A 112,802-nucleotide genomic window follows, 5' to 3' on the forward strand; every position below is an offset into this window, starting at 1 on the left:
ATATTACGGTTGCATGTATATATAATTTTCATCTATTTGTATATCATTCTATTCTACTATTATTATAGTGCAGTGCAAGTGCATGGTGGACACTCTTCTGTAAAAAAAATCAAAGCCTTAAAGGCTGTAAAAGCAATTGCTGCCATGTTAATGCTTTGTGGACTTTTATTTTTCATCCATATATATAAGAATTAAACCTGACAGGACAGGAGTGTTGACTAGTGAGAAGCAAGACGGTTTTAACTTTATATCAATAAAAGACTTTAGCAGGAAATCATTTTAAATATGTTTTATATTTCACAAGGAGACAACAAGTTTACCAGGCTAAAGTTGGGGTTAATTATACATGTGCTGAAACATATAACTAAAAAAAAAATCAATATGGATTGTCCCCTGGTAGTGTTTGTAACTGGGCAATAATTTCCTTTATTGATTTAATTTTAACAAGTTTCATAATTAATTTAAATTAACCATTCAGTTAAAACATTTCAACTTTCCAGACGCAAATGTTGAAAAACGGGCAAGAAATAAAATATCTTACAAGACATAAACATGTATAAATAAATATATATTTCAGCTTACTAAAAATATTTTCATAATGTTACTTTGACATCATTTCTTAAAACTAAGTCCCAAACATAATTGCTCAGTTGATATGTGTCATCCTCATGCGATACGAGATAACTATAATTCTGATGCAATCCCGAAAAGGGGGGTCATCACAAACAAACATGACATTAAATTGTCATTATACGAACTAGAACAAACAGCTCTATGTTGCTTTGATATTTATCAATTTTCAGGAAACATGTGAAATAAATTTCAGGTCCATTTCATTATAGTGCCTAACAAGATTGTGTGAGGTAGACGAAATTGACCTTAAAACGATCGTATTGTCTTTTGATGTCCAAAAATAGGCAGATCGGACATATAAGGATTTTATCTAATGACTACATAAATTTGGGATTTATTATTATTATAATATTCTAATGAAACTGAAAATTGTATTTTTTTGTTAGGATAAACAACAATTTTACCTGGCGTAGCCGTGCATAAAATGTTTTTCTGCGAAAAATGGTGTATTTAATGGAATAGAACGTTAATACAGTAAACTTTCTCTTTTTTCTCCGCAATAGGCTATCAAAAATAATTTATCTAATGTGTATGTGGAAAATTATGTGAAAAGATAAAAAGTGGCAATTGTTACCTTTCATACCTTAAGTTTCATTCATATGCCGCTATTATTGTTGTTGTTACCAATTATGTAAATCAATTGTATCTGATTTTATGCCCTTTATGGGCCCTGTAATTTGGAAAATACAAAAAAAAAATCTATTCATTGATAAAACGTAATATGGACTGGTCCAGTGTCCAGTTTGCAGGTCATTTAATTTACTGTACACATTCATGCACGCTCTGATTTAGTATTAGATACAATACAAAGGTAACAAAGAAACAGGCCGGTAACAAGCGTTGCCGGATAGTTTTTCTGCACGAGTAGTCAGGTGAAGGTCCGAGGCGATAGCCGAGGACCTTGACCTGACTACGAGTGCAGAAAAACTTTTCGGCAGTTTGTTTCCGGTCTGTTTTTTGTTACCTTTGTTTTGTATCTGACTTGTACGACGTTTCAAGAAAGAAGTAGTACATTTTGCATGTAGAAGAGGTAGCAAAATTTCACAGATTCGAAACTTAAATGGCCATATACCAGTTAATGTAAGTTACAGTAAGACAGTTTAAACAATCTTTTTTTTCACTTCCCTTCATCCTATAGTTTTTTTCTAAAGAAATTCAAGAATCTAATAATTTCATAAAAAAAGAACCATGTGAAGTAAAAGATGAATGTCGTACACATTTGAGACTTTTAAAAATGCATCTTCGCAAGTAAGTAATGTATGAAAAAGATTTCAGAGGTAAGCAAGCTAACATTTGATTTTTATTTGGGGGAAAACGGAAAGGGGGCTGGGGGTTAAAATAAATTTAAAGCAAACAGGCTTGATTCTTTTTTGTTGAAAACATGCAGGATGTGTCATTCCATTACCCCATTCCGCCTTAAAAAAATAATAAAAATCGTAAGTTTGCTCCCAAATATATAAATTCAATAACAATATAGAAAGAATGAATTTCCTATTTCATTAGTGAATGAAATGGTACGAAAAAATCGATTTTGTCTTGTTAAAATCACCAATATAGGCATATATTTTGGTTGGTTTTTTTTTAAATTATGCTTATAGGTTCTTATATATGTCTCTAATAGTGTTGGTCAGGATCAAACACGTGTCACAATATGATCCAATCGCAGCTTACTGTCCAAAATTGGTGACATAAGTTGAATGATTTTCTTCAAGATTTGCTGCCTATTTGAACATGTATTACACGGACACTTTTTATTTATAGGATCAATCGTGCATTGGTGAGTTGAAAGGGATTTTATCTTTTGATTAGATTTGATTTTTTTATATATATTTCCTGTCTTTTTTATTGAAATGTAAACGTCGGTACCAGCATTTCTTTACTTTCAGCATTGTCCAGAATACTATTCATGTCCATATATTGAAAAAATAAATACATTTACGGACCGACCTTTAGCTACAAAAGGGGGGGTATGTTTTTTTTTCTGAGTAAGAAAATGATTTAGTTTATCAACGCTATCACCCAAATATTTTTTTTCGAAATTAGCACTTTTATAAACGGTATTCGGAAAATCAGGAATCAGAACATTATTTTGTCATCTGATTGACCACAATATATTTTTTTCTCATAATATTGGGGATCAGAATTTTTTTTAGGAAAAAACATAACTCCCCTTTTGAAGTTAAATGGTCAATCCCTTAGTGTACTGATATGAATAGTAATATACTGGAATTGTTTGAAAAAAATATAGTTATTGAAGCCAACGTAAATATTTTAATGAAAAAGACAAGAAATATGTCGTTGAAACAAAAAGTTCAAATCTAATTGAAATTTAAAGTGCCCATGAACTCACTGATCATGCACGAGTGATTCTATTCATAAAAAGTGTCCGTGTAACAACTAAAAAGTGTCCGTGTATCATCTAAAAAGTGTCCGTGTAACACCCGTTAATGTACTGTTTTTCTATAGCTCTGCTGGGGGCAAAGTCGTACAAATCGATATACTCGTACGAAAAAGCATGAACAGTTTGAAGGTAATCTAATAATAACTTAATCCAATCAAATTGCATAAGATTCAATAACAATGTCCAGTCCACATCATAATGAGTAATAGGGGTAAACTTGGTAGGGAGAAAATGACAGATATTTCAAGTTAATATTTATGCAATAACGAATTAAAATTTGTCAACCAAAAGTTTTGCTACAATTTCAAAAACATGTCGTTCTGTATGGGTATAGTTTTCGGATCTTTCATTAGCGTATTTAAGGCTATAAAAAGTTTGGGCTTCAAAAGTTCACACAATTATTGACTTTATACAGAAAATTCGTCCTTGTAAAACATTTAATAGTTCACAAATGATACGCGATTTTAAAGTAAAATTATTTCTTAAAACACTGCAAAAAATTTCATTCATATTGATAAAGTGGTATCGTCATAAAGTGCGTTGAAATGAACAGTGGTATAGCAAACATCGAATTTCCTCACAAAATGTTATCACACACTATAGTAAGGGGAGTCAGTTAAGTTTGTTTATTTTTAGATTACAGGTAATCATTTGACATTACGTATACAACCTGTGTGACCTGTGTAGTGATTTTGATTTTACGATAAATTCATGAATGAATGAACGATAATTTTATGAATGAACATGAGCACCTGACCTCTTTCTTAAACACCAATTAAACATATAAAACCGTATTTAAAAGGAGATAATTCAGTCAAATTTTCAGTACTAAATCAACAACTGAAATGATTCCATTTTTTGATGAAACATCGTACGAACGGAAAACGGAATCGCAGGTATAAAAATGCACTTTTTTCCCTTGTAATGACCGCGGATCTATAATTTTTATAGATCGGTTGAAATCCCAAAACTAATTTGCATAATGGAAATTTAGGCGATAGCAATACATCGGAATGACCTGAAGGTCATCCTCTGTAAAAATCATACTTGCTATGTTAAATGTTTAAAATACTTTGTAATGTAACGTGAACACAAGATAAGCGTGTCTAATTTTCATTATAGAATAGGTTCATTAACAGTTTGAAACTGGATCCGAAATGTTTTATTTACAAACTATTATGAATTATTACCGAACTAAAATATGTACAACTGCTCTCGCTTTAACAGTTAAATTTATCTAGTATACACTCGAGATCATTTACAACATATACAACTATTACAAATGTACGTGTACAAAGACCAATTTGTCCATGGTCAGGGACAAACTTGTCCTAATATTACAATTTGGTACCCTACAAGCAAAGACTTGTTCTAATAGTACAATTTAGAACAAGCTACAACTTGTTCAAATCTAGTAAGAACACAAATCAACCTTGTGCTTTGTTACGTTGGTTGATAGCGTTTGATTTTTGTCAGTTTTTATTGACTTCCCCTTTTTGAATTTGCCTTGGAGTTGGGTATTTTTGTTATACTGTTTTGCATTACTACAATCTCTATAATCACGTACCGAACCTATCATGGCCATAGTCTTCGTAAACTTAAGACGAATGAATCGTGATGATGAGTGTGTTTAATGACCTTGACTGGCTATAAAGCCCTCGTACCATCGGGACACTGAATTTACTATTAGGGGGGAGGGGGGGTGCTTAGCGACCTTATCTACCCATGAGGGTCTCAAACGGTCGGAAAAACTGAAAACTAGGGGTGTTTAACGACCTTGACTACCCTTGAGGGCACGGTCGGTAAAAAAAATGAATCAAAATTTCTTCCGGTTATATACGATTCTTAGGATCATACCATTATTGCAGAAGTGGTGTTCACTTACAAAATTTCTCTTCAAACACCCCTTTACATTTGACCTGAACTAAAATTTACCCGCCAAATAGCATTCAATGAATACAAATTAAACGAAATTCATATAATTTCTTGTGAATTAAGGAAGCCAATTCATAGAGGGGAAACTTTTGGCTTTTATTAGTAACTCTCGTTCACGTGTCGTTTCACTGTATTGTTTCGTCAATAACTGTTGTATATATGAACGTAACGTGTATCTCCGTTTGAGCGTTACAGTATTCACTTCTTACCTTAAACTACTGCGACGTTTCTTTCTAATTGTGGTCACGTAAAAAAAAACTTTGTGATAGCTAATTTCCCGCTGATATCAAATAGTTTGTATCGGATATAAGAATATTTTGTCTCCTTTCCAATACTATAGAAAAGATTACTTACTCCTTGATTCTGAGATTTCATTTGCGTCAGCTTCGAACTCTTTATGCCCAAAACTGGCACTGATTCTAGGTCAAATTTGTCATTTCTCTGGAAATTCAACTCTAATGTAGTGTTTAAAGTTGTTAATTTCATTCCGTATGAGCTTGGATAATCCAGATCGCCAGTTGTTTTGGCAGTTTTACCAGGGGATACCTCTACCTCTACTTCAGTTGTTTCTGAAAGAATATATGGACAGGTGTGTTAAATTGTCAAAAATTAAAGATTCAATAAGCGTGTATCGCTCTTCCGATACTTATTCATAATACTGACTCCGTAAAATATTTTGAAAGTGTAATAATCATCAAAGGACATTCATCGCTTAGATTCCAGCTTACTTAGGTTTGGATGAATGTTTGTTGATATTATTAGATTGACAATTTTGAAAAAAAGTTTAGTCAAAATGGTTTTGGCGGAGATGATTTTAAATGTACTTTTCCATAATGTCCGGTGTTTGATACAAGCACACACCATAAAGAAGTGTTTTGTAACTTTTTCCTGTAATAACCGAGTTTTTTTTAAAGTCTTACAGACATCGAAAGTGTCGATGGGTGCTACTTAAAGGGAGTAGGAATTGATTTATCTTCCGGAGCACCCGAGTTCATCCCGTTTTTTGATCGGGTTCGTGTTGCACAGTCTTTTTTTTTTTGTCTAGTGATGTGTGGACTATACTGTTTCTTCGTCAGTTTTCTTTTGGTCATGGTGTTTTCTCTAACTTACGGTTTTTAATTGTCCCTAATATCAGGAAAGACTATGTTCGTAGATTGCATGATGCACAGCAAAACATTCTGCCCCTACCCCACATCCCCTCACATTCCATTGTTAATATAAATTCCCGACCGTCATGCTAGTTTGCCAACTTTTGAAATGGTAACCTATTACATTTTATTGTGAATATGTTATCGTCCTGAAATTGCATACTATATTTGTCATTTGACTCTATTTAACAAATTAATCAATCAATTTCATTTTAGCAACGACTGATATCGTTGTTGTCAGACGGCAACACTAGAAATGATTCTAAAATGAAACAAACAAGGATCAGTACTACCTATTTTACATTCATTTAGCAAATGAAAGGTGAAATTTACTCAGTCAATCAGATGCTCAAACGGACAAGATGTATGACAAGAGTTACTAGTATTCCCTCTCCCCACCCCCTTTGTTCAAGGGCCACCAAAAGAGCAATCCAGCAAAGTTAAGTTTTGTTTGGTCAAGTTGTGTCATTGATTGTCAAGAAAACGTTTCAGTATGGACGGGTGGTCAAGATACAATTTTGAATTAAAATCATCCAAGAACTTTGTAATGCATTTAATGCCTAGTACTAGGTCTATGGTAACATTATTTTGCGATAGTTTTGATAAATGATGTTACTTTAATTTACTTTGCGTTGAATAAATGAGCATACAATTAAGATGTTTTTCTTGAAATTCATACATTTTATGATAACGTGACTAGGATTTAAAAACAAATGAAGTTTGACGTTATTTGTATGAAAAGGCAATTTTGATATCTAGATATTTCCTTGAAATTGTTATACAAACCAATCCACCAAAGTTTTTTTTTCAACTAGCCAAGAAGTTTCCAATGAAGTGAAGAATGTGAGTTGAAAATTTCAAGTGCAAAAATGACAATGAAATGTGGTATCGGTAGGACATAGTGATGACAAATGTTCGCAATGCCCTTGTTATTAAAGTTGAACAATATTGCGAAAATGAACAAACAGAAAAATAAAACAAATATATAGAAAATGTTTCAACCAGTATGAACATGTGAACAGATTTTCTGAAGTTTTAAGTTATTTTCTTTTTCTTTGCAAAATGTTAAAAAAAATCACAAGTCAAGCAATATTGCAAAATTAATAAACAGAAAAATCTTTTTAAAGGTATAGAAATGAATGTATATCATGATCTTTTTTTCAAATTTAATTCGACTAGTATAAACATGTGAAAAGACTTTTAAACGATTTAAGTTTTTTTTGTCTTTTCAATATGTTAAAAATAACATATATCAGAACCAAAATATTTTTTACAAGTTAGAATTTACAATTGTCAAACAAATATACTCTGAGAGAGTGGCAAAATACCCCAGATTGTTCATGAATGTATTTGACTAAAGACTTATTATTTACCTTGATATTCCAGAGGTGAGTCTTTTTGTATCCTTAAAAAATTCTCCACAGGTCCAACCATAACAAATAGAAATAATATAAGATAAGATTTAGTGCACATCTTTGCATTAACTTGTATTAAGTTTGTCATGAATGAGGACTCTTTTATATATTGCGCCATACCACCATAGCTACGGTAAAAAAAACTTCCTGATTCAGTTTGCATTGTGTGGAAATTTTACCAAACCAGGGTTACCTAGAATTCAATATCAGATCGGGTATTCATTTTATTTTTGTCACTTTGTTGTCCTTTAAATCAGTATAATAATTGTTCATTTATGTCTTTATTGCCAAAAAGGGTAGGACCAGTTGCTCTGTATTTGTTTCACTCACAGAATTAAAATCAGAAAGTTGGTAAAAACTCTTCGATTTTGAATATTTAAGAGTATATATTGATAAACTTAATTATATACAATAATCTGTTGTTATCAAAATAATTTTAAATATTATCGTAAAATCAAAATGTCATTAAGCGCTAGGTATTGCTGTTGGAGACTAGTTATTAAGCGCTATGTACTGCTGTTGGAGACTAGTTATTAAGCGCTAGGTATTGCTGTTGGAGACTAGTTATTAAGCGCTAGGTATTGCTGTTGGAGACTAGTTATTAAGCGCTAGGTATTGCTGTTGGAGACTATATTGAATCAACATTCAAATAGTGTATGTTTTTGAAAAATATTACCCTCATTTTGTTTTTATACCAGTAAATGAGTTTCCCCTTTAACGGCAATATATAGCTGTTCTTTCAGTAGTAGATTTGATTTTGGTTTTTTTAGACTATCTTTTTATTTTTTTTTTTATGAATACTGAAAATTTGCAAAAATGTATCAAAATAGCTGCTTTGGGGTATCTTTAAACATTTATTATTTGCTCATTTGAAATTAGCCACATAATAAAAAGTCATTATTGAAATAATCTCAAAGTATCTACTTGAAACCGTGAGTCTTAGTAAAGATTGACATTTTTGTGAAAATGGCAATATTCTGAAACAAACTTATGGGAAATTTGTTATAGCTATATTTAATATCATCAACAAAAAAATCAATATGAAAATGATTTTTGTACCTTTAAAACTGGCTGTCTTGTAAAATAGTTTTACAACTTGTAGTTGTTTAGCCGTTTTGTAGCTTCATTTTAATTTAGCGGCAGACAGGCGACATCCCTATTAGTACATTTTAAAATGTATTATAATGTCTTCGTGAAACTTGCAAGGAGGGTTATTTCTGATAATCATTTTGACTCGAGAGGCTATATCTAACCAATAGATGTAGCTACCTTACCTTGTGTTATATAGAAGCGAACACATTTTGGTCCTGCTTTCCAAATTATGTTTCGTTTTTTATGCTCTGGAGATAATTTCTGTTAAATCATGTCGGAAGCTGCACTAAGCAGATTTCCTATTGCGCGTTTTAGTTTAACGGCATACGGTCTAGAAAGGCAGTGGGTTTATGCGCACATAAAACTGATCTGATATTTTTTATAAAGTCCGTAAATTTTGATACGATTTCTCAAAAGAATATATATGTTTAACACAGAGTAGATATTTGATTATTGTTTTTGATAAATTAAAACATTATTAAATATGCAATGCTATACATTTATGAAAACTTGTTTTCCTTTATCCTGTCTACATTGTGTACTTACATTTTGGCATTGTACTAGGTCATGCCTTTCTCCAACTGTTTATGACGTCTTTTTCTAAATTCGTTGGATGTGTACTGATTGATACTTTGGTCTGGGGGAACATGATTTATTCTTTAGTAGTTATTGGCTTTGAACTAGCTTTCAGAGGCTGCAAGTACTCTAAGATCGGTTCTGTGTTTTTTGTCATTAATATTAGTTGTTTTTGTGCGTTTTTTGACAATTTGATGACACGAGCCATTTCCAACTGATTTTTACGGTCTTCCGTTGTGTGCTGTTATACCACTGTCACCGGTTAGGGAAGGATTGATCGCTCACAAACATATTTAACCCCGCGACATTCTATATGTGTATGTCCAAAGTCGGGAGCCTGTAATTTTGTGGTCGTCGGTGGTTGCTGTTTGTCATATTTGTTTTTTGTTTAACTATTGTGAAGGAGATGAAAATTATAAGATGCATCATGCCTTATCTCTGGTGTTTGAAAATAAACGAAAATGGGTAACTACAAATTTTATGCAATAATTAACTCTTAGGCATTCTTAAAATATAGTTTGCAAAAGGTAATCATTATAAAAAAAATATTTACCGAAATAATTTCACAAGTAGTATAATTAGCATGTTACAAAAATCCCTACAAAGATATGAATCTCATCCATGTTGTATTTGCATATCTATGAATAAAATCGAGTGTCCTGCAGAATTTAAATCCACAGAATGACGAAGGCAATCTAGTTATTATAAAGCAATGGTGAAAACCACTGGATCATTACCAATAATGTTTTTGTTTTGACTTGCTGAATGGTTTGAATGAATGAATGAATGAATACTTTATTTGCAAGAAGCATATACATGCTATGGCAAACGAAAAAATATATACAATATATGTTTGTATTACGACACCAGATTGACAATTAATGTTATACAAAATGATATTTGAATATGAATATAAATTATTAATAATCGCACGTCATTGATTGTAAAATCTGAATTTAGAATATATTAAATTTTGATTCATAAGATAAAATCTGTTCATACCATTTATGAAAACAATTCTTGCTAAACTATAAAAACTTCCTGGTTCCACTAAAGACAAAATATTTATATAACAGTACAATTTCGAAAATTGTTTGGATAATAAAAGGGCATTGTACAGCAAACCCATTTAGAGGATATAAGGTTGGGAGTTAGGTGGGGTAATACTTTTACATTAGCTATTGTTTGTGTTGCAGATATCAGTGTATTTCAATAAAACTGAAAATATTTTCTCATTGTACTATTTTCTTCTTGTTTTTATTGCTCATTTTGAAAGGCATAACTACGCCCTTTAGTTGTCTTCGTCCTTTAATCTCTTGTGTAAGGCTGTCACATTGACAATCATACCTCATCTCCTTATTTTTATATTCTATACAGTCCGCCAAAAGTTAAGCACAACCTTGATATAACTGGCAATATTTTTTAACTATTGTGGAAAAAATATTCATGTTTGGTGTTATGAATTGCCATTAACATACACTAAGAAAATTCATTACGACCAAAAAGATTCAACTCCGATGAACCCGCCAAGCAATTTTTATTAAAGTTCATCTGCACTTTTACAAATACACTGTTTCGATACCTTTAAATCATCTTCCTATTGTCCCGCGTACAGTTGAAATTTGACCTTCATCAAGTCATTGTGTAATATGGCAAGGCGTAAGTTATCTGTGGCTGAACGTTGGCAAGCAATTGGTATGTCAAATGCCGGTAGCAGCACTAGGAGCATACGTAACAATTTCAATGTTAATCACACTGTCATTGTCAGACTTTTACAACGTCATGTTGACACAGGAACTGTAAATGATAGACCAAGGTCCGGAAGACCCCGTTTAACTACCCGTCGTGATGACAGACTGCTTATTCGTCTTGCTAAAGCCAACCCATTTATCACTGCCTCGCAGCTTAGACACCACTGGCCTCCATGTGGTCGTGTTAGTGTTCGAACATTGGTCCGTCGACTTCATAGAGGCAACCTAAGAGCACGTCGAGTTGTCAAGAGACCTGCCCTTACAGCCATGCACCGTATAATCAGGTTTCAAAGGGTTTATGACCATCGACGCTGAGACACGAGAAGCTGGCAAAAAATTCATTGGTCAGATGAGAGTCGGTTTCTATTACGACCAGTAGACGACAGAATACGAATTTGGCGGGAAAATAAAACTTCCTATGTCCAAAACAACATTTGCCTAACGACTGCATTCGTTGTTGGAGATGTTACAGTATGGGGTTGCTTCTCATACCGTTGTAAGCTGAGTATGCATATTCTGCAGGGTAACATGAACGGACAGACATACAGGGATTTGGTGCTTAGAAACATTGTAGTCCCTCATTTTGATAATCGTCCACTTGCGTCAAGACCCTTGTACATGGACGACAACGCTAGACCACACAGGGCAAGGATTGTAACCGAGTACAAAGAGTGAGAAGCCATTGACACTATCTTTTGGCCTTCCATGTCTCCAGACATGAACCCTATCGAACATGTCTGGGATGCCATTGGCAGAAATCTCAATCGTAGAGATCCGACTTTGCAAATCTTGGCGATTTAAGAGTTGCAATTGTTGATGAATGGAATAGATTTCCTCAACTAAAGTTCAGAAGGCTTGTACAGAGTATGAGACGCCGTGTTATGAAACTGTACCGGAAGAGAGGTGGTTGCACATCCTATAGACTCAAATATTGACATTAAATTTGCCGAACATACCAAAGATCATTTGTAGAAAATTTTAATGATATTGGATGATTAATTGTTGAAAAAAAATAAAATCACAGTGAAACTTAAATTCCGTTTTTGATTTGTGTAATTTACACTATTTCTATGAACGCAAAACTTAAATGCATAGAACCTTCATAAGTGACCAAACTTAAGTTTATGGTTTGTTTATGGTATATGTTAGCAAAATTGCTAGATGAATGTTTTCTCTTTTTCGAGGAATAATTAATTTTTTAAAATGAAAAAAATTTCGATGCAATAAAAATAGGCGGTGCTTAACTTTTGGCGGACTGTATATATCGCAAGGATTATCATCACATTAGAAATGCGTGTTTTTTTAACAATATACACATTGTAGAGACGAAGCGTTGTCAGGCACGAGAGCTTGTGAAAATCGTAAATTTTGTGTCATTATAATTCTTATTTGGAAGTTATTGTCTGAAAGACAATTAAATGTTTCTTCTAACAATCACCGTTTATTGTGTTTTATATGAAGTGAGGAAATCGGGTATGATTGCCATTGAGACACCTATCGAACAGAGTCAAAACGACGTGGATTAAGACACATACATAATTTGGCGGGGTTAAACATCTTTGTGAGAGCTCAGCCATCCACCTAATATTGGACAATTGTGTAACAGCATAACATAAAAACTGTAAAAAATAGTTGGAAATGACTTGATCGGCATGAAGCACTTAAACAACAAAGACACAAAGCACCGAAATAAGTGTACTCGCGGTTACTGAAAGCTAGTTCAGATCCAATAACAACTAATAAATAATTCATGTTCTCCCAGATTAAAGTATCAATCAGTACACATCAAAAAGATTTAAGTTAAAGACGTCATAAACAGTCTGAGAAACGCACGACCGTGTGTAATGTAAGTAAACAGTATCACCGGGATGTAGGATCATTAGTTCTCATAACTGTTCGTATATAGCAATACTTATTTAGTTATGTTTTAATTTTTCGAAAACAAAATCAATGTAAGTACCGATAAAAGCAATATTTAAACATTTTACTACTATATTAAATTGATAACCTTTAAGAATAAGTTTATTCAAGGAATCAATTAGTTTACATTGATCTTGTCTAAAATTACGGGCTTTATAAACAACATCGCCGTAAAATTAGAATGTGATATCTCGTTTTTACTTAGAATTCTACAGGTACATCATAAATGTCTTACTAAATCTTTGTATCTATGAAAGAATTTGGTAAAGGTTTTAATTAATCTGTAGTAACGAAATCCCTGACTTAATAATTTATGGTTATTTGTCTTTTCCATTAGGTATAGTCTGGAATTTAGCAGGATTAGACATACTTCAAATTTATCGGTTCTTTTGTTGACTATTATAGTGTCTCTGTAGACAAATCATGCGCTTCGGGCGCACACAGGAGAGGGCCAATTGCCCATGGATTTATTTTAGCCATTTTATATAAATTCTTTCAATGCACAGTGTTAACGCTCCATGTGTGGGCTTTGAGGTTATGAAATAGTATGGATTGTTTCTAATCAAAAACGCCCGAACATCTCAAAATCGCAGTTTTTGACAGATTTTGGATAATATTAGGTATTTATAGATATAGTATATTGGACACAAATGCATTTCTTTTGGTTAGAGACGTCCTTCAATGCAATATCTTACAAGAACATGTAACATTTTCAATGTTGTATCATGATGCCTTCAACATTAACATGAAGCGCTGAATAAGATTTTGATTTTATGAAAATATTTTAAATTGTTGAAAGATGCTTTAGACATATGACATAGACTCTTTCAGAACTTTTAGATTTAGTCCTCTGTTAATTTTGTTAATTCAATATGAAATAACTATGAAAAGATGAGATATTGAAACAGATTTTATGTTTTTTATTTATTTATTTTTTTGTGATATATATATATCGCTGCCTTTGACCGTGTATGGCATTGAAGTCTTATATATAAATTGGGATAAAAGCGAATGTACGGTCTGAAAATGTTGTGTGCGTGTGTACTTCATGGCTTTAAACTGTGTCCCTATTTGTGTATATTGTTTGTCAACGATATCGTGGATGCTGTCTCAATCCAAATGATTTTTTTTTACATTTGATTCAATACTCTTGTGCACCGATCATTTTGAACAGTTTATAACAAAACGTCTAAATTATTTAAAACTTGTACTTTAAATATAACTTATTACAGTCACATTTTATAACTGTTGTCAGTATGAGTGTGATGACACTGTGTAGGATAGTTTCCACCATTTTAAAATGTGTTCCCTTTTTATGAGACAACACTTACAACTTTTACTTGACCTCCGTGAATCAAGTAATGTTAGATATTATTATATTTTTGGTTGAATGGTTCATCTGACTTAACAGTAGATGAAATATAGAGATTGCAGTAGCAGTTCGCAACCGCGTCGATATATACAGAACTAAGAGATTCTCATATCTAATTTTCATGTTTTATTAATATCAGTAGTGTAAATGTACATTTAAAGATAGCGGGTTTTGATCAAATTCGTCAACAACATTCCAACCTTAACGCTATTTTCTCTCTGTCATTTTCCCTTCGTTTTTGAAATATTTGTTAAATCAGTTAATTGTGTCCTAGCATATATAATTAGATTTCACTTTTCCAAATTTAGTTTTTTCCATCCATTATGGATTGATGCTATACAAATCTTTTATCTTTCTAAATGTTAAAAATAAAAACGCAACACTACAAATTATATGCTTTACTATGACTGACTGTCAAATGTTATATCGTGTGATATTGTTATGCTGTTTATTATGTGTATATGTTGTGTACAAGTTACGATTTTGTACAAATTATAATGTGTACAAAAAAATTGTACAAATTATAATTTGTATTTTGACTTTGTACAAATTGTAATTTGTACAAAAAGTGCTTGTACAAATTACAATTTGTACAAAATTTGACTAAAATTCACTTATAACTTGTACAATAATTTATAGTATGGATTTTGTTATAAAAAAAACCCATTGATACACACTATAGAATTTGTATTCAATGACCCCAGAGTAAACCTTATTTACAAAATACAAAACTAGTTCTGTATCATTTGTTTGAGCATGTGAGTGAATTACGGCATCGGGAATTGCACAACATATTTTGATTTTTACATTTACATTTAGAAGTGCTTCACTCCCATTTGCATTTACATGAAAGAAACCTCTGACCACCATTTTTTGAAAGCTTTTTAACTGCTTCACGTAGCGAAAGTTTAAGCTCAGGAACCGTTGCTGAGAATAAAGATGTGTCTTTAACAGCTTAAATTTGATTTCTCGACAAATATCCTGTTAAAATTCTTACAGCTATTCCAATGCAGTACCCAAATTCTCCAGATTAAATAATTACACCTAATTGGTATAATGACAATCATGATCCGCCACAGCAAGTTCTGATAATTTCCGTTTCGTTTTCTTGGTTAGATATTTGGCTTAGATCGGCCAATTTCTATTATACTATCAGAATTGTCACTGGGGCCAATTTTTATTATTCTATCAGAATTGTCACTTGGGCCAATTTCTATTGTACTATCAGAATTAACTGGCTATCAATTACATTTCCTGTTTCCATCTGGGTATTTTTGTATTTTATAAATAAGGTTTATTGTATGGTCATTGAATAAAAAATCTATAATGTCTATCAATGCTTTTTATAACAAAATCCGTACTATTAATCAGTGTACAAGTTATAAGTGAATTTGAGTCAAATTTTGTACAAATTGTAATTTGTACAAGCACTTTTTGTACAAATTACAATTTGTACAAAGTCAAAATACAAATTATAATTTGTACAATATTTTTGTCACGTGAGAAATTATAATTTGTACAAAATGATAACTTGAACATAACATATATATGTAATGCAATAATGGTAGCTCCACCTACAGTATATTTAATTGAATTCACTATTTATTAACTATATATGTGATTGCTATAAAAATGTGCGCGTTTATGAAAATATTATGAAATAGGAAAGGTACGAACAGAGACATATATGTGTATATATGTCTTTGGTATGAACAAGGATTAATCAATATAAATATATGTATTAGTCCCAGATTTATCAAAATATTCATATGTTCATGAATAAAAATTCGTGACTTTTTTTGATAATTTTTTTTCCTGTGATTTGTTGATAAATTGGTTGGTATCTTTCGCGTTTCTTTTACAATTCTTATATGAATGATCTTGGCCATTGATCGTCATGACAATATTCATTATTCATTCAGTCGTAAAAATAATTCACAAAACACTAAGGGAAACCTATTTAACGTTGCGTATTTAGAATCACCATAGATGTAAAAACCCACTATGGGTTTATACATCTATGGAACCACTGAGAAATGTTTTAATCATCAGTGTTCTAGGTTGTCTTTTTCTTCAAAATGTTACATTATCAAGGGATTAACACTTGGTTCACATATTTTCTACATGTGTCAAATATTGTAAATATTGATATTTCAAAATCTGATTTAAATAGAGACAAGCCCCACACTTTGAACAGAAAACTTAAAACATACTTTTCAAAATTTTACAAAAAAAATGTGGGCAGATACAAGACACAAGTTGATCATGGAATATGGTAAACTACGTACATATTTGAAATTTAAATGTTTATTTGAACGTGAGAAATATCTGGATTTTATTCAAGACTTCAATAGAAGAAAAAACTATACAACGTTCAGAATAAGTAATCACAAGTTAAAAGTTGAAACTGGACAATATATTAAGCCAAATGTGCCTTATGAAGAAAGAATATGTGACAGGTGTTTTTCTGATGATGTTGAGGATGAAATTCATTTTCTTTTACAATGTTCTTCTTTTAATCAGCAAAGAAATTTTTTTCTTTACTATATTACCAAAGAATTTCTATCTTTTTCAAACTTGTCCTGTCTTAACAAATTTATATGGTTAATGACTATGTAAGATACAAATATTACTTTGAAAATAAGTGATTTTATTTCAGAAAACCTCCCAACTTAAATGTATGCTAATATTAAATATGTATTATTCAATGAAAGTATTATACAATATATTATTTGCTTCATTTTAGTACAAACATTTGTACACTACCAATGTACCTTTAATAATAATTTGTTATGTCATGATAATAATTGTAAAATTGTTGTATTTTGTGTATATGCCCCTTCAGGGCCCATGATTGGATAATAAAAATCTTGAATCTTGAATCTTGAATCTTGAATCTTGAATCTTGAATCTTGAATCTTGAATCTATTTCCTCCTCCAAGCTACTAATTTGACATTTAAACTCCTATGGAAGAAGAACTGACAATCTAATCAAAACTATCAACATAATGCATCAGTGCATAAAAACAGTTTGAGAAACACGAACCCAAGCTGTGTATCACCATAAACATTTCAATAAGTCTTCAAGCGCTCGGGTTTTTTTCTAGTTATTTTAAAACAAAAAAAAAACTTATTAATTTATAGCAATATACTATCTAAAACACTATTCAAAAACTATTCAAGCAGAAAAACTTCAAAAAGGGTGCGAACGTGCTGGGGTGCGAACATGAAAAGGGGCGAAAGTGATTAGGGCGAACATACCCGGATTCGTGATAGTGGGTTATGGTTCATAACCACCTTCGTTTTGGTGGAGATAATAAAACACAAATACAACAAGTAGTGAAACGGAGTTATAATATCCCCCGATTCTACCACGAAGAACCACTACTAGCACCACCGACTTAATCAGTAAAATAAATACATTTAGGCAACTATGAGTTATTTAATAGACAGGAAGAGAGAGATAAAGATACATGAAAATTATCATTAAATGAAAAGTAAGAATAGAAATAATAAAAACAGAAAAATAAAAATCTGTATATGGACTACAGTAATTAAGCACCACCAAATACGAACTTAGCCCCACGGGAGATAGCTTCCCTCCCATTAGTCAGTCAGACAGACGGGTATATGGGTCTAAAGCACACTTTTGTGGTCTAAGTTAGTCTGTAGTCCCGGCAATCTACACAAGTCCAGAGGCATCTTAGTGTATTCATTAAAGAAAAATATTAGCACCACAAAAAACGAACTTAGCACCATGGGAGGTAGATTCCCTCCCATTGTTCCAACAGACGGTATATGGGTCTAAATCACTCTTTTGGGGTTTAAGTTTGTTTGTTGAGCTCGTTTGGACACAGGCACCTGGGGGTATAATCTACACAAGTCAAGGGGTCTCTGAGTGTATATTTCATTAAATAAAAATATGAGCACCACTAAAAATGAACTTAGCACCACGGGAGGTAGCTTCCCTCCCATTGGTCCAACAGACGGGTATATGGGTCTAAAACACAATTTGGAGTCCTAATCTTATTTGTAAGGCTCATTAGCCCACAGGCAACTGTGGTCCGATCTACAAGCCCAGGGGTCTTTCGGTGTATATTTCATTCAAGTAAAATATATAAGCACCACCAAAAACAAATTTAGCACCACGGGATGTAGCTTCCCTCCAATTGGTCCAACCGACGTGTATAAGGGTCCAAAGCACTCTTTTGGGGTCTAAGTTGGTTTGTTAAGCTCATTAGTCAACAGGCACATATGGTCCAATCTATACAAGTCTAGGGGTCTCTTAGTGTAAATTTCATTGCACCAAAAATGAACCAAGCACCACGGGAGGTAGCTTCCCTCCCATTGGTCCAACAGACGGTATATGGGTCCAAAGCACTCTTTTAGGGTCTTACTTGGTTTGTTAAGCTCATTAGTCCACAGGCACCTATGGTTCGATTTTCGAGTCATGGGTATAATTTTAACAAAATAATGTAAGCACCACCAGTTTAATTTATAGCAACACGGGTAGAAGTTGTTTTCCCATTGGCTTTCGAGGCATTAAGCTTGGCAGATTCTGAAACAAAGAAATGCCTAATGATCTCATTAATCTTCACAACTTTAACATAGAAGGTACTAAAGAAAAGTTGAATACATGAATATTCTTAATACAATATATAAAACATGAAAGTAAATTACTAAAACAGTTAAAGTAATAATTTTTACTTGTATCTTTATATGTCTAAATCAAATAAATTTAAAATAGACATTTAATTAATAAATAATTGATCTATAGAAATTAAGGGGAATTAACCTACACAAGTCAAGTGGTTCTCATTAAAGAAAAATATAAGCACCACCAAAAACGAACTTAGCACCACGGGAGGTAGCTTCCCTCTCAATGGCCCAACAGACGGTACATGGGTCCAAAGCACTATTTTGGGGGTCTAAGTTGGTTTGTTAAGCTCATTAGTCCATAGGCACATATGGTACAATCTTCATAAGTCAAGGGGCATCTTAGTGTATATTTCATCTAAGAAAAATATAAGCACCACCAAAAATAAGTTTAGCACCACGGGAGGTAGCTTCCCTCTCATTGGTCCAACCGACGTGTATAAGGGTCTAAAGCACTCTTTTGGAGTCTAAGTTTGTTTGTTGGGCTCGTTAGGACACAGGCCTCTGGGGTCTAATCTATACAAGTCAAGGGGTCTCTTAGCTGTTAGTGTATATTTCATTAAAGAAAAATATTAGCACCACCAAAAACGAACTTAGCACCACAGGAGGTAGCTTCCCTCCTATTGGTCAAACAGACGTGTATAAGGGTCTAAAGCACTCTATTGGGGTCTTAGTGTTTTTGTCGGGCTCATTAGTCCACAGGCACATATGGTCCAATCTCCACAAGTGCAGGGTCCTCTTGGTGTATATTTCATTAAAGAAAAATATAAGCACCACCAAAAACGAACTTAGCACCACAGGAGGTAGCTTCCCTCCCATTGGTCTAACAGACGTGTATAAGGGTCTAATGCACTCTATTTGGGTCTTAGTGTTTTTGTCGGTCTCATTAGTCCATAGGCACATATGGTCCAATCTTCACAAATCCAGGGGTCTCTTGGTGTATATTTCATTAAAGAAAATATAAGCACCACCAAAAACGAACTTAGAACCACAGGAGGTAGCTTCCCTCCCATTAGCCTAACAGACGTGTATAAGGGTCTAAAGCACTCTATTGGGGTCTAAGTGTTTTTGTCGGGCTCATTAGTCCACAGGAACATATGGTCCAATCTACACAAGTCCAGTGGTCTCTTGGTGTATATTTAATTAATGAAAAATATAAGCACCACCAAAAACGAACTTAGCACCACGGTAGGTAGCTTCCCTCCCATTGGTCCAATCGACGTGTATAAGGGTCTAAAGCACTCTTTTGGAGTCTAAGTTTGTTTGTAAGGCTCGTTAGGATACAGGCCCCTGGGGTCTAATCTTAGGACACTGGCCCCTGGGGTCTAATCTACACAAGTCAAGGGGTCTCTTAGTGTATATTTCATTAAAGAAAAATATAAGCACCACCAAAAACGAACTTTGCACCACGGGAGGTGGCTTCCCTCCCATTGGTCCAACAAACGGGTAAAAGGGTCTAAAATACTCTTTGGGAGTCTTACGTGGTTTGTAAAGCTCATTGGTCCACAGGTATCTGGGGTCCGATCTACAGGTCTATGGGGTCTTTCAGGGTATATTTCAATAAAGAAAAATATAAGCACCACCAAAAATGAACTTAGCACCACAGGAGATAGCTTCCCTCCTATTGGCCCAGCAGTCGGGTATAGGGGTCTAAAATACTCTTTGTGAGTCTTAGTTGGTTTGTAAGACTCATTGGTTCACAGGCACCTGTGGTCCAATCTACGAGTTCATGGGGTCCTTTAGGGTATATTTCATTAAAGAAAAATATAAGCACCACCGAAAACGGACTTAGCACCACGGGAGGTGGCTCCCCTCCCATTTGTCCAACAGACGAATATATGGGTCTATAACACTCTTTTGGAGTCTTAGTTGGTTTGTAAGGCTCATTGGTCCACAGGAACCCTTGGTCCAACTTACAAGTCCATGGATCATTTATGGTATATTTCATTATAAAATACAGATATAAGCACCACCAAAAATGAACTAAGCACCACCAAAAATGAACTAAGCACCACGGGAGATAGCTTGTCTCCCATTGGCCCAGCAGTCGGTTGTAGGGGTATAAAATACTCTTTGGGAGTCTTAGTTGGTTTGTAAGGCTCATTGGTCCACATACACCTGTAGTCCAACTTACAAGTCCATGGGTCTTTTAGGGTATATATCTAAATAAATACAGATATAAGCACCACCAAAAACGAACTTAGCACCATGGAAGGTGGCCTCCCTCCAATTGGTCCAACAGACTGGTAAAAGGGTTAAAAGCAGCCCTTGGGAGTCTAAGTTAGTTTATAAGGCTCATTGGTCCACAGGCACCGGTTCAGCTTCCAATTCCATGGATCTTTTAGGGTATATTTCATTAAATACAGATATAAGCACCATCAAAAACGAACTTAGCACCATGGGAGGTGGCTTCCCTCCCATTGGTCCAACAAACGGGTAAAAGGGTCTAAAATACTCTTTGGGAGTCTTACTTGGTTTGTAAGGCTCATTGGTCCACATACACCTGTAGTCCAACTTACAAGTCCATGGGTCTTTTAGGGTATATATCTAAATAAATACATATATAAGCACCGCCAAAAACGGACTTAGCACCACGGGAGATAGCTTCCTCCCATTTGGTCCAACAGACGGGTATAGGGGTCTAAAATACTCCTTGAGGTTTTAAGTTGGTTTGTAAGGCCCATTGGTCCACATGCACCTGTCTATTAGGGTATATTTCATTACAGAAATAAGCACCACAAAACACGAACTAAGCACCACGGGAGGTAGCTTTCCTCTTATTGGTCCATCAGACAGTTTCAGATGTCTTAAACACTCTTTTGGGTTCTAAGTTGGTTTGTAAGACTCATTGGTTCACAGACACATGAAATCCAGGGGTCTCTTTGGGTATATTTCATTGAAGAAAAATACAAGCACCACCAAAAACGAATTTAGCACCACGGGTAGCAGTTATCCTTCAATTGATATAAGATTATAGGTCCAGGATCTAAAGCACTTAAACGGGGTCCACCAGCTTTTCTAGAATAGTAAAAGTCTACAAGTTAAAGATGTCCATCCATCTCATCTATTTATAAGCACCACCAAAAGGAAATAAGCACCATGATCAGCAGCTAGCCTCCAATAGGTCTAAGCTTCAAGGTCCAGGGTCTAAAGCACTCAGTTTGTGTCTAATCTGATAAACACACCATATAGGTCCACCACACTTGCTAAAATCGTCTGCAAGTTGAAGATGTCCACCCGTCTAATATATTTGTAAGGACCACCAAAAAATAATAAGCACCATGGGCAGCAGCTATGTTCCTTAATGTCCAAAAACTAAAGTGTAGGGTCTTAATCACTCTGGTGTAGTCATATCTGGTTTCTATGGCCTATTGGTCCATCAGACTTAATGGTTCGGTGTACTAGGCCAAGATGTCAAGTTCTTTAATGGTGCATATATATTAGCACCACAACAAATAAACTAAGCATCACGGTCTGTAGCTATCATCCATTAGGTCCAACAGGCAATATACAGGGTCTAAATTACTCTATTAGGGTCTTATACTGTTTCTAGGGCCTATTGGTCCATCAGACTTATTTGTCCAGTCTACAAGGCCAAGATGTCCCTTCATATAATGGTGCCTATCATGAAGTTTATTTATAAGAACCACCAAAAATGAATTTAGATTTAGGGGGGGAGGGGATCCCGCTAACATGTTTAAACCCGCCACATTCTGTATGTATGTGCCTTTCCCAAGTCAGGAGCCTGTAATTCAGTGGTTGTCGTTTTTTACTGTGTTACATACTAGTATTTGTTTTTGTTCTTTTTTGAGTACATTAATTAGGCCGTTGGTTTTCTCGTTTGAATTGTTTTACATTTGTGATTTCGGGGCCTTTTATAAATGACTATGCGGTATGGACATTGCTTATTGTTAAAAGTCGTTCGGGGACCTATAGCTGTTAATTTCTGTGTCATTTGCTCTTTTGTGGAGGGTGGTCTCATTGGCAATCATACCACATCTTTTTTTTTTTTGTATTTAGCACCACGGGCTGCAGCTATCATCCATTATGCCTAATAAGCAAGGTCCAGAGTCAAAATCAATTCATCGGAGTATTATCTAATACGATGGTCTTTTGTGATATATTCACACAAGTATTGCTCACTATAGATAATTGTTACTCGCACAGAAATAAAAGTAACCCTGTATATTTAAGACATTGAGAGTTAAGATTTAAGATTTCAAGTATAGCGCTAAAAATGCATGGATTAGCGCTGAAAGTGTTTTGCAGTGCATGTTTTCTCACTACCAGCGCTGAAATACAAAATGCAGTGTTGAAATGTAAACTCTGGTGCTTATGAAAAATTCTTGCACTGGGTGTGCAAAGATTAGCACTGTAGATACATGTATAACCTCTAATGATTGACACTGACTGATGCAAAGTATGGCAATGTAGATGCACATGAACATATAAAATACAGAGTTGTATATATGATCATAGAACTGCAGAGGGATGCTGAACATCTGTCGAAAAACCTTGGAGATGTCTGAACTGATTAAGTACTGTATAAATAAAATAAAAGTCCAGCGCTGAGGTTCTTGTACGCTAGACTTTACATCTGCAGCGCCGGATAAAATTAACATCTGATTACTTTAATACTTAATTAGTAGAGTATAAATCTGCATCGTACAACTTTACTTCTCAAGCGCTTAATCATAACTCATCATTTAAATGAGGCTGACATGACTCCGTGCAAATTTATATAAATAGTCATAGTCTTCTTGGCGCTGGTCCCACTGCATAAGTCCTTTATTAGTCAGGAATATGACAGTTGTTGTCCATTCGTTTGATGTGTTTATCATTTGATAAGGGACTTTCCGTTTTGAATTTTCCTCGGAGTTCAGTATTTTTGTTATTTTACTTTTTACTGGATGTGTAAGGTACTGTAGTAGCAAAGTCTAGCGCAATATATGTCAAGTCTTAAGATGAAGATGTAAAGTCGTGCGCTTGAAAATAGAAGTCGTACATCTATTCTATAGGAATAGTCTTGTTGCAATTCAGCTGTTAAGTAAAACCAGAAGGAATTAATATAAACGGTTAGCCAAATTCATCTAAATCTTGCAATGCAACTGCAAAGTTGTCTTTTGAAGAAGTACTGTCTTTGGGCTTGAGATGTAAAGAATAAAACCTTATGATACAAACAAATACTTAACCTCTGACAGTGATTGGGTATTCAGTGCAAGACATATTTTCCTTTTATATTACATTTCTATTATTATATGTTGTCTCCCTCGAGTGTAAGATTTAACATATCATGTGCTTGACTTAATATCTGCTCTATTACAATTTTTTTTCTCTGTCGCTAACATTCACATCTACAGTGCTAAATGCGCAAGATATTATACATTAGAACTTTCTATTCTCTTTGAGACAAACCGGTGTCCTTAGCATTAGGCTCAAATGCTATATATATGTGAATGGTATAGAGTTGCGGCCCTATTGGTCTCTTACAGATGAACAACATTCATTTTTAGTCTAGCGCTGAAGATACAAAGTCCAGAGCTAAAGCCGTAAACTAAAACGCTGAAAATGTCAAGTCTACCGCAGAAAATATAAGGTCTAGTGCGAAAGATCTGAAGATGTAGCCTCTGCCGCTGGACTTGGCATATTGAGCGCTGGACTTTACATCCCATGTGTTGATCTTTATATCTACAACGCATAACTTTATGTCTACAGCGCTAAACTATACATTTTCAGTCACACATTTTTCTGATTTATCACGAATGTACCAGCATCGCTTGATTTTTATATCGCTGGCTTTTATATCTTCAATGCTGGAATTTCCATCTATGGCGCTCAGATTTAGACTTTATTACTCCCATATATGTCTTGATTTTGGAAAAGCTTATGCAAAAGTTTTCTGAAATTCCATTAAGGTTTGAAATAAGTTATTGATGTTTAAAAACTTAATCTTTACACTTTATTTAAATGCAAACATCAAAAGCCCTTTTAGCAGTAAATACCAAATGCGTTTTAAGAAACCTTCGAAATCTTGAAGAAGAATCTGTCCAAGTCAATGAACAAAATGCCATACAGGTTAGAGTTATTGAATCTTAAACAATAAAAAAAAACATAGTTCATCTTAATGTTAGTTGCAAAACATTCCATTCATCCGTTGAAAACGGGAAAAAGTTTGGCATCCAACGAATATAACGAAAAGACTACCTATTAAGCAATACTTTACAAAACACCACATAGAAACATATGTCTAAGCAACAAAAGACCCACCAGATACCGGTGGTTATATCAGGAGCTCTTGAAAGGTAAACATATTATATTGGTCCACAAGAGGCACCCATCGTGAAGCTCATGGCAATTACAAATCTGGTGATAAGTCGATTTCACAGTCAAGGAAAAGAGAACAGGAATATAGCTTTGACAATTTGGAACATACCCGTGGTCATCTGTGACACAGATATTCTAAAACGGTCAACCAAATCATATCAGCTTCCGTAAACCTTTTTTAAGGGCTAACTTTACCAATTGAAATCTCTGATTCCAAAATCTTCCTTGTAAGCAACAGCCTCTTGCAAAGTAATCATGTTAGTGTATGCAAACTATGAAATATCGTATATCAACTGGAATAAGTCCATTTGATGGTGCTGCAAAGACGTTGTTACATAGAAATGGAAAGTTCACAATAGGAAAGCTGAAATTATCTTCTTTGTCTTCATGTTTAGTGCAGAACCACCCTAATTGTTAATTGCTAGATGAAAGTCAATATATGATGTTGACTTGGCTGTACTGATGGTATGCTTTATTTCAAGTTGGGAAGGGATGAATGGTATCAACATAGTCACCAAACGTATTTATTTAATAGAACATCCTCTTCATTGGGAAAAGGGAAGTAAAAGTCTAGCTTTTAAAATTTCTTCTTGAGAAGCTCCAATATTATGAAGGTCTTATTTCAATTAAGAAACGATGGACTAAAAGAGGATCACAGTTGGCTCCCAAAAGAATGCTAATTGTCTGTTGAAAAACATGTCCTCCAAACTTAAAAAGTATATTTTCAATTTATTATTCTAATGATGTCAGTTTCAGTGACCTTTCTGTTTAAATCAGATTTATTTAGAAAGAATGATGAATTCCTTCCTACAAGATATTTACAGCTACGTTAATGAAACAAAGCTGGACTGAACACTTGTACAAGTGTTACAGAACTAGAGGCTCTAAAGAGCCTGTGTCGCTCACCTTGGTTTTTGATCTTATTCAACAAAGGACACTCTCAAACATTATAAATGGGAATAGAATTCTCATTTAAATACCTCTGTTTTGTTAATCTTGTATTGCTGATCATTTAGTCGGTTTAGTTTCTTTCTATCTTCTTTTGTTTTGCTCAAGACACAAAAGAGGGTAAAAAAAAATCCTCATTTAAAGGCAATCACTCCTTAGAAGGGCGACAGTCTATTAACTATATACGCAAAATTTGATTTGTTAGTAGATCTTGCCTTGTTGATCATTTTTTAGATTTTAAGTGTCTATTTATTACAATTCTTATCGTTTGAAGGCAAAAATATATACAAACAAAAAAGAAGGTAAAAATCGTCGTTTAAGGGCAAATACTCAACAAGCAGTCGTTGGTTGATTTCTTCCATTTTGTCTTAATTGTAGATGTTGCATTGTTGATCATTTTTATTAATCAAAGTTTCTATCTATCTATTATAGTTTTCAAGATAATAGCTACAATGTAAAAATAAATGGGGAATGTGTCCATGGGACACAGATAATCCCCCCGCTTGAATAAAATGTTATAAAGAACATATATCAAGAACAGTAAATGTGACCCTACCCAAGTTTGTTCCTAATTTGAGTTTTGTGGTAATAAGCATTTTGTATAAGTTTCGTAACATTTGGTTGAAGCAAACTTAACAGGACAGTCACAGAAACGAAAAATTCAGCATTTTTTCATCTTGTAAAGGCCATAACACTAGAACAGTGTTGCCACCAATATTCAAAATGTATCTGTGTTATGTGGTAATAAGCATTGTGTTTAAGTTTCAGTATATTTGGTTAAGGCAAACTAAAGTTAGAAAACAGAAATGAAAAATTTAGCAATTTTTCCATTTATAAAGGGGCATAACTCTAGAATAGTTAAATAAACTCATCATAGATACCAGGATTAAATTTTATATTAAAGTGACACCACCAAAATTCAAACTTGATCTGTGTTTTGTGGTAATAAGCATTGTGTACAAGTTTCATTTTTGTTTTGTTTTTTGTTTGACAAGTTTACAGATATAAGGAACACTTTTAATAAGAATTGTTTAGTTGTAAAAAAGTTTTATACTGATAATGTCTCATGGATGTATATTGATTGTTGTATGTGTAAATATTACAAATACTGTAATGGTTTTATGACAATTAGTATGTGACACTTTAATAAAGAAATTCATTATTATCATGAAATTCAATATAAAAGTCAGATGAATCCTGCCAAACGGACACATAGATCTTATCATCATTTCATACTCAACACATATTTACTATTGCTTATAGTATTTGACTAATTAATAATTAAAAAGAAGTAACATCAGATGAACCCCTTCTTACAGAAATGTATACCTCTTGTGCAGAGTTAATACCAAATATAATTGTCCTTTTACTCATGATAACTGACAAAATCAGGTGACAAAAACACTTAGATCAATGACACCAGACACAAGCCAGACATCTAAATATAATTTATCAAACTCTTCTACCTTCTGAAATAAAAAAATTGAGATCAGTATCCCTATGTATCGCATTCTGTGACATATGATTTATAATCTATTGATTGGAACAGTAATCAAGAAAATGTTCATGCTTAGTTTAACAGGAGTAATAATTTTAAAATGGACATAGAGAAACTTAAAACAGAAGACAAATGGTTTTTTTTTATGTTATAAATTGTGGTAGTTTGAATTGATTCAGAAAAATACAAAGACAGGTATTGCATTATATTCTTATTAAGTTTATTAATCAATGAATATTAAAAACATAAGTTTCATCCATACAGATAAACTTCATTCAACATTCAGCACAATGTACAATCAAATAACAGTACAATTTCAAATTAAACATAAATTATGCACAGAAACCCCACTGTTTCTTTTAAAGTTTGACTTTCTATAAATTTATAGCTATGAACATTTTTATTTGCATACATAATTCTTAGAAGTATCAGTAGGTAGGATATACATTAATTTAAAATGTAATAAGTTTTTCAATTTATTGTCTTTTAAATTAAAAAAAAGAAGTGTTGATTTGTATATGTTTGAAAATGTTACATGTCAACTTAAATAATGTTTCAAATTTACAAAACTTATTAATTACCACAGATCTAAACTGCAGAATTTCAGAAGTCATCAATTCTGAATAGTTTCACAATTAAGGTTGATATAAAAAAAAAAAAGCCATTACTATGTAATAGAGGAAAAGGAACAATTAATTTTAATACATAATACAGATCATCTCTAAATTCAATAAAATGCTTCGCTGAGCGCAGCTTGAAACGACCGCAGAGGTCAAACCCTGAACAGTTGGGGCAAATTTGGACACAATATTCAAGCTTGATACTGTCTGAATTTGGATTGTGATCAAATTTTTGACATAATATAGGTTTCTGACACAAAATAAATGTGGTCAAAGATCTTACAAATCTATTGCACAATACTGTGCAATTGAAAATTTCTTCTTGAAACTTTTCAAAAATTCGAAATTTGAAAAATTTTGAAAAAAAATATGAATCCCTTAAAAAAATTGTAAACAAAAAATCCCCCCCCTTTCAACTTATTGAAACCCCCTTGGAGCAATAACCCCAAAACTCAATCCCAGCCTTTCCTTTGTAGTATGGAACCTTGTAGTACAATTTCAGAGAGATCCATACACTTAAACACAAGTTATTGTCTGGAAACTAGAAAAATGCTTCTTTTTGGCCCTTTTTTGGTCCCTAATTCCTACATGTTTAGGGCAATTAACCCCAAACTCAATCCCAGCCTTCCCTTTGTTATATGGAACCTTGTGGAACAATGTCAGAGAGATCCATACACTTACACACAAGTTATTGTCTGGAAACTAGAAAAATGCCTGTTTTTTGGCCCCTTTTTGGCCCTTTATTCCTGAACTGTTGGCCCCATAACCCCTATATTGAATCCCAACCTTCTACTTGTGATATTAAACATTGTGGTACAATTTCAGAGCAATCGAAATACTTATACACAAGTTATTATCCTGAAACTAGAAAAATGCTTGTTTTGGGCCCCTTATTCCTAAATGGTTGGGACCATCATCCCCAAAATCAATCCCAACCTTCCTTTTGTGGTATTGAACCTTCTTAAAAACTTTCATAGAGATCCATTCACTTAAACTAAAGTTATTGTCCGGAAACCAATGTGTCTTCGGACGACGACGCAGACGACGACATCATACCATTATACGATCCCAAAAAATTATTGCGGTCGTATAAAAATACTACAACTATGGGACTGTTAAACAACCTTGAATACAAATAAAGATATTGTAATTAGTATAAAATCCCACCTTGTTTACATATATAACAAACATATTCTGATAAAAAAAATATTAAAGGGACATAACTCCTGAAAGCAACATATATTTAATATAAAAGTAATACTTTTCAGCAAGGGACAATTTTGCATCAGCAGATATAAGTTATCATCAATTGTTATGAACGTTAATCTCTATTAAGTGGCAAATCTATCAGTCAGTGATAATACTAAAATGAGCCACTTTAATTTACTATTTCAGATAAATAATTTAGAAGTAGAGTTATCTCCCTTAGTCATGTGATTTTGTATAAGAACTAATTTAAGTAAAAGAGTCATATTGTTTGGTTTTACAAAATGTATCTTGAATTTCTATAAACTACATTTCTCTAATACAGTGTTAAATTGTCTGTCTTCAAAAATTATCTTCACAATTCATAATAAAAAGAGAGGAAGACTTTTACAGTTAATTAAAACATCTGTGCACAGTAGGTTTCTTTTATTTTGTTCTTGAGATAAAAGGTTGAACTCCAATCATAAAACAGTAAACAAAGAAAAAAAATTTGACACACGTTTTGACCTTTTAAAAATTTTGAATTCTAGGAGTTGGAAAATAAAGAGGCTTGCATAAGTAGTTTTTTGGAGATTAATAAGGGGAGATAATTAAAGCCTTGAAAACTTTAAATCTGACAAATTTACATTTACAATACATCTTCAAGTATATAAAAAAAGTATTTGCAAACTTTAAACTCCTACTGAAATGTAAGACTGACATTTTAAGAAACAATCTTGAACAGTATTTCTTAAGTGTATTTTTTGTTATGTGTATTATTAGATTGAAAAAATAACATTTTCACATCTATTGTTGTAATTGTAAAATCTTTTCTTTTAATTTCCTTCAGATGGAGTTGCCTTCCCTTTCTTGGCAGTTGGTCAGCTTGATATCTCTTGATTCTTTAATTCACTGAAATAATAAAGCGTACATGTATTAAATTAATAATATGAAATTCAATTACGTCTGTGCTTGTGACATTTGTTAAGTGCTACAGAATCAATCAAGATAGAATGAAATAAATTGTCTGAATCAGCTAAAATCAGCCCCTTAACAAATTGTTCATGTATTTATTAAAAAAAAGATGTGGTATGATTGCCTATGAGACAACTCTTTACAAGAGACCAAATGATACAGAAATTAACAACTACAGGTCATTTGCCACTTTTGTAATATTATAGAATAATTGTCTACTTGAAACTTATATTTGCCCAATTGGATATAAACTTATTGTTTACTTTAATATGTGATAATTTATTTAGATTATGTTTAATGTAATTTATCAAACTATGTGTAAATGAATGAACAAATTATTAATTGATAAAAGGTGTGTATACATTGATTTAATTTACATTTGTATATACTATAAAATACTTAAGACGTGCATATTATCATACCATTAAAAGCTGACTGTAGGCAAAAGCTGTGAAAGGACCACAAATACTTTCATTCTTTAGCTGTGATACATCTGATATCTGAACACTTTTGATGTCAATTTGGATAAGTCTGTGGAAAGAAAAACAAGATTTAGATATATAGGCACACAAACTCATAAAATTGATGTACAATTAAGAATCAATAATTTAGCATATGATTTTAAATGTCACATCATAATGAACATGTCATGTTATTTATGGTTTTTTTTTTTTTTTTTTGGTTCTATGTATCCATCTGATAAATATTCTTTATGTGACTGTCCCGAGTCAGGAGCCTGTTATTAAGTGGTTGCTGTTTGTTGCTGAATATCATATTTGTTTTTTCTTCTTTTTTACAAAGTTACTTCATGTTTTTGTGGTGCTTATATCTTACTACTTCATGTGCTCCTTTAGAGGGTTCTCGCCTTGAAGACAGGTAGAGCAATGGAGAATTATCATAAGAATTATAATTTTCTGGCTTTTAAATCTCCTCATAACATTTGTTTGCATTTACACAGCTTTGAGGATAAGGACCTGTCAGTAACATTTTGTGCATACATGTAGACCAAAGGGTCTTGTGGTGCTTAATTTGTGTTTGGTAGTGCTTAATTAATTTAAGATGTCCACCATTAAAGGACTATTGACTTGTTAAACAAATCATTGGGAATTGTTGACCAATGGGTCTTAGGAATCTACTTAGATCCTTAAAGAGAACATAAGACCTCTATAATCATCAATGAGGTTGTATTACCACCTGTGTTACTAAGTTCATTTTTGGTGGTGGTTTTATATAATTAATGAAGAATACCATAAGAGGTATCCAGACTTGTCAACATGACAATGGTTGCTTGTGGACCAATAGGCTTTACAAATTAACTTAAACCTTAAAACAGTGTTTTAGACCCTTATAACTGTCTGCTGGACCAAGGGGTGGAAGCTACTTCCTGTGGTGCTAAGATCGTTTTTGGTGGTGCTTATATTTTTCTTTGATGAAATATATCATAAAAGACTCCTGGACTTGTAGGTTGGACCACAGACAATGGGCCCTATAAATCAACATAGACCTCCAAAAGTTTTTTTTAGACCCTATACCTGTTTATTGGATCAAGGGGGTGGAAGCTACCTTCCATGCAGTTAAGTAAGTTTTTGATGGTGCTTATATTTTTTAAATAAAATATACCATATTAAAGTGGCTCTGGACTAAATTTTGGACCACAGGTGCTTGTGAACCAATGAGCCTTTTAAATCAACTTAGACCCCAAATAGTGTTTTATACTCATGAACCTGTCTGTTTGGACTAGGGGTTGGAAGCTACATGTATCTTCTGTGGTGCTAAGTTCATTTTTGGTGGTGTTAGTTATTTTTTTACTAGAATATACCATAAAAGTCCTCTGAACTTAAGATTGGACCAAAGGTACATTTGGAACAATGGGCCTTACAAACCAACACAGACCCCAAAAGAGTTTTTTAGACCTCTATACCTGTCTGTTAGGCCAAGAGGGCGGAAGCTACCTGCCAAGGAGTTAAGTTGGTGGCGCTTATATTTTTTTAATGAAATATACCCTAAATGACATCTGGACTTAAGATTAGACCACATGTGCTTGTGGATTAATAGGCCTCACAAATCAACAAAGACCCCAAAAGCGGGCTTTACACCCCTATACCTGTCTGTTGGACCAAGGGGATGGAAGCAACCATCCGTGGTGCTAAGTTCATTTTTGGTGGTGCTTATATTTCTTTAATGAAATATACCACAACAGACCTCTGGACTAGCAGATTGCACCACATGTGCTTTTCAAATCATCTTAGACCCCAAAAGAGTGTGTTATACCTCTAAACCTGTCTGATGGACCAACGAGAGGAAAGCTACCTCCCATGGTGCTTAGTTTGTGTTTGGTGATGCTTATATTTCTTTAATGAAATATATCACAACAGACCTCTGGACTAGAAGATTGCACCACATGTGCTTTTCAAATCATCTTAGACCCCAAAACAGTGTGTTATACCTCTAAACCTGTCTGATGGACCAACGAGAGGAAAGCTACCTCCCATGGTGCTTAGTTTGTGTTTGGTGGTGCTTATATTTTTCTTTAATGAAATATACCCTTATAGACCCCAGGACCTGTAAATTGGACCACAGGTGCCTGTGGACCAATGAGCCTTAAAAAATAACTTAGAACCCCAAAGAGTGTTTTAGACCCCTATACCCATCTGTTGGACCAAAAGGAAGGGAAGCTACCTCCTGTGGTGCTTAGTTTGTTTTTGGTGGTGCTTATATTTTTCTTTGGTGAAATATACCCTGAGACCTCTGGGCTTGTGTAGATTGGACCACGGTTGCCTTTAGACCGACAGGCCTTACAAACCAACTTAGAACCCCAAAGAATATTTTAGACCCCTATACCAATCTGTTGGACCAAAGAGAGGGAAGCTACCTCTTGTGGTGCAAAGTTTGTTTTTGGTGGTGCTTATATTTTTATCAAATAAAATATAATATAAAAGACCCCTTGACTTGTAGAGTGGACCAAAGTTGCCTGTGGACCAATGAGCCTAACAAACCAACTTAGAACACCAAAGAGTGTTCGAGACCCTGAAACCTGTCTGTTGGACCAGTGGGAAGGAAGCTATCTCCTGTAGTGATAAGTTCGTTTTTTGGTGGTGCTTGTATATTTCTTGAATGAAATATAACATAAAAGACCCCTTGACTTGAAGATTGGACCAAAGGTGCCTGTAGATTAATGAGCTTCACAAACCAACTTAGAACCCCAAAGAGTGTTTTAGACCCCTATACCCATCTGTTGGACTAATGGGAGGGAAGCTACATCGCATGGTGCTTAGTTCATTTTTGGTGGTGCTTGTTACTTTTTTTTAATGAAATATACATGTACCATAACCTCTATACTTAGGATTGGATCAAAAGTGTTTGTGGGTTAATGGGCCCTACAAATTAACATAGACCCCAAAAGAGGTTTGTAGACCCGTCTTCCTGCTTATTGGACATTATTTGGACAGCGGCTAGGAAGCTATCATCTGTGTTGGTAAGTTTTTTCTGGTGGTGCTGATATATAATTTTTTAATGAACAGATGAAATATACCATAAGTGGCCTCTGGAATGGACAACACAAGCTTGTGGACCAATGGCAATGCGTCTTAAAACTCAATTTGACCTCAAAAGCAGCTGCTCACATGTGATATAGACCCCATATACCCGTCTAATAGACATAAAGACAGAAGCTTCCTCCCCTGGTGTTTAGTTCATTTTTGGTGGTGCTTTATATCTAATAAAATGTTCAATGAAAAAACATTCCGGTAGACTTTTAAATTGGACTAGATGTCCCGTTAGGGACTTTGTAATACATATTTGAACCTAAACAGTTAATTAGACAACCATACATGCCTATAAAATGTGGAGCTCAATGTGGGCTAAACAAACCGGATGTTTTGATTTGATTGAGCATTCGCAGAAATAACTACGAGCTTTCGATCCATAATAATGAAAAAGCTAGAAATAAATCGAAAAAAAAAGGATTGGTCCCTTGTCTCAACTACTAGACAGGTTACCAGGAAAACAATAATCCAATCAAACGGTGGTGCTTATAGTGGTTTTCATCACGTTTTGATATATATATTATTACTCGTGAAACTATTTAACTTCCCAGTGGTTTTAATGTTTCAGTCTCGGCCACCCCAACGTATATTGTATCAGTCTTTGGATATTAACATTGTCTAGCGTTGTACTAGAATGGGGAACACTCTGAAAAAAGGTAATTTACTTTGTCAGTTTTCAGTCAATCTTTATTTACTGTTTGTTGATATGTTGTTGTTTGTCTTGGCAGTGTCTGCGCGTACCCTCATGCGGGTACACGTAGCCAAATTAGCCTTCGTAGGCTACGCGTACCCGCAAGCGATTTTATAATAAACTGTCATATGATCGGGAATGAAACGTGAAAGATACAGGAAAATTATCGGTTATTTCCTGATTTTGTGAATTCAGTGAAGATACAATGTAATGGCAAATAATATTTTTGTTATTGTATTAGTTAGAAAAATAGAAATTAAATGTAAATGCACATTAAAAGAATATGAATAAATATATGTTAAAAAAACTCGAGCGTGAAAGTTATTTTCTAATAAAATTCGATACAGAAACAAACATTTTAAAATATCTAAAACAACTAAAATCAAAGTTTGAGTGTATACGCAATTAAATTCATATAGATTAAAATAAAAATGAAGTGTTACATGTATGATGAATAAATTTATTTGAATTAATAATGTGTTATATATGAAAAGATAATCTTGCCCTTTTAATTTGATTCTCATCTAAAAATAATATACATTGTATCGTGTATTCCATTATTACATTATATCAATAATTATAAATAATATCTAAAGAAAAAATTAAAAAACTAACCAGGATCGTTTCTACGAAAGCGTATTAGGGACATAGTAAAAATAAAATCGGCATTGAACTTTTTTTTTCAAAGCTAAAATTTTGACATTTCAAATCTTAAAATCTCTGTGAGTAATCAATTTTTTTTTCACTTATAGCGATAATTTCCGGGTTTATTTCACATTTTATTCCTGATCCGATGACATTAAATTATAAAACTAGAGGCGGGTACACATAGCCTACGAAGGCCAATTTACATGCGGGTACGCGCAGACACTGCCTTTGTCTTTTTGGCCATGGTGTTGTAGGTTTTTTATACGACTGCAAAAAATTTTTGCGGTCGTATATTGGTATGACGTTGGCGTCGGCGTCGTCGTCCGAAGACACATTGGTTTTCGCACTCTAACTTTAGTTTAAGTGAATGGATCTCTTTGAAATTTTACCATAAGGTTCAATTCCACAAAAGGAAGGTGGGGATTGATTTTGGGGGTTATGGTTCCAACAGTTAAGGAATTAGGGGCCACAAAGGGGCCAAAAATAAGCATTTTCTAGTTTCCAGACAATAACTGTGGAACAGTGTATGGATCTCTCTGAAATTATACTACAAGTTTCCATACCACAAAGGGATGGTTAGGATTTGCTTTTGGGGGTTATGGCTCAAACCGTTTAGGAATTAGGGGCAAAAAAGGGGGAAAAACACTGTTGTCCTGGTTAATGGACAAATACTTTAGTACAAAACATAATTTAAAGCAGTGTAAGGGAGATAAATCAAATACATCATTGAAATTATCTCCCTTACACTGCTTTTAAATTATGAATAAAGTAATGGTTAATGAACAATTAAGATAATTTAAAACAGTGTAAGGGAGGTAATCCAAATACAACGTTTTGGTTACTTCCCTTACACTGCTTTTAAATTATGTTTAAAGAAATGCATATTTATAAAGGAAGACCAGTAAAAATATCTGCAAATGTTGCATCTTTTTTTTTTACAAAAAAATCCATATGAAAGATTTGACACTATATTTTAAATTCTATTATAAAATAGATTAAGTTAGCACTATGGTAAATTTAAATGGGTAATTATGGTTGCAAACTCCATTGGAAATTTGATTGAGATTATGACCATATCTTGAGGGAAAGAATTTTTTGGGGGAAAAAAAGGGGGGGGGGGGGGGTAAAAAGAAATTGTGGGGGGTCAATTTTTTCTCATTTCAGATTTCAGAAATTAAAAAGAATTATTCTTCAAATATTATTTTTTTTCAAATTTCAAGAAGTAATCTTTAATTGCACAGTATGGCGCATTAGATTTTTAAAATCTTTGACCACATTTATTTATTTGTTATGCCGAATCTTACCGTGTATTTAGATTTTTAATTTTGGGTCCAGTTTTCAAATTGGTCTACATTAAGGTCCAAAGGGTCCAAAATTAAACTTTGTTTGATTTTAACAAAAATTGAATTCTTGGGGTTCTTTGATATGCTGAATCTAAACATGTATTTAGATTTTTGATTTTTGGTCCAGTTTTCAAGTTGGTCCAAATTGGGGTCCAAAATTAAACTTTGTTTTATTTCAACAAAAATTGAATATATGGGGTTCTTTGATATGCTGAATCTAACCATGTATTTAGATTTTTTATTTGTGGACCCTGCTATCAAATTGGTTCATATTGAGGTCAAAAGGGTCCAAAATCAAACTTCGTTTGATTTCATCAAAAATTGAATTATTGGGGTTCTTTGATATGCCAAATCTAACCGTGTATTTAGATTTTTAATTTTGGGTCCTGTTTTTTAAATTTGTCTACATTAAGGTCCAAAGGGTCCAAAATTAAACTTAGTTTGATTTTAACAAAAATTGAATTCTTGGGGTTCTTTGATATGCTGAATCTAAACATGTATTTAGATTTTAGATTTTTGGCCCAGTTTTCAAGTTGGTCCAAATTGGGGTCCAAAATTAAACTTTGTTTGATTTCAACAAAATTGAATATATGGGGTTCTTTGATATGCTGAATCTAACCATGTATTTAGATTTTTTATTTGTGGGCCCCGCTATCAGATTGGTTCATATTGAGGTCAAAAGGGTCCAAAATTAAACTTTGTTTGATTTCATCAAAAATTGAATTATTGGGGTTCTTTGATATTCCAAATCTAACCGTGTATTTAGATTTTTAATTTTGGGTCCCGTTTTTTAAATTGGTCTACATTAAGGTCCAAAGGGTCCAAAATTAAACTTAGTTTGATTTTAACAAAAATTGAAATCTTTGGGTTCTTTGATATGCTGAATCTAAACATGTATTTAGATTTTTGATTATGGGCCCAGTTTTCAAGTTTGTCCAAGTTGGGGTCCAAAATTAAACTTTGTTTGATTTCAACAAAAATTGAATATATGGGGTTCTTTGATATGCTGAATCTAACCATGTATTTTGATTTTTGACATTGGACCATAATACAATGTAGGTAAACCAAAAAAATTCAAGTTCTTAGACCACATTCTTTCTGTGTCAGAAACCTATGCTGTGTCAAATATTTAATCACAATCCAAATTCAGAGCTGTATCAAGCTTGAATGTTGTGTCCATACTTGCCCCAACTGTTCAGGGTTCGACCTCTGCGGTCGTATCAAGCTGCGCCCAGCGAAGCATTTTATTATTACCTAGACTTATGATTGACTCTTTGTTTACATTTGAAAACAATTTTTTTCAAGAATTTCATGTCAATGGTTTAAAAAAAAAACTCTGTAGAGTGAAACTGCATGATGTGCATGGGCCTCGTTTGAGTTTGTGTAAAATAGAATAAAAAGTTTTTCCTGCCTGCCGATCCTATGATATTTTGTTGTGTTACAGGAAACCATCATTTAGTTTTCAATGGCCTGAGTAAAAAAAATTTTTTAACACAGAGACCTGTGGAGCCTGTGCTGTCAACCTCAGAGTATGCACTCTTGTTTTTGGGTACAAGTCAAATCGGCACCTGGTCGATTCAGCACCTATAGAAAAAGTAAAATCGGCATCCAGTCAAATCGGCACCTATTTAAAGTCATTTCAGCATTTGGTTAGTCAATTTGGCACCATATATTTTTACATCTTTTTTTCTTTTATTCTTTTATTTTTATTAGAGATAAGGGGAGAGTAGTTTTTTCGCTTTTTTATTTATATTTTGTTTCGCAAAAACATACAATTGACGAGGTTATTTAAAAAGATACTTTTCCTACATCGTTAAAATACCCCAGCGCATATGTAATTTTAAAGCAGTTAGAATAAAAAATAATCAGTTGTTTGCTGTTGGAAGTTTTCTCAATATTTTAATAATTAAGTTTGAATGGGTATCATTTAAAAAAAATATGGTATTACATTTTTAATTATAAAAAATAACCCGCTTGTTGTTTCAACCATTTTCAGGTAGTTTTTGATATTTTATAAATAAAATAACTTGGATTAAACAGAGAAGCCATCACCCAAGCTACTGTTTAAAATACACATATGACATGTATGAGGATAAAAACAAATTTAATCATTATTATTTAAAATTTTTTTTTTCAGCATTTCCTGTCTACTTATATAATATTAAGACTGGCATCAATTTTGTATGTTTACAATCAATGTACAGTTGTCATGAAATGGAAGTTCCTTGATAACATAAGTTCCAGTAGGAACAGATATTACGACATTTTTTATAACAAAGTTTCCATTGGAACTTCTGTTATGCATAACAAATATACATTGACACCTGGAGCTAAAATATAAAAAATATGGGAAAAAAGGAGTCTTCAATAGTTTACTTTGCAAAACATAATGCCAATTAACCAGGTCTGGATTTGACTAGGTGCCGAATTGACTATACCGGGTGCCGATTTGACCAGGTGCCGAAATGACAAGAATTCTTGTTTTTAGTTTGAATGAAATACTGCTGTCACTAACAATAATGCCTTCACATTTTCCACACTAAACATGCTAAATGATGACTTTTTCTGTATCTGTATGGGTATGTCTGGCGTTTATACAACAGGGTGAAGGCACCGTCGATTTATTGATGTTTCGCAAGAGCAGATTTAAAGCTCTCTACATTTGTTGTGCGCACAATTGTGTCTTCTAGTTGGTTCCAGTTAATTATTGTGGACTCAAAGAATTAATTTGTATGTTAATTACTTACTTAATGATACTTAATTATGTTTTCCAGTACAGTATCCTCACGATTCCTCTTCACCAGACTCATATATTGTGTTTTTATCTCTATTAATTCTGTTGCTGCTTCCGGCTAATTCAGCTTGATAATCAGAATAATAGATTTCTTCTTATTCCCAGTGTTTATCCAGTCTATTTTTAAAAGCGTTTATAGACAGAGCTTTTATAACTTTATCTGGTAGCTTATTCCATATTTTGGCAATTCTTACTGCAAAGCTATTTTTCCTCAGACTAGTTTTAAATCGTTGGTGAATGATTTTTTTACTATTAACTCTTGTGCTATGCCTATTTTGTGTGTTTGATATTAATTTGAGGAATGTACTAGTTTCTGGGTCAAATTTTCCATTTAGTATCATATTTTATATACCGGTATCTCAATCATGTCCCCTCAGACTCTTCTATATGACAATGTCTGTAGCCTAAGTTTCTTCAATCTTTCTGGGTAGCTTAATTTATTGAAGCCTGGTATCTGAAGTGTCACTCTTTTTTGTACATTCTCGATTTTATCTATACATTTCTTTTTAAAAGGTGCCCATACTGAGCTAGCATAGTCTAAGTGTGTTCTCACTAATGTTTTGTATAGTGGAAGGAAAATTTCAGCATTTAGATTTAGATTTTTAGATTTAGATTTTAAATGATCTTCTTAATGCCGCAAAAATTGAATTAGCTTTGTTAACTTTTTCTCATATATGCTTTTCGAATGTTAGATCTTCATCTATGACCACTCCTATATCCTTCTCTTCCTTGTATTATGTTGCGGTGTTTTACTGGTAGGAATGTTAAAACATCCAGTATTGTTTCTCACTTGTTTTTATACGCCCGTTTACGGGACGTATTATGGTATACCGTTATCCGTCTGTCCGTCGTCAACATGTCGGACATTAACTCAAAAATGCTTTAACCAATTTGCATAAAACTTTGGTGAATTGTTTATTCAATAATGTTAGTAGCTTGGTAATTATCAAACTTTGGCGTAATGGTTCTTCTTGGTCTTGCAGATTTTAAGTAGTCGTCTGGATCAATAGCAGGAACCAGGCCCTCAACCACCTAAAAATATAAGTTTTTGGCTTGTGTGTCTGTGTTGTAATTCTTGAAGTTCTAATTTGGCAAGCATGTTTGTGAGGCATCCATCTTCTCTTGTTTTATAGTTGCCTGTTATGAATCGTGCTGCTTTCCGCCTTGTTTGTATCTGCTATACTGTAGGGTTTCCACACTGTTGCTACATATTCTATAGTTGAACGTACTAGAGAAATGTAAGCAGTTTTCTTTACATGTACATTCCTGTGGACAGTACCTTAAGTTTCTTCTGAGAAAACCTATGGTTGAGTTTGCCTTTTTCGCAGCATTTGTTATATGCATGGTTCACTTCATATCTTCTTATATTTGCACTCCTATAGCTAGGTATGGGTTGTTCTGCACTTGTTGGAGTATGTGGCCATTGAGTGTATAGAATCTCTGGCTTTTGTTTTTGATGCTTAGGACGTAGCATTTTTTTGCGTTAAATCGCATTCCCCATTTGTTTCCCCAATCTTCTAGGTTTGCTAGGTCTTCTTGCAGTAGTTTGTGGTCTTTCTTTGTCTTGATGGTTCTTTACAGTAGGCAGTCATCAATGAATAGTCGTACTAAAGATTTGACAGTGTCGGGGAGGTCATTTATGTGACATTGGAAGAGTAATGGTCCAAGTACTGTTCCTTGTGGAACTCCTGAGTCCACTTTTATTTCTTCAGACTGTTCTCCCTCTTCTACCACCTTCATCTTCCTCTGTGTCAGAAACATATTTAGCCAGTTGTTTCTCCCTCTTCTACCACTTTCATCTTCCTCTGTGTCAGAAACATATTTAGCCAGTTGTTTCTCCCTCTTCTACCACCTTCATCTTCCTCTGTGTCAGAAACATATTTAGCCAGTTGTTTCTCCCTCTTCTACCACTTTCATCTTCCTCTGTGTCAGAAACATATTTAGCCAGTTGTTTATTAATTTGTCCTCCAATTCTGTATGCTCCCATTTTTTATAGTAATTTGTTATGCAGTACAGTGTCAAAAGCTTTGGAAAAATCCAGGATTGCAATGTCAGTTTATAGACCAGCGTCGAATACGTTCATGTAAAGTGACTAGCAATTGAGTTTCGCACGAATAGCCAGATTTGAATCCATGGTTGAGTGATGTTAAGACTCTGTGCTTTTCAAGATGTTTAAGGATGTGCTTGCATGTAATGTGTTCTAGAAGTTTGCAGTAGCGATGTTAATGAGACTGGTCCTTATATATAATTAGTTTTCTGCAGCATGTTTGTCTCCCTTTTTGAAAACACATGAAATGTTTGCGTTGAGCGAGTCTTCAGGTAGTATTCCAGTGTCTATTGCTATTTGGAAGATGGCAGTTAGTCCTGGTGCTATTTCTGTTGCACATTCTTTTAGTATTCTGTTTGGTATACCGTCTGGTCCAGATGCTTTCCATGGATTAACATCTTTGAGTAGTTTTTTAAGACCTTTAGTAGTTATTAGTAGTTCAGGTATGGATTCTTTGATGTATTTTGTTGTTTTGGGTATTGATGTTGATTTGTTAATTGTGAATACGGATCTAAATAAAAATTGTTGAATTTAAATTTCAACCTTCCCTTCCCTTGTCACTGATCAGGTTCCCTTTGTTTTTTAAAGGTGATACTCCAATGTTATCTGTTTTCCTGGATTTGATGTACTTCCAGAATGGCTTTGTGTTGTTTGTTTTAAGGCCTATGATGATAGTATCATCGATGTAAGAGTATTCTTCTTTTCTGAACTGCCGTTTTACTTCTTTTTGGAACTGTCTGTAATTTCATAGGCGGATCTGGGGGCCTGGGCCCCCCCTTTCGTGGGAAAAATTTGGTTGATTATATAGGGAATCACTGAAGCATGACTGGAGCGGGCCCCCCTTAGGTCAGTGAGCTGGCCCCCCTTATGAAAAGTTCTGGATCCGCCACTGAATTTGTCCATTTTTTAGTTCGTTTAGCTTGTTGGTACAGTATAGCCTTTGTTTCTTTTTGAACAGTTTCCTTATTTTGTGGTTTATCCAGGGTAAGTTGTTCTTGAAGAGGATTTCTTTAGATGGAATGTGATTGTCTATACTTTGAAAAAGTTCTTTCTTGAAGGTGTCACTCATTTCATATTCCACGAGCCTTCATCTGTCGGATTTTTGTTGATGTTGATGTAATCTCTTCTTTTATGTTGTTCCAGTTTGCCTTTGAGTAAATATAACATTTCCTGGATTTGCTACACTGATAGTAAGGTATGGTGTCACAGTCTGTAACTATCATTTCGTAGTTTGATATATGCCAGGTGTGTATTTGGATGTTTTGACAAGTGATGGGTTTGTGGTTTTTTCATGTTCATATTTAGTAATAGGTTTATTGTTTTTTTTAAATTGTTTAACATTTCACAGCGGTATAACATGTTACTTTTATTATTCTTCCCTTAGTTTATTTATTTTGTATTTGCATTGTATCATAGATCAAATTTATTTGTTCAGTGTATGTTCACTGGTGTTACTATGTCTTTTGATTGAGTTAAGCCATTTCAATTGATATTTTATAGTGTGTTTTTCTATGTTGTGATGATACACTATTGTTTCAGATAAGGGTGAAGGTTTGGTACCATTAAAACATTTAAACCCGCTGCAATTGTTTGCACCTGTCCTAAGTCAGGAATTTGATGTTCAGTAGTTGTCGTTTGTTGATGTGGTTCTCGTTTCTAGTTTTTTATATATATTAGACCGTTGGTTTTCCCGTTTGAATGGTTTTACACTAGTAATTTTTGAGGCCCTTTATAGCTTGCTGTTCGGTGTGAGCCAAGGCTCCGTGTGGAAGACTGTACTTTGACCTAAAAGGCTATAATGGTTTACTTTTATAAATTTTGACTTGGATGGAGAGTTGTCTCATTGGCACTCATACCACATCTTCTTATATCTATTAAAAATGTAGTAAAAGCAAATAAACTGAGTTTTTCACATTTTGCATTTAAGAATAATTCTTTTTTTCAGGAAAGTATTCTTATGAATTGGACCAATATTCAAAAGTTCCATTAACATCTCTGAGCGATGACTCTGATGATGAAGATGTTATTTATGGACATAAAGTAGACAATGGGAAAATAGAACTTCAACTGATTCCTCCACAAAATGGGAAACCACCAACAAAAGCACCAAAACACCAACCAAAAGTTATACAACCAGATCCTAAAAACTGGACCATTATTTGTTGGGTGACTTGTATATTGATAACATGTATAGTAATAGCAGCAGTAGGGGCACTTAAATTATCAGCTGATGATAATACTGACAATAAAAAAGTTAATTCAACTGGGAACTTGATCAATCAAACAAACCATGTGATATCTCCTCAGCAATCTAAACCAAACAAAATATCTGTGATTAAACCACCAACAAAAGGAAACAGAAAACATCCAATGGGCAAAGATTGGAAGAAAAAAATGGAAAATTATGGTAAGTTAAGAGTTATATTAGCTTAATAATAACGCTACATATGCATTTCTAGTCAGAGTAAATAAACATGGTAAGTGCTTTAGCTCCCAAAAGATGTTTGTCAAAAAATATCTCATACAAAGATATTGATGTTATTCAAATATGTTTTTTTAAGTAAGAATGTTGTTCATATTTAATTTTACCAAAGAAAGCATTGCATTATCCGATAGTCTGCATTTGTCTATAATACAGCCCCTTTTTGCAATATCGACTCCGGATCCTTTTCTCAAAACTATTCTGTTGAATTTTTTACCCTTGATAGGATTTATTCAGTGCTTTGCTTTTGTGCCAATTGGCATTTCATTTGCACCGAAAAAAACTTTCATTTGCACCACAAACCATATTTCATTTGTGCCTATACTACAGGTAAATACAGATAGATAGTAAAAAAAAAAATAGATTTATTGAAATTTAATAATGACTTTAAAACACAGTTTTTGTTTGCATAATAACACATATTCATCAGAAATCAGGCATCATAAAACCATAATGAAAGCACTATACATTGATAAGAGGCTTTTGTACTAATGTTAAAACACAGTTCTGTTATAAATCAATGTGGTCATAAAACCTAAAAGAAAGCACTATCCATTAGAGTGTTTGCCCCCAAAAATTCTTCTAAATTTATAAAAATGTATTCGTACTTTTGCAGATAGATAATATAAGTATGATTCTATGTTTGATTTGGAAAATACATTTTGACTTACATATTGTTAAAGCAATATTGGCAACGCAAAGAGAATTTACCTTGTGCGTATAACCTTTGATGGTCTTTTAGTAATGTCACCAGATGCTTTTCGAACTCTGATTCTGAATTGTTGTGATTCACGATATAGCAATGACTATTTAATCTTTTCCGGTATATGTTACCTGTAAAATGGCGCAAATTATGAAATATAGTATTTTTTTTGCGCAAATGAAATACACAAATGTATAACCTTGATTTATCATGTATTTATATTCTTATGCTTTTTTGTGAGCCTGTGAAATTTATTTCGTGAAAGCAAGACAAAGCAATCCTAGATTCCGTCAGCGGCGGCATCAACTTTTTAGGTTCAGTCAGTGAGTCTGTGGTTAAAGTTTTTTTATACATCAATAACTTTGTTGAACCTACATGGAATTTTATGAAATTTGGACCAGGGTTAGCAGAAACCTGGGTTTGATGAGTATTTCCCAGCCCAGTGGCTGTTTATTTGGTGTTTATTTGGGAATATGATTGCATAACAATTAAAATTTACAATTTCACTAAAACACTGCACTTAAAAAGTTTGGATTATTGAAACATAGCTTGAAAATAAGCAAGTTATCCAAAAATGTGCAAAAATTTATAGTATTCTGCCTACATAGAATAATTGGAGAAAAGGGAGAAATTGAATTTTTGATCCTCTGAAAATCATCTGTATAAAATGTATATATTAACTGAGACTACTGTTATACATGTAGATAAAAAAAAATGATGACTTCCATTCAAACCTTTGTCAGTCTCTTGTAGGATACTTTATATGTGATGTTTTTATGTCAGATAATGTATTATGATAAGTTAGTTCTTACTACCAAAGATGGTATGTACGTAGCAATATGTGTTCTGTATGAAAAATAATGTCCAAAAATGTACCTCAAAATGCCAGAGCAAAATTTTTTTCCATATTTTACTGATAAATGGAATTGGTTTTTTTTTACAGTTAACATTCAGTTTAGTCTGAGGTTAAAGCTTTTCAGTCATCAATAACTTTGTCAAACCTTCATGGAATTTTAGGAAATTTGGACAGAAGCTTGTTTACATATGGTTTATGACCAATTGCAAAAGACAGTTTCCAGAGAAAATTTTTGAAAATATTTATTTTCATTTTTCCTTATTTTACTGATAAATGGACTTAAGTCAACATTACACTTTTACACTGACAGCAGCAATCACAGGCAAGACATAGGGTTCAGCGGAACCTCTTATGATTTTTTTTTCAGTCATGACAGTTGTTATTTAAATATAATGAATTTTGAATAATAATTTTTTCAGGCTCTGAATCCTGTGTTAGACTTATAGATGTTGATAATGATGGTGTATTAGACATTATATTTGGTGCATCACTATCAGAAAATATTGGTGAAGGTTTACAAAAATTGCACACATCTGCTCAGGAAATTTGCAAAATGAAAAGTAAGTTCAGTTTACGTCAGTTCTTTATCTAGTTGTTTGGATTCTCCTGCATCAACTGTAACATCTTTTCATGAATGTCTTAAATGAAATACAAAACAGTAATTTTGTTAAGTCCAAAGTAACAGGAATACTCTGTGATGTATTTTTATGACCCTTCAACATGGCATCTGTAAATCTCTATCCTTTGGGAACTGACTTAGCCATTCTGCAAAAATACATGTATCAATACAGTAACCTATATTAACCAATTGTCATTGTATATACATGTATCACTGTAAACAGTAAAAAGAAAGTACAATTTAAACACTAAAAACAATTCTTTTTTTTTTATTTACTTTGTAAAGGTTTTCAGAATTATGTTAGACATGTTAGATGTATTGTTTTAGTACATGTATTCATGTAACTACCAAACTACAAATATGTCCACCAGTTCTTTTGAACAGATGAGAGGATTAATTGCAATTCAAGCTCAAACAACTTTATTTTGCTTGTTTTTTTTTTGTACATACAGTAAAGATGGTAAAGATGTGCATAGCAGAATTCTGATTTTTTTGGACAAATTGCAGGTTATTAATCAAAGAGTATTTTGTTTTGAAGGTGTTACAGAAATATATTTATAAGATATGTAGTTTTTGTCGAGTCTGCGACTTCTGTCTCTGAAAGCTCGACATAGGGATAGTGATCCGGCTGTGGCGTTAACTAACTACAGTACTTCAAAGCTTGATATTTTAGAAGGTGGAAGACCTGGATGTTTCATACTTTGTATATAGATGCCTTATGTTATGAAGTTTCTGTCTGTCATATGTCCATGGTCCTTGACCTCATTTTTTGGTTCAATGACTACTTGAAAGTTCAGATTTTTGGTAATGTTAATTTCTCTCTTATCAAGAGTAAAAGGATAACTCTATTTAGTATATGCGTACCTTGCAAGGTTCCCATGCCTTTCAGACAGTTTTCATCTATATTTGATGTATGGAATGATTGTAAGGTGTACATGTATTTCCGGTTTAGTTTATCTGACCTTGACCTCATTTTCTTGGATCATGTTAAGTTTATGTGATACTTGTAGTAAAGCTTTATATTTAGGACTATCAAAATAAAATTAATGGTCAGTAAAGCAGGCGAGACATTTCAGTGTGTGCACACTTGTTTGGTCTTATTTATTGTGGAAAACAGATTTAGAAATAACAGGTTAACTGACTGCAGGTTCCTGCTGGAACTTAAGGGGGGCATGATATGTGTTTCATAGACACACACAATAATAAGTAATAAGCCTTAATAAGGCAATGCTTTCTGTACAATCTCCAGTGTCCAAGTAGTGTGTGAAGACATGATTCACCAAATGTTGAATATAACAGAGACTATTTGATTGCTTTGGTTCTTCTTATGAATTAATTGGGTTAGAACCAATCATGTTCTGTATCATGTCAGTCACATTAAATATCAGTCAGTTTAAAAGATAAGCAATGTTACAAAATAGCTGTTTCCAGCTCTTTTAAAAGAATATGTTATATAAAATTGAGAATGGAAACGGGGAATGCAAAGAGACAGCAACCCGACCAAAGAGCAGAAAACAGCCCAAGGCCACCAATTTAATCTAAATGAAATATGAAACATATATAATATATCTTCTTTGTTTTTGTATTATGTTTTGCCACATGCATTATGAATTCTTTAACTAATGCTTTTATATCTTTTAATCAGTGTGACCAGGGCCAGGTTTACAAGTTTTTTTTTCTTTCCAATTTCACAGATATGTCTTATCCCTGCCTAGGACATTTGTTTGCTATAAGAGGTACTGACGGTGAAGTTTTATGGAAAACATTTACTAAATCAGCTGTAATATTTATAAATTGTGAAGATTTTGATGTGAACAAGGATGGACAGAAAGACTGTATTGTTACTGGAAGGCGGGCAACTCTTCAGGCAGTAAACCCAAAGAATGGTATGTTTGAGTAACTGTTTTTATCATGTACTGGTACAAGTACATTATTTATTTTATTAACTCAGATTGTTTTCTAGTCAAAATATCATGGCCAAAAGACAAACTACAATAAAAATACATCGAGGAAAAACAGACTTGTGTCAATAATAATTGTGATGTCGAGGAAAAACAGACTTGTGTCAATAATAATTGTGACGTCTTAAGTATATAGTTCTGTTTGATAGTTGTCATTAATTAACATGTCCATAACTATTGAATTCCACCCTTTCCTTGATTGTGTGATCTTGAAGAACCCTATTAGCTGCAAGGTTTAGAGTTGAGTGTCAATATGGATTGACTTTCTCTTTTGTCTTAAATTGTAAGGTTTAGTAGATAGTACACAAAAAATAAAAACTTCCTGGAAAGAAATGGATCTATGTTCAAGAATGTATAATTCTTTTATTTAGAAAATTTATGATGTACCAAATTTTCATAGGGCATTGACAAACTACCCCAAAAATATATCAGGGAAAAACAACTTTTAACCGGATTTTCGAAAGAAAAATAGGTTTTTGATTTGGGGATGTACAGCGGGCTGCCAAACAGTGTCCGTTCATTAACATGAAAACGCTTTGACGAAATCTTTTCAAATTTAGATATGTTGTTTCCTGTGACTAAATGAAGGTCAAGTTCAATTTTCATGATTTTAGCTGTTCTCGTTGTTGAGTTGTAGACCTTTCAGTAGCAAAAGTGATATTTATTATATGAATTTGAGTTATTTCCCTTTGAACAGAAATGGTGTAATTAATAATTAATTTCTATGTCATTTGGTCTCTTGTTTTTTTTTTGAGTTATTTCCCTTTGAACAGAAATGGTGTAATTAATAAGTATTTCATCAAAAATTGAATTCTTGGGGTTCTTTGGTATGCTGATTCTAACAATGTACTTAGATTTTGGAAATTGGACCATAATAGGTAAATGTCCAATTTCAAATTTTTCAGATCTTTGACCACATTCATTTCTTGTCACAAACCTATGCTGTGTCAAATATTCAATCATAATCCAAATTCAGAGCTGTTTTAAGCTTAAATATTGTGTATATATACTTGCTCAACTGTTCAGGGTTCAACCTCTGCAGGAAAATCCGGTTTGCTGTCACTCTAACTGTTAACAAGGCTTCCAAAACGGTCATATATTCTGGACATTTGTATAATGTCCGGTAAAAGTCAGGCTGGGCAAAGCATGAAACGGTCATCTACTTTTAAGTTTTCAAGGCTTTCTTAAGAGACAGTCATTTTAACATAATTCGTGATCTTTTTGACCCAACCTTTTGCCTTTAACAGCCACACATTTCCAGTCATAAAAGTGACATGATCATTAAGTACTATCAAAACAACCCCCACTTTAATACCTTCTCATTTTAATCAAGGCTAATTAGTTGTCGACCAGCTGCAATTTACCTGTTCAGGTGACAGGTAAACTATTTTGAACCGGACATTGATCGGTCTATTCAAATTTATTTTCTTACATTTCAGCAGTTTGCATCTAATTAATTTAGTCAAAAAGATTTAAATTATCAGAAATACGTTTACAAAGATGATTTGATGAAAAAATTAAAAAGGTGAAAATGAAAAATCGTCATAGCCACGTTGTTTGAACCAGAGACATGTCTCTGTTTAAACTGATACACGTGTGAGCATGTGCGCAGGTGTTAAATTTAATTATGCATCCTAATTTCAAAAAATGCTTAAATTGTCATTGATACCTTTATCTCACGTTTATTTCGAATATTTTCTTGGAAGAAATAACGTAGAAAGAGCTACGTACACTCATTCATGCTTAGCAAACGTACACGGAATTTACGTATCCGTCTCTGGTCCATGTTTTACCATTGTCAAGATAACATCCGGTATTAGATTTAAAAACAAAAGTAAAGTTTTTGACAACGTTATTTTTCACAAATAAAGAGTCTAAGGCAGATATAAGTACGCTGATGTTGCACACTTCGAATGATGCACTGCCAATTTAACAGTTTACGTCAGAACTTCGAATTCGAATCAAAGAAAGTTTAATATCGGTTTTTTTTTAATGTCAATCATTGGGATGGCCAACTCGGCAACTGAATACCATAATTGCCTTTTGTTTATTTAGTCTTAAGGGATTAAAAACAGGGTAATATATAAAATGTCCGGCTTGCTAAAAATAATTTTGGAAACCCTGCTCTAACAGCCTCTTGTTGTTGGTAATAATTATGATGTCCCAATTTTTCAAGTTCTATTTGAAAGTTATCACTTAACATATTTTTTTCAAAATATTTAAAAAAAACCTTGCTCCTTTGAAAGTTTTAAAAGAAAAAAGAGGTTTCCGGATTATAATTCCAGAACTTGACATGGGATAAGAACCAAACTTGCATATATGGTCACATAAGTATCCATTCTCTTAAGGTTGTGGCCTCTTATTTATTTCTTGCATGAAGAGATATATCTCGTATCACACTGCATGGAGTGTGATACGAAAACTGCGTTAATTTGATTGGCTTATCCAGCATCATGAGACGATATTACAACATTTCCATTGGCTATTCCTTAGGTCATTGATAACTTTCAAAGGTTAAGACGATGTACATTTTATCCATGGCAACGGACATATGTGATTTCTTACTCCCCGAAGACTCGTTTATTATTACATCCATATTAAAATTAAATAACTTGAGTTGATATCAAGCAATATCTAATTCTCACTTGTTATGAAATTTGTAATTATCAGGTTGTCTGCCTATTGATACTGTAAAATATGAAGGTTTTGTCCTGTGGGTGTCTTTCGTATTGTGTTGAGCAGATGACATTTAACAATATAAATATGATGAAAATCTGATAACTGATTTATCAGATTGTATTTGTGAAGTTTGCATGATAGAAACATGTGTTTTTCTTTGTTTCACCAGCAAACCAGAAGATGAATTGATAAGTTCAGGTCAAATTTATCAACGTAGGTTCATTCTTTATGACGTTGGTGAAAAGCCCAGGTCAAAGTTATTTAGGCCAAGTTAATGGAATGTCATCTGGATAGTGCTTTCATTATTTGTAAGACAATATAACTGTCTGAAGTCATAACAGAATAGAATCATACATAATAGTCACTAGAAAGAACTATGAAAAAAAGTCACTATAAGCTTTTCTCTTTTATGTAGACTTGCTCTCAAGAGGTTCTTTAATATTATCTAGCAATTTATTTATGAAACTTTCTGAAGTACAAAAATAACACAAATATAAATCATTACAAATGTGTCAAACTTGGATCTTTTTTAATATGAATAAACCAACAAATTTAGAGATTGAAGAAAAAAAATTACAGTAAGGTCAACAAGAAAAGGTTAAAAGGGGGAAAAAAGTAGCCACAAAAATTACAGGTAGAAAATTATATCAAATAAAAGGTCACATTTTTTATATTTCAGGAAAAATTTTATGGCTTGGTGATAACAATTTAATAAAACCAACATGGAATACCTACCAAGTATTAGCATTACCTGACTTTGATCAGGATGGGGTACCAGAAGTATTGCTAACTAATGGAGGGGATCCAGATAAAGAACCAGAGGTAAACAATGTTTATCATATAATAATGTATGTATCAGCAATGGGGCTGTTTTCTGCTCTTTGGTCGGGTTGTTGTCTCTTTTATACATTCCCCATTTCCATTCTCAATTTTATTAATTTGTACTTATTTTATAGGGGAAAAAATGTACAATCTTCTTTCTAAAGCAAAAGATTTGTGTTCTGTTTGTGTTCTGTTTGTTTTAAATTGACATAATATCATAGCTTTTTACTGTATCCTTTGAGATTATAATACATGTATATACTTTTATTTCTAGTTTATAACGACTAGGTTTTGTCATGAATTTGACACTTAATACTGACTTCAGTGTTAATCAATATCGTTGAGTGTCTTCAAATTATGTTTTCATTCAAATTCAGTTATTCACTGCAAAATTTTATCAAGACCATTGTTCATGTGTTAACAAGACTATAAGGACATGTCTTAGTACTTTTATTTGTTATATTTCATAAGTAAAAGGTCCTCAAGGATGGACAATTGAAAATCATCTCAGATTCATAAAATGATAATATCTTAATGATCACTTATGTTTGGAACATACTTCATAAACGTCTGTCATTAAAAAAGGATGTATTTCACATTGACTTAACTTCATATCTATAAACCTCATGTTAGGTTTTAATTAGGTTCAGAAAGTGGGTCATGATACTTAACCTTGAATTCATTTTGTGGTTTAATGAATCTGATTAGTTTCGTAATTATATCAATTTATCATTAACTGCAAGACAAAGTCAGACTATATTTGTTATAAAATTTTATTGTTAAGAGTACATGTCTGTCTTGCAAACATTTGACCTTGACCTCATTTTCAAAGTTTTGTGATTAATGTTAATTTTTCTTGGATCAGTTTGGTTTCTCAGATAATGATAAAAAGGTTTTCTATATGTGGTCAATATATTTATTGCAAGGTTAACATGTTTGTCTGATGGAATATTCTGACCTGACCTAATTTGCCAGGTTCAGTGACTCATATTAAGTTTTCATTCTTAGGTTTAAAATTTCTTAGTTGTCTTGAGATGCTCATGCCTTCGTGACAAGGGTTACTTGACTTTGATCTAATTTACATCAGATGAAGTTTTCATGATAAGTCAGATTTTCACTGCTTGTTATAAAAAGTTTGACTATATTTGATCTAAAAATAGTTTCAATTATAAGGATTACATTATTGTCTGGCAGGGGTCACCTGACCTTAACCTTATTTTATGGTTCATTAATCTATCTTGAGGTACAATGTTTGAAACCAAAAGTTACAGGTCAATTATATTTGGTTTGTAGAATTAATTTTTGTCGAGCCTGCGACTTTTGTCGCAGAAAGCTCGACATAGGGATAGTGATCCGGCGGCGGAGGCGTTAGCTAACTTCTTAAAAGCTTTATATTTTAGAAGGTGGAAGATTTGGATGCTTCATACTCTGTATATGGATGTCTCATGTTACGAAGATTCCGTCAGTCACATGTCCAATGTCCTTGACCTCATTTTCATGGTTCAGTGACAACTTGAAAAAAAAGTTAAGATTTTTTTGTAATGTTAAATTCTCTCTTATTATAAGTAATAGGATAACTATATTTGATATGTGCGTACCTTGTAAGGTCCTCATGCCTGTCAGACAGTTTTCACTTGACCTTGACCTCATTTCATGGATCAGTGAACAAGGTTAAGTTTTGGTGGTCAAGTCCATAACTCAGATACTATAAGCAATAGGTCTACTATATTTGGTGTATGGAATGATTGTAAGGTGAACATGTCTAGCTGGCAGGTGTTATCTGACCTTGACCTCATTTTCATGGTTTACTGGTTATAGTTAAGTTTTTGTGTTTTGGTCTGTTTTTCTTATACTGTATGCAATAGGTCTACTATATTTGGTGTATGGAATGGTTGTAAGGTGTACATGTCTAGCTGGCATGTGTCATCTGACCTTGACCTCATTTTCATGGTTCAGTGGTCAAAGTTAAGTTTTTGAGTTTTGGTCTTTTTTTCTAATATTGTATGCAATAGGTCTACTATATTTGGTGTATGGAATGATTGTAAGGTGTACATGTCTAGATGGCAGGTGTCATCTGACCTTGACCTCATTTTCATGGTTCAGTGGTCAAAGTTAAGTTTTTGAGTTTTGGTCTTTTTTTCTAATACTATATGCAATAGTTCAACTATATTTGGTGTATGGAAATATTTTATGATCTATATGTCAGTCACGCAGGTTTTATTTGACCTTGACCTCATTTTCAAGGTTCATTGCTCAGTGTTAAGTTTTTGTGTTTTGGTCTGTTTTTCTTAAACTATAAGCAATAGGTCAACTATATTTGTTGTATGGAAGAATTGTTAGCTGTACATGCCTGCCTAGCATGGTTCTTGACCTCATTTTCATGGTTCATTGGTCAATATTTAGTTTACTTGGTTAATGTTAAGTTTATGCGACAGTTGTAATAAAGCTTTATATTTAGGACTATCAACATAATATCAATGATTAGTAAAGAAGGCGAGACATTTCAGCTTGTGCACTCTTGTTGATGAACCTGTTCATCTGAAAGAGTTACTGTACTTTGCTTCTAAATATAAATAAAAGGAGATGTGGAATGTATATGTCAACAAGACAGCACTACAATCTCAAAAAAAAAAAAACATTGAGTTTTATTCTAAAGTTATTTTATATTATAGCAATATCCCTTTATAAATGAAGTGTACATACAGTTATTAAGTTTGTATTGAATATGTAAAACCATATGGATGTGACAACTTAAATGTATAAGCCAATGAAATTCTGAAAATCTTTCCTATGTTTGTAGTCCTGCAATCTTTGTGGTCTATTTTAGAGGTGTTACTTTTATAAATAGATTTTCAAACTAGGAATTGTTTTATATAGGAACATAATCGTCATTCAGGCAGACTCCTTGTTTTGTCTGGTGCTACTGGGAAAGTTTTTGGTGTCAGGTACATAGCTGCTCCACATAAGAAAGAGATCTATATGTCACCGGTTATGTATACAACTAAAGATGGATCCCAGTATGTTTTATTTGGAACTGGAGGAGAAACTATACCAGGTAATTTACTCAATTATTTCTATGGAAAATATATTGGTTAGGGATTCATATGATTTCAATAGAAAAACAAATCATAAGGTGTTCTTGTTATGTAAAGGATTTACTTTTGTTAAGTGTCCCATTTAGGTCAATTTTAAGCTCACTGGTGCCTGAAGGGCCCCATGTGAGCTTATGCCATCACTCGGCGTCCGTCATCGATGTCGTCATAAACTATTTCAAGAATCTTCTCCTCTGAAACTACTGGGCCCAATACCTTCAAACTTTAACTGAATGTTCCTTAGTGTATCTAGTTTATAAATTGTATCTGAAGTTTTGATCCATCAACAAACATGGCCGCCATGGCTAAAGAGAGAACATAGGGGTCAAATGCAGTTTTTGGCTTATATCTCAAAAACTAAAGCATTTAGAGCAAATCTGACGGGGTAAAACTGTTCAATAGGTCTAGATCTATCAGCCCTGAAATTTTCAAATGAATCGAACAACCCATTGTTGGGTTGCTGCCACTAAATTGGTAATTTTAAGGAAATTTTGCAGTTTTTATCTTGAATATTATTGAAGATACAGATAAACTGTAAACAGCAAAAATGTTCAGCAAAGTAAGATCTACAAAAAAGTTTTGATATGACTAAAATTGTCAATTGACCCCTTAAGGAGTTATTGCCCTTTAAGGGCAATTTAACACAATTTGTTCATCATGTTTGCTAACATTTAAAAATCTTCTCCTGAAACTACTGGGCCTAATACTTCTAAACTTTAACTGAATGTTCCTTAGGGTAACTGGTTTATAAATTGTATCTGAAGTTTTGATCCATTAACAAACATGGCCGCCATGGCTAAAAATAGAACATAGGGGTCAAATGCAGTTTTTGGCTTTTATCTCAAAAACTATAGCAGTTAGAGCAAAAGTGACATGGAGGTAAAGTGATGAATAAGTCAAGATCTATCTGCTATGAAATTTTCAGACCAATTGGACCACCCATTGTAGGGTTACTGTCCGAAATAGTTTATTTTTATGAAATTTTACTGTTTTTGGTTATCTTTAATATTATAATAGATAGAGAGAAAGTGTAAATAGCAAAAATGTTCAGATAAGTTAGATCTACAAATAAGTCAAATGATCAAAATAGTCATTTGACTCCTTCAGGAGTTATTGCCCTTGAAACGTTTATTTTTTTACATTTTTTTGTGCAAGTCTATTACTTTTTCAAAATCATCTTCTCTGAAACTACTGTGCCAAATACTTCCAAACTTTAACTCAATGCTCCTTAGGGTATCTAGTTTATAAATTGTATCCGAAGTTTTGATCCATGTACAAACATGGCCGCCATGGCTAAAAATAGATCATAGGGGACAAAAGCAGTTTTTGGCTTGTATCTCAAAAACTACAGCAGTTAGATCAAAAGTGAAAGAGAGTTAAAGTGATAAATGGGTCATGATCTATCTGTTATGAAATTTTCAGACGAGTTCCACAACCCATTGTTGGGTTACTGTTGGAAATAGTTTTATTTTTAGCTCACCTGGCCCGAAGGGCCAAGTGAGCTTTTCTCATCACTTGGCGTCCGTCGTCCGACGTCGTCCATGGTCGTCGTTAACTTGTTACATTTTGAACTTCTTCTAGAGAACCACTGAATGGAATGAAACCAAACATGGCATGAATGTTCCTTATGAGGTACTGACAGAGTGTTGTTACTTTGTAGCGGATCCATCATCCAAGATGGCCGCCAGCGGGGGACTTAGTTTAACATAGGAGCCTATGGGAAATACATACAAATGTCTTCTTTTAGAGAACCACTGAATGGAATGAAACCAAACATGGTATGAATGTTCCTTATGAGGTGCTAACCGAGTGTTGTTACTTTGAAGCCAATCCATAATCCAAGATGGCCACCAGTGGGGGACTTAGTTTAACATGGGACCCTATGGGAAATACATACAAATGTCTTCTTTTAGAGAACCACTGAATGGAATGAAACCAAACATGTCATGAATGTTCCTTATGAGGTGCTGACCAAGTGTTGTTACTATGAAGCTGATCCATAATCCAAGATGGCCACCAGCAGGGGACTTAGTTTAACATGGGACCCTATGGGAAATACATACAAATGTCTTCTTTTAGAGAACCACTGAATGGAATGAAACCAAACATGGCATGAATGTTCCTTATGAGGTGCTGACCGAGTGTTGTTACTTTGAAGCCGATCCATAATCCAAGATGGCCGCCAGTGGGAGACTTAGTTTAACATAGGAGCCTATGGGAAATACATACAAATGTCTTCTTTTAGAGAACCACTGAATGGAATGAAACCAAACATGGCATGAATGTTCCTTATGAGGTGCTGACCGAGTGTTGTTACTTTGAAGCCGATCCATAATCCAAGATGGCCGCCAGTGGGAGACTTAGTTTAACATAGGAGCCTATGGGAAATACATACAAATGTCTTCTTTTAGAGAACCACTGAATGGAATGAAACCAAACATGGCATGAATGTTCCTTATGAGGTGCTGACCAAGTGTTGTTACTATGAAGCCTGTCCATAATCCAAGATGGCCGCCAGCGGAGGACTTAGTTTAACATAGGAGCCTATGAGAAATACATACAAATGTTTTCTTTTAGAGAACCATTAAATGGAGTGAAACCAAACATGGCATGCATGTTCCTTTTGAGGTGCTGACCAAGTGTTGTTACTTTGAAGCTGATCCTTCATCCATGATGGCCGCCAGATGGGGACAATGTTTAACAAAGGACCCTATAGACAATACATACAAATGTCTTCTTTTAGAGAACCACATACTGAATGGATTGAAACCAAACATGGCAAGAATGTTCCTTATGAGGTGCTGACTAAGTTTTGTTACTTTGAAGCTGATCCTTCATCCATGATGGCCGCCAATGGGGGGACTTCCTTTAACATAAGACCCTATGGGAAATACATACAAATGCTTCTTCTAGAGGTGCACTGAATGGAATGAAACCAAAACATGGCATAAATGTTTCTTATGAGGTGCTGATGAAGTGTTGCTACTTTGTTGCCGATTTACTGTTCAAGATGGCCTCCAGGATTTTTTTATTAAATTACAGAACCAATATTAAACCAAATTTGGCCTCACTCATTATCTGTTATGATTTTAATCTATTTTTACATGATTTCCAAAACCAAAGTAGAATCAGGTGAGCGACACAGGCTCTTGAGAGCCTCTAGTTATTAAATTTTACTGTTTTTGGTTATTATCTTTAATATTATAACAGATAGAGAGAAAGTATAAATGGCAATAAATGTTCAGCTAAGTAAGATCTACAAATAAGTCAACATGATCAAAATAGTCAATTGACCCCTTGAGGAGTTATTGCCCTTAAAACGTTTCTTTTTTTACATTTTTTGTCGAGCCTTCGACTTTTGTTGAAAAAGCGAGACATAGCGATCCTACATTCCGTTGGCGTCGTCGTCGTTGTCAGCGGCGTCCACAAATATTCACTCTGTGGTTAAAGTTCTTGAAATTTTAATAACTTTCTTAAACTATCCTAAATTTCTACCAAACTTGGACAGAAGCTTGTTTATGATCATAAGATAATATTCAAAAGTAAATTTTGTAAAATATAATAAATGGACTTAGTTTTTCTGCCAGGAAACACTGCATTCACTCTGTGGTTAAAGTTTTTGAAATTTTAATAACTTTCTTAAACTATCCTGGATTTCTACCATACTTGGAAAGAAGCTTGTGATAGTATCCAGGAGTAAATTTTGTAAAAAAAAAAATTCCATTTTTTCCGTATTTTACTTATAAATGGACTTAGTTTTTCTGCCAGTTAACATTACATTCACTCTGTGGTTAAAGTTTTTAAAATTTTAACAACTTTCTTAAACTATCCTGGATTTGTACCAAACTTGGACAGAAGCTTGTTTATGATTAAAAGTTAGTATCTAGAAGGAAATTTTGTTAAAATTTAATTCCATTTTTTCCGTATTTAATTTATAAATGGACTTAGTTTTTCTTCCAGTTAACATTACATACACTCTGCAGTTTAAGTTTTTAAAACATTTATTAGATTCATAAACTATCCTGGATTTTTACCAAACTTGGACAGAAGTTACTTACAATCAAAAGATAGTATAGAGAGGAATATTTTTATTAATTTTTTTCCTCTTATTTGTTGAGCCTGCAATTAACAGTAAAAGTAGGCGAGACACTGGGTTCCGCGGAACCCTTACAAATTTTTGTGAAAGACCAATCACTTTTTCAAAAATCTTCTTCTCTCAAACTACTTTGCCAAATACTTAAAAACTTTAATAGAATGTTCCTTAGGGTATCTAGTTTATAGATTGTATTGGGGGATTTGATACATTCAAAAACATGGTGGCAGTTTCTAAAAATAGAACATAGGGGTCAAATGAAGTTTTTGGCTTTCATTTCAAAAACTAAAGCAGTAAGAGCAAAACTGACATAGGTGAAAGTGTTCAACAGGTTTAGATCTACCTGTCAAGTAATCTTCAGACCAATAGGACAATACTGTTTTCCACAATGAGAAAAACCCATACTGTATAGTCGGCCATAAAAGGCCCTGACATGAAGTGTGAAACAATTCAAACGTGAAAACTAACTGCCTAATTAATAACAAAACAATTTACAAAAAAAACAAACTTGACAGACATGAACCAACGACAACCACTGTACTACAGTCTCATGACTTGGGACAGACAGACTCATGTCCTACATAGCAGAACAGACACTTATGTATATGTCTCAAACAGACTCATGTCCTACATAACAGAAAAGACATCTATGTATATGTCTCAGACAGACTCATGTCCTACATAGCAGAACAGACACTTATGTATATGCCTCAGACAGACTCATTTCCTACATAGCAGAACAGACATCTATGTAGATGTCTCAGACAGACTCGTATCCTACATAGCAGAAACGGCATCTATGTATATGTCTCAGACAGACTCATGTCCTACATAGCAGAACAGACACTTGTGTATATGTCTCAGACAGACTTGTGTCCTACATAACAGAAACGACATCTATGTATATGTCTCAGACAGACTCGTGTCCTACATAGCAGAACAGACACTTATGTATATGTCTCAGGCAGACTCATGTCCTACATAGCAGAACAGACACTTGTGTATATGTCTCAGACAGACTTGTGTCCTACATAGCAGAAACGACATCTATGTATAAGTCTCAGACAGACTCATGTCCTACATAGCAGAAACGACATCTATGTATATTTCTCAGACAGACCCGTGTCCTACATAGCAGAAACGACATCTATGTATATGTCTCAGACAGACTCATGTCCTACATAGCAGAACAGACACTTGTGTATATGTCTCAGACAGACTCATGTCCTACATAGCAGAACAGACACTTGTGTATATGTCTCAGACAGACTCATGTCCTACATAGCAGAACAGACACTTGTGTATATGTCTCAGACAGACTCATGTCCTACATAGCAGAACAGCCACTTTTGTATATGTCTCAGACAGACCCATGTCCTACATAGCAGAAACGACATCTATGTATATGTCTCAGACAGACTCATGTCCTACATAGCAGAACAGACACTTGTGTATATGTCTCAGACAGACTCATGTCCTACATAGCAGAACAGACACTTGTGTATATGTCTCAGACAGACTCATGTCCTACATAGCAGAACAGACACTTGTGTATATGTCTCAGAAAGACTCATGTCCTACATAGCAGAACAGACACTTGTGTATATGTCTCAGACTCGTGTCCTACATAGCAGAACAGACACTTGTGTATATGTCTCAGACAGACTCGTGTCCTACATAGCAGAAACGACATCTATGTATATGTCTCAGACAGACTCATGTCCTACATAGCAGAAACGACATCTTTGTATATTTCTCAGACAGACCTGTGTCCTACATAGCAGAAACGACATCTATGTATATGTCTCAGACAGACTCATGTCCTACATAGCAGAACAGACACTTGTGTATATGTCTCAGACAGACTCATGTCCTACATAGCAGAACAGACACTTGTGTATATGTCTCAGACAGACTTGTGTCATAACATAGCAGAACAGACACTTGTGTATATGTCTCAGACAGACCCGCGTCCTACATAGCAGAACATTACTTTGTCTTCATTGAAGAAGTTATTAAAATATTTCTAATTTCAGGAGATCTTCTTATGATATCTGTACCAGATTTGTACCATTATGTAACTGATACAGACCATAATTCTGTAGTCCCAGGAATAAATAAATCTAGCAGTTATGACTACTGGCAAAGTCATATAAAAGATGATGTCACTGGATTAATTACAGTTGTGAGGTCAGACTTAGTGGACTTATTTTTAGCTCACCTGGCCCAAAGGGCCAAGTGAGTTTTTCTCATCACTTGGCGTCCGTCGTCTGTCGTCCGTCGTCCTTCCGTTGTCGTCTGTTAACTTTTACAAAAACCTTCAAATTTAACCAAACTCGGCCACAATCATCACTAGGGTATCTAGTATAAAAAATGTGTCCGATGACCACGCCTGCCTACCAAGATGGCCGACATGGCTAAAAATAGAACATAGGGGTAAAACGCAGTTTTTGGCTTATATCTCTGAAACTAAAGCATTTAGAGCAAATCTGACATGGGGGGTAAAAATGTTCATCAGGTTAAGATCTATCTGAAATTTTCAGACGAATCAGACAAGCCGTTGTTGGGTTGCTGCCCCATAATTAGTAATTTTAAGGAAATTTTGCAGTTTTTTGTTATCTTGAATATTATTATAGATAGAGATAAACTGTAAACAGCAATAATGTTCAGCAAAGTAAGATCTACAAATAATTCAACATGACCAATATGGTCAATTGACCCCATAAGGAGTTTTTGCCCTTTAAAGTCAAATTTAACAATTATTCGTAAATTTTTGTAATCTTTTATTAAAATCTGCTCTCCTGAAACAACTGAGACAAATTTAACCAAACTTGACCACAATCATCACTAGGGTATCTAGTTTAAAAAATGTGTCCGATGACCCTGCCTGCCAACCAACATGTCAGACATGGCTAAAAATAGAACTTAGGGGGGAAAAAATGCAGTTTTTGACTTATATCTCTGAAACTAAAGCAAATGTATAACAGTTGCATTATTTCATGCATCAATTGTAAATAAAAATATCAGGTGAGTGACACAGGCTCCTTGGAGCATCTAGTTTTCCAATTTCTTTCATAATACACAGAAATTGTTAATAAGATGTCAAGTGACTGATAATTGAATTCAAAGAAAAAGTTCTTTAAAGAAAACAATTTTACTTGTAACAGCTTATATGTACTTTTGTCACTTATTTATGATTGCCATAACATCTAGAACCTCTATCAAAACCCTAAAGTAAATAGATTTAACTTTGAATGAGAAGATTCTTAAGATAACCGTACCATCTGTTGCTATTCACAAATAAATACACTTTTACTCAAAATAAATTAAATGTTGAATTAGGTAATAATTTCATTAGTATAAAATGCCATTTAGTTCATGTACTATTATGGATTGTTTCATCACAAACTCTTTAACTACAGTACAGGAAATGAATTTGTGTATTTTTATATATTTCAGAGGTAAAAACAAAGGATACATGGTCCCTCCCGTCATTGTAGATGTGAACAAAGATGGCGCAGATGATGTTTTAGCATCAGGTTATGATGGTACAATAACTCTCCTTGATGGACAAGATCTCACTGAGACATGGTCAGCTCACTTTCCTGGGATGGAGTCTTATACGTAATTATTAAAGACTGTTACAATTAAGTCTTGTTACTTTTTCTAAGTAAAGACAATGATACTGTAGATAAGCTCTGATAAGTGAAAATGTGTTGAAACATGGGAAGCCACGTTAAAATAAATTATCTCTGTTTTGTGTACTTTTCATTGATCTTTTTTGTGATAATTTTTCATATCATGCTACTCGCTTGAGATAGAAAATTATCATCAGAAACTAAGGGCTTACGTGCCATTGTCAATGTAAACATCAATGTCGTCATAGGCAAAATAGCGATAAACAGATTATCAATGATCTTTCTAACTCAAGGATCTTCCTCGGCCACATCTGAACTCAGGGCTATTGCCCTTCAATGAGATTGTAGCTGAGAAACACCATCTCGTTTGAAAAACCATCCATAATCTATAAATATTCTTTATATATATTTAATGTAAATATATTTACTTCATCTAATTTGTTTTGGTGCTATTTACCAGAACGTTTTTTTGTAAATTTATAATTGATAGCATAGTAAAGATGAAGTTTTCAGTGTTTGAAGGGGAGGTAATTTTTTGACACTAGATTTCCCACTGAAGAACATGAAAATGAATGCTTTAATTTGTATAAATAATGTTGATGCCATCAGTGGACAATGCACTGCTTTAGCATTACTCACAGAAGTTTTGCTTTCTGCTAAATTTGATTGAATATGTTATTCTCTTATTTAATTTTCAGATCACCTTCCCCTGGATATTTTAATGATGATGACACATTAGATTTTATAGTTCATTGGAGTGTGGGTGCTTGGCCTCAGTACACACTTACACAGGTAATTAAAGAAATAATTACTAAATAATAGCTCACTCACTTACTTCTCACCAATTTCAAAAGTATATTTTGATTTGAGAGTCAACAATTATAACAATGTTATTATTTCTTTTGTAATTTGTTTAACAGTTTAAACAAATTTATTTTCCCTATGGACATGTTGAAATTGGACATTTTCAAACAGTAAAACAAAGATTTATGTCTTTCAAAATAAACGCAATACTAGTTAAAAAAAAAAGGGGTATTATTCCTCTATGAAACTTTATAAGAATGAAATTCTACAGATGTTATTGATGACTTTTTTTGTCCCCGGTGTAAGGCGTTGCGTGGGACATTGAGATACCGGGCGTCTGTCCGTCTGTCTGTCTGTCCGGTCTTGTTAGTGCTCTCACTGGTAAAATTCTTGCCAGATTTTTATAAAACTTTTACTATATGTAATATCAGCAATATCTCCGACAAGTTCTATAATGGTGGACGATCGACTTTTTTAAAAAAGAGTTATGCCCCTTGGAAATATAAAATAAGTGCAATGCGGGGGACATTGGAACTCTGTTCTTTTATTCATATGAATGTTGCATAAACAACATGATATCATTTAATAAAACTTTCAAGGTAAAATGTAAACACCAGGCAATTTCTTCTTAAAGAACACTGTTCTTTTCAGTCAAGAATATCTTTAAAGTCCTGCCTGTTGGTGAATATGTAAGTCTTCTAGACTATATGCATTTCTGGATATGGTTTTGATTATTACCTTTAGCACTAGACCACCCCAATCCCACCTCAGCATTTAGAAAATTTCATTTCCGTTACATTTTTTTTCTGTTTTTCAAATTCCTCCTTGAGCACATGTTCCCTGCAATGACCGCTCTAAAATCCACCACTATTCATATATGGTATTTCAGGGACGCTTTTTCTTTCTTCAACCCACCTTCATTTTACAAAGGCTGATAAAAGTTTGTGTCAGAAAACAGCATGAAGGAAATGTTTTCTAGTGATTTGTTTATATTGTAAATATCATAGATACAATTAAATAAAATAAAACATTCAAAAGTTAGTTCAGTAATTCAAAGTACAGTAATAAAAATGATCATCTGATAAGTGTAATGGAAATGTCAGAATAATTATGTCACAGGTTAAAATGAAAATTTCATGTAGCCATTTATTGGGAGAAAATCAATCCTTTTATTCTTGTTTTCAGGTGAGGGCAAATACCTATTAAGATAAATTTGTTGAGCTTGATTTTATGACAATAATAGTTTTACTGAATTGTTTTGTTTTCAGAATTATATCATAGATGGTAGAGATGGATCTAGAATACTGACTATGAACAGTTCACAATACCAGATGTCTTCTGATCTAACATTACATACAACACAGGAAAACAGAGATTTGTTTATCTTCAAAGTACGGGGTAGAGGGAGCCATATAACCATGGACAGGGACAGTGGTTTACATGGTTTGGATAGAATAGATAAGGTTACTATTAAATTGACATTATATAAGAATGAGATCTTTAAGTGAAAGTTTTCACATCTTTTTGATAAACAGTAAAACAAAATTTATAAAACTATTAAAATTTCTTTTAATGTCTTTTTTTTTTCTCTTCATTTCCACAAACACTTCAAACTAGAAGCAAGTATTTTGGTGAAAATAAGATTTTTTTTAACATATAAAACATAAAATTTTGATTAAGCTGCATTCTGACATCAGACACATATTGTTAACCTGACAACAGCACTTTATGCAGTCAGTGACTGAATGTCACAAGTGTTTATACTATCAATACAATTAATACACACGATAAAGTGTGATTGCAGTGTTTAACATTTGTGTTTAGAAATAGAAAAATGTTGATTGAAAAATGGATGGATCCATAAATATAAGTTGTATGAAATAATTTAGAATGTCTACTTTTATATATTTACAGGGACCACCTCCAGCTCATATCCAGGATGCACATCCTAAGGTATGTTATTTGATTCAAAAAATTATACAGTACAAATTATCAAAAGATGTGTAACTACTGCTTACCATCAGGCCAGTGCTTTGGCTTTTACATGATCCAAATGAATGAAGTAAAACCCTTGGTGATTTTGACTGTAAAGGCTCTTTTGGTTTTTGTGATTTCAAAAGTTTAATATGTTTGGCTTCCGGAAACATGTCTTTTTTACATGATAAATATTTTCTCATTTGGTCTTTTTGAGGGGTATGCCAAAAACATGAACAAAATTTGCATTTAGATATAAGTTAAAGCTTTTCCACATATTTTTATCAGGCAAAATGTTCATTTCTTATATATAAATCATTTAGGTTTCTTATAAAAAAAAAAGAATTAAATTTTTATTCTCATTTTAGTCAGGAAGCCATGTACTTGGTAATGGGGACCATGGTCCCATAGGAAATCCTCCTAAAGATCGACCAGGGGTAATGTATTTAACATACTAATATTTTTGCATTTTTCAACATATATCTGCATGCATGAATATTAAATGCATGGAATTGATGATCAGAGCTTGCCATATAGTTTAGGCGTAATACCCCCCATTGTTTTTCCCCTATTAGTCTTTGTTAAATTAGTACTTTTCAAAAAAATGTGCAGAATTTATCTTTGTTTCAAATAAAGAAATACTTGGCATGAGTAAAGTTTCCTCCTTTCCAGTACTACAGTCGAAATTTCACATAACATTTCATTGCAAATAAGATAATAACCATCGCTGGAAGTTAACCAATCAAGTTTTCACCCCTTTTTTTTCCCTGTTTACAAGCTTTAGTAACCATGTAACCTCAAGTTTCCAAAATATTCTATAGAAACATCAAATAAAAAAAGAATGGTGCTTTGAAACACCTAAGATATATGTTTATAACTCCAAATTTATTTACTGCAATGAAATGTAGGATAAATTTCCTACAACTGTCAAATTCAAGGGAATATTTTTTTTCGACCCTTTTTCATATGCAAGCGGATGTGACGTACTATGATTTGGTGGTATTACACCGGTGCATTTTCTCCTTTGTTGACTGTTTTGTGACCCCAACATGTCTATATTTTTATATTGATCCCAAGGGTTAACTGTGATATAGAAATTTGGATCATGTATTTTATCCATTCTGGAGTTCTGTGGTCTGACTTTTAAATCCTTACTAAAATTTGGTGTCTTTTTGGCTATGTGGGATGTATAAGTGAACAGCAATGTCCAGTTGGAATTGGACTATTAATTCTACTGCCTTGTGTAGGATGAGTGCGAACCTTTCTGTTTGTCACAGAACCTGTGAAACAACTCTATGAAGAGTCCAAATAAGGTGGCCTGTAGCAAGGTCAAATTTCTGCCCCTATCTAATATACCCTCATTTTCTATTGGCGGTTCATAAGTCACTCCCTTCACCTTTTGCAAAAACTACCTATCATATTAGATGTGAACTTGCTGAATATGCACGAAGGATTTGCCAACAGATGTTAAGCAAACAGCAATTAGTCAATCTATCCTTTAATATTGAACTAACGTTGTTGATTTGCTGAAATATGGCTGTTTACACCAAAACTGTTATTCATATGTATGTGACTGCAAAAATATTAAAAAAAAACACCTACTTAAGAATAGAGGAATATAATACTGCTGATTGCACCGTTGGAATAAAGCCATACTAGTGAAAATCTATGCTCATTCATTATAAAAAAAAAAACAGGAAAATAAACAATTATTTTATCTGATACATAACATGGTGTGTCTTTAGTATTAGCTCTCCATGTAAAATTGGGTAGAAATTTATTGACGGTAGTTTTTATGAAAACTGACTTTAAAACTAAACTTCAATGTAGGTTAGTGAAAGATGCATTACTTGGTTTACTTTGAGTTTGAACTTGTTTATTCAACTTTACTTACAGAGAATCAAAAGACATGGACCAGAAGAAGAGCAACACAGAGCCCAAGAAGAACATCACTATTTAAATGAAGATACGTGTAAGCATAAAATATGTTTTCGTTCATAAAGTGCATTTTAATTTTACTGTGACATGATTATTAGATGTTAGTGGTGTAAAAATTTAATTCCTGGACAAATTATTAACCATTAGTTTTAAAAAGCCAATGTTTAACTTAAAGAGATCATGTAACAATAACTTGTGTCTCAGGCCATAAATTTTACTAATTTTTAAATCAATGTAAACAGATTAAAAAAAAAATTTAAATTACAAAGTTGTTTATGAAAAATAACATTAATTTTCATTGTCAAACCACATTGATTTGGAAATGACAGCTATCCTCTCAAGTAACATGGAACATGAAACCTGAATATCAAGCTGCAATAAATGATTGAAATTGTATGAAAAATTTCCTAACATCTGTAACCGTAATGGACAGAATTAGGTTTGTATGCAGATTTTAGCACCTAAAAAATCAGATTTCCTTGAAAATACACAAATGTACCATTTTTCTTCAATCCATGAAAGTTGGTACCCAAGAAAAATATATAATGAAACCGCAGTAGTTTATTTATGAAATTAACTCTGACATGAAAGAATTTTTTTTTAGTGAAAGAAGTATTCAGTGATTACAGCAGTCGACACTTCCTTTGTTCAGATGTTGTGGATATCAAGAGTGAAATATTACTGATGGACAGAACAACAATAAACAATCCAGTTAGGATTATAGAAACAGGAACTGAAAACTATAACTATTGTAAGTTCTTTACCCCTTTTTATACGACCGCAAAAAATTTTGTGGTCGTATATTGGTATGACGTTGGCGTCGTAGTCGTCGTCCGGCGTCGGCGTCCGAAGACACATTGGTTTTCGCACTCTAACTTTAGTTTAAGTGAATGGATCTCTTTGAAATTTTACCATAAGGTTCAATACCACAAAAGGAAGGTGGGGATTGATTTTAGGGGTTATTGTACCAACAGTTAAGGAAATAGGGGCCAAAAAGGGGCCAAAAATAAGCATTTTCTAGTTTCCATGACAATGACTGTGAAACGGTGTATGGATCCCTCTGAAATTATACTACAAGTTTCCATACCACAAAGTGATGGTTAGGATTTGCTTTGGGGGGTTATGGCTCAAACCGTTTAGGAATTAGGGGCAAAAAAGGGGGAAAAACAAGGTTATCCTGGTTAATGGACAAATACTTTAGTACAAAACATAATTTAAAGCAGTGTAAGGGAGATAAATCAAATACATCATTGAAATTATCTCCCTTACACTGCTTTTAAATTATGTATAAAGTAATGGTTAATGAACAATTAAGATAATTTAAAAACAGTGTAAGGGAGGTAATCCAAATACAACGTTTTGGTTACTTCCCTTACACTGCTTTTAAATTATGTTTAAAGAAATGCATATTTATAAAGGAAGACCAGTAAAAATATCTGCAAATGTTGCATCTTTTTGTTTTACAAAAAAATCCATATGAAAGATTTGACACTATATTTTAAATTCTATTATAAAATAGATTAAGTTAGCACTATGGTAAATTTAAATGGGTAATTATGGTTGCAAACTCCATTGGAAATTTGAATTGAGATTATGACCATATCTTGAGGGAAAGAATTTTTTGGGGGAAAAAAGGGGGGGGAGTAAAAAGAAATTGTGGGGGGTCAACTTTTTCTCATTTCAGATTTCAGAAATTAAAAAGAATTATTCTTCAAATATTATTTTTTTTTTTAAATTTCAAATATTGAAAAATTTCAAGAAGCAATCTTTAATTGCACAGTATGGCGCATTAGATTTGTAAAATCTTTGACCACATTTATTTATTTGTTATGCCGAATCTAACCGTGTATTTAGAATTTTAATTTTGGGTCCAGTTTTCAAATTGGTCTACATTAAGGTCCAAAGGGTCCAAAATTAAACTTTGATTTTAACAAAAATTGAATATATGGGGTTCTTTGATATGCTGAATCTAAACATGTATTTAGATTTTTGATTTTTGGCCCAGTTTTCAAGTTGGTCCAAATTGGGGTCCAAAATTAAACTTTGTTTGATTTCAACAAAAATTGAATATATGGGGTTCTTTGATATGCTGAATCTAACCATGTATTTAGATTTTTTATATGTGGACCCAGCTATCAAATTGGTTCATATTGAGGTCAAAAGGTTTCCAAAATTAAACTTCGTTTGATTTCATCAAAAATTGAATTATTGGGGTTCTTTGATATGCCAAATCTAACCGTGTATTTAGATTTTTAATTTTGGGTCCTGTTTTTTAAATTGGTCTACATTAAGGTCCAAAGGGTCCAAAATTAAACTTAGTTTGATTATAACAAAAATTGAATTCTTGGGGTTCTTTGATATGCTGAATCTAAACATGTGTTTAGATTTTTGATTTTTGGCCCAGTTTTCAAGTTGGTCTAAATTTGGGTCCAAAATTAAACTTTGTTTGATTTCAACAAAAATTGAATATATGGGGTTCTTTGATATGCTGAATCTAACCATGTATTTAGATTTTTTATTTGTGGGCCAGCTATCAAATTGGTTCATATTAAGGTCCAAAGGGTCCAAAATAAAACTTAGTTTGATTTTAACAAAAATTAAATTCTTGGGGTTCTTTGATATGCTGAATCTAAACATGTGTTTAGATTTTTGATTATGGGCCCAGTTTTCAAGTTGGTCTAAGTTGGGGTCCAAAATTAAACTTTTTTTGATTTCAACAAAAATTGAATACATGGGGTTCTTTGATATGCTGAATCTAACCATGTATTTAGATTTTTTATTTGTGGGCCCCGCTATCAAATTGGTTCATATTGAGGTCAAAAGGGTCCAAAATTAAACTTTGTTTGATTTCATCAAAAATTGAATTATTGGGGTTCTTTGATATTCCAAATCTAACCGTGTATTTAGATTTTTAATTTTGGGTCCCGTTTTTTAAATTGGTCTACATTAAGGTCCAAAGGGTCCAAAATTAAACTTAGTTTGATTTTAACAAAAATTGAATTATTGGGGTTCTTTGATATTCCAAATCTAACCGTGTATTTAGATTTTTAATTTTGGGTCCCGTTTTTTAAATTGGTCTACATTAAGGTCCCAAGGGTCCAAAATTAAACTTAGTTTGATTTTAACAAAAATTGAATTCTTGGGGTTCTCTGATATGCTGAATCTAAACATGTGTTTAGATTTTTGATTATGGGCCCAGTTTTCAAGTTTGTCCAAGTTGGGGTCCAAAATTAACTTTGTTTGATTTCAACAAAAATTGAATATATGGGGTTCTTTGATATGCTGAATCTAACCATGTATTTTGATTTTAGACATTGGACCATAATAGGTAAATTAAAAAAATTCAAGTTCTTAGACCACATTCTTTCTGTGTCAGAAACCTATGCTGTGTCAAATATTTAATCACAATCCAAATTCAGAGCTGTATGAAGCTTGAGTGTTGTGTCCATAATTGCCCCAACTGTTCAGGGTTCGACCTCTGCGGTCGTATCAAGCTGCGCCGAGCGAAGCATTTTATTAGCTACTAGTATTAGAATTTCAGCATTCTAGTACAACCTGTTTTTTGTCTCGCCATGACGGAGTCAAAAATCGAGACATAGGTATGCTGTTTCCAGCGTTGTTGGCATCAACAATGTATTAGTTTGTGATTAGGTCATGTTTGTGGTGAACCACTAGTGGTAGATCAATGATATTTGATATGCAGTTGTATTTGCATTGGCACGTCTCATTTCCATGGAGATTATTTGGCCCTGCCCCCTCAGTCATGGTCTGTTGACTTTGAAACTTTTGCTTAGTTTACATGTATTAGTTTGTGATTAGGTCAGTTTATGGGGAACCACTAGTGGTAGGTCAATTATATTTGGTATGCAGTTGTATAAACATTGGCATATCTCATTTCCATGGAGATTATTTGGCCCGGCCCCCTCAGATATGGTCTATTGACTTTGAATCTTTTGCTTAGTTTACATGTATTAGTTTGTGATTAGGTCAGTTTATGGGGAACCACTAGTGGTAGGTCAATGTTATTTGGTATGCAGTTGTACAAGCATAAGCACATCTCATTTCCATGGAGAATATTTGGCCCTGCCCCCTCAGTCATGGTCTATTGACTTTGAAACTTTTGCTTAGTTTACATGTATTAGTTTGTGATTAGAATAGTTTAAGATGAACCACTTATGTTAAGTCAATGATATTTGGTATGCAAATGTATTGGCATTTGCAAGTCTTGTTTACATGGAGATTATATAGCCCCAACCCCTTATCATGGTTCATTGACTTTGAAACTTTTACATAGTTTACAAGTTAATTTTTGTGTTTAGGTTTATTTAAAGGGAACAACTTATGATAAGTCAATGGTATTTGGTATGCAGTTGTATTATCATTGGCACATCTCATTTCCATGGAGATTGTTTAGCCATGTACCTTCAGTCATGGTTTGTTGACTTTGAATACTTGCATAACTTACATGTTAAAGTATTGCTATTTTAATTTCAACATTTGCATTATCAAAATTACAAAAAGGCGAGACATATCTCTGTGATTACAGTTTATCTTTTATTATTTTTACTATCAAAATAACAAAAAGGCGAGACATATCTCTTTGTAAAAGTTTATTCTTTTTATCTTCTTGTAAATGTATAAAGAAAATTTAAATATTTCACATAGGAAAAAATGGATATTTCAAAATGTGACTCCTTTATGAAAATTCAGAAGCTGGTTTAAAAATTCATTTCAAGTGTTTTTTTTAAAGCTGTTCCAAGACATGCTAATGAAACAGATACAGCTAATATTACTATGTGTATAGTAATCATGCCAGATGACAGAACTACAGGTACGTTAGAATAATGTGTAAGAGGCATAAAGAAACCTCAAAAGTTGAAGAAAAATGTCATGACAAAAAAATCAAAATGACGAAAAGACAAACAAATTTGACAAAAGAGAACTTTGGTTTTTTTTATTATAGAAACTAAAGATTGAACAATACAAACCACAGCAAAAACCAGGGGTGAACACAGGTGTTCTGGAAGGGAAAACAGTTCTTGCTCCACAATGGCACCCTTATTAATTTTGTTTATTCTCAAGGTATCAAAATCATACCATCTTACTGACCTCAGATATTTTTAAGTCCTTCAGAATTTCAGTTTTCTCTCGGTATTTTGTTGTATTGATTTTGTCAGTTCATTATTGAATATTTAAAGTCTACCGAAGGTATACTTAGGTTTCCTCAAACAATAAAATTGACATTTTTGAATTTATTTTAATGTATGGATTTTTACTTAAAAAGTATATATTAATTGTTGCTTGCCAAGTACCTAGTAAGATATTTTGAAATATATAAGTTTTTTTATTATATAGCTGCCGTAGGAGATGTTGATGGAGATGGTTTACTTGACATTGTATCGTTAGTTGGTATGACTGGAGAAACAGTTGACAGTGGGTACAGTTATAGAAGTTCTGTATATTGGACATATGTTAAAAAGGTCACCTTGAGTAACATCATTGCAGACAAGGATCACAGGGTTCCTGCCTCAATTAAGTCTACTGTTACCCCTAACCGAAAGGATAAAGATATTGCTGACATTGAAATTTTACCACTCAGTAGACAGAAGTGGACTCAATACATGGGGTCAAAGGGCAATAGTTATTATGGAAGGGGTTAAAACAGGAAGGATGTTTATCAGCTAAAATACTTAAGGAAAAAATTGAAGGGTCTATGTGCTTGTTTTCGAGATATCAGCACTTGAAAATTTGGTGGGAAGTGATTCTCTCTAGATTTTTCATGCGTTTAACATTGGCACCTTTTTTCTTTCAAAAACTATGAAAAAATAACAAGGATTTTATAAGATTTTTAAATATGGCTTTTTAAACTATATGTAATAAAATAATAAAAAGAAAAGTAGGGATATGCGGGCAAATTTTTTATTAGAACTACATGGATAAAACTAGAGGATTCTGAATATCTGACAAAAATTCAAAAACAATAGGAGCAAACATCCTTAAATTAAATTCTATCTAAGTAATTTTCTCTTTTGTTTATATAATATGAATAATGCAATGGGACATCCAAGTTGATTTTTTTTAAAAAGCATAATGAAATGTCACAGATTTATAACTAAGGATTTGGTTAAGTAATGGTTACAGCACTGTTAGAGGTGATATATTTGAATTAAACCAGATTGGAAGGAAACGTGTGGTAAATATGCATGAACCTTTTTGCACGAAGACATTCTAATATTTCACCCTCCCTTTTTACTTTATGTTTAATTCTTATGAGTTTTATTCTTTAAAATCATTAAAAAGTTCTTTCATACAAGTAAAAATGAGATTTAAGATAGCTGTTTTTGGTTTCAGAGAATAAAGGTAGAAGGGGCTTAAATGAACCAGAAACTTAGGCCTGATTTGGAAACAGTTTTTTCATATCCACATTAATCTATTTTTGAATGAAGGTGGTTGATGATTAGACATTGTCACTCAGTCATTGTCACCTTACTAAGACCTCTTTTCCAAGCTCTAGTTGATGATTAAACCTTGTCACTCAGTCATTGTCACCTTATTTAGACCTCTTTTCCAAGCTCTAGTGGTCGTGTAACGTTTCAGGATTAAATCTTTTCCTCAGTCATGATACATGATAGGTCAAAAATATTTTGTATGTAGATTGGCTGTAAGGATAATATGTCTTGTCTGAATTATGTTATATTGCTTTATCTTAGTTTCACATTTAAGTTTTCAGGTAAAGTTTTTCCAAAATATAATTTCCTTTGCAACTATACAGGTTAATGATATTTATCTGCAATGTTTGTAGTATTAGATTCATTTTAGAATGAGATATTACTTTCTGAAATGATAAAAATATATTTGCAAATACAACTATCCAAAAATTTATCAATCTGATTCCAATGACAATTTGATTGGTTTTAACATGTTTTAAAAAAATATATAATATAATTTATTTCTGTTTTGTTTTAAATATTTCTTTTTTTTTATGCGTGAACTTTATTGTTTTCTTTATGTAGTATAATAGTTTAACTGCTGTGTATTGTTTATGTATATATATATATATTTTATGTGCTTCACTTACAATCCTTGAAATCCAAATCTTTCTATTCAAAACATTGAAATCTATTTACACCATTGTTCAATGTTAATGAAGTGTGGTGAGATCTGTTGTTTATTTGTATATGATATACTGTTTTAAAGTCATTTTATTGTACATAATCAATCATAATTTAAACAGACTGTTGAACTGTTGTTATACTTTTCTTTTGAAGATTTTTATCCTTTCATTCAAATGTCCGTCCATTCTTTCCCAAATTAGTCCCTGCAAATTAGCCATAAACCATTTCCAGTTGTTCTCTCTCTATGTCCTTCATTGATGAAATCCTTATGGTATTTAGATAAAAGTTTTTTTTCAAGCAATCTTTAATTTTGATCCATGATTTGGTTAAAAATGACAAAATTTAATCAAATGAATAGTTATATGAGTAGCCACAAGCTGTCCGGTTTACAAACAATGGTAAAAATTTAACAATTACTTCCTTTGATAAAATAAATATAATTTTTCCGATCACTCAAGAATAGTAAATTTTAAGAAATGTTCAGAAATTTTAAGACTACAGTTAATGGTAATTGATTTGAGTCTTTAAAATTAAGAATAAAAGTTAAATTACATGGGATAGTATTATACAATATTTATAAAATAATATCATTTATTAAAGGTTATTGCATTTTATCATGTAAATAAAAAATAGCTTTCCAGGTTTTATACAAGGGAAACAATTTTTTACTGATTCACATTTGTAAATATGTATTAAAAAAAGACAGTTTGCAATTATTCATATCATGTACAATTTTGCATTGTAATTTTTATATCTAATTATTTTACTGTCTATGCAGAATTGAGGTTGAGTACTAGGGGTTTAATTCTTGGTAGAAAACTTTGGGAACTCCGGCTTCCTCCACCAATAAAAACTGACCACCAAAAAATAGCAGAATAGTGTTGAAAGTGGCATTAAACACCAATCAATCAATCAATCAATCTTGGTAGAAAATTTTTGCCTAAATCATGATAATCAGTTATACTGATCATAACTGATGAATTTTCAGTATACTTTTTTTTATTATAGCTTTGTTATTTCATAATTGTCAGTATGAATGTTTAACTATTTATGTTTTTTAATTCTGAATCATGTGTATGTTTTAATGTGTAGTGATTTGGATTTTGCTAATTTTTGATTTATTGATCTTCTATGCAAGAAACTAACTGTGATATTTAATTTCTCACCGACCATTGGAGACCCTCATGTATAGTCAAGGTCGTTAAAAACCCTCTAGTAGTATTTATTTTCTAACAAAACTATAGAAACTGTTTGAATGTCATGTTAAGAAATGTTTTGAATTATATGATACGGTTCAGCTAGAGAGCTTTAGACAATTCCTAAACATAGTTGCAAACTCACAAGTTATGATTGTGAAAGCAAAAATGCAAAACAAACCTTTTTAAACACTTTTTGACATGTCAATTAATTGTTTGAATTTAGAAACTACTTTCTTATGTACAGATGTTAAAGACAGCAACCAAACAACATATCAGAACCCAAAAAATACAAGAGTGAGAAAGTATTTTGACCCTCATTTTTCAAAACATCTTGTTTTTACATTTACCATCCATTTGATAGTTATCAAGAATAATCTCTGATGAAATCATGATATTAATTTAAAAACACATTCCATCATATTGAAATTTCCTGTTTTATAGGAAAAATATATTGGTTAATAAATACATACTTCAGTCCAACCTCTTTCATTAACTTCTAGAAAAGAGCAATTATATAAAACTAAAAAGATATTTTCTATATGTCTATCACAGAAGTTTATTTAAAATTCTCCATATGTAAAAAGATTTGGTCTAACTGTAAACCAACTAATTTAGTGATTTGCACATTGTCTTCAATCTATCAAGCTTTGATCTTATCTCAGATGAATACACCAACAAAGTTGTAAAAACTGTGAAAATAAACTGCAACAAAAATTTGCCATGAAAAGCTAAACGCAAAAAAGAGATGCATGAAAATAAGTTGGTTTACAGTAGATAAAAAGATTGTTATATTGTGTCCCAAATATTTTGAAATGTCAAGCAAGTGTACTGTAGCATAATAAAACCTTTGAATTTAATAAGACACTCTACGTTTCATGATTTAGCAATAAGTTTTACCCTTGTCATCGGTACGTACCAAAATTAGTTTTCTTTCTTCAACTTTAGTTTGCCTCAACACAATGTTTATTATCACCAAACACTGATCAAGTTTGGATTTGGGAAGCGTCACTTTCATCGTTCTTGAGTTATGTTCATTTATAAATGGAAAAATTGGCAAATTTGCAGTTTCTGCAATCCAACTTTATGTTGCCTCAACCAAATGTTATGAAACTTATACACAATGCTTATTACCACCAAACTCAGATCAAATTTGAATATGGGTGGCGTCACTTTCAATGTTCTAGAGTTATGTCCCTCTATAAATGGAAAAATTGCTAAATTTGCCATTTCCACACACTTACATTAGTTGTCTCAAATGCTTATTACCAAAAAAGACAGATCAAGTTCGGATTTGGGTGGTGTCACTTTTGCTGTTCTGAAGTTATTTGTTGACCATTTTGACTATAGTTTTATTAATTTTATTACATCTCCTGGTCAGATATGCCAATTTTTACATGTTAAAGGTAGATGATGCTTTTACTTATATTTTATGAAATTTAAACCGTTAGATAAAGAAAATCAACAGTATGATTGTTTTTTTAATTTTGTTCTGTGTATATATGTAAATTTTTAAGCATAATAATGATACTGGTAATGTTTTAGATAATTTTATGTGAAACGTTTATGAAAATGTGTGAACTGCTTTTTTGGTAATTATCATTATTTTTAAACATAATAATGTTACTGATCATTATGTTTTAGATAATTTTACGTAAAAGTTTCCAAATTTTAATGAGAATTTATGAATTGCTATTTATGCAAAATGTTGTGTAGCTTTATACATTGAATCAAATATGATTGTTTTAGTGTTATACATGTTTATTTTCTTACACCTCTATCGAAAATGTACCTGTAGTCTTCTTTTTGTATGTTTTCTACAAAATAAGTAATTTCAGATGAAGTCGTGAAAACCATTGTTGTTTTCTCTTGAGCAAAAGCACTATAAATTAAAAAAAAAATACAGTTTAAGTTTGATTTAAAGAAATATGATGACTATGAGTTATGAGTTATTATTATTCATACCCTTTGAAAACTAGAAAAGTAATCCAATTTATTTACTTTTTCCTGTTCATTGAGTTCTTCTTATGCATAAGCCTTAATTGTTTATGAGAATAACTATGAATTAGTGATTATAGAAATATAGAATAAGTACTTCATGGCAGCTTTTACATGACAAAAGGTGAAATATTATTAGAACTGAAAATCAAACAAGAAAAAAAAAACTAATGCTTTTAGCATATTTCTGCTTAAAATTGCTTTAAAGTAAAAACCTTGAAAATTTGGAAATTTTTAAAACTATTTAAAAATGAAGTTCAATTTTTCAACATTTCTAGTTTTTCTGTGTTGGAATTTACACCTTAATTAATTAAAAATTGCTTAATCCAATATTATTACTGAATATACAGGTCATTTAAAAGAATTATACATACAAATATAGGTAAAAGTCTTGATGCTTAATTATCAGTTGACTTTATGATAGATGTATTTTAATTTAATAGGAAATCCACTTAATGAAATTCTTTTCTGTTGGCTGGACCAACATAATGTATATTTATACACTTAAAGTGAAGATATGATTGTGTCTAATTTGTAGCTATCTATGTTTATGTTTAAATAAAATGGTCAATCAGTATTGGATTTTGATTTTTTCTGTTATGTGTTGTAAGAAGCAGGGTAATAATATATGTTTAAAATCATTGAATATGAAGAAAAAGATTCACAGTAAATGTCAATGAGACACTTAACAGAATTTACCAAGCATATGTGTGTAAAATAAATATATATTGAACAACTGTATGCTATTCAAAGTTTAAAATTTATTGTTTATTATTTCACTTTAACTAAATAGTGTGTTGATGTAAATGTAAAAGTGTCAATCATCCATATTTAAGGGTTGGCCATATTTCAAACTAAATGTTGATTCATGCTTTGTGCAACTTTACTGTGCATTGGTCCTACCAGTAACATGCAGACATGAACAATACAGAATGATTTAAGAAAGGATGTCAGGATAAACTTCACTACATAATCATAGAACTATGTATCCCTAAAGTACTGTGAACATTGTCTTTGAACATCAACTTTTAATGCAGTTAACCAAACCTTGTCTATGAACTTAAACTTTAATACTGGTTAACCAGTGAATCAGTAGAAAGTATATCTGAGCAACCAATTAGGTAAATTGTTAAGATTTAATCTAACAGAGCCAGTGATTATAAGATAAGATATACAATTGCCCCTGTTCATAAATATAAGAAGATGTGGTATGAGTGCCAATGAGACAACTCTCCATCCAAGTCAAAATTTATAAAAGTAAACCATTATAGGTCAAAGTACGGTCTTCAACACAGAGCCTTGGCTCACACCGAACAGGAGCTATAAAGGGCCCCAAAAATTACTAGTGTAAAACCATTCAAATGGGAAAACCAACGGTCTAATCTATATAAAAAACGAGACACGAGAAACACTTATGAACCACATCATACCTATTTTTATCCCCATCACTATGCATTGCAGTTGACATACAAGTACCGGGCGTGTGTCTGTCCATCCATGCATCAGCGCATTTATGCGTCAGGTCTTGTAAGCACTCTCATGTTTACAATTCTTGCCAGATTTTTATCAGACTTACATCAGAGGTTTTTATCAGCAATGCATCAGACTGTAACAGTTTGAAAATCAGTGCTGATCAACGGTTACGGGACGTATTATGGTATACCATTGTCCGTCGTCCGTCGTCCATGTGTCGGACAATAACTCAAAATGCTTTGTCCAGTTTGTATGAAACTTTGGTTGATTAAATGTATCTATTGACATGAGCTCCCTTTCGATTTATATAAATTTTCAATTTTATGTTTCCGAGTTGTGGGGTTTTATCCATTAAAAAAGGGTAATTTTCCAGTTTTCGGACAATAACTCAAAAACACTTTCACCAATTTGCATGAACCTTTGGTGAATTGTTTATATCTATTGATGTAAGCTCCCTTTCGTTTTTTATAAATTTTAGATATTACGTTTCCGAGTTATGGTGTTTTATTCATTAAAAAAAGGGGGATTGTCCAGTTTTCGGACAATAACTCAAAAAAACTTTCACCAATTTGCAAGAAATTTTGATGAATTGTTTATATCTATTGACATGAGCTCCTTTTCAATTTTGGTAAATTTTAGATTTTACGTTTCCCGTTATGGGGTTTTATTCATTAAAAAAAGGGGGATTTTCCAGTTTTCGGACAATAACTCAAAAACGCTTTCAGCAGTTTTCATGTAACTTTGGTGAATTGTTTATATCTATTGACGTAAGCTCCCTTTTGATTTTTATAAATCTTAGATTTTACGTTTCCGAGTTATGGGATTTTATTCATAAAAAAGGGGTAATTTTCCAGTTTTCAGACAATATCTTTAAAGTGCTTTGAGCAGTTTTCATGAAACTTTAGTGACTAGTTTATATCTATTAAGATAACCTGCCTTTAGTTTTTCATAAATTTCTGATTTGTCATTGAGAAGTTATTGAACTTTTTTCTTTGAAAAAGCGACTGGCGTATCATGCGCTCATGGCGCAGCTGTTTATTAAAAGAGTTATGCCCTTGGAAATATCACTTATATGGATAAATGCATTGTAAGTCCTCTCACTTGTTCAATTTTTGGTAGATTATTATCAAACTTATATCAGCAATGTCTGGGACAAGTTTTAAACTTTTTTTAAAGAGTTATGCCCCTTGAAAATAATAATATGGAAAATTGCATTGTTAGCACTCTCATATGTACAATTCTTGTTTGATTTTTCAAAATTTATATCAGCAATGTCTCAGTCGAGATCGAAAATCAGTGCCAATCAACTTTTTAAAAGCTGTGCCCCTTGGAAATATTTATTATATTGAATTTGTATTGTAAGTGCTTTCACCCTTAATTTCTATAAATTAATAATAAAAAGTTTTAAAGAACAAAAAAAAAAATTGTTTAGTTATTGTCCTTGGCGCTACACAGGGGACATTGGAACTCAGATCTTTTATATATTCAAGTAAAGTTTTGAAGAAAGGTCAAGATCTCAGCATCTTTAAGTCAAAGTGAAATATACAACTTGATCAACTAAACTTATTTCAAGCCCATGAATGACTGGTTAAGTTGGATGTAGCAACTAAGTCAGAGAGATATGATATTTTTCAGTTGAAAAATATTTGTAAAAAAGGTCTAAGCAAGACTTAATTTACACAAGAATGCTTCCCGATATCAGTTGTTAGGATCCAGATCAAGTCAGTTGTTTGGGATCAAGATTAAGTCAGTTTAAGGGTTCAGATCAAGTGTTAGGGTCCACTTCAATTCAGTTGTTAAGGTTCAAATCAATTCAAACAAAAATGGTTAAGTGGACAAGCTATCAACTGTTGCTGCTCAACTTTATGTCATAGCATAGAGTTATACAAAATTACAGGGTGGTTGATTTCAAGTCGTTAAATTCTATGATTTTTAACTGTGGCTAAAATAATTAATTATAGTCGCAGAAATGTGAGACATAATGATGCTGTTCTGGCAACAGCTGCCTTAACTATTTGAACAAAGCTTTGCATTTCAGAGGGTAGAAGATCTTGATTCTTTTTATCTTGTATACAGATGCTTTATGTAACAAACTATTTATCTGTCATATGTCCATTGTCCTTTACCTCATTCTCATTCATTATGAGTAATAGGATTGGTATCTGGTATTTGGGATCTTTAAAAGATCTAAAAGTCTGTCAGACAGGGTTCACTTGACCTTGATAACACTTCATGGATCAGCGATCAAGGTTAAAGTTTCATGGTCAACTATATTTGGTGAATGGCACAATTATATGATGTACATGTCTGTCTAGCGGGTTTCATCTGACCTTGACCTCAATTTTCATGCTTCATAGGTCAATGTAATGTTATGGTCCATTGGTCCGATTCTCAGATACTATAAGCAATATATCAACTGTAGTTAGTGTATGCAATGATTGTAAGGTGTATATATCTGTCTGACAGTTTTCATCTGACCTTGACCTCATTTTCATGCTACATTAATCAATGTTTAGTTTTTGTGGTCATGTCTGTTTCACAGATACCATATTGCAATAGGTCAACTATATTTGGCGTTGAAATGACTGTAAGGTATACATTTCTGTTGGTCAGGTTTCATCACTTTGACCTCATTTTCATGGTTCACTGGTCAATGTTAATTGTTTGTGGTTGATCTTTGTTTCAGATACTATTAGTAATCAGTCAACTATATTTGGTGTATGGAATGCTTGTATGGTGTATATGTGTCTCTTAAGGTTTATCCGACCTTGACCTCATTTTCATGGTTCATTGGTTATAGTTCAGTTTTCTTAAATGTGTCTGTTTCACAGATACTATAAGCAATAGTATAATCTTTTTCTTTAAGTCTTTCAGCATAAATTCAATCACTATAGATAAGGTAGGTGATATATTTTAGCGTGTATCCGCTTGTTTTATTTTGATTTAAAGCAGGCACGACATATCTTGTTTGAACTATGGTTTTTTTTTTAATCGGGGATTTCTTTTCCCTAAATTACTTAAAACTTTAACTAAATTCTTAACCCAGAAGGTTTTGTTGTGAAGGGTGGAACTTAATTTTTGCTATTTTGTAATGAAATATGGCCGCCATCAGGCTTTTGATTGAAACCAGCTGCTTCCCTCTGAATTAAAAGCCAATTTAATCAAAGTTTGCAGAAATAATGCATGGTCAACCTACTATAAACATTTATCTTACCTTGTGGTTATAGGATGTACTTGTAGACTTTTGAGACAAGTACATCAAGCATTTATTACACTCTCTAATACGAGTATTACACATTTTACATGTTTTAAGGGAAACTCAGAATAGGCTGCAACCTCTGGATGAGTGTATATCCATTAACCATCATACATCCATCCATTTACTAATCTATTCTGGATTCACCAATTGACAATTAAATTCTATACTTTTAACCCCTCAAGGACCTCAAAAATGTTCAACCCTGCCACATTCTGTGTTTCAAATCAGGAGCCTGTAATTCAGTGGTTGTCATTAATGTTGCTGTATATCATATTTGTTTTTCCGTTTATTTTTTGTACATAAATCAGAAAATATTTTTTCTCGTTTGAAATGTTTTACATTTGTCATGTGTTTTTTTTATAGGTATAGGTTTGCTCATTGGTGAAGGCAAGTTGTGACCTATGCTAACTTTAACATCATTTGGTCTCTGGTGGAAAGTTGTCTCATTGGCAATCATATGATATCCATATTATGGTTTCAGACTATGTTTATATGGCAAGCAGAAAAGTAATATTTAAACTATTAAATTACTTTCTTCCAAATGTTTATTAGAATAAATGTCTATAAAATTCAAACAATAATATAAGTCTGAAATTCAATTTGATGAACATCAACATTAGTCACTGAATTAACCAAAAACATTTGTTAGAAAAATATCACAGAAAAAAATCCATCACAAATAGATGTCATGTCATATTTCACCAGTTTGATATTATCCTTTATGATAAAAAAAAATATAGTTTTGTGGTACATGTATTATTACAGTCTATAGAATTATACAGGTACATGTATAAAGTTAATACATATTGATTGTTTAACAGTTGTATGGAATCCTAAAAACATATTTAAAATTTGTGTTTTTTATGACATACTGGTAACAAACAATACTACAAAACTGCTGTAGTAAGGTTTACTGGTTAGTGATATGTAAGATGGTCTATAAAAATATCCTTCACTAAATTTGAGAAATCTATCTAATCCACAATCAACAAGGAAATAATCATCAAACAAATCCAGCATGGTTAAGTCATCATAATGAATTAAGATGATCTAAGTATCTTTTGCCTACATACAACAATCCACAACCAGAGGCAAGTCCTAATAAAGTCCTAAATACTGGTACATCTGGAACAACATGTTTGGCAGTCGCCCATAATAATACTGACCCAAAGTTGAATATACATGTTCCAAATACAGAATACATTATTCTATCCCTATTTGACAATGCTTGAAGATGTTTCTGGTTGTACATGTACAGTCCTAGTCCTATGTGAGCATTGAACCAAATAGAATTGGCCAATACGATATCTTTATCACCAACCACACTGAAAGTATAAAATGGTGAGTGTTAGAATTATCATGACCAAAAATTAAACTTTTAAGCAGAGATGTGACTTTCCTCTTTTGCAGAAGAAAATTTATGGATTGGAATATTTATCAATGTATATTGGAGAGGATATCACTTATTAAATACTTCTTAGTCTTCAAACTTACATAGATTAATAAGATTACCAGGTATTTTTAATTCATTTGAATATGGCTAAAATTAGGCTTCACATTTCTTTCGAAAATAGGGTTTTAGATTCTTATTCAACTGTCAACACTGCAATCTTAATATTCTTAAATACTTCTTGTACTTTAGACATATGAACCATAATGCAAAAGCATACCAAATATCTGTCAATGGTATATTGTGAGAACTTTATAAGCATGTCTAATAGAATCATTTATTGAAACAAATATTGCCAAAGTCTAAGAAGCATGAATGACTTAAAGGTAGAGGGCAGATCTTTTTATTCTGCTTGAACTATACGAAAGATATATAGCATATGAAGAGTACTTCTCTATAAATATCAAACCATGAATTTAAACATATGAACTACTAAGAAAGTAAAATATCAAAGCTATTGAAGAATGATTGAAGTGGAATCCTCACATTCTACTTTAAACTGAAGAAATCCTTACCATGAATACTTTTCATTGACACCCTTAACCAAATAACAGAACATCCCAACAATAACCATGATAACCAATATCCAATTTTTGTAAGTATGTCACTTAATTAAACTATATTTTGATAAAAACATGAGACAGGTGAAATCAACTCATTGTGAAACTTTATGGAGCTTATATCAGCTCCCCTTTGATTACAATGATGCTGTACAATGTTTGAAGATCAATAATCGATCAGAAACCACCAATTAATTAATGATAACCAAAACACTGTGACATATCTTTTTAGGTAATCAAATCAAACATATAAGTTTTATAATAAAAATATTTGTTTCGAAGGAGGAAATTTAAATCAGTCATATTGTAGACAGCCTTTAGGGGTGGGATATTGATGGTCATGTAGGTGGAAAATGCAGTCATTTTAGGTGACGATATTGTTTTATTACGATGCTAACTGTTTTTTTTTTTATTATAACTGTTTTAAAACTTTTTACATAACAGTATAAACAAAATCTTAGTATGTTTTATCTGGGACTATTATACTATAATAGTCCCAGGTTTTACTATACTTTAGTCCAAATAATTATAATGACCTATAATGGTTTACTTTTACAAATTGTGACTTGGATGGAGAGTTGTCTCAGGTACCGTTGTCTCATTGGCACTCATACCACATCTTCTTATATCTATTGAAAGGCTATTATAGTGTGTTGCTGTGATGCCTTGCTACGAAAAAAAGTTTTCATGAAGCAAATGCGTGAGATTTGACAAAATTGTAAAGATCAAAAAGAAAAAAACAATAGATCAATGGAAAGTGCCGCCAAATAAGCAAAAAAAAAAGCGGGAGTCTCACGCTAATTGCGCAAGACTTGACAGCACTGTTAACGTCCAGTGGCAAGCATTTCATACATAAAACCTATCATTTATTTTATCTTTTTCCATCATCTGACAACTCACTTTGAGAATTCTCTAGGGTTCATGATATTCAAAGAAAAGATTTCATAGCTAACAGCTCCTGCTATAGGCAAATATTTAAAAGCAATGTCTTCTTTGGACAAGGACATTTTTGTGTCCTTGCTATCATCTGTGGTCTCCATTGCAGGTGCTCGTTAAAACGCTGAAGAGACAAAGATTCTTGAGCGTTTAACAGATATATGTGGTCTTTTGTTGTGCAATTAAGATTTTATTTCAAAAAGTAAGATAAATTTTCAAACTTTAAGCAAACTTTATAAGTTACTTTGTGTAGTTATTGATGTGACATTTAATTTTTCTAGTTATTGAACAGTTTCAAATTTAGATCGTCTGTTCAAGCGTCTCAAATACGACGACCAACATCACTTCCGGATAAAATGTAAATAACCAATATACAATGCAGCTGATGAATCCCCATCTTTTGTTTACCTTATCTTCAAACAAATAGAAACAAATGGATTTGTGTTGATACTGGTTTGCATTTAAAAAGATGGAGCGCAACAAACAAATGGTTATGTCACGGAAAATTCGGAAAGATAAGACAGAAGTTAGCTGTGTTATCAAATACTTGATGTTTGGATTCAATGTCCTATTTTGGGTAAGAAATTATACTTCTAAGTCATTCATTCAGTCTTTTGTTTTCATTTCGTAAGATATGAAGTGTTTAACCAATTTTCAAGTCCAATATATAATGATTTGTACATCAACTTACTGTCATGAAATTTTCATGAATAATAATGGACATTCATGATTTCTGGAGTGACTTCCACCAGGAACATATATATTAACGGGACTTGACACTACCTAATTGTGGCCGATTTTATTGTCGGGTCATAGGTAATAAAGATACAATACAGAAACGGACATGTGTTAAAAACGTACTCGCTATAATCCTAATAATTTTTGATAATATCAATAAAATGACATTCTAACTAGTTTTACAGTGATGCCAGTGTATCAAACTTGTATTCTGTCAATTCAAATTTGTTTTTTATTCATTTTATCACAGAACGGTACAGAATGCAAACAGGGTAAAAAAAAAATAGCGCCGATTGCCTTCCCAAATTCAAAAACATTATAAAACACTTCACATCAAATAAATCACACTTATTTTGGTCATTTTATATGACAAAATGTATCTACTTTATGATAAAACTTGTATTTATTTACGATTAGAATTATGTGGTTAATTTATTGAGCAGTTCCGATAGTTTTTCAGTCAGACGCCACCAAAATCCATAAAGCTCGCGAAGTCTCGTTGAGTCCGAGATTTTATCAATTTTATACTGAAAAGCCTATCAGATTCATTTCCTGTTAGATATACTGTTCCCAGCTTCCACTGATTTCTTTCACCCATTTCATGAAATTTCTTCATCATTTTTATTCTTTTAAGTAAAATCTCTAGACAGAAATTAATATTTTTACAGTAAAAGTTATGTCTAGGAGAATTTTTTCCTTTATTGAAATGCTCCATCCGATATATATTTGACATCGTAAAATAAATGATCTCAGACAAGTCAACCAGGTTGTAGGTGATCATGTGATTAAAATTGTACAGTAAACACAGGAAATTTGAAGCTTAGAAAAACAATAGCGCTGTGATTTGAATGGATAGTCGCAGCTGTTGTATGTCCAATAAAACAGCGGTTATATGCAACATCGTTGAATAACGCAGTGTCAAAACAGTCATCAGAGAGCACTGCATTTTGTACTAAACTAGATTGCCAAATATTTCAACATTTTAAGCATTTATACCCTGTATTGATATTCTTAATTTTAACAAACATATCATGCAAATTATATCATTAAACCATAACACAGAACAAAATATTAATATGGGTGATCAGGTACATGTAGTATGGAGAACAGACCCAGATTCCTTGCCCACAGTGATATAATTGATATATTGCCTTCATTGAAAAAAAACCTGCTTCATTTGTATGCTCAAAAATTTAATCAAATTTATGAAATGTTTTTTCACCAACAACTGCAACAAGAGATCATCTTTGATTGAAAAAGAAAAGACTGCATGCATTTGTACATATTATTAGATTAATTTTGAAACAAGCTTTTCTTTTTTCTTAGGACAAATATCTTTACGGTACTTCAAATATTAGGCACATTTATAACAATATTCCACTTCTAGATTTAAAAGAAAAAATTAAAGATAAAATGTTTTAAATCCCAAGTTTTACCTCCAAAAATGTGAATTTTGCACAGTTTAAAAAAAAAATAAGGAGATGTGTTATGAATGCCAAAGGAACAACTTTCCACAAAGATGAAAGGACAAGGATGCAAAAAATTATAGGTCACCGCCGACCTTCAACATTGCTAAAAACTCATACTGTAATATATTGAGCAATAAAAAACCCAGGATGACAAAATGTGAAACAAATTCAAAAGAGAAAACCAATTGCCTGATTTTTACTAAAACAATACATGAAACACAATAATTGCAGACAGAATCCAAAGACAACCAATGCTCACTCTTGGCTTCGAACATGCATATAAATAGGGGGTGATTGGGACAGGCAAATTTCTGATTAGGGTTATGAAATAATTAAGCTTTTTATTTAATGGGGTTTCAGCATTTTTTTTTATACAACTTGTACATGCATTTAGAATGATGAACTACATGTACATGTATGATATTATTCCATTTTATTAGTGTTTGTGGCTTCAATGAAATAATGTTCAGTAAATTGGTTGTATTTTCATACATGTATATATACATGTATATACAAATGTAGATTCTACCACTGCATCAAGTGTGATATGATATTTATCCACTCCAGACAGTTATATTTTCAAATTCAAAACTTGAGGCTTGGAGAGTGTTTTGAATATTTAAAATTTAACTGTTGCCAGTGGAAAGATATTGTTTTGCACAAGATTTGGTGGTGGAATCTGCCTCTTTAATGATTTTTAGACGATATACAGACAATCTTAATCCTTCTTTTTGAATGATCTGCAAAAATATGCGTTCTTTCTATGTGACGTCATCAGACATGGTCTCCTTTTTTCATAATAGGAAATTCAGAGGATAGTAAGAAAATTTGACATCATAATCGAACTTTGACCAATGGAGAACTGAGATCAAACAGGTTATGAAAGGGATAAATCGGGTAAAAATTAGAGAGATATGTTAAGTCTACACACCAAAAGTATCAGTATTCAGAAAAATGATTTATACAATTGTATTTTATTTGTATTTTCAGCTTGTTGGTGCTGTTTGTTTGGCAATAGGATTATGGGCATGGGCAGAGAAAGATATGTTTAACAACATTGGTAAACTTACGAAAATTTCATTTGATCCTGCATTGTTTTTCATCATTACGGGAGCAGTTATTTTTGTTATCTGTTTTGCTGGGTGTATTGGTGCACTTAGAGAAAATACAGGACTTTTGTTATTTGTAAGTATAAATGTATAGCGAATTGTGCTTTTCATAAATTTTATGTATTGTAAATTAAAGCACCTGCAGCTGTAGACATCTTATGGTTTATTCAGTTTACATGTACATGTACCTTCAAGCTGCCTTGTCTTAATTTATGTCTTTTTTTGCTTTTGATATTTAAGTACATATATGACTGTGTGACTGCAGGTATAGTTAATGGACATCATTCAATACTCTAAATTGATACACTGTACATTCATACAATCATTGTATCTTCTCAAATGTCAAACTTGTTAAATGAAAATTTATCATTTGACTAATTTAATATTTGAAATATTGATGCCATATTATTATTTATACCTTATTTCAGCTTTAACTCTCCTTATGTTTAAGTGGATGGTTCTAAATAAGGAAAAAGGGTCTTCTTTTCAAATAAATGCATCACCCAAACTATTGCCAAATGGTTAGGTTTGATAAGACCCTAAAATTGCCCCCGTATTTCTAGCAACAATTTCAAATGTCTTTTTGATGAAAATTTACATACTTGTGTTCTTTTCATGATGCCACAAATGGCACTCATTTTGATTTTCCACAAAAATTCAATGAAAAAGATAAATTTACATTAATTTCTTCAGCAGGAAACATATTGTAAATTTGTTGGCCTATTTGGTATGCAAAAATCAATGCTTTAAAATATAACTTTGACAAAAATAGTTCTATTTATCTTTATCACAATTCTTTTCATCAACTCAAAGGGGCATTAGCTACTAGATTTAAAAAAAAATTGAAATATGAATTTTTTTGTTCAATCATTAATGAAAGTGAAATAGTGAAATAATAATTCGCTTTTAGTAGCCAGTTTGGTTCAATTTTGTCAAAATAAGCTAAGAAATATTGCTGATGAATTTTTCGACCTCATTGAATCCGTATTCATGTGACCTTCAATTTAACCCCTTAGCAAGAGATGGTTTACGCACAAACTAGGCGTGTTCAGCTATTAAAAGGAAAAGAATATCAACATTGAAAGTGAAACAAGGGTAAACAATTTGGTTGACTGATTCGATCCACAAAACTCATTCTTATACAGGTAAAAACGATGATTAACATATCTTTTTAACCTATAATATGAAATCTAACAGACCTAGAAAAAATCTGATTTCACGTGTTTGCTATCTATTTATATCTATATTTATGTTTATATCAGGTTATATGACCGTCTTTGGAGGTCACCTCGATGGTTAATTTGATGGCGTCTAGACTAGAATACACACAAAAAATGCTGATACGTATTATCGAGCCCATGCATAGTAAATTGTTTATTTCAGACTTTTTATAATTTTGATCAAATTGAGAATGGAAATGGGGAATGTGTCAAAGAGACAACAACCCGACCATAGAACAGACAACAGCAGAAGGTCACCAACAGGTCTTCAATGCAGCGAGAAATTCCCGCACCCGGAGGCGTCCTTCAGCTGGCCCCTAAACAAATATATATACTAGTTCAGTGATAATGAACGCCATACTAAACTCCAAATTGTACACAAGAAACTAAAATTAAAAATAATACAAGACTAACAAAGGCTAGAGGCTCCTGACTTGGGACAGGCGCAAAAATGCGGCGGGGTTAAACATGTTTATGAGATCTCAACCCTCCCCCTATACCTCTAGCCAATGTAGAAAAGTAAACGCATAACAATACGCACATTAAAATTCAGTTCAAGAGAAGTCCGAGTCTGATGTCAGAAGATGTAACCAAAGAAAATAAACAAAATGACAATAATACATAAATAACAACAGACTACTAGCATTATATGTTTAAGTATGGTAGAAATCAAATATGAGAATTTGAGTCAAATCGGTGAACATGAATTTGACAGCTAATGTCCCTTTAAAACATTTTTTATCTTGAAACATTGAACTTAATAACAGGGGCAAAAATGGCCCTAAAGAACTTACTCATTTCAGTGAAATTGTAAAACATTGCTTGAAGCGACAATGATCTTGAACATGCCAATTAGTATGGACATCTATAAAGACATGATGGCTTTTTAAAAAATTGTTTCAATGGGTCAATTATTAAATATTTGTTTGAAGAACTTTCAAAATTGACAAAAAATCCCAACTATGTGTAGAATTGTAAGAATGATTAGAGTATTCATTGCATATACACTTTGCCTTTATAATTAGAGTTACCTTGATTTGGACAAGATATATGCCATAAAGAAGATACAGATCAACTATTATAATATTGTATAATTTGATCATTCAACAAATTCTGAAGGCTTTATTTATGTAGCTTTTCTTATGGTAACCATGTCAAAATAGAACTGCAATTTGGTATCAACATTTTTAAAGTTCTGATTCTGATCTTTATTGGCATTTATATGGCAAATAATTTTTCTTTATTCTGGGAAAAAGTTTTCAATAAAAAGGTTTTTACCATCATAAAAAAGACAATTAAACCTACATACAATCAATAGTGTCTTTCACTGAAAGCATTACTACTGCTATATATACTTCTATATAAAAATTGTTGATGTACAAAAATGTAGGCCATTGTAGCTTATGACAGACATGATATTATTGGGAAATTGATCTATTTGATTTGACTTGTTAGTTTAATTCCATTAAAATTTTTTATTACATAAACTGTAGGTAAAATTGAATTGATGGATATCTTGTGAATTAATCATTGAATCACCAATGTGATGAATTAATGATGTACAGGTATTGATTGTGGTTATTTTTTAATAATGTGTTCAAGTAGTATCTAGTGCATCGCAAAGGGTATTCAAATGGAAAAAGTCGGTTTTTTTTTTCTTTTATTTATTCTTGTTATACCCAAGCCCCTCTCTAGGAGTGGGTGCTGTGATTATCACCTTGTTCCTCTGTCCATTCCTTCAACAAATATTTTGTTCCACTTTTCTTAGGAACTACTAAACCTGATGATTTCATTTTTGGCTGTCAGCTTGACAGTGATGAATTGTAACATGGGAGCTCATTTCGGATCTGTCTGACATCTACATCCTGTTTGCGTATACTTTTCATTTTATACGCCCGTTTATGGGACGTATTATGGTATACCTCTGTCCGTCTGTCCGTCCGTCTGTCCGTCGTCAACATGTCGGACATTAACTCAAAAATGCTTTTACCAATTTGCATAAAACAATGGTGAATTGTTTATATCTATTGACATGAGCTCCCTTTCGATTTTTATAAATTTTAGATTTTACGTTTGCGAGTTACAGGGTTTTATTCATAAAAAAGGGGGGATTTTCCAGTTTTCGGACAAAAACTAAAAAATGCTTTCAGCAATTCTCATGAAACTTTGGTGAAGTATTGCACAACAGCAAGAAATCTTTAATTGAATATAAATTCAATTTATATAACCAATTTCAAGATCTTTGACTACATTTATTCAGAAACCTATAATATGTCAAATATTTAATTACAATCCAAATTCAGACCTGAATCAAGCTTGAATATTGTGTCCATTTTTGCCCCAACTGTTCAGGGTTGGACCTCTGCGGGAGTATCTAGTTCAATATGATGAAATAACTACTATTTTTTTATCACACATTTCTCCAGTTACTACTCTAAAGAATGACTTCCTATATGGTCACCAGCTCAACATTGATAAGTTGTAATTTGTGTGCATTTTCAGATCCATCAGACGTCTACTGTCACTTCCAGTTTTCTTTTTACTACTTTGAATCAAGAGTAGGGTATGCTTAGCTTGACAACAAGTGCCTTCTTATAAATAAGAAGATGTGGTATGAGTGCCAGTGAGACAACTATCCATCCAAGTCATAATGTGTAAAAACATGGAGCCTTGGCTGACACTGAACAGCAAGCTATAAAGGGCCTTGTTTATTATTGACTTAAATACATGAATATAGAGAGATTTGGGGTATAACTTAAATGAGACAGCAACCATACAATACAAAAAATACAAAAAGAAATCTAAATGTCAACAAACAGTTTCAAACAATAGACAGGTGCCTGTAACATACAAGTATGTTAAACTGTAAATCAACGAGACTGCTGCCCAAAAGTCTAGAAAAAAAACTGAATAAATTATATTGAGACTACCAAAGATTAACTTTCAATACCAAATTGTTTAAAGGACAGAAACCATTAAGATACTTAGTATAAGCAAGCTACGGACAGGCAAAGTTACATATTGCAGGTTTAACTAGTGGTGTGATTATACTATTGTACCATATGAATTGATTTTCTGCACCATATACACGTACCATTCATTATTCATTAATTTGATATTTACCCTTAATTAAATAAATCATTAACAAATATACATTACTAATATAATCTGTTTTGTGATTAATTGTTGTAAGCATGATTGTATCATATGGTCTTGTTATATGTTATAACCATTATTCAAGGGCATAATCTCTTTTGCTGAACTTTTTTGCTCTTTCAACATGATCGGCTTATTTTTATTTGTTATGTTTGTCTTAAATCCATTATTAAACCTAAGCAACATGCATACACATGATATACGTATATATTGAAACACTTTTTAGATAGAACTGAAGTATGGATATTTAACATTTCAAAATATGCAAGTTAAATTGTTTAAAATCCAACTGAAAGGCATTGCGTCTGTAAGCATGCATGGTGAAAGGGAGAAGATACCAAGGGCACAATTAAAAAATTAGTTGAAATAAAACATAAAAAAACTGCTTGTATAAACAAAAGAAAAACAACAAAAAGATTACAAAACAAGAGTCCACAATGCAATGTCCAACTGCACAACAGAAAATTTAAGATTGAACAACACAAAAAACAGGGGGATGAACTCAGGTACTAAGGTAGGGTGAGCAGTTCCTGATCAATTGGTTAGAGATTAGAGATTTGATATACTAAAATAAGTCTTTAAAGGTAGACAAAAAGAACCTTTTAGTTCCTGCCCCTTTGATTAGAGATAAGAGATTTAATATACTAAAAAAAAGTCTCAAAAGGTAGACAAAAAGAACCATTTAGTTCTTGCTTGATTGGTAAGAGATTTTCTAATCCCTTAAAAGCTTTGGATTCTGAGTCCGATGCAATTTTCTGATTTGGCCGCCCAAAACAGATTAGAGTATTTCTATACTGAGATCTCGCCTGATGTTTAAATTTCAGTTTTTTTTTTTTGTATTTCCTTTCAAACCAGGATAAGAAAAAGCAATCTTCTGTACCAAGAGTTTTACTATTCTGATCTGTTTTTATATTGTTTCTTAGGTTTATCAAAATGTTAAAATGATCCTGGTTATCTGTGTGTGCTGAGAGCATGAAAGTAGCTAGCCATTCAAATCGAAACCATGTGATTTATTCTCTGTTAATATCATTTTCATATGGTGACTTAAATCCATTATATTGATACACTTTCTGATCATATAAAATGATTTTCTGTTCAATTCCATTTATTATTCATTAATTTGATATTTACCCATAATCTCTCTAGCCAGTTTTCAAGATTTATCATTGTATTAAAGTAATTAGGAATAGATTAGGGGTGATTACATCATATCGTTTAGACAAAAAAAAAGCATGTTTATATTTCATATTCATAATAATTCTCGTTGATTGCAGATGTGTTTCACTCTGTCAGTTAAATTTCTTTTGTCATATAAACTGCATAATACAGATATTGAAACATGCACTGTCTAAACCTGTAGGACATGTTTTTAAATGTAATGATTACTGACTTCTTTAAACTAATCAAGTAAAAAGACACGAATTAGAATATATACCCGTAGGTTATATATACATTGTATGACTGTGTGATATTGAAGGTGCTCAAGATGTTGAATGTGCATTTTTTATCGTTATTTCTTCCTCCAGAAAAAAGCAAACCAATCTACAGCTTTAGTGCAAAAACTTAACTATTGTGCTGTTTTTATAACAGTTTCGTAGTTTTTAAAAAAAACTTTATACACCATAATTGACATTTCTCTAAAGGTTTTCAAATGTTTTATCATATTACAAACTCCTTAAGGAACATCTGTAGCCTACAATTTGTAGAATCTCATAAAAAGATAGTGAGTGATTAGAGGCATCATATTTCTAGAGTGTTTCCTATACACTTGTGGTTTATATTTCAAATCAGCCTTAATTGAGTTGTTGAACCTTAAAAAACATCAGTCTGTAATTGGAAAACACTACATGACACTCTCTAGGTTCTGACTACACTTGGAAATCTTAGGAATATATGAATGAATCATCATTGGGTGAAAGGGGAATGAGTAGAAACTGACAATAATCAATGGAATTATACTTTTAAATATTGCTGTTATGAAGAATAAATGTTTTAATTAATTTTTTTTATTAAGAAAGGCTTTTCCTCTTCACACATACGATTTATATCTATAGCTAGTCGATTTATAATAAGTAGAAAGGATAAAGAATGGAAAATCATGAGTATTTGAATAATTTTATTTTAACATCTCTGATTTACAAATGTACATGCAGTTGGCAATATACCTGGTTAACAACTTGAAAAGTCTGAAGTACTGACCTCACACCAACCGTGCAAGACCCTCATGGGTAGTCAAGGTCATTAAAAATAAAACGTCATCGTCACCATAAAGTTTCATTGTATCAATGAGAAAAATAAGAGATCTTTCAAAGGGGAAATGATCGGTTGAATAATGAAATAGTTACCTTTGACAAGGGATCATTGAACTGGAAGAAGTGGAAGACACACTATCCTGCCAATTACCTCTTTATGCTCCTGAAGGAGTTAAATCTCCTTGAGGATTTTCTGATTACTCAAGTTAAGTCAAAGGATATTTGTATTTCTCATAGAATAAGACAGTCCTATGCTTTTGCATTTGTACAACTAGTTAGGGAGCATTTTATAAACAATAAATGATTCATTGAATGAACCATGTTACTGTTACTAATTTTGGGTTTTGCAATTCAAATAAGACAATAGATAGTTCTTTTTAGATGGTCTAATTAATTGCTGATCTTCATCTTGACTCCTTTTGAAACACTTAGGATGCCTTTTGACAGAAAACGAAGTTTTTAGATGGTTAATTAAGATTCTGTTGATCTGATTCATCTTGAGTTGCAAATACCCCATTTTGTATCTGCTTTCCAAATTATATGGTTTTTTTTAAGGTTCCCTTTTTTCATGTAACAGCAGTACTAGTCATACTGTTGGTATATGTAGGTTTTTTATTTTATGTCAGAGATTATGACATATGGTCTAGCTAGGTCACATGTTGTGCCTGTTATGGTTTAATATTTCGAATATTTTTGCATGAATTGTACATAGTTTTGAAAAGTTGCATAATTGAATAATGATATTATTTTTTTTTAGTATTGTTTATTAGTTGGATTAATATTTGCTGGGCAGCTAATTGTTGGTGTGTTAGCCTTTATTTATAAAGATTGGGTAAGTAAAGCGGTGTACCAGGTAAGAAAATTACAAAAACTAAATTTTGAAAATAGATAACACTCAGCACTCCATTCAAGTTTCATGTGTATAATTCTTTATAGATTTATAACCAAATTTTGCAATTATCAATTTAATGCATACACTGTTGTGCATGCAGGAGCTGATCCAGGATTTGATGTTAGGGGAGGGGGGGTTACTCCTGACAATTAGAATTTAGAAGACCTCATTTTTAACACAAAATTGGATGTAATTTTAAGCTTTTTACGTTTTTGGGTTTTTTTTTAACATTGGGCATACCAGATTTGCCCCTATCTGAATCCGTGCCTGGCAAGTTTGCGTAGAAATTTCAAGAAATGACACACAACACCTATATTGAAAAAAGAATATTGTTGAGATTATGGAAATAAATGTACTAAATAATTTAATATATGTTAATATGATAAGATGAAATACAGAATCTTTGTTATACAATGTAGGTGAAAGACCAAATACAGACACAAGTAAAGAATATGATAGTTAATTACAGAGAAGATGTTGATCTCCAAAACTTAATTGACTGGGTTCAAGAAGATTGGGTAATCAATAACAGTATCAAAGTTATCGATATGGGGGTATACATCAATGTGATATCAACCCAAAGACACACAAAATGTCAAGATGCAAATTTATATTACATAAATAAAGAAAAAGAGCAGACATTGTTTGAAAATTAGGAAAATAATTTACCAAGTGTAATTGCATTTACAATTAGTTGCATGTGTGTAAGTTGCAAAGGTGAGACTTAGGCTTTCTGTTTCTGGGGGGGGGGGCGGCATTATCAACAATTGTGTAAAGCTAATGATTAGGTCAGAGTAAGAGGACCCACTAATTGTAAGTCAATGATATTTGGTATGCAGTTGTATAAGGGTTAACACTTCTCATATACATGGAGATTGTTTGGCCCTGCCCTCTCATTCATGGTCTATTGACTTTGAAATTTTTACACATTTTACATGTTAAAGCTTGTTATTAGGTCAGTTTCAAAGGAACCACTAATTGTATGTCAAAGTTATTTGGTATGCAGTTGTATGAGCATTAGTACATCTTATATTCATTGAGTTTTTAAGGACCTTCTTCTTTAGTCGTGATTCATTGACTTTAGAACATTTGCATAAATTACATACAGGCAAGACATATCTCTGTGTCAACAATTTATTTATTGGCTATAACAATTACAGCTTAATAATATATGGATGCAGTTTGCATAAAAAAAATAGTGGAGTATATTGTAAAGAGTCCATTGCAGATCAATTAAAGGATAGGATGATTTTAGAAGGATGTATGTACCAAGGCTTCCAAAACGGTCATATATTCCGGACATTTGTATAATGTCCGGTAAAAGTCCGGCTGGGCAAAGCACGAAACGGTCATCTACTTTTTAGATTTCAAGGCTTTCTTAAGAGACGGTCATTTTAACATAATTCGTGATCTTTTTGACCCAACCTTTTGGGACTATGTACACCTAAAATAAGAAGATCATAGATCTTCCATTGCACAATATATAACACACAGCTGAGAGGGGAATAGAGCAGATTGTTACCCTGAGAAAACATTGTAAAGCCAAGGTTGACACTGTTTTTCAAGGAGAAACAATCTGCTCCTTCACCCTCTCAGCTATGTGTTATTTAATTAGTCCCCTACCGACGAAGTCTAGTCCCCTATCGACGAAGTCGAAGGGGACATTAGGTTTGCACTCTGTCCGTCTGTCAGTCCGGCAAATCAGCTTTCCACACTTTTTTTCTTCGTTCTTGAAGATATTGATTTGATATTTGGTATATAGTTTTGCCATGACAATTTATAGATCAAGTTCGAATTTTGTTCCGGTCTGATGATTTAGTCCAGAGTTATGGACCATAACTCTGGACCATATCTAATGTTGGAGTACTATGTTAAACCATATTTCTGTACAAAGGGAGATCACTCATTTTTTAAAAGACATTTTTTGGTAAATTATTTGAAGAATTTTTTGGCAGGTTGTTTGTTATTTTGTATAAACTAATTTTCTGAATGCTATATATATATATATATATAAAAAATTATGAAGTGAAATCCTTTAATTAGATAATAATCTATTTTTATTTATGTATATATTACATTACATTGTGTAGATAAAAATTGTTGACATTTTATAGATAAGTTACAAATCTATATTAGTTTGTGACAAATAAAAGAAAAAAATATTTGGAACTATTAATTATATTTGATTATAATTTGAAAATAGATATACACTGTATTACATCATATCTAATTTTAGAGAATTATTAATCATATCTAATGTTAAAGTGTTTTCCACACTTTTTTTCATCATGCTTGAAGATATTGATTGATAATTGGTATATAGTTTTATCATGACAAGTTATACAGATCAAGTTCAAAATTTTGTTTCAGTCTGATAATTTTGTGCAGAGTTATGGTCCTTGGACTTGAAAATTCACTCATTTAATCAGTTTTCCACACTGTTTTTAGTCACGCTTGAAGATATTGACTTGATATTTTCTTTTTGTTTACACCATGAGAACAAGTTAGCTTTTTTTTCCAGTAAAATGAATTTTTACCCGGTAGAGGACTATGTATTGCCATGCAATACTCTCAGAATGCTTGTTTATTATACTGAATGCTCTGTCGTTATTGTTTTTTATATTGAAATTTGAAAGTATTTAACTATGGTGTCATGTTCATAACAACATTACAGTCATTAGGAAAACAACAAAAGTGAAGCAAGATATTTTTTTTATGTTGACAGTCTATGAATGAAAAAGGTCTGAGGCTGAAACGTAGAACTTAAGCATTGTTTTTAAAATTATTGATGCAAATTTAATTCATTGTCCTAAAACTTTTTGAAAGGTCTGCATGAGAGGGTGACATTCTAAAAATTGTCTCCCTGAGCCATCGGATAGAGTAATTTGTCAACCTCGTATTAACCAATCAAAAGCTGGTATTTTATGGTGAAATATAATAATGTAGATTATCTGTATACAAAATTAATCATAAAAAGTGGTATTATAAGTTAATATTATGTTTTTATTAATTTCAGTTATTTTGTTGTGGTGTGGATTCCTATAAAGATTGGGAATTAAACATGTATTTTAATTGCTCATCTCCTGGTATAGAAACTTGTGGTGTACCGTCATCATGTTGTATCAAGAAAGATGGGGTAGGTAGAAACAAAACTTGAAGTGGTTGAATAATTGCATTAATCAAACAAATAGTAAAAACGTCAGATCAAACTTTACACTAACTGGTATATTCTTAACTTTTTAGAAAATCTGATACACCAAGTCAAGATCTAGCTATAGTATTGTATTATAATAAGAATAACTTGTGAAGGTATTAAAAAATATATCATTAAGATTTTTACTTACATTTAGAATGTTTAACCCTTTAATCAGTGTTTTTTTTTATCTTTTATCTTGGCATCATTTTACATAATTGCATTTTTCTCATTTACCACTGAAGTTTATTTGACCAAACTTTGAAAATAGTTTCATATGATTGTTGTTATATTTAAGTTCTAGTCATATAAACATTTCTGACACAGTTTAAAAAACAGCTTTTGATGATTAGCTTAAACTCAAAAAGCAAGTACTGCTAAACTACTTGAAATCAGACTTGACTAAAAGGTTTCTGATAAAGGATGCCAACCTAGGACCGTTACTTTTAATTTGCCAGCCAAGAAAACTGTCTGCAGGAAGTAAGTTTTACATGAGAAACAGTGATCTATTGGAAAAAATATCCCTGTAGAACATCATATCAATTCATTCAATGGGAGTATGTTTCTTCATGGGTATCAATTTTCATGGTTTGTGAAAACATCTTTGGTTAATGAGGTTTGAAATTCATTGTTTTATAATAAACACATTCAGACATAATAGCAAATATGTATCTATTTGGCACTTAATTTCTTGGTTGAAAGGATAGATTGATTGTTGGTTGCTTAACGTCCAGTTGGTTGAAAGGATTAAAATCTACAAAAAATAGTACTAGTACCCCCCAAACAACAACATGTTATCAAAACGGATGAACGGTCACACACATGTTTAACCTCATCACTTTGTTTATGTGGTTGTTGTCGGTTGCTGTCAGCCATAACTGTTTGTTGTTAGATTTTATAAGTTTAAATCAAGCTGTTAGTTTTTCTCCTTTGGATTGTTTCTTATTTTGTTATCCTGGGATCTTCTATAGCTTACTATATAGGGTATGGGTTTTGCTAATTAAGTCTGTACAGTGATCTGTAGTTGTTGACATCCATTGGTCTTTAGTCAATAGTTGTCTCTTTGGTAATCATTCTACACTTCCTTATTTATATATTATTGTTCATTGTCTATTTAAAAATAATGCTTCTTGGTTTGTTTTTTTTTAACATTGTATGAGACATGGGACAAATTTTTCTGATAAAATTTGATATTTGTTTCAGACTTCATTTGTCAATACTCAATGTGGTCATGATATGATGCTGAAAAAACATGTAAGTATCTTTTTTATCTATGTTAATTTTTAGAAACAATGTTTCAAGTACACTATCTTACTTCGTTCAGCTTAATAACTTAGAATTTTTTTTTTATTTTGCTTAATGATTGTTCCAATGACCACAATTTCTAAAATCAGTTACCCTACATCCTGTTAAGAGGTTATAGAGAACCTTTGATATGGAGGGTCATTGAACACATTCTTTATTTAAATCAATATTATTTATTTTGTTTCCCGTTCCACAACATCTTAAAGTTAACAATACATGATAATGAATTGTAACATGTCAGTTCTTTAACAAGACAATTCCATTCTCAATTTTATGTAAAGGGGATAAAGTCACAAATAAAACTTCAAAATCCATCTTTTGAAATATACAGTTATTGACTTATTAATCAATCAAAGAATTTGTGCGATTTAAGATCTAACTTTGCAGTTTCCAATAGAGAAGGTGATGAATAAACTGAATAAAAAAGCAAATGAAGTAGATTTACATTATTGTTTAAAATAGCAGGAAGGTTACCTTCATTTTTCTTTCATGAAAGCGATTTACCTAAGTAAATTCCCCAAAAATAGTTATAACATTCTATAGATACATTTGATAGACTTCCCTTATAGCATCCATATAAAAAGGTTGAATTTTGAACCTTATTTACCCGAAAAATAAGTACATTTAGCTTTATATTTTATACTGATTTTTTATACACCTTATCGCTATTTTTGTCCGCCATTACTGGACATCACAAAGGTTACTGTAAAATTTTGACGTCATAATAGAAAACATCTGACCCCACAATGGAAAAGTGATTGTTGTATGACGTCAAAAGTTCAAGAGGCGCAGACTATCGGGTCAAGCGGCGCAGATTTCCAAATAGCGATAAGGTCTATTGTACATACATTCAACTCTGTATTAAGAAAATTGAAGAAAATCTTTCATACTTTGAAATTTTATGTGTATCCAAATTAGGATCATACAAGTAAATTTTATTCCTCTGATAATATATTGGTTTTATATATATTTTTTCAGGATTTTGATAGAACTACATATATATACACTACTGGTTGTATACCAGAAGGACAGAAATGGTTGCAAAGTAATCTCATAGTTGTTGCCTCAGTAGCTGTTGGTATTGCAGTCGTACAGGTAATGGTTTAAAATGTTGCTAAATATCTTTAGATTAGGTGTGATAGCCATAGAAAGGTAAAAAATCTAAGAATAAGTTTGATAGCAATAGAAAAGTTGAACATCTTTAATATAGTGTAATAGTCTTAGAAAGGTCAAACATCTTCAGAAATAGGTGTGGTAGCCATAGAAAGGTCAGACATCTTTAGAATAGTGTGATAGCCTTAGAAAGGTCAAACATCTTTAGAATAGGTGTGACAGCATAGTAAGGTCAGTCAAACATCTTCAGAATAGATGTGATAGCCATAGAAAGGTTAAACATCTTTAGAATAGGTGCAATAGCCATAGAAAACTTTACTTATGTTTTTTTACACTTGCAGTTCAAATTATTTACCCAATGTTGCAGTGGCCTGCACAAAATTTAAGGCTCCTTTGATGTTAAAATGAATTTTGTGGCTACTGTTAGGACAGGCAACAATACATGAATACTTTAAGGACCTGTCATGTCCATATCACATTTTTTATAATAATTTCATTGTTTGTGCAAACTATATGAATTAAGTTTTCTGTTTGACAAAGATCTTCTGATGTAGTTTCTATGATGGATTATTGTCTAATTGTCCATATTTATATGTTATTATTTTAGGAAAATTGTCATTCATGAAATTCTATTAAAACGTTTAGTGTTGATGATCTCTATGACTTTTTTTCAGATTCTTTTACTGTGTTTTGCACACAATTTACGAAGTGACATTAGAGCACAGTTAGCTAAATGGAGATATAACCGAGGAGCTCTTTGATCTCAAGAAAAGTATTTCGCATTAAATAGTGCTTTTGACAGATGATCTTATAGATTCCTTACATGAAGATCTATCGTTTGAGTGGTGAAGACAGGAGCAGATGAACAATTCTGTACAAATCTGTTTCTATTGTACATTTCTATGTGTGTCATTTGTTTGACAACAATGAACTGAAGATGTTGATTATGTCTGTTATTCCTAAGAATAGGTTAAACTACAGGTATATATATTTTTTGGGTTTTTTTTTCAAGTTGAAATTATAAAAAAGAGAGAACAATTGCATTTTGTTTAATTTTAATTTTGAGCAGGATTCAATTCTGTGACCATAACTTTTGTAATGTAATAATAATTGTTTGGCTTGAATTTTGATAGATTAATACTACATTTATATGTATAAATATGAAATCCATTTTAAAATATATACTTGCAGTAAAAGGTGTATGAAACATATAAGATTAAAAGATAAATACAATTCATTGAGATCGTAATGTTATGCTTTAACATGGGTTTTTACACATAAAATGGAAAGCAATTGTTCTTTGGTTGTACCGGTAAGTGTTTTTGCCATGTGATTATGAAATTTTATCTAGGCATGTTTTATAACAGACATTTAAAGGTTTGGTAATTCTTTTGATGTTAAATAGATTTTCCAGTTCTTCAGAATACACCTTATCGCTATTTATTCCTATGAGGATAAGTTCTAGAATTACACAACTTTTCAAACCAGTTGAAGCTATCTGGGGCCTTGTTTAAACAATGTATTGTGCATAAAACTTTATATACAGACATGTTTAAACCATCGTAAACACATCAAACAAAGTATTTTCAATGACTTTAATTTGTCTATTAAAAATTGCTTCTTAAACTATCAAAATTTTAAAATGTCCATTTTCCAAACTTTTTCCTCTCTCAGCTCATTGCTGAGTAACTTTTTTTTTGCTCCACTTGACCTCAACAGGAAGTTGTCTAAGTAACTGTTTTTCCCAGATTGGACTAAATAGCGATAAGATGTAATAAATGTGTGCATGTCTTTTGACAAAAGATATTCATGTAAAGTTCATCAATTCCATTACAGTACATTCTACAGTTACTGGTAAAAAATGAAAGCTCAGTGTAAATTACTGTGATGATCATACTGTCTCATTTTTCTCATTGCTAAAAAAAACATTAGATTATTTTATGAATTTTCAGTAGTTGAATTTTGAGATATTTTCACCTTTTTTGGGCATTATGTTTTGTTATATTAGATTTGTTATGTTGTGAGGACTGTTATGAATATTATATATTTCCTATCAAATGTAGCTAAACCCTTGTAGATTTGAATGAAGGAAATAATGTAAAACTTGCATGTTTATCTAACTCGTTAGGTTACAAACTGTTGATTGATATTTACTCAATCAAAAATACATTTCACAAATCTACCAGCTTTTGAAAATAGATCTTAGTAACAGGTTACATTTCTATCTTTGAAATCCAATTACTTTTTTCATTTTGTCAAAAAATGGGAAGTAAATGCTCCGTGTTGAAGGCCGTACCTTGACCTATAATGGTTTACTTTTATAAATTGTTACTTGGATGGAGAGTTGTCTCATTGGCACTCATACCACATCTTCCTATATCTACTTTCAAATTAAGGTGCTTTCACAAATTCCTTTGTATGTCATGAACGCCATTCTGATGGGGCTTGAGAAATAGCCTAGTTTTACTGGTAATAAAACTTTCAGTATGATACAAAATAAAGATTATGATTTGGGACTGAGAAATACATTGTAGCTTACTAATGAGGATTTGATTTTAATGTTTTATATATGTGGTATATGCCAGCAAAGTGTCATTTCTAATATATATGATTTTGTCTATGTTCATGGAATACATTCCTGAGGTTGTTTTTTTTCAATTTACATTTCACAAATCAGATACCTCGTAGATTTATTTTGACATTTATTGCAAGTCTATTAAACTAGTTACAGATGTTTCCTAAAATGTAAACTGATTGTGTACTATGTCTGTAATACAAAGGATTTTTTGTACAATTTATCACAGACATGCCTTACCATATTAACTTAGAGGTGTATTTAATTTTATTCTTGTTTACTGCATATTGTTGAAAATTATGTACAATTTAAATATGTTTTAGTTTTTATGTTGTCATTATATATTGAAAAAATCACACACTTCGGTTTTAAAATGATGCATAAAAAACTTTCCACATAGATTAAATGAGTCAATACATAACAGATGAAAAAATATTGAAAATTTATATTTTTTATGAAAAAGATATGTTCAGAAGAAATAAAGTTGTAGATTTAAGTACCTTTGAAATTTAAAACAACACGTTATAATTTCATGTGTCCAAAGTGCTATTCTAAATTTACCTTCACCAAGAACACCATATTAAGCCAAGGATGTGTAAGAACTAAAATCGTTGAAGATCTATTTGATCAAAAGGACCTAACAAAATAGCCAAATCCATCTAAGGTCCACTTTGCTTCTTTATGATTTTAATATTTATAAAAGGACAATTTTGTAAAGGTTTGTTATAAGTCTTGTCAGTACCAAAGTACCTACTACTGAGTTGATGATACCCTTGGGGACTGATAGTCCACCAGCAAAGGTATCGACCCAGTGCTGTAAAAATTAAAAACTAACATATGTTTAGAAAGATATTTGACTGGAAAAGTACCATAATCATTGAACTTTTTCACTTATTGTTAACTGGACATATATTTTTCATAATTTTGTGTGAAATTATAGTAAACTATATCAAATTAATAAAGATAAATATATGTGGACAAACATAATGTTCTGTCCATGCTCAAAGCCTTTTAACTAGTACAGCATGAATTATAGTAAATACCAGAATGAAATTAGAAAATTTGTTTGCATTGAGAGGCATCATAGTTCTTATATAGTGACAGATATTACATGCACTGAGTAGAGTTATCACACATTTTTGCAGCATTTTTGCTGCAGTTTTGCTGCAGACATTTTCCTTGATTGATTTACAAGTCATTAGTTTAAATATTGATAAAAAAATTTCAACATATATTATTATAGATAGTGCAATATTTTGCTGTTTTCAGTGAAGCAAGCCTGCCATATAGTATATCATAGTATTTTGCTTTATTTAGGTGTTTTGAGATTCTAATTGCATGCATTTTTCTATCAACGTTTACTGGGATATACTCAATTATATGAAAAAAATACTGAATTGTTTATTTTTCTTTTTTTGTCAGGAATTGAAAATTAGTTCTACACAATCAACACAAAAAAAAAAAATGGGTCAAACTTTGATTACATGAAAGCAAAATCAAACAATAAAAAGTATTTTCTCAATTATTGTCAGGATTACAATATTGTTTGCAAAACAGTGCTATATGCAAGTTATATTTTCTTGAAAACAAAATCTTGTTTGTCTTGCCCTCAAAAAGTCCTAGATGCAAGAGTATGCCTGCTGTTTCAGGCAATGGCATCTAGAATTCTTCAAGTTTATGATTAGGTCACACAGGCGGAGAGATATGTCTGTGTTAACACTTTATTATACAGTAAGGACATATGGAAGAATAAACACAGGAAAAATGAGCATGTCTCTAATAAATGTCAAGTTTTCATCATAGTGAATAATCATGTTAACCTACATATTCATTTTGGTAGACAGGGTACATATCAATGTACAGTGATCTGTAAATTTTGACACTATATCTCAGAGTAAATTTATTTTATAACTTACTTGTAAGATTTGTGTAACAAATTGAAAACTTTACTTTCAATCTTTTAAAATGTCACTTTATACAACTTTGTATAGTTTATTTTGTATGTTAGACATTTTTCTATACATTCAATACTTTTCATTTTAATAGTTGATTTTCAGATATTTGAAAAGATTTGAGGCTTGATAGACCTTAGGAATATTTGCCCTAAAGTCTTATGTTTTATATTTATCAGAACTCAAAGTTACCATTTGGTCAGACCCAAGGGCAAATAACTTTACCCCTTAAGTTATTTTCTCAAAGAAATTTGGTCTACATCATTAGATTTATATCAAGCACAAGAAAAAGCTGTATATATGATGCATTTGTATCTCATGTGAGTTGATTTTTTTCTTTTGCTTTCATTAAAATTTTTATACAGAAAATTCTCAGAGGTTTAGAAATCTTTTTTTAATTATCATTTTAATCTTTACGCTATTTTGAAATTGCATTTGTATTTAAACCACTGTTCCTTTTTATTGCTTTTTTATATGTGAAAATATTGCAATTTATATTTTTAATACATGTACATGTATTTGTCATTCTAGTTTGTAAGTAATATTGCATTGGTTGCCTGAATAAATTAAAGAGTCATGGTGTTTGAATCACATTGCTGCAGACAGCCATAGCTAGGAATGTCCTTAATTTTGGACATCAAAATTATAAAATAAATTTTGGCCAGATGTTGACAATACTATACTCAAATCAACTTATAGGAAAAGAGCAGAAGTTTACCAAAGTAATAATACTACTTTTTTAAAGACATCTCTTTTACCAGTCACATGGTCTTGCATGATTTTAATGCCTTAAACAATCACTGATCATGTGAAAATGAGATTTTAATGCACTGTCTTCATGAAATATTAAGAGGAGATTAAATTGATTATCTACTTGCTAGAATGTTATATGCACCCACAGACTGTTTTTACGTACATAAAGAACAGTTTTACTGAAAAATTTATACTGTGTATTTGATTAGAAATAAGAATATTATATATTAATACTCTCTTTGTCAGTCTGAGATTTTAGTCATAAATATTAATTTTTGATAGTCTGTTATAAATTCATCATTTAGAGAAATTTAGAGCAGTACATGATTGTTGTTCTGTTTTTACTCAGGAGGATTACAATTATATAATGAGCTATAATTTGAGTGGAGGTGGAATGTTTAATCTCCTAATTTAGAATTTATTGATATGCTGTGTACCCAAAAATGTAACAGCATCCTTTTGTTTAGTTTCCCTACTCATGCAGTGTATACAATATTGAGAATACTCATGTATATTTTAAAATTAGATACTGTGGATTCATTTTATTTTGTTGATATCTTCTGTTTGCCTACTATAACAGAGAGAAATGATCTGCATATCCTCTGCAGTTGTAACGGCAAACTATCCAATTTTGCAGAAATATATTGAACTTGTTAAATTTCACATGCATTTGAGTTGGTTTTGCTTTTAAAGAGGATGATCTTGTTTATCCTATGTTCTGAAAAACTGAACAAAATTTATCTTTCACTATTTGAAATATTCGAGGGTTATAAAAATTCAAAAGTTTATGAATTTAGGAATGTCTTGTTGCTAAAGAGATATCTACTATACCCTTTTTGTATGGTTCCTCATTGCTTGTTATCAGATTTAAAGATAGTAACGTGACAGGTGTGACTATTTGAACAGGATTTACATACCCTTCTCTAGCACCTAAGTTCACCGCTGGTTTTGATTGTGTTCAAGTTCCTTCATTTTGTTTTATGTTTAAATGTTATGAATACTTGTTTGTCCTTTTGCCTTCTTTTCTTTTTTTAATGAAGTGATCAGTCCTTCAACTTTGATTTTTCATTTTCTCTTCTTTTTATACCCCCCTAAAATACCTCTTCATTAGTGGGGGCAGCATTATGTTTTCCAAACAGTGCAGCTGTCTGTCTTTTATAAGATTAAAGTTTAATGTAGATCACCATGATGTTGTGGTCATATCAACTTGAAATTTTTTACACATGTTTATTTTGATATAAACATTTAAGATTATATGCTAAATTAGGTTTTCATTCAGATATTATGGAAATATGATAGTGCAAGTGTTCTATGATAAAAATAATAAGAATCCTCTACTAGGCTGCCCCAAATGTATACAGTTGTATCAGGCTAAAACAATTTGAAGGATATTGATGATACAAAGCATATTTGTGGCACTCACCATTAGAAATGTCACCAACAAAGAAGAAATGTCCATTTAGAAGGATTTTTTAATGAATTATATGTTAAATGAATGCAAATTTCAGGAATTATTTTGCATGCTAAGTTCACAATACCTTTTGGTTTGAGAAAATGTTTCTGTGAGCCTTCTTATAGATAGTTATATTTTGTATGTTCATGTTTTTACTTTTCATTCTGACTAAAGCAACCATTCCTATTATTTCCCTGCTCAGTTTATCCATTAAAATTGTTCAACCTTAAAAACAAAGAATTTGCAGTATCTAATGGCTTTTACATACATTTATTTTATTTCTCAATCATTGTTTTTAAATGACTAATAAAATGATATATTGTATAGTTTTATTAAATTACTCTAAAAGATGCAATGCTATGCATGATATACAACTGGTTACCTTGTCCAACTATTCAACTCAAACAAAAAGAAGACACAAGATAAAAATAGGAAAATACAGAGTGTATGAACATGGGTTCCAAAACAAGAAGTTGTTTAACCAACTTTACACACTTCCCATTGCTATTCTGTTTGTATGGTATATAAAACCAGTACAGTACAATTAGCAGACTGACAACTACAGTGCATGATCTACAGTATTTGATACCTACCTTTCTTTGCTATATATTTCATATAAAACACCTTGAAAACATTTTATTTTAAATGCATGTATTGTTGGATTTTAACAAATCAGATGTTAAAAGACACAGAATTGTCTAAAGCATATTTGTTTATATGGTCAAAGTTTTGTTATCAATTTTTTTTGTTTTCTCTTGATATGAACACATATAATAATTTGTTACAATTTAATTTGGTTAAAATATTTAGCAAATTTCTGAACACAAAAAAGTACTATGATTATTTTATCAGAAAATGAAAACGCTCCACAACAAAAATATAACCAATAAACAAATAAGCCTTGTTATATTTCTGCTTATAGTGGTACCAAGTTGATTAAAATCTGACCAGAAATAAACCCACAGTAGTTTTTTTTGGAAAAACATCGCTTTATATGAAATATATAGTGAAAAATCACAAGTGACGAATAATTGCTTGTTCAGTCATTACTGTTGGTATAATACACTGTACTATTTAACATAAAATTTTAACATGCTTCTCATAAAACTAGATTTAAAGTGGATATCTGCAGATACTGATTTTATTTATAGATCAGAATGCATCTACTATGAGGTAATTAGAAAGTGAACCAATTTAAGTAATTGGCATCAAAACAATGCTTCCTTTTATTCCCTTTTTCGAATTATTTTAGTTCTAGTAACATTGATTATGGTTGTTAACTCCACTGTAATGAACAACGGTGGATTAGGGGGCAGGGTGATAATATCCAGTTTTTGTGACTGGGTCAGTTACTCACCTACAATAAATCAGAGATCACTGTATTTTGTCTGTTGGTAAATGAAAGTTTTATATGAATTTCTTATATTAAAGTGTTACCATGACCTCATTTTCCATGTTCAGTCAAGTTTTGATATAAACGTAAGGAAATGTGGTATGATTGCCAATGAGACAGCTATCCAACAGAATCCAAATGAAGCAGATTTAGGCAATTGTGGCCCACTAAACAGCCTTCTACAATGAGCAAAATCCATACCATATAGCCAGCCTTAAAAGGCCCTGATGTGAAAAATGTGAAACAACTCAAACTAAAAATCCAACGGCCTGATTTATGACAAAACAATAAATGAAAATAAATATGACAGACAGCAACCCACAGATGACCTGGAGTTAACCCAAAACATTCTTTGTAAGAATCATGTAAGTTACCTATCAAGTTTTGTTGTAGAAGTATTGGTTTTAAAGATTTTGATTTCAGTGTATTTGCACATTGCTAACAGGTTAGATTTAGCAATTTCTAACCAATATAGTGTTTCTGTTGCTAAAAGTGATGTGTACAGCTATGACCGAAATTTTTGTTAGATGTTCAAAATTGTCAATCCAATGATGGTTTCCTGGTGGGTTTAATACTTAATCTCTGCAGGTTATAAACAAACAGTAATAAATGAAATTATTTTACTTCTACCGGACAATGGCCACAATCAACAAACTGAATATTTTGCTATGACTTCGGTGCACATACGGACCCCTCCCCCTCCCCATAATATTTGAATCTAGTTCAGCTTTGAAAGCCTCGACTGACGGTGCTGATACAACCCCAGAAGAGAGAGTGTTCCAATCTCTGATGGTTCATGGAAAGAAAGAATAGTTCCGGTAATCACTTGATGATGCTGGAATTTGGAAGCTTCTGTCATGCATGTTTCTTGACAGTCGTTTAGGTGGTATCTGATGACCTTTCTTTGTCACTGCAATTTTCTCATTTTTAATTTTAAAGAGCATGGGGAGTCTTGCATCTTTCAGTCGCCTTTGTTCCAAAGATCTCCATTCTAAGTGATTGAGCATCTTGCTTACGAGTGATCATATTCATCACATATCTTGTTGCTCGTCTCTGGACCACCTCCAGTCGATCAATCTCTGTTTTATAGTATGGATCGCATACTGGACTGGCATATTCTGTTATAGGTCTTACAAGTGTTTTATATGACATATTCTGTCATAGGTCTTACAAGTGTTTTATATGGCATATCATCTGTTATAGGTCTTACAAGTGTTTTATACGCATTTTCCTTTACAGAAGTAGATCCAATGTTCATGATTTCGTTTCAGGAAGCCGATTGTTCTATGATGATTGGGGTTATTAACGACCTTGACTGGCTATAAAGCCCTCGCACGGTCGGCAATTGTTCTATTGGCTTTGCTACATACGTTATTAACATGGTCATTCCATCTCAGTTCGGATGTGAATGCAGCCTAGGTATTTGGCGCTTTTGATAGGTTCTAGAGTGTGACCATGTATAGATAGTAGGATGTTGCAATGATATTGGGGTTTTTTTCCGGCTGAGGGTAAGTTATTGGTAGTCTCTGTATATTTACCATCAACTGGAGACTAAGAACATGTCACAGAATTTTGTGAAACAATAGATCATTTTTTTTTTACTATTTCAAAAATATAAAAATAGCCATCATATTATGATTGGAGGTGTTCTGAATGAAGATCTTGGCAACGCAGACAGATCGAACAAGAGAAAAAACAATACTTCATAGAAGAATGTGGAATTAACTATAACAACTGTAGCAGTGGCGGATCCAGAGGGGGGCGTAGAGGGCGTACGCCCCCCCTTTGCTTGCACTTTTTTTTTTTTGTAAAATGATTAATCAGACTAGACTTCGTGAACTTTGCCATTTCCCGTGTATTTAATTTTTATGCGACAATTCTTTACTTATAAAGATATTGTTCGCTCGTATTTACTGTAATATATTATTGATTATGTCAAAGTCATGTGATTCTCTACTGTGGAGTTGACCAGTTCGTCGAAAAAAACGTCACTCAGTCATTTTGAAATTCAAATTACAGTAACACATTGCTTAGGCTGAGGATGACAAGCATGACGCCTTCAAAGCGACAAAGTATTGAGCAAGAACGTATTGACTTCTATTTCACAATCCAACCCAACAGAAAGTAATACTCTATTACACTCTAATGAAAAAAAAGTTCCACAGCAATATTATTTACCTACGAAAACATGTTTAACCCCACACGCCCCAGCCCATTAATAACATTGCTGAATAGTGACCCCAGTCAGTAAGCTCTAGATATAGATTTAAAGTCTAAGGTACGGACCATTTGATCTGAGGGGGCAGTCTGAGATATTTTAGAGAAAAAATTCTGACCCGGATTTTTGCCTTAAACAAAAATTCTGGCCGTATCTGGATTGAAAACAATAATCTTGTCCACTTTTGCTATTAGAAAAAAATATTTTCAACAGAATTATTTAGCATTAAATAAACATGATGAATAAAAAACGGGCGAAATTTTTTTTGGGGGTTGCATGTGAATCCCATATCTGACCGGAATGTCTGTTTCGTCGAACTGATATACTGAATACTTTTTTCAAAGCCCGACTGCAACCTGCCTGCTGGGTGTGGCCTATATGTCTCCATGTGTCGACCGTCATTCACAACTTCATTGTCATTTCCGACTCATTCGTAGCCTTTAGTTCATTTGGAACCCCTCACTTCCCTTGTTAGGTGAAACATTTCAACCAAACATTTGGATGAAAATTGCTTGTTTGTCTTTCTTCGTGTCGGTCGTATTGAAAATTTCATTGAATAGCCGTATATCTTGTTTACAACAAGAAATCTGTGAGGTTATGCTAACTAACCATACAACAAACGAGAATTTTCCATGTCCATTTTTTACTGACAAATCCCACATCAAATATATTAATTAGTACATAGCTTTGGATTCATCCAATCATTTCATAATAGACAATTGATGGAGAGAATACGGCACCAAAAATATCTACCCCCTACACTTTAACTATAAAATGCATTTTACACTTATTTTATTTTTTTTAGGCAAAAAAAGGTCCAAAATTTTTTTCGCCTCGCTCCGCTCG

At 32.4% G+C, this 112,802-nt stretch overlaps 3 protein-coding genes and 1 long non-coding RNA gene across 4 annotated transcripts; 2 read left to right on the forward strand and 2 right to left on the reverse strand.

Annotated features, from left to right (window-relative positions):
• Positions 1-27,867: 27,867 nt before the first annotated feature.
• Positions 27,868-34,375, reverse strand: LOC127709889 (uncharacterized). Its single transcript, XR_007985846.1, has 3 exons — positions 34,280-34,375; positions 30,872-30,980; positions 27,868-30,386 (listed from the first exon to the last, which is right to left on the reverse strand). It is a non-coding gene; the product is annotated as an uncharacterized LOC127709889 (long non-coding RNA).
• Positions 34,376-34,523: 148 nt separating this feature from the next.
• Positions 34,524-78,064, forward strand: LOC127709868 (uncharacterized). The gene is made up of 16 exons (XM_052215545.1): positions 34,524-34,650; positions 43,463-43,924; positions 45,978-46,118; positions 47,872-48,063; positions 51,497-51,639; positions 54,517-54,694; positions 60,861-61,014; positions 62,284-62,448; positions 63,161-63,254; positions 64,535-64,729; positions 65,181-65,219; positions 65,609-65,677; positions 67,137-67,212; positions 67,783-67,929; positions 71,929-72,009; positions 72,534-78,064. Exons 1-16 carry the CDS (start codon positions 34,629-34,631, stop codon positions 72,836-72,838), a joined length of 2,463 nt encoding a protein of 820 aa, XP_052071505.1. The 5' UTR covers positions 34,524-34,628; the 3' UTR covers positions 72,839-78,064.
• Positions 78,065-82,746: 4,682 nt separating this feature from the next.
• Positions 82,747-85,281, reverse strand: LOC127709885 (uncharacterized). The gene is made up of 2 exons (XM_052215568.1): positions 85,130-85,281; positions 82,747-83,544 (listed from the first exon to the last, which is right to left on the reverse strand). Exons 1-2 carry the CDS (start codon positions 85,267-85,269, stop codon positions 83,250-83,252), a joined length of 435 nt encoding a protein of 144 aa, XP_052071528.1. The 5' UTR covers positions 85,270-85,281; the 3' UTR covers positions 82,747-83,249.
• A 234-nt stretch (positions 85,282-85,515) lies between these two features.
• LOC127709877 (tetraspanin-5-like) lies at positions 85,516-108,669 on the forward strand. The gene is made up of 8 exons (XM_052215555.1): positions 85,516-85,742; positions 88,363-88,557; positions 95,867-95,941; positions 96,421-96,519; positions 99,018-99,137; positions 100,398-100,448; positions 101,478-101,594; positions 102,287-108,669. Exons 1-8 carry the CDS (start codon positions 85,635-85,637, stop codon positions 102,371-102,373), a joined length of 852 nt encoding a protein of 283 aa, XP_052071515.1. The 5' UTR covers positions 85,516-85,634; the 3' UTR covers positions 102,374-108,669.
• The last annotated feature ends 4,133 nt before the right edge of the window (positions 108,670-112,802 follow it).

This window comes from Mytilus californianus, unplaced genomic scaffold (genome assembly GCF_021869535.1).
Source record: "Mytilus californianus isolate M0D057914Y unplaced genomic scaffold, xbMytCali1.0.p SCAF_7, whole genome shotgun sequence".
Classification (NCBI taxonomy): Eukaryota; Metazoa; Mollusca; class Bivalvia; order Mytilida; family Mytilidae; genus Mytilus; species Mytilus californianus.

Coding starts and splice junctions, on each gene's coding strand:
- LOC127709877 (XM_052215555.1), top strand. CDS start 85,635: ATGGAGCGCAACAAACAAATGGTTATGTCACGGAAAATTCGGAAAGAT. Junction 85,743..88,362: donor GATTCAATGTCCTATTTTGG/GTAAGAAATTAT, acceptor TTGTATTTTCAG/CTTGTTGGTGCTGTTTGTTT. Junction 100,449..101,477: donor ATATGATGCTGAAAAAACAT/GTAAGTATCTTT, acceptor ATATTTTTTCAG/GATTTTGATAGAACTACATA.
- LOC127709885 (XM_052215568.1), bottom strand. CDS start 85,269: ATGGAGACCACAGATGATAGCAAGGACACAAAAATGTCCTTGTCCAAA. Junction 83,545..85,129: donor AACCCTAGAGAATTCTCAAA/GTGAGTTGTCAG, acceptor TTATACTTTCAG/TGTGGTTGGTGATAAAGATA.
- LOC127709868 (XM_052215545.1), top strand. CDS start 34,629: ATGGGGAACACTCTGAAAAAAG. Junction 48,064..51,496: donor GGCAGTAAACCCAAAGAATG/GTATGTTTGAGT, acceptor TTTATATTTCAG/GAAAAATTTTATGGCTTGGT. Junction 64,730..65,180: donor GTTTGGATAGAATAGATAAG/GTTACTATTAAA, acceptor ATATATTTACAG/GGACCACCTCCAGCTCATAT.